Source organism: Tauraco erythrolophus, chromosome 3, assembly GCF_009769465.1.
Source record: "Tauraco erythrolophus isolate bTauEry1 chromosome 3, bTauEry1.pri, whole genome shotgun sequence".
NCBI classification, from domain to species: domain Eukaryota; kingdom Metazoa; phylum Chordata; class Aves; order Musophagiformes; family Musophagidae; genus Tauraco; species Tauraco erythrolophus.
Genome location: NC_141467.1, coordinates 98,907,289 through 99,051,467, shown reverse-complemented (window position 1 = coordinate 99,051,467; position 144,179 = coordinate 98,907,289).

Here is a 144,179-nt window from a genome sequence, read left to right as displayed (position 1 = left end):
ATATGTACAGATATGTACAAGGATAAATATGTACAAACGAGTGATGCACAGTGTAATTGCTCACCACCCCTTGACCAAGGCCTGTCTCGTCCCGAATTAACGATCCCAAAACAGATAAATCCCAATACTGCAATCCCAGACGAATAGGAGGCCCGAAAATAGAGAGCGAGACAGGGAGAGCACTCCGAGAGACCGAAAGTGAGATCCCCGGAAGAGTACGGGCCCTTCTTTCCGGCTGTCCCTCACTTTTATACTGGGCATGACGCTGCATGATATGGAATACTAATTGGCCAATTTAGCCCTTAATCCTAAATCTAAGCACAAATCATAAGGAGAGTCGTGGACCCCTTGTCCCTGCCATGCTCCCCCCTATCCTGTTGTGCTCCTGCTCACTGGCAAGAACACGGCAGCTGAAAAGTCCTTGAGACCTCAGTGCCAACTATTAACATCAGCTTGCTATCAGCATTCTTCTCAGAACGAGCCTCTGAGTAAAACCAAAACACAGAGCTCTTCCAGCTGCTAAAAAGAAGAGCTAACTCTGTCCCAGCTGAAACCAGGACATATAATTTGGGTCTTTTGTCTGCCAATACCCACAGAAGACCACTGAATGCTTAAAGACCTTTGAGGAACTTGAGGTCAAATCCACATCTGACTCATGAAACTATTTTTTTTCAGGGGGAATCCAATTCATTACATTTCTAAAATGGCTCCAGTGTCCTATATAAACCTATACTTTTTAATGGATTTTCTTGGTAAAGTAAATCATCTTGCTTCGCTCCACAGCGTGGACAATTTACACATTTCTGGGCTAGGAGGCTCCACTTAGTCAAGCGTTCTTATTCTGCCTATCTCTGTGACCATGACGAGCTCCAGCTGTGTTATGTGTGAACCATTACTGACTCTTACTATTTCTCCTTGTTCTATATTTCCTCCTTCTCACTAATTCCTGTCTTCCCGAGTTGCTTCTGCCTTGGAATAGACTCTGGAGGTGTTGTGAGAATAATTCCAATATAAAGCCTTTTCCACATTCTCATCTACACCTTTCTGGGTGCTGTAAGTAGAATCTTACCAAAACAAATATTCCTAATTTTCATAATTACTCATAACTTGAATTCTTCTTCACAAGTTTATCCAAGTTTATCTGTTGAAGAAAACAGACATGAACAGAATAGATGCCTGACACTGAGAATCGGTAACTTCTAAATATATGTCAAGACAACATGCAGATATTCAGTACTTCTCATGGCTAGTTTCCATGGCTTTACATGTGCAAAAGAACAAGCTTTCTTTATTCTTAGGGAAACCAGAAGGTGCTCTGCTTTCTGTAGAAGTGATCAACTAATTCCACCCAACTTTAAGTAAGTCCTTCATTAAGGTACTTAATTTAGGATATCATTTCTCTATCACTCCTTCTATAATCAGTGCTGAGCACAGGTATTTCAGCATGTCTGTAATCTGCAGCAGACTTTAATTTGCTTAATCCTCTTCACTACATATAAGGAGCCCAAAGACTTTAAAGGTCCATTGGTCAAATGTCTAAATCTATGTGACATAAATCTCTTCCACCATCCCCAATCCTTTAAGACCTCAAGTCATCAAACCATTGAGTGAGCAGTCAAGTGTTGTGTACAGTATAACTCAGCTATCCATTTAAAGTTAAGCACTTTACTGAAGAGGGCTGAGGCAAAAAATGGTAAAATGCTTTGTTGAATTGTGACCTTACTCTCTCACCAATTTGCCCAAGGTTATTTTCTTTTGAAACGAGATCTTTGTTGCCTTTTGGAACAACTAAGACAAGAAACATTCATTACTTTTATGGGAGATTATGGATGCTTTTCATAGACTTAGGATATACGCTTTGTTGTATAATAAAACACACAGAGAAAAAAAGCAGTTTTGCTGGTTAATCCAGAGTCCCATGACTCCAATAGCTTTCAAGATCTCTATTATAAGTACATTTCATGTAACCTTCCTAGGTAGGCTTTATTATGTAATTACATTTTGTGTTGAGGGAGAGAACAGCTACCTTTTTGTTTTATTATGTTATAACTAACTCGACTACATTATGATAACATTAAACAGTATTACCTAATTAACAAATCAGTAATACCTAGAACCTTGAATTAGATTAAAGCTAGACTAGGCCAACTAATAGTCTCGTACATAATAAGGTACATGTTCCTGACTAAGTTGGTTTTTACCAAAAAAAATATAGGAAGTTAAAGAGATGAGAAGAACAAGATTGTTGCATAAAGGTTTGTGTGACCTTGTTATCTGAGCATATGGGGACAAAACTTTGACTATAGCATAATATGAAGTTCCACTTGAAAGAGAGAAAGCGAGTTGTGAACACCAAATGGAAGGTACTGATTCTGAAGAAGGGCTGAGGGTCACAGCGGACATGAAATCTCCCTTGCCAGTGCAATTATGAACTACTAATGCAGTCCTGGATGTTTAAATAAGGAACTATAATACAGAAGAGAGCACATAATCAAATTCCTGAATAGAATGTGGTCGAGAATAGAGAAAGTGTGCCCTTCTTTTGTTCACATTAACAAAAAAGTAGCCTTCTAAATCTAGAGAAGGTGAAAAAAAACCAAAGTATCTGAGGATGGGAGAAAACTTTAACGGTAAAAAAAATGAAGTGTTCAATTTGTTTAGGTTATCAAAGAGAATAGTGAAAGGTGACTTGAACACTTTAAAAGTAATTTCAACTAAAACTGTGAAAATTAGGAGGAGTTCTTAACAAGGCTAATGGAAGTAAAGGATTCTATGTTTATATCTTTAAATCATGCAATTTCATGTCTTTCTGGAATTCTTTGTTAATATACCAAGATCAAGGTCTCAGTAAGTCGTTCGGTTGTAAACTGTAGACTTAAACGATATATCAGAACCCATCTAAAGAAACTGCTGTTCCCCCAAAACATGGTCCCACTCCTTCCCATCTTGCTGATCTTTTTTTTTCTTTCTACTCTATCTCCCAAATGTGTGGTTTTGCTGTGTTTCTCAAATCAGACAGATTCTGCTTTCTAACATTGGAATAATTCCTCTCACACACCCCTAATGAGATTCTTCAGAATTAAGACACCATTTTTGCTTTATGGCATGGCTGGTCGATGGTCAGAACTAGCGTGAAGGAGGGGGTAGAAGTATGATGTCAGGAGCACACAAGAGGAGTGGGTAATCACAGGGCAGAGGAATAATTCTGTAGGTGGGAGTGAGCCATTAGAGTAGATGAGAAATAATGCATACTACCTTTGCACTCTACAAGCCCAGTTTCCACTGAATATTTACAGAACTGAACCTTCTAAATGTTTTCATAACTTATTGTTCCATGCTACTTCCAAGGTGACAAAAAGTTTATTACAGCACCACATTTGCCCTTAGTGAAGCCATCTTGGCTCTCACCAATCAACTCCTTTTTTTCCATGTGCCTTAGCATAGTTGCCAGGAGGAAAAATGTTAAATTCTTAAATACGATATATATGAAAATGAACTGTGTATGAAAAAAGTCAATACGAAATCAGTAATAATCTCAGCCTTTTAACAATTTAGAGGTGCCCTACTCATCAAAATGTACATAGCTACTGCTTCATGTTATGATCATTCATTTGTTGTTTATCTCTCTCTATATTTATTTGTTTGTATAGACAGTTTTCCCCCACCTCTTGTGTTTTTAGGAGCGTTTAGCTCAGTTCAGTTCTTACATTTGAGTTGGATTCCCACATCATCATCATCATCATCATCATCATCATCATCATCATTATTATATATTACATATTACACATTATACATTAGATGTCATGTATTACGTTATACATATAATTATATAATTACTTCATCAACCAGAATATATGATATCTATAATATTATAGAAGCAGGATCATTGACTTAATTATGGCATTGTTCTTTAATGTTTATTAGTGGAATCTTACGATTTCTTTTTACAAATAAAAAGTCTAATAATATTTAAGTATTTGCTGAAAAAAAAACCCCACATATTTTCGTGATTCTTTTAATGTGTTATTTATTCATTACTTAGCCTTACTCACTGAAATGCTAAAAAGACCTAGGCAAACAACCATATAAGAGAAAAGGAAACATAATAAATTGTAAATAGTGAAACATATCGCTGAAGATAAACACTTTGTGAACATTCCCTAGGCTGATATTGTTCATATACACTATTTGGCAATTACACAAATAAATGTCAATATTGCCTTTCAAATAGCTACTGAGAAAGAATAAAGGTCTACATGGCAGTGTCATTAGTGCATACTTGTTGCTGGTTTAAGACAATTCAATTTACTCTCAAGCAATATAGGGATTTTAAACAACAACAACTATAAAAAAAAAAATTCCAGGATGTTTAATTTGCCAGTTCTCTTTCAAAATCAAAATATTGTACTTTTTCTTCTAAAATATAGGCCAGATTTCAGTAGGGGAAGGATTCAGGAACTATGGTTAATGAGTAGCAGCGAATTTCACAGGAATTATGAGACCAGGCGGATAATCTCTGTTCTCCTTTGTTATATATGTCTTTTTTTTAATCCTGTATTTACAATCTTATTGAGATTTATACATGTTCTTGATTTTTTGGGGACTTTTTTCCTAGTGAATAAAGTTGAGAAGATTATTAATTCTTTCGATAATGAAGGTCCTAAGTTATAAAGAGCTTGACCACTGATTCAGATTCTTTCACAGGTGTAAACACGTTAAAACGAACTTAAAGAAAATCCATCCACACTAGTTGACAGGACACACTTGTTCATATTATTTAAAAATCAACATTTCTGTGTAGTCTAAAAAAGAATATACACTATGAAAAGGTAGCAAGTTTTCTGAGTCATAAACCAAAGAGTAATAATGCTATGTGACTACATTAATTTTCTCATTGTTGTAGTTTAATTTTCACTTCGCCTATAGAGCTGATGAAATTGTAATTCAATCATTAATTTATTTTCTATTCTATACTCCTACTGTATCATAAATACTCCTGCAATTGAAAATAATTTAAAATGTTTAAAAAGAAACACTGAGGTTAACCTTTCAATTTGAATTCCAGGAAAAATAATTATTCAGCCATTAAATGTAGCAGAATGTTAATATAACTGCCAGGAATTGTTAAAAGAAAAATGATTGTGCCACACTAGAAGCAAATAAATAAATAAATGCAGCCAATTCAGAGCAAATGAAAACATATTGACCTAATTTCTTACAGACCCTAAAAGCTGCATGAAGAAGATCTGCTGGTATAAATTATGTATTTCCTATGTCAGTAGAGGAGACAGGAATGAGCGGCTGGTGACCAAATTTCCCCTGATGATTATCTTTTTATTTTCTTCTGGCTCCTCAGTGAACTGGAAAAAGTTAACAGTATTGCATTATCAGCATCAGATTTAGTGTGCTGGATTTCTAATGGGCCTGATGTCTCCAGAAAATTGGGCACAGAATGAAGAACAGCAATGTGGGACCAGGACAGAAAGGAAGAAGCTCAGTTCCTGCCTTCAGGTTTCAGTAGCACAGTGATGAAAATTAGAGAAAACTCTATCTTGAATAGAGATGTGCCTTTAATACCAACTGGAAAGTACAATTGATCCATTCTTCATAATATACAACCTGAAGAGCTTCATCTGAAAGTAAATGACTTGAAGTACACAAGCAGCATCCTAATTTACATGAAGCCATTCAGGAGTCTGAAAAGCTCCATCATTAAGCCATATTAGTAACATTTTAAAAAATCAGGAATTGAAGCCGCACCCTAGGGTGACAACAAAGACATTTGTTGTTTTTCTAACAATACTCTTCTAATTGTCTTTTCAGCCTTGAGATTAAGCTGACTTCTTATTTTCACTTCCTTTCTCCATGATCTCAAGGTCTGGAAAAATTTATAGCACACGAGTAGATGAGACCTAGAAGAAAATGAAAGAAAACAACAAACATCACATCATGGAATAGGGAGACAGTTATTAATGTTCTTATGCAGCTAAAATCTCTGTAAGAGCTGCAGCAACACTAAGCCAGTAGATCCTGCCTGTGCAGGAGTTTCATATTCCTCCCCTCAGCCCTCCTCAAGTGCTCTGCTGCTCCCAGGACAAGTATCCTCTGTTAAACCTTCAAGCCTCATGCACACTGAAACCCTAAATTGGCTTGGTTTTGTTGTCATTGACATTTTTCACCACAGTTTTTGACTTCAGAGGAGAGTTCACTGATCTGAAACAGCTCAGGGGTGGTGCTGTGGGGTAACAACTTGTCAGCACACTCGGCATTAAAGGATGCCCGTTCTTGCTCACTGGAAGTGATGTCATTTTAAAAGGCTTTATGTGATTTACTCTGTATTGCTAATTGCACCACCTGCATTCACTAATACCTGGCTTCAAAACCAAGAAGAGCAGAGTATTTTTGTTCACGTTTTTCAGTGCTACACCTGTCTGGTCACACTTGCACCACATGGCACTTGGCCTTGAGTCTCCTCTGTCTCTGTACTCCATGCAGTGTCCCAGAAATCCTAACACGTGCTTATGTGTGCTTTAGTGGGGTGTATGTGTTTATGTCATTTTGCATTGCTTTGGCTCAAAGTGCAACAATAGTGAGAGGACTATGTTGCAGCTTTGTAAAGCTTTGGTTTTTTGTACCAGAAATCTGAAGATGTGAGTTGCACGCTGTCAATATAGGAAGAAAATATGGGAACATGGCTGTGGATATAAAAGCTGTTGCAACGACGTAGAGGACTGCTGAGGACAAAGGGAACCAAAACGATCTTTCATCTACTGTTTATTGGGACAAGCACCCAAAGCAAACTATTTGCAGGAACCAAGTTTTGTTTTAGATGGAATTGAATGATTCACTCCAAAATATTGCCTGAGAATACACTAGCATTTATGCAATCTGGAGGATGAGAACTGTGAGCTAAGCTGTCTGGCAGAGTAAACATAACTTTCATATCAGCAATACAGTCAACCTTGGAGTTGGGTTTATATAAAGGATAGCTTATTTTCATTTAACTTATGTGAAACAAAAACAACAGGGAAAAGACAAGGAAGGGCTAACCTTTTTTTTCTACCACTTACAAACTATTGCTGACAGAGCCTTTGCTGTGGTAAACTGCCTGCCTATCTGGCTTAGCACGTGATCTACTCCTCAGTACCCTAGAGCTTAATCTAATAATCTTCACACTAAATTAATTTAGAATGTGAAATTAAAAGAGAGGGAAAGCATGCAGCTATAGTGACAGAAAACAGAACTAAATGATTACATACATCTGGACTAAATGTAGTCAGTGTAAACCTTAAAATAAAATCTGATATTGCCTAGATAAGTTAATAATTTTAAAGGAAAATCAGTAATATTTGAATTGAGATTTAATCTTCATTCTTATTTTCCTGAAAACATCTATTTTTCTGGACATGGCAGCGCAGAAGACCAGTCTTACATTGAGCATGCCTATTTTATATTGATGGTAGAAGATGGGTGAGATTTCATTTCAGGAATATGTCATAACCAGTGGTTCATACTTATGTCGTATTATGTTTTAAAATAATAGGCCTATCCAGTGTTGAAGGAATACGGAAAGAACAATTCCTATTTCTGTCAATTGCCTAAATAACCTAATTCCAGTGAAACACAGAATTGCATCATAGTGTTGGGGCTGATTGCATATTTCCAAGAGGAACAAAAATGCAGAAGATTACACCATCCTTGTACACCTAATTGCACATTTTCTTGTGTCATTGTCAAGCTGTTTCAGCTGTATATCATCTCCTGCATATCCTCTGTTCTTCTACTCCACTCTCTGCCCCTCCACTCCACTCCCTACTTCTCTACTCTGCTCTGGTGAGACCGCACCAGCTCCAGCTCTGAAGTTCTCAGTATAAGAAAGACATGGACCTGTTGTAGCAGGTCCAGAAGAGAGACAAAGAAATTATCAAAGTGATGGAACACCTTTCTTATGAAGAAAGGCTGAGAGTTGGTGTTATTCAGCCTAGAGAAGGCCCCTGGGAGACCTTATCAGGGCTTTTCAGTACTTAAAGGGGGCTTGTAAGAAAGATGGGGACAGACTTTTTAGTAGAGTCTGTAGTGATAGAACAAAGGGTAATGGTTTTAAACTAAAAGAGGGTAGATTTAGTCACATTTTTTACAATGAGGACGGTGAAACAGTAGAACAGGTTGCCCAGAGATGTGATAGATGTCCCATCCCTGGAAACATTCAAGGTCATGTTGGACAGGGCTCTAAGTAACCTGGTCTAGTTGAAGATGTCCCTGCTCATTGTAGGGAGGATGGACTAGACGATCTTTAAAGGTCCCTTCCACACCAAATCCATCTATCCTTTTGTTCACATTATGGATCCACCGATACAGATCCTTGTCCATTTTCACTGTATAGGAAAACAGGAGAACAGGTTGTATCACACAAAGCTATATCAACTTCTTTTGAAGGTCTGGGAGTTGAGAATCCCTCAGAGAAGTGTCCTAGAGCCACATAAGCTCTCTGAGCTCATCAGAAGAAAGTGGTCAACATCGTGGCCTCTCACTGTCATAGCACAAATCAAAAAGCTGAGAGATCAAAACAGACCTAGTACTAGCAGAGACAATATTTTTGATTCGGATAGTACCTGATGTGCAGTTTAGAGTCAGAAAGCTTAAAATCTGTTTGCAGAGTCTCACCTAAATTATTCATAATATGAACAAAACTCATCTTAAGGTTGCTGAGACTAAAGTCACACTAAGAGCCCTAAAAGAATTTACAGCTACTTTGTCTTATTGGAGATTCGGCTTCAGCTTGAAATCTAAGTCATTTGCATGTGATACAAGTGATCCAAACTGAATCTCTAATACTAAAATGTAAACCACTTCATCAAGTTCAACTGGGTTTAAATTTTATTAGTTTCCCAAGACTTATAATAAACACCTTCATTCACAAGCCGCTCAAAGTAACTACACCATGGCAGTTATTAAGCTACTTAATCCAGAAATGAGAGATCAGTTTATATTCTTTAAATATTTCAAAGCAGTTTCAAGGGATGAAAATGAAATACCTTTGTGTTTGTTAACTACTCACAACATTTCTGCTCTCTGTCACACCAGATGCAGTTCTCTTTAAACTCTGACTTTAAAACAGACCATTTATGAGCCATTTTAAATGTGATTAGAAGAACGTTTCTGGTTTTCATAGAATGGTTTTCAGTTATTACTTGCTGGAATCAAAATAACAAATAGTACATATTCCTTTGCCCAGATTTCTTGCTAAAATCCTGTTTGAGTGCAGCTAACAAGCATCATTGTCCTCTCTTTATACCAAATAATGGTGAATGCAGTCAAAATCAGGTGTCCACCTCAGCTCAGAAATTACTTGCTCAGTTACAGCTATAAGTTTTGCATTGACTTATCGTTTCTGTTAATAATGGAATAAAAGCACTGTTTAAAACACAAAGATCAAGCTTTATCTTTACAAAATATAGAAAACCTGGCGATGGCGATATATAGGCTGTTTTGTCGAGGAAAGGTTGGGTGTATCGTGGGTCTGATGTCCTCAGACTTTGTTAAACATTTTAATTTACTGTGATTCATGCATTTACAAGATGTTCCATAAAATCGAAAGCTCACTTTTTAAGAAAACTTATCGGATAAAACAAGTGTTAGCTCTAGTTAGAGCGGATGACAAAAAAAAAGTGGTTTGCATTCTAAAATCTCATATCCTAAATAGCATTTATTCTTTACATTAGTACGTGACTGTATAAACCAAAAAAACCAATTGAATAAATGAAAACACATATCTCAAAAAAGCATTAAGACAGGAAGCTGTAAGACATAGATCTAGTGAGAGATAAATACTGAAAAATTAAAAGTCAGCTGAAACTTCCATTGCTGGCATGCGCCTGAGCAGCTGACCTAGAGATATATTTACAGACTTCACTCATTTACCAAGCCTGTGTGATGAGGGAGTCACCAAATCACATTAATATGAAGAGGGAGCCACATAAAATCACTGCCTGATGTTATAAAGACCAGTGGTAGGAACCTTATGAACTACCAATGTCTAGTCAAACAGTAAAATAAGACTTTTTTTGGAATAAGAATTGCATGGAAGGTATTCAGTGGTAGGCTTTGGCAACAAGGCATGAACACCACTGAAGCAGAGGAAAAACCTTAGTGAATTGTCCCACTAGTCACCTACCAGGAGTAGACCAGCTGGAGTCTTATTGACTCCAACAGAGAGTTTTGCACATCTTGTCCAAAGGTACAAGTTTTAGACAAAAAAAAAACATCTTCTGAGACAGAAAGGACGTGAATGAAGAGGGGAGAGGTTGTTCCCTGAACTCCTTTGAAAAGTGTCTTCTGCTGAAGAGTCCAAATACGAACCTAGTACTTAGTCATGTCCTCATAAAATGAAACTCTAAATATCACTGGGTAATTGATTTATATCTGGTTTAAGCATCAATATCTCCTTAGTGTTGTGTTTTACCTTCAGAAGAAGAATCTCCTTTGGCTACTTAAGGAATTGCTTCAAAGAGTAATTACTTCCTTAATCCAACAACTTGTCAGAAAACCATTGCATTTTAATGTGCCTTGAATTTCTTCCTTACGCACCCGATCACTTGTACGTATTTCCCTACTTCTCAAGGGTTTGATGATAAGATATCATAAACGAGAACTGAAGTGGATTAGCAAAGCCATTCTAATATGAAAAGTTTGCACACACCAGTCAAGAATTATCCTTTGTTACGAGTTAAGCCACTGGGTCACAACTGTAGCAAACTCACGCTTCCTTTTTTAATGAGAGATGAATCTGAGACCTTTTACTGATGGAAAAGAGGAAGAAGAAGGAAGAAAGCACAATGAAAGATGTAATACTATCTTTTGAAACGTTTCTCTGCTAACCAGTTCATTACACGCATTAGCTGAATTATACACCCTAAAAAAATGAAGAAAGGCAAAAGAAGGATAGAATATCTCAATGACTTCACTCTGTATTCACAAAGGTGAAAAGTTATGTGGATTTGTAAAAGATGATGAAACACAAGTGGGTGAAGGTAAAAAGGAAGGGCTGAAGTGTTTCAATCCCAAATCCAGAAAAAAATAGTGCAATAGCAAATGCTTAAAGTAAATCCTTGATAGGAAGAGTTGTGTCATGTATCTAAACAACAGTAAAGGCAGTGCCAAAAAAAGGAAAGTGAAGAGAAAAGGAAGCAAACAGTTCTATCTCAGTGGTAGAACTAAAAAACCTTTTATATAAATAGTATGCTCATCAAAAAGTAAAATTCTGGTCTTGCGGGACTCAGTTAGGGATTCTGGAGAGGAAAAATAATATCTATATATCTATCACTAATGTGAGGGAAGAAATCTCACATGTCTATCTGCTGCCTTAGGCACAGCACTCATGCTGCACATGGGAGCAATGCCTGAAAAAATTTCACCCACTTCATTTTACCTTCACTAAGCAACGAATTGCATGCTGCTAGCTTGCTCAGTTTCTCCTGCTGACACTGTTCTAGATATATGTTTATAAGTAATTAAAACTGTTCCAGGGCCAGGGCAGGAACTTGTCTGTGTGTGAAGACAGAGAAAATGATGTTTCTGTACGGTTCTAAGTTTGGCTGCATCCTGTGACTACCCTTACCCAAAGAAATACCAGTGTTCTCTGGAATTCAAATGTGATTTAGATATTGTTAGTGTGTTTGTATGTTCCATGTTCCCAGAGACACAAATTGAAACAGAGAATGACACTTAAACATAGGAAAAACTTTTTTTTACTGTGAAGGTGTACAAGCACTGGAACAGATTGTGCAAAGAGGTTTCATAGTCTCTATCACTGGAAACATTCAAAACATGATTGGACATTGTCCCAGGCAACCTGCTTTAGCTGACTCTGCTTTGGTCAAGGAGATGGGACTACATGACCTGTGGAGATACCTTCCCCCTATACTCAGCACTGGTGAGGCCACACCTGGAGTACTGTGTCCAGTTTTGGGCCCCTCACTTCAAGAAGGACGTTGAGGTGCTGGAGCGGGTTCAGAGAAGGGCAACAAAACTAGTGAAGGGTTTAGAGAACTTGTCCTATGAGAAGTGGCTAAGCGAGCTGGGACTGTTTAGTCTGGAGAAGAGGAGGCTCAGGGGGGACCTTATCGCTCTCTATAATTACCTGAAAGGAAGTTGTAGGGAGATGGGGGTTGGTCTCTTCTCCCACGTTATGAATGACAGGATGAGAGGAAATGGCCTCAAGTTGCACCAGGGGAAACTTAGGTTAGATATCAGGAAGAATTTGTTTCCAGAGAGGGTTGCGAAGTATTGGAACAGGCTGCCCAGGGAGGTGGTGGAGTCGCCATCCCTGGAGGTGTTTAAAAACCGTGTGGATTTGGTGTTGAGCAACATGGCTTAGGAACCCTGACAGTGCAGGTTGAATGGCTGGACTGGATGATCTTGAAGGTCTCTTCCAACCAGATGATTCTATGATTCGATGATTCTATGATTCTAACCTCAGCTATTTCGAGAGTGTGTATCCTGTGCCTACCTGCATGTGCTAGTTGAAGGTTTCCCTGATTGTAGTATGCTTTGCAAATAAGCAGCTCTCCCAGTCCAGCTCTTTCCTTATGCAAATTCGTCACCTACTACGGATGAAGAATAATTCTGTGTTACCTCTTTAGCATACTCAAGTGAAGGTGATTGCTGACTTTCAGTCCTTTATAAATAAGACTTAAATAAGCAAGAGACAATTTAAAGCCAGCCTCAAACACTATTCCTCTAGGGCCTTAAAACATTTATCAGCATTTAAATTGGAGCAGCAACAACAATAAAAAAAGAATATTTGCTATCGTGGCAGCTGTGAGGTTCAATCATTAGATGACTATTCTGATGAAGTGACCGGAGAATGGGTAAACCAAATAAACACCTATTGTGCAGACAAGTACTAGATGAACCAATGCTGCTGTTAGTACTTGGAGATACATGGAATTATTAGCAATATTTTAGTGGGACAACGGAGTACCTCAACAAGTTAAATCAATAGCAGCACCAAAATCACTGCTGAGTCTCATTTGTAGTGGAGGACTGGCATACATGACCTTGACCCTCTCTAACAAGCATGCTGTCATTGTTAGAATACCTAATGAAGGATAAAAGCAGTATTTCAGGCAGCTTTAGAAACTGGCTTACAAATTAATGTCTGATCATGTAAATTCACAGATTGGATACAAAAAAATTATCAAACGTCTCATTGGCTCTTTTATACCACCAGCCCTGTACTAATGATGAGTGCATGCCCTGCTCCAAAACCAGAGAATATAAGTAAGACTGGGAACCATGCTGTTCCTTTTGGCCCAGAAATGAAGTGCTATATTGTATCCCCACTATTTCTGGAGGGATTGAGCTGCTGTGTACATTAGAAAGGTGAAGTCAAGTTTTGCTCAATCCCCGTCACTACTCAGTCAGATTCAAAAGCAATATAACACCTTTACCCCACTCAAACAGAAATACAGCAGAAAATGTACAAAAATAAGCCTGTTTCTCTGTTTTTAGCTTTTTGTTGGTTTTGTTTTTTTTTTTTTATTTTTCACTTCGAATTCTCTTAAAGGCATTACCTTAGTGATGAATTTGAACCATAGTTTGCTAATACCAGAGAAAAAGACATGGACTGTATGATAAGCACCTGGACAGCTTCCAGCAAAATCTACAGCTTCCGCATCATACATCTCTTGTAGAAAAAAATAGAAGAAGAGTAATTTACTTTATTAAAGAATTCTGCACAATAATTACAGAACTTTATAAATTAAATTCCATTTCTTATGATTTTAGCAACAGCTATAACACTATAATCATCTTTACCTATTTTAGAATATTATGTATCATTGCATCTGTGGTCATCTCTGTGAAAAATTAAAGGCACTTGCAAAGCTCATATAAATGATTAAAATTTGTTATGGCATACTAATTTTTTAATTACTATACTATACAAGATGGAAGCTTGTGGAAGTAGAAGGTATGACTTTTCATCAGATTAAGATGTGGGTTTATATTTTAATTTCTCTTTTCCTTCCCTTCCCTGTTTCAGAAAAGTTACACTTTCTTTCCTAAGTGGGAGTCAAATATTCAGTTTATATAGAAATATGTATATGTGCAGCCTTTGGAAGACAGTAACTGAAGAGGATAAGGAGAAAGAATAAAATAAGAGAAAGAGAGAAATCTTTTAAAAGTGTTTGATTTTTTTTTTGTAGCAAAACTGCAACATGAGTCAGAATCAGGTTACTGATGCAATAATGTAAATCTCTGACTTCTTGATGAGCAACTTAGGTTGACTCGACAGTTTGGCAACCTATGTGGTGTTTCTTTTAGTTTGGGGAGAAATGGAAATGTCAATGGAACAAATTTTATATGAAACCTCATGTGAAATAGCAACTACTTTGGGGGCAAACACAAGTAAAATTGTTATCTTGTTTGGCATCAACTTTACCAGAAGCAAAAGGATCTCCTGTCATTTTGAGGTTATTTAACCTTTTTGTTTAAACTGTTTCTTTTAAATTAGATCATTTCTAAAACAGATAATGCTGTTTTGAAGAAAACAGTTCCAAAGCTTCATTTTACTACAACTGAAGGCAGCCCTTTGACCATTTTGGAAAAATTTTCCCTGTTTTGTTGTTTTTCATGTTGTTGTTTTGTGCATTTTTTTGTTTTCAGATGAATCCATTCTAGAAAGCCTTTTAAACTTTTTTTCTTATTTTTTTTTTCTTTTTTGTTTTTAATCTGGTTCTGAACTTTTAGCCATTTTTTAAAGAAAAGAACCATCTGACTATCTTGGTTTTGTTATATTGTTCTTTATCACTAAACAGTTGCAAAGACTTTGTGTCTCAAAATTGAGATGAAAAGCCAATATGTAACAAATCTGGTGCTGACTGGCCTTGGTTTTTAAGTTATATGCAAAATAGTCGAATAGATGAGCCAGGGAAGTTGGTCATATCCTCTGCAGATATAAAAATCAAAGAAGGATGGCTGTTTGGGAAGTCAATCTCAGCTCCCTCAGCCTTTCTTCATCAGACAGATGAGCCAGACCCTTAATCGTCGTTATGGTCCTTTGCTGGATCCTCTCCACTATGTCCATGTCTCTCTTGTGCTGGGAATCCCAGAACTGGACGCAGTACTCCAGGTGTGGCATCACCAGTGCTGAGAAGAGGGGAAGGATCATTTGCCCCAAAATGCGAGCAACACTCCTCCTAATACAGCTCAAGATGTCATTATCCTTCTCTGCAGCAAGGGCTCATGTTCAACTTTATATCCCTCAGGACCCCCAGGTAGTTTTCTGCCAAGCTGCTTTCCAGCTAAGTGACCCACAGCATATATTGGTGCATGGGGTTGTTCTTCCACAGGTATAGGACTTTCTGCTTCTCCATGTTGAACTGTCCCAGCCACCTTCCAAATTAGTAGCTTTGATTCTTCTCTAACTGCTTCTACCTTACTATATTGCTTCCTGGCCCAAATGGATAAAGTTAGGACCTACCCAGCAATAAGCAGGCAACAGTCATTTTTTTCATACTCTCATTTCTGAGGAATCACACTTTACCCAGGGAGAGGGACCTTTGTGTTCAACAAATCTCTGGAGGCAGTGAAGTAACTTGATGGAAAATGGAAGCAGGATATCAAAATTCAGGTGAGATGAGTTAACAATGGGAAGGAAGGATTCCCCTTGCACAGAGCACAGCTTTTCCTTTTGCTTACCAGCTGTTCTCTGTGACAGCTCACCCTCTAGAGACTTGGACAAAATACTGGAGAAATTATTATTCCCCAAGGCAACACACCAGCAGATTATCTAGTGTCCCAAGGGTTAAACCTTTTAAAATAGAAGCACACTGACAATTATGCTTTTTTTCTTGGAGGTGTTTACTGAAGCAGGACAGGATTTGTCAGATGGTTCAGTGATACGGAGAGGATTTAGGTACATTAGATTTATCCCCTGTTGAGCACCTGCAGGCAGCACACAACTAGAGTACATGGTTTCAGCTTTTATCTCAAGCTTGGTGCCTCAGAATGGGCACTACCATCCTCTGCTTTCACTGTAAAGTTGCTTTTGAGCACTTATTGGCTTGCACGTCTTGATATCCCTTTGAGTGGCTTAAACATTTAAGACTTTATTAGAAGTGGATGTAAGAAAAATAAAACAAATTTTATTAGGACATTACATCATGCTGCAAGACCAGCAGAGCAAGTGGCTTGGAGAGCTGATGAAGTTCAAGGGACAAACGAATGAATGATCTCTGATTGGGGAGCACTAAAATAAAAAACACAAGGCAGTGAATCACTTTTTCTTGGTGAAAAGAAGGAAAAAATAGAGAAAGGGAAGTTAAGACATTCCAGCTACAACCTAATTTTGTGTTTTGGTCAGTTACATATAAGTATGCTATGACCTTGGTTGAACTTTCATAGATAAAGGATGGATTTATTGAAAAAATGGAAATATCTTCATTTCTGTTTCAATGGGAACTAAATCTCTTGTTTATATCTTCCTTTCTTTTATTTGGTCATCCTTTCCAGCTGTCCAGCAACTTGTATACATGTAGAACCTGGTAAAACATACACTTATTTTAATGCAGTCTTTTTTTTTTTGACATGCTGCGGCTAAACAGGAAACACATTGCTTTTTAGTCTTTGATAGTGGAAATAAATTTAGTGCATAATTTTATTTTTATCCTCATTTCTGAACTGTCTGACAGCTGTTGGTGAAATGGTTATGAAATCCAGATCGTATATGTGTCTAAAGAAAAGGTGGGTTTCTGACTTTATTTTATTTTTAATGGGCACTTTTTTATTTTTAATGGTGAGCTGCAGCAAGGAACTCTGAAGGCTCAAAAGCAATCTTGCTTTTTTTCTGCAAATGTAGGTACCAAACTTTAAGCCTCAGTCTGAACATATTTTACTTTATGGTTCAGCACAGCTGAAAAAAAATACAACATTTAGAAGTCTTTTTTTACTGAGGTAAATGTCAGGATTTATAATTCTTTTTAGTTTTGCATTCTTTTGTTTTTCATTTACTGATTATTAAAGAAGTTTTAAGCAGCTGCATAGATTAATAAAAACACCTAATAAGTTGGGATTAAACTCCAGCCATGTTTAAAAATTGTGACATCACTGTAAACAGCAACACGGATTTCTCAGAGAGCTGGGATAAGGGAAAGGCAATGATCCTTCCCAGCATAATCTCCAACTTCACCTCCACTTTGCAATGGGGGTACAACAGGTGTGCCACCATGATGTTGGCAGCATTAACATCAGGTATCCCATTGTGATCCCCCGCCCCACTGAATGGATGATTCAGGTGTCCTAGGTGTCTCCAAGCTGTCTTTCACCTGGGAATGACAACTATTTTTCCTTGAAAAAGGTATGAAATCACTCTGTCTTGCAGCTCAACAACACAGATGAGGAGCTGTTACAATTCTGAAAAGTCTGATGGTGCAGTTAAAAGTAGGTTAGGGAACAGAGAGTTTGGTAGTAGCTGAAGAAAGAGGGTGCTTTTCTTTGTCTCAGTTATTGTAAGATCTGTGGAACAGTTCAGTAGCAGAGAACCTTGAACTCCCTTCCCTTTGCCCTTGCCCTTGCCCTTGCCCTTGCCCTTGCCCTTTCCCTTGCCCTTGCCCTTGCTCTTCCCCTTCCCCTTCCCCTTCCCCTTCCCTCTCACTTTTTTTTTTTCTTTTTCCAAATTGAACACCCAAACTGAGATTATTGTATTTCTATACATATGATAAATACCTGGAGCGCTGAAGGGGTGGTAACGCAGGATATGGTAGGTCTAAATACATTCAGATATGATTCATGTGCAGTGGCTTAGACCAGCAACACCTCTAATGCTTTTTTGCTGTTAGAGATCTCTAAAGAAAATTTTGTATGCACGCCTCTGCAAAATGCAACAGAGGTTTAAGAAAGCAACATCACTCAAAAGATATTGTACCAAAAAAGAACTAGCACTGAAGCACACAGTTGTATGGTAAATACTCATCAACTGCTTCCTGAACGAAATCGCAGGACTCTCAGGGTTTCCGGACCTTGTAATTTTCTCCTATATTTCCCTTTTCACTCGTAGCCCAAGCTGACAGAGGCCTGTCTGACACGGGTGAGTAGGTGAGTTTAGAGGTAACCAGGAAAATCACCACTGACAGCTTTTGTGCACTTTCAAATATTTGCTGTGTACTGTGGTGCCCAGATTGCTGAAAAAAACAACTACGAGAAGTTATATAGGAGTCGTCCCCTCCACAGGCTAACCCAGACACCACCTGGGCACAGACACGCCACCATATATACTTGAGAACTCTGCAGCACAATAAATCCCTAGTGAAAAAAAAATAAAATAAAATGCAGCTTTGGAAACTTTTTGCATGTGATTTCTAAGACAGAGCGCCAAACAAGCATATTAGCAAGGCCCAATAGATGATAAAGATCAGAATGGTTGTTGCTTCTGTTAATGACTCAGGACCAGAAGAGCCTGGATGCATGCTGCTTATGTGCATTCATGGAACATTTCAGGCTTCTTCAGCAGTCAGCGGAGAGAGCAAGAAACATCTGCAGAAATGGGTGTAGAGTTTAAGTGAGATCTTTCAGCCTGTGGAGGTGGCTTTCTGTCTTTCCTGTTCAGAGGCTAAAGCACAAAGTGCCTCAGTGTTGTGGCCAAGAACCTCAATTTAGTAGGCAAAGTTTAGTGAAACTCATTCAGACCTTACAGTGTAAGATGTAGAAATAGCTGGATACAGCTGAAAATGATAGTCTAGCAACACTTACTGGTGTAGTAAGCAGTTAAGCTCCTCTCTGGATAGCTACACAAGTGACCAGACACAGGCTTCTACTCTGTATTGTTTTCCAGATATCATTGACTATATAGATTAGACCTCACTCAGTTGCCTAAACACATTTTTTCTTGTCTTTTGGATGACCTAGAATATCCTATGTGACCCCTATGTGACTTGCATCTGGGGTGCAAGTCAGCCATAGGTCTTGTGTTTTAGTTGTTTCTGAACGTGGATGTCTTAGGAAACTAAAACTGTCCAAAAGAATATGGAATTAAACTCAAACATCATAAAAATTCCACAGCATTTCATTTGTCTTTCCGCTATCAAGTATTCGGTGAGATTCATAGTAGAAGTGAATTTTTAGGTGAAATTTGAAGGCAAAAGGTATCTAACAACCCAAGACTCAGGCACTATTGTAAGAAAGATCTCATACATATGTTTGAAACAAGATCACGGTAGTTTTTCAGGACCAGTAGATAAGTGTTCATGACAATTCATCTTAAGGGTGCTTTGATGAGATGTTTCCCAAGGTTTGCCTTTCAAAATTCAGTGAATTATTCATGAACACTACAGGTTGATTTCATGTCTACGAAAAATTCATGACCTCTTTATTCACTTCTATGCTACTGTCAGGGTCCTCAGGGCTCAACAACTGTTTTAAAAAAATGTCATTCCAGCTACTGTGCATCACAGAATATGAACTTTTCTGGAGTTAAGAAATGAACCAACCACATTCTGATTTTTCCACTATTATTGAATGTTATATAAATTCAAGTAGATCCATCAGTATATCAGTATTAAATGTTATATATAATTTTGCCACAACCTCTGAACCAATTGCTAAAGGAAAACCAAACACAAACACCTAAATGTTAACATACAAATAAGACTTAATTTCTCTTTGTTTCAAAAGGAGACACATTGCATAAATTATAGGGACAAAAGATTTATAAATGTCTATTGCAAGATGCTGCCTAATACTTTTGTTCCATATACCATAGTCAGACAGAACTGTGCCTTATTTCATGAAAATTATCTCCCTTTAATGGTTGGTTTATGAAAGGGATAAATGGCAAGGTGGACAGAAAATACATGTTTTTAAATGTATGACTATGATTTCTTATTTGAACAGGACTTATTTTCCCTGAAGGCCTAAGAGAATCATCACACTGTGGAGCAAAGAACGAGAGAGGAGAGGATATTTAGGAAAGGTCTTATTTCAGTAATATTCAGAATGTGTGCACGCGAGTTAGAAACCCCAATTGTCCCATTTCCTCTCTATCCTTCCTGCATGTGCATCATTCTCACAAACTGTTGTCATTCTCAGTAAATAAAACTGATGATTAAACTGCAATACTCTAAGTAACTGCTGAAACTTAAGCCTCCTCATTTGCATGAGAATGAAACACAGAAAATAGAAGTAATCATATTCTCTATTCTACTCAGTAGTGCAGGGTTGGGGTTTTTTGTTTTGGTTTCATATATTTTTTTAAAAAATTACGTAAACCAAATCAGATACAGAAAATAAAAAGGATGGGAGTCTTAATTCTCTTCTATAATGGCTTAGCAAATTTAGATTCTCATTGGGAAGTGATAAGATTTTCCTGTATGGGTACCCTGCTGTAAGCAGAACAAACGATTGTCAGACACAGAGACCTGTGAGACAACAAATCCACATGGTGCTCTGGAGAGGGCGTATGGAGACAAAGATACATTTTTATTTACTGTGAAAAAGTGTTATTTCAAAAGGTTTTATTTCCAGGCAGAATCACTTCTGCAGAGCGTCAAGTTTAGAAAAATGCCTCAGGCACCACCACAGATGTAGGCTCAGAGCTTATGCTTTTAATTTGCGGTTATACAGTAGTCACACATCTTTGCCTCTGACTGTAGTTTGTTATTGTTCAAATGCTATGATTAAAATAGTTCTCATTTCTCCATCACACCGCCAGTCCGAGGCCTCTGGCCTGTCAGTGTTTAAATAGCCAGTATCTAAAAAAGTCATGTCATCTGAGTTACTTACCGTATGAAACTTTCTTGGCTCACAGGAGTATTTGAACTCCAAATCTAAAATCATGAACTGCCCACGCCTTTGGGTGAACTGTGGCCATTTGAAGATCATGATCTGGCGGACCTGTAGTTTATGGGAAGCAAGTTGTGTTTCAGGTGCCTGTCCTCATACAATCATTGAGACACTGTGTGATATCGTGTCCTTGAGTTTGAATTTTTGGAAACCCTAACTACTCATTCACTTTTCTTCAGCTAAATCAATAATAATCTTTCTAGTAATTTGTAATCAATTAGAATCATAGAATCATACAATTCTATGATAAAATCATAGATCATTATCATAGATCATTATCCATGGATGTTAAACCTTGGATAAAAAAAAGAAAAATACTTTAAATGTGCTTTTAAATTATCTGCATAAATAATGTGGTCATAGCACATATCAGGCTTGAAGAGATAATAACATACTACACGGACAGAGAGCAACCAAAAGGCCTGATCCACAAAAGGATCTGGATCACTAAAATCCACTTCCTAGCTGTGTCATTCAGCTGCACCTTCAGCCCCACCTGAGGACATGTTTTTTTGCCAGTGCTTTCACACTGGCTGCTTTCCACACTTTACACAAAACTAAGCATTGATGGGCTAGCCCTGCCTAAAGAACCCATTCCAGTGCATCTTTCTGTTGAATCAGATATCGTAACACCTTCGTGGCTTGCTACAGACTTCTTCTGTAGTGAAACATTACCTTTTGCTCTGATACTTTCCCCATGTTTATGTGCACGTGTATTTTACTGGGCTTTAACTTACTTCTCGTAAGGCAGCTAGCGCCATTCACTGGACCATGTGGAAAAAATTTCTCATGGATCTAATCATTTTGGGTACACAAGGAAGCATCCAAAATCAGTTGGGAACTGCATAAAATTTCCTTGTTTGGCTGTTTTTTATTGACATCTGATAAGCCAGCATAGTCTGTTGTTCCCTTTAACTTGGAGTGATTATTTTGCCATGAGTAGCAAGATTACAGCATACCTTTGTCTCAGCATCAAGACAGTTTTTGTATTAATATTGTTAGAAAAGATTCTCTCATGGGTTTCATACTGCCTGCTGGCTTTGAGAGCTCTGAGACATCCCTTGACAGAAGCAGAACGGTCAGGTTGAACAGTGGAAGTCAATTCTGAGTCATTTGAGGCTGCTTACCTCTTTCTTTTAAAACCTGTTTGCTGTAACTAGTTGGTGTGAACAAGTAGTTTCACTCAGTTCAGTGGGACTGCATTGATTTACATCATCTGTGGATGTTTAGCTTCTGTGTTACACTCAACAGACCTTAAAAAATAAACAAAAAGACAAACCTGTGGGTTTTTTGTTGGTTGGATTTGTTTGTTTCTGTTACCCCTACAATTGTTAAAATGATTGTAGGAGTTCAATGTTAAGTATTCATATAGTAGAGGAATCACCATCCACAGTCAATGACACGAGGCCTCCTAGAGTTTCAGCATGACAGATTACTGCATAAAGTATAACAGAGATCAAAGAGTGGGCAGTATATACAAAATCATGCCAGCTACTGAAATTCAGCGGCATTTTCTCTTGCCTTTCAACTTGAGCATGATAAAAGGTCTCCAGGAAAGACACTTGATGATTGACAATAAGACTTCATATGTTGTATATGTGAAGCAGCTGTAATCAGACAACATAATGGCCTGTCTGAAGATAGGGAAGGAATCCAATCAGGAACAAGAAAACCACAGAACAAAATACTACTGCTGGACTGAACTATTGGGTAAGGGGCAGGTGAATAGTCTGTTGAAGTACAATTGCTCAGAGATTTCTTTGTTTGGGTTGGTCCCCTCTCCGGAGACACCCAGCTCAAGCTGAGCCTCTTTTGTACCACTCTATTAAATTACTTATTTTTATAAAATCCAGTGCCTGAGAATCTACTTCAGGAAACTTAGGGTTTGAACTTCAGAGTGAACTAACACTGAACGTCCAAACAGAAGGTAAGTGAATTGGAAATAAGCATGATGAAACTTCAACATCTTATCTAAGTGACACAGAGAATTGGGTGTGCACATATAATTGCTTAGCTATAGACACATATGATCTCTTAGCCATAAACTGTTGACCAAGTACGGGACTAGGAGTGGGCCCAGCCGCACCTAGACTCGTCTCTGAGAAGGAGTTTAGAAGGCAAGGGGGTCCATTCTGAATCTCCTGACTCAATGGAAGGGTGTCACTCCTGTTTTTTTGCATCTCCAGTCTCAGTGTAAATCATTCCAAATGTATTCTAACCCAATTTTCCCTCTGTGTGTTTCCTCCATGTATTAAGTAATAGAGTGAACCTTACCATCGAACTCAACGTGCTAAGTCGCACTTTTAGCTAAACACTTATCCGCAGCAGCAGGTTATGTTTCTTGGCAGACACCTTTCCTTATTTTAGGCTAAAAAATAAGACAATTTTGTAAAATTTAGTCATACTGTATTGTTAAGTAGGTTATCATTCTGATTAGAGGGCATGAAGACTTCTCCACAGTACTTAGGATAAGCGTCGTTCAACCCGTGACACTTTACTGGTTGGTAGCGGCTGGGAAACCAGCCTGTAATATTCCATTGCATTTCCCTTGGTTTAAGCAAAGCCTGATTACTCCCTTATGAAATACTTGGAAACATATTCAGGGACACAGGAACAAAGAAAAATCAGTGTGTTCATTCTACATCTCCTGTTCTGATTAAATTCAATTTTGCTTTGATTCGGGTTTTGTTTGGTGTTTGTTTTTTTTTGGTGTGGTGGTGGTATTTTGATTTTTTAAAAAAGATACAAAGCCATCAGGTTGAGATTACATAGGTTAAGGCTAATGTTGTGTTTGTCTAGTGTTGGACCCATGATGACAAAAGAATCTGTCAGAGAACACAGAGGAGAGTTCAAAATACATAAAAATAAAAATAATTACCATGACTCTCATTACAAAGTACTGAAAAATGAACTTAAATCTCCTTGTGCCTACAACTTAGAATTAGGGATAAATACATATTTTTTCTGCAGTTCATAGGTGTATTTATTAATGAACTAGTATTACACTAGCCCTGGTTTGGTTGGTTAATTACTAACTGAAAAGTCTGGCTGCAGAAAATGTTCAGTTAATTTAAGCAGTTTCCAAAAATCTGATGGGAAGCAGTTCTAGGTATCTAGTGTGGTAATTCAAACATCTGTGATGGCATGGAAATGCTGGTTTGAGAAGCCTTTTCAGTTCATCCTGTTGACAGGAAGAATGTACTCTTTTTGACTCCTAGCCATACACAAAGTCTTGGCTTATTTCTAAAGCAATACACCAGTCATGACCTTCTGACAAGGGTCCACATAATTTTTTTTTTTTTTCTCTGAATCTCCACTTGTCATCAAGAGTCTGAAGGATGCAGAAGAAAGTGTATCTGAGGAACTTACTAACCTGAGGTTAGAAAAGGTTTCTGTACCCTCTCTGTGAAACTTCTGTTGGCAGAAGCTTGGCTTAAAGCATTTGATCAGCAGCGTTAATGAAGCACAGACGTCAGTCAGAGGAAAACACAGTTATGTTTTCACAAGAGTCTAAAAAATACAAGGTACCAAACACTTGCATATTCAATTACAAATTAATCTGGTTTTCCACATGCAGTGACGAAGTAAAAGCTATTCTGTGAGACCAGGCATGGGGCAATATGATAAGGCAGCTACTATTATTGTAAAGAGAAGGGATGGATTAGTAACTACTTTGATTGAAAAACATGAGAAAATATGGAAACTATGAAAAATTGATCACTTTGCTCTGCAGGGTGCTGTTGCTAAGTGATCAGTTGATACTTCAGGACAAGGGGACTGTTACTCAGTGTAGTGTTTACCACTCATTTTCTTTTCAGTTTCTCTGTATCAGTTTGGATTTTTTTAAGAGAGGAAGTGTATTTTGATAATTCCAGGAGGTTTTCTACATGACTGAAGCCTTTCAGAGGTACCTTCAAGTAACTGATAAAAACAAGCTATATAATTTATGAAAATATTTACATGTTCTTATCTCAGCAATGGTGTATTAGAAGACAGACATCATGAACAATTATGTATGGTTAACAATCTCCTAGTCAGGCTAGACTGTTACATGATCCTTCATGTGAGGTCTGTTCTTGTATGAATATGTGGTGCATGTGATGTTCACTGATGCTGCTGAAGGCAGGTAATACATAATGGATTCTCACCAAAAAGATCATAAGTACTTAGCATGAAAATCTTAAAATCTGGACATCTGAAAAGGAGCCCTTTCGTTTAAGGATCCCCAGTCCCCCATCATACTCTAGGGGATGAATCTCAAAATTCCTACTGGCTAATATTGCACAAGCATTTGACATTCTGTCAAATGTTTTGCCAAGCTCCTTTGAAGGCAGATATCCAGCCAAAACGAATCACAAGTCACAAGTATAAATTAGTCTGTCTAAATACCATTCTATGAGCTTGCACCTATCATTTTCTGCGCAGCCCACTGATTCACCTCAACGTGCTGTACGTATAACTCAGAATTTCAACTTGAAAAATATTCGCAGAAAAAAAAAAAAGCTAGGGAGAAGTTACAGTGATGAGTTATTTGGGCAAGGAGGGTTGAAGCACAAGAACCAAACTACTGTTCCATAAGAAAGGCTATTCTGGGATGCTATCAGCTCTAAGGAGTGCTTGGGATGAGGAATCTCACAAAAGCAAAAATGACAATGTTTCTGCCTCTCTGGGGCATTGTACTAGAACTAAAATATTTCTTTTGATAAGCTCTGCCATTTCCACCCTGATTCTGTATTTAAATTTATAAGAATTGAAGAGCACCATGACATGTCTGGAGTCAGCCTGACTCAATACAGAGCGGCAGATCTTGGTGCACAGGGGCTTTTCCTGAAGAAAGGAAATACCAGGGGAGAGAAGAGACCCTCTAGGAGCCGGCAGCTCTGGCGGGAGATGCTGTCATGGCCCGGGTGTTGCCAGAGCAACGGCTTCACCCCTACAAAAGTCAGCCCGGGGAGTGCTGGTGACCGGGAGCGCAGGGAACAGAGCCTGGAGCATCAGTCAGGGCATGGTGCAGCAGTTTGAGCGGCAGTTAATGGGAAGGGTGTAGCCATCCTTCCAGCTCGAGAGCTCAGTTCAGTTGGTGGCCATCACCCGCCCCGAGGGGCTCCGCGGCGGCAGCGCCCGGCGGGAGGCTGAGCCCGCTGCGCCCGCAGAAGCGAGGTGGCAGCGCAGGCGGAGCTCCCGCAGAAACACGGCCCTGCCCGGGCCTCGGGGGCGGGGGGTGCCGGAGCCTGTCCCTGGGGAGGGCCGGCGGTGGGAGAGCGGCTGTGGGGGGGTGAGCAGTGGGGGATCTGCTCAGCGGGGTGGCAGAGCTGGGAGAGGGGTGAGAAAGGTGAGGGGCGTCAGGGGGTCTGAGAGAGAGAGAGAGAGAGTGGTGGTGTCATGGTCTGCCCCACCTGAGACAGCAACAGGGAGAGCCGCAGGAGAAACCCAAGATGAAGGGGATTCTGTGTCATCTCCCCACCAGGCTGAAGGCAGCAGCTTAAAGGAAAGGAGTGAACGGAGGCAAGTCTGTGCTTCGGGCAGCAAGCAAACCTTCATCTTTACCCACCTCGCCTTCCCTGGTGCCTCTGCACAATAGATATGGAGCTCTGGAGGTGGAAGGCCCTTTGATGAATGATGTAGCTGATGGTCCATCTACACCAGAGGTGTTGCCAGAGTCAGAAAGGTCTACCCCCTGAATCACAACCACCTCCACGAGGAAGAAAAGACGGGTAATACCTATAGGTGACTTCCATCTGAGGGGAACAGTGGGTCCGATATGCCAGGCAGACCCTCCTCTCAGGGAAGTCTGCTGCCTCCCTAATGCCCCCATTAAGGACATCACTAGGAAACTTCCCAGCCTGGTACAGTCCTTGGACTATTACCCATTACTGCTCTTCCATGTGGGTGGTAATAAAGCTGCAACATGAAATCCAAGGGTGATCAAAAGAGACTTCAGCGCCCTGGGGTGGTTGTTGGGGGAATCTGGGGCACAGGATATCTTTTCTTCTCTCCTTCCAGTTGCGAACAGTGGCATTGGAATAAACAGATGTGTCCAGTCTATTAATACGTGGCTCTGTTGCTGGTCTCATCGCCACAATTTTGAGGTTTTTGACAATGGGATGGCCTACATGGCACCAGGCTTTCTGGCATCAGATGAGATTCACCTTTCTGAAAGTTCTTAGCACAGTATCTTATGAGGCTTATTGACAGGGCTTTAAACTAGATTTGAAGGAGGAAGGGGGATAATATCCAGCTTAATCAAGACAAGCTGAGAGCACTGGAAGAGCAGCAAAAAGAAATTCCAGATACTCCAGGCAGGAAGTCAGATTCATCAGAGGCCCAACTTAAATGCTTCTATGCAAATGATCGTCGCATGGGGAATAAACAAGAGGAGTTAAGAGATGAGTGCACGCAGGGTTATGATCTTACTGGCATCACGGAGATGTGGTGGGATGAATCCTATGACTGGAGTGTTGGAATGGAAGAATACATGGAGCTTCGCCTGGGGATGGAAATACATGAGGGTGGTGAGGCACTGGAACAGGTTTGCCCAGAGAAGTTGTGGATGCCCCACTCCTGCAGGTATTCAAGGCCAGGTTGGATGAGGCTTTGAGAAACCTGATCTAGTGGAAGAGGTCCCTGCCTGTGGCAGAGGGATTGGAACTAGTTGATCTTTATGGTCCTTTCCAACCTAAATCATTCTATGATTCTGTGATTCTATAAGACTTTTCAGCAATTTACATTCATGCAGGCAGTCAGTGTTACAGTATAGAATGGGAGGTATAGGTTCAAAGCCAATATAGGTTTGGTTTTTTTTCCTCTAAAAAAAACCCCAAACTGAGGCATGCTTTGTGCACTCCAGTTCTTAGGCATGTACCCTAAGGATCATAAACCACCAAAAAAAAATCCTCTTTTAAATTTTGAATAGAAAGATGATTAAAAAAAACCCCAAGATTAATACAAATTAAATAGAAATTCTGTTATTTTGATTATTTATTTTTGCTATAGTTTTGATGCTTATGCATATTTTAATGGGAAAAATGCTAAATGAAAAAGAAAAATAAAAATATGTCTTGAAAGGAAATTTTGGTAAAACTGTGTGTCTGTATTTAAGAATTCTTTATTCCTAATGCTAAGACTTCAGTGCTGAGGTGTAATGATTGATTTACAACAAACTAAATCTTGTGTAGAAAAGTCAGGAAAATGAGTGATAAAGGTATTTCTTCATGAAGCCTCAGGATTGACCTGTATATCAGACCATCAAGACCCCTTCTTTTCTTCACTCTAAACAAATTGCAATATGATCAGGGAAGCTGGGTTAAAAAATATGAAAGAAACAGAGATAACAGTACAAATCTCAGTCTTCTATAATATGTCAGAGAAGCAGGTCATGAGGGAAAAGAGGCACGTGCAGTACTTGTGTATGGGAGAAAAGTGAAGAATTAAAAACAAAAATAAGAAAAATAATTTTTAAATAAAGGTAAGGAAGATAGACAAAATAAGGGCAAATCGAGAGCAAGTTGCCTCATTTCAAAGATGAACATGATAATATGATCCTGGTGTAAGCTATCGGGAACCAGGAGTGCTTGAAAATTAAGCAAATGCGTATGTGGTGGATCATGGTCTTAGCAAAGAAAAAGAGCTTGATGGAAAAGGAGAAGAAAGAATCAACAAAAGAGAAGGGAGCTCTGTGGAAAGGAAAAGACAGGAATAATGCGGGCTCACACCAGCTGCCTAGCTACTGAGCACCCCGAGGACTGCACAATGTTGCTTCTGCTGCCTCTTTACATTGTTTTCTGAAGCCATTCCTTGCTTTTTTGTGTTAACAGCTGCAGAAGTGAAGCCCTGAAGGTGTCAGTGGAGATATAAGGGAAGAAACAACATGCAGGCGGCGGCTGCGCCGTTATTACGATGCACTGAGGAAGCAGCTGAGCAGGGCAGCTGACACACTCGGTCATGATTTTCCAAGGTTTATCATTCTCTGACAAGAATTGGAACAAAATCCATCATATCTGGGGGCAAAATGGCTTCTTTGTGACAAGCTGTTTTGCTGTATTTTAACGAAGCCCAGGTCTGGGAGAGAAAAAAATGAGAGGTCTGTCCTTGAGCTTACTGTTGCCAAAAAGACATCAACAGCAATGACCTAGAAATTAATCACACCTTGCAATGGTGGGATATGTTTATTGTTTGGGTTATTTTTGGAGGGGTTGGTTAGGTTTTTTGTGATATTTGTTTTTTGGTTTTGGGTGGTTATTTTTTAATCTGCTACTTAATCCTAACCTGTTAAATCAAGGATTTGGATTTACATAATTTGTTCAAGAAATATTGACAAATATTTTTACAGGTATTTTATTATCAAACTAATCTAATTAACACCTCTATTAATGCTGTTTAATTTATGCTGCTATTTAAATTGCTCTTCACTCCAAACCTTGACAAATGAGACTACTTATTATTCTCCTGTTCATGGGAAGATGCACACACATCTGACTTCCCTTGTTTGGATTTTGATAGATAATAAAAACAGAACATGCAAGGGAATAATAAAAAAAAAGGAAAGAAAAAGTCTAGAAATAGATGAAAAAAGGATAATCCTGGATGTAGAAGGACTTCCAAATGGCTGACTCAGAAGGCAGAATTTTTTGAGAGTTTTTGATGTTAATTCATGATACTATTCTTCAGATGCTAGATCAAGAAATCAGAAATAGGAAGACTTGGTTTTATGTGCTTGCGGTTCTACAAATCCTTTATGTCATGATTCATGCTCTTGTCCTGTGCCTGCATCTTCAGTCTTAAAAGGCAGACAATATTTCCCCTTCTGTCAGGATAAATTGATGAATACTTAAGTATCCACTGTTATGGAATACTGATGGCCAAAAACAAGACATTACCACTTGTTAATTAGACCTCTGTGTGTTGTGCTCTGACATCAAGATGAATTACATCAGGCAAAATTATCTTATTTTAAAAGACAATTTTTATAAATATAAAAGCATTTAGAACTACACCCTCTATAAACAAAAACTATATTCTTCACTTTGTGAAATTAGCTAAGAATGAATTCTCTCTCCGACCTCAGCTGACACAGAGCTATGCAAATCCATCTGTCAAGAGTGTAACGCCCTAAAAGACTACCATGCAAACTCCTGCATTTAAAGAGGGAAATCACTTGATGTGGAAGATTCCCATTATGCATGTAATGATTCCTGATGGCAAGTGTTCTTCATCCAAATTAGGAATGTGTACAGGAGGGCTTGTCTATACTTACTTAATAATAAATATCATTTAACCTGGACATGCATTCATTGTGACCTCCTGTTAAGTGATTTACTAAACAAAACATGGGAGACTTGTTTTGTTCTGAAGACTGAAAGAATTATTCGGCCCAAGGGAGCAGTCTGGTGAACAGATTAATATTCTGTCAGGTCACAGGCTGTTTACATCATGACTGAGGCTAAACCCAGCCGAAGAAGGAATGGCCCAAAATCAATCTTTTGTAAAGGCTGTAAAAGCCAGGAGCTTAATAATTGTATAAACAATTATTCAAGAAGTACACAAAAGTATTTTTCTGCATAAATCTAACATAAATCAGCACCAGATTATATGCCACTGTCATTTCTTGGAAAAGAGTGATGACCATATTTTATGAAATGACAGTGCCTTTGCTTAAATTGCAGAAGAACAAGTCCTTTTCAAAAAATGGGAACAGAGTCATACACAAGATGCATATGTAAAAGGAGGACAGGACTATCAGCCACTGCATGCCAATGTTTCTCCAATGCTGTCTATCATGGGTATCACATTTCAAGGACAAGGAAAAAAATGAAGAAAGGACACTTTCTTCTAGTCACCAACGCAAATTAAACCCAAGATGGAAATAATGATAATTTAATGATCAACTGTAATTATGATATTAGATATCATTATGGTTGTTTGAATCTTTTTTTAAAAAAAAAGAATTTGCAAGTCTCCACACTATTCCCAGGGAATAAAAGTGAATCCAGACTCTGAAAAAGAAAAAGTAGGGGGAAAAAAAAAGCCCCTGCCTCATAGTTTTAAAAAATTGGCAGTCTTGTAAAAGTAAATCATTGTTTGTGGAAAATAAGATACCAATTCGGTTCTAAGAGCTTCCTCACTGATTAAAACTTGAGCATATACAAAGGAAACTGAGTAGGAACTGACCTATAGGTCAAGACAGGTTCTTGAATAAATCCAGAACTTTTAAACATGCATGTGCCACAAAAAAAATCAAGATGCCTAAGGAGACAGTGTATGACTTTGAGGAAAAAATGTTGTCCAAAACCAAAACAAAAAGCTCTTCTGTTAAAGAACGTCAAAGGGACAAACTGAAGACCAGAAAAGGTAAGAAATGCGTCTGTTAACATTGTTTGTGTAATCTCATTCAAGCTCCTGGGAGTATGAGGCAATTTTTCATTTCAGAATCACGTTTTCTTTTTCAGTGTCAGACACAGAATCAAATCCTCAGGAGCTACTCAGCAGAAACATGTCTTCCTATCAGAACCGTGCAATAGTTATGATCGATCACCAATTATATTGTATGCAATATTATACATGTCAAAGCTATCAAATGTCAGTCTTCTGTGTCTCAAAACTATGATTTGGACTTTCTGAATATCTGCTACTCTACGTGATGTGTCAGTATCAAAACTCCTATTGAAATTTCGTATAATGGAGCATGCTCACCACCTCAACAGATCAGACCTTTAATGCTTCAAGCTGAGATAGAGACCATGAGGAGACAAGTATCAGGCAGTAATCCAAAAGAAGAGTGGATTCAACTTCATCTACATCTTATGGGATTCCCTAAACCACTGTCCTGCTGAATTCCTATATCAAGAAGGCCCGTGGTCCTACATGACCACTGCAGTTTTTGCACAATCCCTTGTTATTGAATATCTTGAACTTTTGGGAAAGCGTAGCGCCGTGGGTTAGGTTGATCCGGCAACTAAACCCCACGCAGCTCTCCCACTCCAGTAAAATGGAGAGGAGAAAAATGTAATAAAAGAGCTGACGGTCGAGACAGGAACAGAGGAGCACCCACCAACCACGGTCCCGGGCAAAAGAGGCTGGTTTCTTAAAGCAAAACTATTTATTAACAGCTACCTACAAAGAGAAAAGCAAACAAAAATGGTTACTTGAGAGGATAACAAGAAAACAAGGCCAGATCTTTAAAACAACACCACTCCCCTCCATTTGCCTTCTCTTCCCGGCTCTACCTCCTCCCCCGAGCAGCGCAGGGGGGCCGGGAATGGGGGAGTGCAGGTCAGTTCATTCCATGTTGTTACTGCCCCTTCTCTTAAAGGAAAAGGAGTCCTTACACCATTGCCCCTTGCTCCAGTGGATCCCCTACTCACGGCGAAAGCGTGAATCCTGCCCGCTAGGAGGCAAATCCTTACCCCATCGGATTTGCACCAAGTGCGGGCTTTACCAGTCCTGGGCTTTTAAGGAGCTGTAGCCACTCGCTCTGGCGTGGGCCATCATACAGACTTTAAATGTGCTCCGGCGTGGGTCGGCATATCGACCTTCAATGCGTCTCCCTACAGACTGAGATGCGTAAATGCGCCTCGACCTGTGCCCATGCTTCACAATAGTCTCAGGCTCAGGCATCTCCTTTAACAAAGCACCTCCCCATCGGCGGGGGTCATCCCACGGACTCTAGATGCGTACCGTGCTCAGGCTCTGGCATCTCTTCTCGACATGGATCCTCCACGGGCTGCGAGTGGGTCTCTGCTTGCTTCACTGAGGACTGGCTGCAAGGGGCTGCTGGCAAGGGGGACTCAGCCGCGGCACACGTTGTTCCGTTCCATCTTCACTGACCTCTTATCTGTGTGGCCATTTCTCTTAGATTTCAGTCCTTTCTGGGTGAACTCGGCCCGGCGGGCACCCCGGGAATGGGGTTCTCCCTGAGTTCCCCAAGCGGCTCCGCCGCCGCCGCCATCCTCGGCAAGGCGGGCATCGGCCCAGCCCGAGCCGGGCCGGGGGCCAGGAGCAGGGGCCGTGCCCCCCTCCCTTCGCCTTGCTCCTGGGCACCGGCACACCTTTCCGGTTCCTTTGTCGGACGTAAATAGGGCAATTCGCAGAGGCGCTGATTGGCGTAAGCCCCGAGGGCGATGGGAGTCTGGTCTGACGGGCAGCTTCTGCCACCCGGACCTCCCCCCCCACTTCAAACCATGACACATAGCAAAACTACTTTAACTATTTTTGTAGTTAAACTCCTACCAACAATTATCCCACACAGCTGCTTGCTCACTCCCCGGTGGTGGGAAGGGAGAGAGAATTAAAAGGGTAAAAGTAAGAAAACTCATGGGTTGAGATAAAGACAGTGTAATAGGTAAAGCAAAAGCTGCACATGCAAGAAAGGCAAAATAAGGAATTCATTCACTGCTTTCAATCAGCAGGCAGATGTTTAGCCACTTCAAGGAAAACAGAGCTTCATTGCATCTAATGATTGCGAAGACAAATGCTGCAACTCTGAATGTTCCCCCTTTTTTTGATAACCATGACATCATATGGTATAGGATAACTCTTTGGTTAGTTGGAGTCGATGTCCCGCCTGTGTCCTCTCTCAACTTCTTGTTCCTCCTTTATAGCATCTGTTCCTTCTTCTACCTTTGCTGTTGTCCTTCCCTTGCTTTTCAAACTCTGCCCCTCTGTTCCTTAAGTCATGGTTCCTGTATTTTATTCTATCTTTCCTTTCACCTTTTTATCTCATCTACTCATTTACCTCTTCTCAGTCCTGTTCATTTACCGAAGTATAGAGGTTGCCAACAAAGACAAGAATGCGTTAACACACATAGGACAAAGTAGTTTCTTAAACTTGTTGTCTTTTTGCTTTTTGTATTGTTAAAAACTTTAGCTATTATATTACTTAGAAAATTGGATAGTATAAATAAGAAAGACTTTTTAAAGTCTGGAAAAAATATAATTCTCAAAACTTGGCACTGAACTATTTTAACTCTCCAAGCTCTGACTACTTTCTTTGTAGCGTCCTGCAGCAACCCCATGTCCTCACTGCCTCATAAAGATGAGGCCATTGATGCTTATCGTCCCTGATAGAGTTGAAGTCCTCTATCTTCTAGAATTTGGTGATCTTATGTGGTTTCTTCAGTACCTCTTTTTCTTGGTCTCTTCCACTTGTTTTCTGATATAGCTGTTTTGTTACTGTAACATATCCACAGTTCTTGTCTCTGCCTCTGCTTATATTTAAGACTAGACAGCCTTTGATGACAAGATTGAATGCTACTAAACTTGTAATTCAAAAGAGAAGTATTTCCTTTTTGACATTATATCCCATGTGTTTTTCACTGACAAAGACTGAACCTTTTGTGAGGGCACCTGGCTATCTAATTCGAGATTTCAGTATCTAAAATCTACCCAGTATCCCAGTCACAATCCTATCCACTTGTTTGCTAGACTGCTTGGCTCCATTCATCTGTGTGGATGTCAGATTTCTAAGACTGATTGGTTCCAGGGCCAGGACCTAGCCTGCCATTCCTCTCCCCCTCCCTTTAAATATTAGACATGTAATCTGTTTGGGTTTGTTTTTCCGTTTTGTTGGGGTTTTTTTTGGTTTTGTGTTTTTTTTAATTTATTTATTTTATTATTATTGTTCGTTTGAGGTATGATGTCAGATGTATAAATGTTTTAGAGTGCATCAAAGAAAATCTTTCACTTCTCCAATCTTTGGTCTTAGTGTCTACCACTTACTGAAGTAATATCTACACCAAGCTTACATTAAAGATCATGATTTTACTATAAGGGGCTCAACCTAGAAATATGAAAGATATTTAAGCCTTGTTACTGAGAAATCTTTTGGTCATAGCTTGAATCCTAGATTCAGGCACAACTAGTGCTTTTACCATAAAGGTAGTAAAATCTTCAAAAAATCCACCAAAAATTGTCTCAGCAATTAATTGCTTTTTTGTTTGATGGCTGTGTGGGGAATGAAAAAAAAAAAATCCTTCCCTGAAAAAAACATTAAAAATTACTTATCTAGAATGGAATGACTGAGATATATTTTGCAATTGTGTGAGTAAATGTAGTGCAAAATACCTCTTTGGCCTCAGGAACACATAGGGTAGGTTCAAAGTGCAAAAAGAAAGGTCTGGAATCTTGGATTTTTATTTAAGCTAGCTGGATTTCAGGGCCTTTCTTGTATTCTTCTGGGAGAAGGTGAAAGAACTAGAGGAGGATAAATAGTTTTATCATTTATTTAATCTGAAGCTTGTCCCCATGAGGTGTTAATCTTATTCACTTGTCATCATCAATCAATTTATGACGCAAGAAGGCAAGGTGTGGGTGTGGGCTTTTAAATCACTGAGTATTATGTGTGAGTGTGTCTGGGAGCAGCTTTGGTTCTACAGGAAAGTACTGTAGCTTCTTCAGTTGACAGCACTAGCTGTAGAAAGAAATGAGAAATCCTCTTTCAAGCCTGTCACCTTTAATTATAATCTTCTGAGGGCTTAGCAGATAATAGTTCCCATTTCTTTCATAGTAAATCACTGAGTACAAGAAAGCTGTGTTGGCTTCCCATTGCCCAAGACAAATAAAGCTTTTGGTTTCCCTTCAGGAGCTTTGTCTCTTACCAGAAACATTTTCAAAGTGTGTTGCTATTACATACATTGTTTTTTAGACTGTCATTGTTGACTTGAAGAGGTGGGGGAATATAGCCCCTACACATCCCAAGAGATTGATTGTTCAGAAATCAATAACAGTAATGCTGCGTTTTTGTGTCATTATTTTTGCTTTGAGTTGCTTTATCACTTTTCCATAACAACTCCAAGACTTTCTGGTCAACAGCTTAAGAGCATCTTACTGAATTTCTTGTCATAAACAATCCCTTAAAAACATAAAAATGTTAAAGTGCTGTTTCAGACCAAGAAACCTTTTAGACCAAGCTCCCGTTTCTAACGGCATAAGTAGACTCCAAGAAGAGGAAGAGCAGGGCAGGCCTGGAGTATTCTCTTAGCTTTTGTCTATTTTCTGTTCAGGGAATTTCCTGAGCCTGATGGAGAATACCAATGCTCAAAAAATATCTTTTCCTCAGCCTTTCCCCTCATGGTTCTGACCAACCTTAGGAGATGTGGCTGCATTGCTTCTGGTGCGCTTAAACTCATGCTTAATGATGAGAATGTGATTAAGAAAGTGGTCTCCATGGAGGTACTTCTTGAGTTCTGCTGTCCCTGTGAAGAATGTCACAGGGTTTTGCCAGCCATGACTGCCATGGCGGTTGGAGTTCTCCTGAACTGGGAGCAAGAGTGGATTTTCCATTTCCAAAGGTGATAAGCCAAATGTAACCTTTGATCTCTGCTCGACAGAGTGCAGTGTAGATTTCTGCAAGTACAGACATTGTTACGCTTGGAATACAAGATTCAAAGAACAGATGTTTTTGGTTTGGGTTTCTTTTTTCATTTCCCTTCTCTGAAGTTGTAAGCACTAAGCACAAGGGAGCCATAGCACACAAACAAGACATCTACCACCAGTGACTGGAAAAAATAATAACCTCCCTTCATTTTCTATAAAATCGTATTTCTATTTGGTACAGAGTGACTGAAATTTTTTCAGTTAAGTTTGATCATTAAAAAGATACTAAAAATGTAAATTTTAAAAAATCTTGCACATTAGGATAAAATCATGACCTTCTAAAGCTTTTAACAGCTACAATAATGCATACAGGTATGTCAGAATATACTGAAGATTCAAGTCTGTGAACTTTTAATTCTTTATTAAAATATTAAGAATTCTAACAGAAGAGACCAACTGGGTTTATGCAAATAAAAGAGTGCCGACTTAAATTCAAGAGCAAAGTTATTCACATGCTTTGTTTTGGATTGTCTCAACTAGATCTCTCCATGGAAAAAAAAGGCAGAGGACATTGTGGAAGGCCTGTGCTGTAGGAAAATGATAAAGGTTTGTAGTTAATCTTCATGTTAAAAGAGCAATATGATGTAAAGCTAGAGGACTGCGATAAGTTTCAGGGGATGTCAGTTTTGTTCATGGCTCTGCTACCATATGGTCTTCATCAAATCAGGTCCTCTGTACACCCTCAATTTCCACCCTTACTGTCACTTCATATTTATAATATAAGTTTTTTAGGGGAAAGGCCATTTCTTGGCTTATGTTTGTATAGCTTTTAGTATTCCAGTTCCATGTCAGATTTCAGGCTTCTGGGCACTGTTGTATATATACAAATGATATGTATATTTATCATGATAACACGAATAGATGTATTTGATATGTAAATAACCTCTAGTTTAAGTCCATAGATATGATAACAACCACCCAGCTATATTGCTCTAACAGGTTGTTTTATAATTGGAATTAGCTGACAAGCGTCGCCCTGTAGTCAATACTTGAAGGGAAAACCTTCCACGTAAATGTTACCAGTCACTTACAACACACACCTGGTTTTAGACCAAATAAATTACCTTCAAGAACTTTCTGTTTCTCTGTAAAACTGTTGGAAGGATTTTAAGCAGGTGGTGTAGCCTAAAACCCTGATTTTTGAGTCTTTGCAATGAAGGAAGAAAAATCTCAACCTGTCCCTGGCATTAATTTAGTAAGTTTATAGCAATATCACCATTACGTTAGCCTTTGGTAAAATAGGCTGATTTGTGATTCTTGCTGCGTTATGTTGATGTGCACTAAACATTTCTCTCTAGCCATCCAGACTGTTCCCTATGTTGGCATAGAATATTTTTTCTTGTTGGCAACTGTATGGATAAGACTTTCCAAAAGATAGCATTTCCATAAATTTCTTGGATATGTTTTACCTTGGCTTTTTCTTTCTGTCAGACATTTCCTACTCCCTGTTTCATTTTAATAGTGGCAATAGTGGCAAGCTATCACACTTCCAGTCTACAGTGGTTTTGCTTTTTTTTTTTTTTTTTTTATGTGAGTGGCTATGTCATTTATAAAGGCTGGGTGTTTGGGGGGCGTGGAAAGTGATCAAGTATTCTTGCATTCTTCTGTACATTCAAGCTGTATTATAAAGCTACTACTTCAAAATACATTGATGGAGCATACCCTGTAAATATGCTTTTAGATTATTATTTCACATAATCCAAAAATATGCAGGTAGACAGACTTTTCTTCTTTCATTATAGCTGCAGAATTCACTGTTCTCTCTGCAATGTTGAAGGTTTAAAACATTAATTGCTTACTGGAGTGTAAGCACAGAGTCATTGTTTCCTGCAGCAGTTTGCATTTTGCATGCCAGAATTATGAACGATCCCCTAATGCTTTAGTGGTCCAATGCTGCAGTGGGTTCAGTAGGGATGCAGAAAGCCTTACAGCTTTCAGCTCTCTAATACTAATGCAGCAGAAACGTCAGCATAGTCATGGTAGCTTGAGAATGGCTCTTAAAGTGATGTTTGCGACATTTAAAATCTTGAACAGAACTACAGAGCCAAAGCAAGGGTGAGGCAAGAGGGCACCCCCAGTTTATGGTACTGCTACCCATTGCCCAGGAAGGAAGGTGCAGGACCATAGCAGTCACAATGTCTGGCCAGGAAATCCATAGGTGATGGGTGGATGTAGCTGTATACATCTTAGAAACCAACAGGTCTCACTAGGAAGTCGTACCTGAATTATCTAGAAATTAGCCAGTTCAGGTACTAATAGCAGTGATGCACAGAGACTCAGAGCTTACACATGCTGAACAGCCTTACTGGGACCTCAGGGACGCACCTGAGCAGCTAGCCTGCACCATATTGTCAGAACAACATTGCGAACATTAATGAGCTTAAAGGCAGGCTGGGAATGTCCTCCTGCTCTGCTGTTGCACCTTTGTGAGCTGCATTCACACGTCCGCCAGACCCCATGGTGTCATCAAGTCTCTCTGCATTGACAGAGCACAGGTTCCACTTCATCTCATTTCCTTCTTCTCTCCCTCAGCAACATGCAGAAAAGCAGCTGGTGGGAGAGTTGGTTGTGCTGCTTGACACCAGCCAAGAGCTCCCTTATGCCACAGAGAATTATAGACTTCTCATTAGGTCTCTGAGCAGTGTAAAGTGGCAGGAAGAGAAAGAGGGATTCTGGCACATGGCTGCACACACTGCCTTCATGTTGAAAAGCTTGAGCTGGAACAGCCGCTGAACCCAAGACTGAGCAGGATAACCTCTCTGTGATGTTAGGGATCATATGGTTATATGAGCTTGGGACAAAAGTCTGGAGAAGAGCCAGGCAGAGACCCTCATAGGTAGGAAAATAAGTAGTTAAAGAAAGACGACGCTCCATTAAAACCAACCTTTTGTAATGAAGAAGAGCATTGGAACAGGTTGCCCAGAGAAGTTGTAGATGCCTCATCCCTGGAAGTGTTCAAGGCCAGGTTGAATGGGGCTTTGTGCAACCTGATGTAGTGGAGGGTGTCCCTGCCCATAGCAGGGGGGTTGGAACTAGGTTATCTTTGAGGTCCCTTCCAACCCAAAGCATTCTATGATTCTGTGACTTTGGGATTTTGGTAAAAATGTTCTGCATTTCTGACATGACTTTCTCCAACCTGATCTGTGTGGCTCTCTACTCCTCTGTTTCCAACCTGCTGAGTTGGTTTTATCCTCTCGACCTCACTCTGTACCTCTCTCTCCCCCCTGAGTTCCTCCCTCTTTCCCTACATTTTTCCCTTCCCCCTGAGTTCCTCCCTCTTTTCCTACATTTTTCCCTTCCCTCCTTCTCTCAGAAAGCATAATTTTGCAGAGATCAGGAACAGGGAGCTTATCAGGGCTACAAATCAATCAATCAATCAATAAATAGATAAATAAATAAATAAAAGAAGGTTAGAATAGATGAAAATGGTGAGGGGAAAGGTAGAAGGCAAATAAGACTCCTAGGGAAAATTTTTCTCTTAATGCCTGTACAGATGGTAAGTTGAGTGGTATTTATTTTCTTTATTCTAGGTATATTTTAAAAATCTTTTTACAGACAGTTCACAGAAGACATACTATTGCTTTACATGACATGCACTGGGGATATTTTACCAAAATAATAATTTTTGCTCCATCTTGTCTGTCCCTAACTCCTACAGTGATTGAGACTCTCTTATCGCTTATCTAGTAGCTTAATTTACTGTAATTTAGTTCCACATTGATTTTGATGGCTTAATTACTTTCTAATTATTTTTGACTGTGGGAGGAAGCCAGGTGAAGGCAGAAGAATGAGCTGTTATAAATTAACTGGAATCTAGTAAAGTTACAGTTTCACTCCAAAATCAAGGTCGTCTTCTTCTTCTTGGCATTACATGGAGAATGATAATACAACCAGACAACGGAGGAGGCAAATTTCTATTATTATTATCCCTGTTTGGATCAGAAAGATGACTAAAATGAATCAATTTACTGCCTGTCAAAAAGTAAGTCCCTTTCAGAAATAATATTCCAGTTTATCCTCCCAGCCCCCAACAGAGTCATACTCTCTGTACTTTTATTTTCTTATAAATAATGTGTCCTGTACTGCCGTTGAACCTATTTCATTCATGAGTAACATGAACAACAAACAGATTGAAGAATCTCTCCACTGCAACGTCAAAAATTATCAGCCACGAACAGAAGTATGATATTCTGAATTGGCAGCTCTTTTCTAAACCCTGGTTTTGGTAGGTTTCTCATATATACTTTTTCTTCCCTCTTTTTTTCCCCAACATATTAAATGTGGACCTGAGTTACCTAACCTCAAGCATCTAATGATGTTTGAAATTTCCTAGAGAATCACACACAGTCTGTTTCAGTGCAACGATTTTCATTCCAGGTTACTTTGATTCACACCAGGTATTCCCAAGACTTCCACAGCAGTTTGCAGTTTGCTTTCATTGGATTCTTCCCCACCTATACTCCTCCTGTTCTCTCCATTCCCCAAAATTCCCCAGCAAAAAAATCCTCCAGACTTTCATAAAACAAGCTCTAAATCTGTTACACTTATGAAATATTTTAGCTTTGATGAAGCAAATTCCAATAGTTGTATTTCATCTAATAAAATGTAACAATTAGTTTCAATGTTGTGTAGCATGTCAAGAACATATATTCTGGCTTTATCAGTATATGAACATGTGCATTTATATCTAGAAAGATATATGACATACTTATATACATATACATATAGAAGGCTTGAAAATACAGATTAATCTGTGATTTTTTTTTAGTCTGAAACAGTGAAAAAGAAAATTCAACATAGTTTGTGCGTTAGATATTAGAGTCTGCATGCACACACATACTCCCAAACACTTTCCAACAAATAATGTAGTATTGTGGTGCTTGGCTGATTCGCATCCAAGAAGACAAAAAAGTGCATTTAAAAAAAAAAAAAAAGTTAAAGCTTCAGGCATCAGGCTCCAGGCCAATCATACAGATTGCAAAAAAAAAAAAAAAAAAAAGAGCTGCAGGCCAAGCATTGCAATGTTTGCCAGCTTTGACATATTGGGTGACAGCATAATACATTTAGCCCTAATCTAACACATAATCCCATTGTAATTAAAATCTAGCACATTTTGCACAAGGTCACATTTAGTCTTATTGACCACTGTGATGCTGGAAAAAGATTTATGAAGATGGCTTGAAATGTCTCAAGTGCTAAAGTAAATAGATGTAAAATGTTTCCCGCTTGAAAACCAGCTAGGTAATTGTCCTTTTCTTCTGTTATTTCTGTAGAAATCTCTCTTTGTCTGATGGCTGCAGTATACCAGTCAGAAAATTTTCTGTGCCATTATCACTAAGCTCAAGGTTTTTGAAATGTCACCTGTTAAGTACGGCCATAAGAGTGTGTTAGATTTTTTTTCCCTTTTTATCTTTCTTCTTTTTTTTTTTTTTTTAATTTTTTCATATGTAGCTGAATTTTGTGGATATTCTAACAACTTCAGTACAGGAACACAAACCAATTTTTCCCCTGCCTTCTGATTTGATTCCTTTGAGACCTTTACTAAACTGAGCATGGATATGAACTGGTTTCCTTTTTCTATTCTTAATGTAGATGGAGTGGGTATGCTGTGAGTTGGTTAGTATTGAGATGGAAATTGAGTGCTACCAATGCTGGCTTTGTGCAAGACTAGTATTTGGAAGCTGCAATCATATTTGAAGAAATTTGAATTCTCATTTAAGGACAACACTTACATCCTTCTTTCTAGGTGTTCTTAAAGAAGAAAAGCAGCGATGCTGAACATCTATCTCATGAAACTTTAGTATTACATTTGGCTCTGAAATAGGTTTGAGTACCTTGCACCATCTGAGTCTATCTCAGCCAATGGAAATAACCAAATTATAATGATAGTTTGGTCACTACCTCTTTTCCTGTAGTTACATCCTCAGTAACAGAACAGTAACAGCTAATTTTCTAGCAACTATCCAACATGTTGAATAAGTTAGTATTCTGATGATAAGAATTGTCAGTATAGAATTTTGGGGGAGGGGGAAGAGTTAGCTTTCAATATAGATACACGAAAATGCAAAATACTCTTCAACTAACTTTCTGTGATTTAAGGCAGTAAGAATGGATGGCAGTTTAAGATGACATCACATAATTTAGGTATCTATTAGTATCTGCAGGTATTATGGATATTTTCCAAGTGTGTCTGATGAGTGTTTTAAGATTTCATTGCAGTCAGTAGAGCTCTAGACAATTTGGTCAGTGGATCTTGGACAACTAGTCAGTTTATCTCAAAATAGATATATACTTTTGATCAGCTAAATATCTATGTAGACTCCATTGGTTACAGAGACTAGTGTAGACTGACTATGCCATTTCTGTTGCCTATGTCTAGATGTCTAGCATCATTTTACTGAAGGGTCATATTCTACTTGGCTTCCAGATCTGGGAGACCGTGTGGTCATCTGAACCAAAAGTTCCTGCAATTCATACCAAAGGATCAAGTGACCTTGCTAATCATGGTTATCTCACAATTAGGGAGCAAAAAAAGGTCAAGGGAAGGAATGGAATATAGCATAGCAAAAAAAACTTCCATTGCTAAACTCTGTCTCTCTCTAAGACTAAGAGTTTTCACTTAGGTAGTTACAATGGCTCAACTGCCATTAAGTAATTTTTTTAAAAAATAAATTGTTACATGTGTGAGTTTACAGTGAACTTTTGTTTTTAAAAAGGTGAAAATAATGCACAGACTAAAACAGAATGTTCATACATGACAATTGTTGTTTTAGAAGAGAAATATGCAGATTTTGTATATCTCAGTTTCAACAGTTGATGTTGACACTCTCAGCTTCCAACATGTACCACCAGTGAGGCAAAGAACTCACCAAAAAAAAATTATCTTCACAAATATGTTTACTCAGGGAATTAATTTTAATGGAATAAAATCTCTAATTGATCCAGTATATGAACCGCAGTGCCTTGACTGGTGGACAGATCTATAAAATGGCTCCAAAGTAAAGCCCATACGAATGGTCTAACGATAACCATCAAAGATGAAGGAAACTGGATGGTTGCAGGAGATGTATTGTTGTAATTCTGAAACTTGCTGTCAGAAAGGCATCTGTAACCAAAAGTAATGAAGCATTTAGTACTGTTTAAAGGCAGAGAAAACTGGGAAATTTCTGCTAAGAGAATTATGGGCATTGTCAAAACATCAACAGTCCAGCCATGTTGTAGATAAAGTGACAACGCAGCAATCGCACGCAAGACAAAAGACATCACAGAAAGCTAGAATAACAGCAGAGGGCTTGGAGAAAAGCTGCTAGCTAAACTTTGTTCTAGGCTTCATTCAAATCTCCAGGGAAGACTGCTTAGTTTAAGTAACTAAATTTCTTGGGCTAAACATTAAGAAATTACACTGCTCTACAGAAATAACAGGCTTCTCTGGAGGGCTGTACAAAATGCCTAAATTATGTCTTCCCAAGAAGTGTTCCCAGAAGTATCTCCATTGACTATTTTAACTGTGTAATCCTGTAATGTGGTATTGCCAGTAACAGGTTGTAACCTTTCTAGTGAGTTTGAAAGGCCTCAGGACCAAAGCTTGTCCACCTTGCTCTGTCTGAACCTTTCTTTATCTGGTTGCAGCTTTGTTTTACTTGGTTTATCTGTAACAGCAATTTCTCTAATTAACCAAGTGTCTATAGTTGATCAGATTTACTGTTGTTTATCATGAGTCAGAATGAACAGAGTTTTGTATAAGTGACAATAAGAAGCAGTTATTCTACGCAGAACACATTAGTTATGACTAACACAATGATGTTGTGTAGAGAAACACAGGCCTTGTAGAACAGCAGAGGCCTTGAGAAGTGCAAACAAGATGCAACAGAGAGGAGGACAGGTGTGGGGTGATAAGGGATGGGGCAAAGAGTTGGCATCAGGGACCTCATAGCTGTAAACAACTCACCAATATTCAGTGAAAGAAATGCGACATGAAGCTGGACAAAACTGATTTTAGGAGTAACAAAGAGAATACAGAAGTAATGTCTAACATACATAAAAGGCATCATATATACTAAATCCAGGTGTAACAGAGCTGCAGATCAGGGGAGAGAGCAAAGCTATAAAACTGTGCTGCAGAAAATACAAAATGACCCCAGGTGGATCCTGGAGTAAAAAGAAACAATCATCATCATATTACTCCCAGTGTAAGACTCTGGGCGCTGACGAACAGTGTGCCCAGGTGGCCAAGGAGGCCAATGGCATCCTGGCTTATATCAGAAACACTGTGGCCAGCAGGACTAGGGAAGTGATCGACCCCCTGTACTCAGCACAGGTGAGACTGCACCTTGAATACTGTGTTCAGTTTTGGGCCCCGTGCTACAAGGAAGACATTGAGGTGCTGAACTGTGTCCAAAGAAGGGCAGTGAAGCTGGTGAAGGGTCTAGAGCACAAGTTTTATGAGGAGCAGATGAGGGAGCTGGGGTTGTTTAGCCTGGAGAAAAGAAGGCTGAGGAAGACGTTATTGCTCTCTACAATTATCTGAAAGGAGGTTGTAGTGAGGTGAATGTCAGTCTCTTCTCACAAATAAAAAGTGATAGGACAAGAGGAAATGGTCTCAAGCTGTGACAGGGGTGGTTTAGACTGGATATGAGGAACAATTTCTTCAGCAAAAGGGATGTCAAGCATTGGAACAGGCTGCCCAGGGAAGTGATTTAGTCACCTTCCGTGGAGGTATAGATGTGGCACTTAGAGACATGGTTTAGTGGTGGACTTGGCAGTGTTAGCTTAATAGTTGGACTTGATGATCTTCAAGGTCTCCTCCAACCTAAATGATTTGATCATTCTATGACCAGCTTCAGCACCCCCATCAACATCGCCGGAATGAAGCTACTGACCCTAGGATCCAGAAGAGCAGTGGGAGGGTGACCATAACCCCAGGAATAGTAATAGAAACTAAATAGTGTGTGTATAACAATTTTACCTGTATCATTCTTCCTTCGTTTTCTGTAAATTAGATCTGGGCTACTAACAATAAAACTCTTAAGAGTTCAGTTACACTGACAATAACTTATAGGCTTTATATATGTCCAAGGTGTTTCCTCTTTGTCCATAAACAAGATTTTTAACATAACAATGTGCAAGCCTGATAAAGTAGATAACCAAATCTAACATAAATTTCATACTTTCATTATGATCATATCAAAACTGTCTCGGTGTTGAAAAGATCATGATTTTTGACTGGATATATATGAGGTTCAGTGTCAGATGAATAACAAGATCTTCGTTTTGTGTGAAATCTTGTAGGTTCAGATTTTGTTTTCTATTCCATAGTTAAATGAAATCAAGATCTTGAGAAAAAAGCTTCAAGAAATTATTGAAAAAATCATTGTTTTGCAGTCACACCTTATTCAGATCTGGGAAAAACTCATGTCACTGATTTTTACATTTCAGTACATTATTCATAAAGGTGCATTTCTTTGCCTTTTTTTTTTTGGTTTTGTTTTGTTTTGTTTTGATGACAGATTTCATCTTTGAAATCAGGAATGTTCTCTTGAAGGCCTCAACTATGTTTAGTGCAAAAAAAAATATAAAATGTTTATTACTGGTCATTCCAGTGAATTATTGACCTGTAGCTTTTGCGAGTGTCATCTACAATATGTTTAAGAGAAGCTTTAGAAGCAAGAGAGAGTTGGATGCACATTGAGACAGATCTGTTACACATAGGAACTGTGAATTCAAACATGATTGCAACTATTTTAGAGAGATCTTAACTCAGTAATATCTTTTCATCAACCATCAGGAACTGAATAGAACATTTCAGACTTCTTTTTTCAAAAACATTGAATTTACTTTTGCTATGGAGCCCTGTGTAAGTACTAAAGAATGGTTAGCAGGCAGTGGGCTAAAATTGCACCAGTGTGAAAAGTGTACTTTGCCTAGCTTGGGAGAGGATTTAAAAAACTTTGAGGGATTTACATTAAGAGAATTTTGAACATTTCATTAGCCATCGGGCAGTGTGAAGATCTTGACAGCCTTGCGTATACGAGTAAGTGAAAATTAAGATTCTAATTAATTCTACATTTAGACATTAACTGAAGTGTTAAAATTATGAGTATGGCTGTTTCAAATTGTCTCACGTGTCATCAGAGAGAGAAGTCTGCCTCCAGAAAGATCTAAGATCTTAATTATTTTCAAAGCATATTTCTCTTTGCATTTACTGTAAGCAAGGTCTAAGATCACCAACAATGACAGCTCCTTAAAATGCTAGTGTTGGATGAAATTAATCCAGGTGTAAGGCTGGCTATCAAGTTAAGTTCTGGTAAATCAAGGCTATGAGGATATCAGCAGTGTTCAATATGGTGGATTACATACTAAAGTCATTATAGAGGTTGAAGCTTTGGCATTATGTGCAAAATAAGTGAAAGCGTGACTTTTAAGGACATAACTTCTAGTATGATTGAACTCCATGTGTATTACAAGCTGATACAATGAAGTTGTTTTTAATTTGAAAAGAATGTGCCTATCTCAGTGTGGTGTTAACCTACCTAGTAGGCTCTGGTCATTCTGCATCCTGAGGTTAAATCTTGTTGTTAACTGTGCTGGTTCACATCCTACCTGTTCAAAGCACAGATAAAGGTTGCAGATGATGCAGTACAAGACACAAATTTGTAAGTGTCTTAGGAAGGCTGGAAAATGGGTTTTAATGAATGTTAAATGATATCCAAGTCTTTTGTTTGTATCTCTTAACATTCTCCCTTTACAAGTTGCAATCATCATATTTTGGGAAATGTACTATTAGTTCATTTTCACCCCATTGAGGAACTAAACGAATAGATGAAAAAAAAACAAAAACAAAATAAGAACATGGGAATGGAACTCCCATTTGTCTGAAAAACTTTCATTAATCATTTCCCTCTATTTTTAAAAGATGTCGTATATGTATTGAAAAAGAGATTTATTGTGACTTGGATCATATAATGAGATTTTTTCATGACCCTACCACAGACAGTCTTACAAGGGCTCTGGATATGTGAACAATGATCTATGGATGTATTCAGTAGTGCAGCTGAGATTTCCCAGACCAATGATTAATGTTGGGTTCAGGTTGTCCATTGTACATCCTCTACTGTGGTATGAACACTATATTCTGAAGTCCAGAACAATGTTGCAAAGGTACAATCATAACAGCACTTGGTATGATAGCACTGAAGGGAGTTGCTAGCTGTAATTAATAGCCATTTATTTTAATGGAGTTATGGTGCAGTTAAAACAATAGGAACTGATTAGTCTGGGATCTCAAACTAAAACACTCTATCAAAATGTTAGCTCAAGCAAACAACCACCAATTATGAACAAAATTAAAATGTTAGATTGAAATGCTTCTGAATTCTGAGAATTAATATTTGGACCTGAATCCAATACAAATATCAGATGTTTGAGTTTCCTGAATTCTGTCTCCGTTGCAGACAAAAAAACATAACTCAGTCCTGCTTCTTAAGTAGATTTTCAGAAATATTTCTCCAAGACGCAGTAGATGCATGATCTCACTCTTACTTCCACTTCTTATTCTCTTGAGCCTGCCAACGGTGGCAGTACTCATGTTTCCTGAAAGTGTCCCACTGCTGTGCTCATCCTTTTGTCTTCTCTGCCATACTCTAAAGAATATCATCAATAAAGTGTTTTACAGGCTGTGAGGTGATAGAGCTTGTCCAGAGTGACTCTCTGGAGATGCAAGTTAATTGTCCTGACTTTCAATATTCTTCTGAACTTCAATACTGCTCTTCATTAAAACAAGATCCTTTCCATTTTCATAGAATCATAAAATAGTTTGGAAGGGACCTTTAAAAGTCATCTAGTCCAATACCCCTGCATGTCTAAATATCCAGGTTCCCATTTTCTGTACATAACATCCTACTTGAATTCATGTGTTACACTTCCAATACTGAGATTATGGTTGCATGTTTACAGTCTTTTTTGTTGTGTCACTCAACAGCCTTTTCCTGTGTCAGCCTCCTTTTTACCTCGCTTCCTGTCCTGCATCTAAACCCTTTCATCACTCATTTGCTCTCTGACTGAGGTGCAGCTCTTTCTCCAGAAGCCAAGACATCATCTTTTTCTCCTCAAATATGGAGTAGTTCTGTCTGAGGAAAGGGCAAGCCTCAGAAACAACTTTTCTGCTGGATGCGGGACATTGAAGGGGCTCTGTCATAAGAAGCTGATTGTGTTTCTAGTTTGGAAGATTATGGCTTTTCTGTTGCTAAAGCAAGGTGGTAAGTTTGTATTTAAGAATTATACTCCTCTACCACTGAACTTTATATCCCTAAAATCACTGAATCATAAACATGGTGCCTGCATCTTGGAGCTATTTGATCTGACCGGCCCTGCTTGGAGGAATTTGGAATTTGGACAGCATCCACATCCACAATCCCATCTAAAATGACGATGCACTCTGGAAAGCAGCTATTGCTCAGAATCTATTCTCCACAAGGCTTAGCCTGGTTCCAATTTATTATTGGAGTTTTGCAGTCACAAAAGCATTTGGTCATTTGGACTAATGTATGTCTCAGGCCATGATCCATCTCTTAAACCAATACATTATGCTTATTGTAATAAAACCCTGATAATTCATAAAGGCTGGATACCCTTGATTTGGAAAAATCAAGGTATGGGAATTCTGCAGCATGTCTCGGTTAATCAGCTAGCTAATAGTCTGTGCTTTCAAAAAGCTGTGCCTAGCTTCTACTTTGAATATGTTGTAAACTTATCCTGGGATCTTCACAGAATCACAGAATGGTTGAAGTTGGAAGGGACCTCTGGAGGTCACCTGGTCCAACATCCCCTGCTCAAAGACGGACACCTAAAGCCAGATGCTCAGGGCTATGTCTAGATGGCTTTTGAATAACTTCAACAAGGGAGCCTCCATAATCTCTCTGAGCAACCTGTGCCAGTGCTTGATCACCCTCACAGTTAAAACGTGTTTCCTGATGTTCAGGGGAACCTCCTGTGTTTCAGTTTGTGCCCATTGTTCCTGGTTCTGTCACTGGGCACCACTGGAAATTCAGAGCCTCACTCCGTCTTATTTGCACCCTCTCTTCAGATACTTATATGCATTGATAAGATCCCACCGTAGCCTACTCTTCTGATCAAAAATTAGCTGGATGGCCAGGCCCAGAGAGTGGTGGTGAATGGAGTTAAATCTAGCTGGCGGCCGGTCACCAGTGGTGTTCCGCAGGGCTCAGTGTTGGGGTCTGTTCTCTTTGACATCTTTATCAACGATCTGGATGAGGGGATCGAGTGCACCCTCAGCAAGTTTGCAGATGACACTAAATTGGGAGGTAGTGTTGATCTGCCTGAGGGTTGGGAGGCTCTACAGAGGGACCTGGACAAACTGGATCGATGGGTCGAGGCCAACTGTATGAAATTCAACAAGACCAAGTGCCGGGTCCTGCACTTGGGCCACAACAACCCCCTGCAGCATTACAGGCTTGGAGAAGCGTGGCTGGAAAGTTGCACAGCAGAGAAGGACCTGGGGGTGCTGGTCGACAGCCGTTTGAACATGAGCCAGCAGTGTGCCCAAGCAGCCGAGAAAGCCAACGGAATCCTGGCATGTATCAAAACCAGTGTGGCCAGCAGGAGCAGGGAAGTGATTGTCCCCCTGTACTCAGCACTGGTGAGGCCACACCTGGAGCATTGTGTCCAGTTTTGGGCCCCTCACTTCAAGAAGGACGTTGAGGTGCTGGAGCGGGTTCAGAGAAGGGCAACAAAACTAGTGAAGGGTTTAGGGAACTTGTCCTATGAGGAGCAGCTGAGGGAGCTGGGACTGGTCAGTCTGGAGAAGAGGAGACTCAGGGGGGACCTTATCGCTCTCTACAATTACCTGAAAGGAAGCTGTAGGGAGATGGGGTTCGGTCTCTTCTCCCATGTTATGAATGACAGGACGAGAGGGAGTGGCCTCAAGTTACACTAGGGGAAATTTAGGTTGGATATCAGGAAGAATTTCTTTCCAGAGAGGGTTGTGAAGTATTGGAACAGGCTGCCCAGGGAGGTGGTGGAGTCCCCATCCCTAGAGGTGTTTAAAAACCATGTGGATTTGGTGTTGAGCAACATGGTTTAGGGACCCTGACAGTGCAGGGTGAATGGTTGGACTCGATGATCTTGAAGCTCTCTTCCAATCAGACAGTTCTATGATTCGATGATTCTTTAGGCTGAACAGCCCCAGTTCTCTCAGCCTTTCCTCATAGGAGAGATGCTCCAAACCCTTCATCATCTCTGTTGCCCTTCACTGGACTCTTCCCTGTATATCCATGTCCCTCTTGTACCAGGGAGCACAGAACTGGACACAGTACTCCAGGATTGGCCTCATCAGTGCTGAATAAAGGGGAAGGATCACCTCCCTAGACCTGCTGGCAATACTATATTTAATGCAGTCAGGAATTTCATTCATATTCTTTGCAGCAACGGCATATTACTGCCTCATGTTCAATCTGGTATCCATCAGGACCCCCAAGTCATTTCCTGCCAAGCTCTTTTCCAGCTGAGTGGCCCCCAGCATACATTGGTGCATGGAGTTGTTTCTCCCCAGGTGCAAGACTCTGCACTTCATGAGGTGAAAAGGAACCTCATAAGATTCCTGTTGGTCCATTTCTCCAGCTTGTTGAGGTCCCTCTGGATGGCAGCACTTCTCTCTGTTGTATCCGCTACTCCTCCCAGCTTGGTGTCATATGCAAACTTGCTGAGGGTACTCTGCCCCATAATCCAGATCATTAATGAAGACATTGAGCAGGACTAGAATCAGTATTGATCGCTGAGGTACACTGCTAGTCATTGGCCTCAAACTAGACTTTGCGCCCTGTTCACCACCCTTTGGTCCCAGCCATTCAGCTAGTTTTAAATCAACTTCCCTGTCTGCTCATCCAGCCCATACAGCAATAGCTTCTCTATGACAATCATGAGAAAAAGTGTCAAATGCCTTTCTGAAGTCCAGTGCTCCCCCTCATCATCTGAATCCGCTGCTCTCCCCTCATTTACCAGGCCAATCACTTCATTGTAGAAGTTTATCAGTTGATCAAGGATGACTTCTCTTTGGTGAAGCCATGCTGATGACTCATGATTTTCTTGTCCTTAATGTGCCTGGAAATGGTTTCCAGGATTAGCTACTCCATCACCTTCCCAGGGTCAAGGTAAGCCTGACTGTCCCGTAATTCCCTGGCCCTTCTTGAAGATGAGGGTGACATTTGCTTTCCTCCAGTCTTCAGACATTTCTGCCTGTTACCATCATCAATCAAAGACTATCAAGAGGGCTGTAAGATCACCCCGGAGCCTTCTCCAGCCTGAACAACCCCAACTCTCTCAGCCTGTCTTCATAGCAGAGGTGCTTCAGCCCTTGGATCATCTTCGTGACCCTCCTCTGGACCTGCTCCAACAGCTCCATGTCCTTTTTTTCTTGGGAGCCCCAAATCTGAATACAATACTACGGGTGGGGTCTCATGACAGCAGAGTACAGGGGCAGAAACACCTCCCTCGACCTGCTGGCCACGCTTCTTTTGATGCAGCCCAGGATACGGTTGGCTTTCTGGGCTGCCAGTGCACATTGCCGGCACAAGTTGAGGTTCTCATCAACCAACATCCCCAAATCTTTTTCCACGGGGCTGCTCTCGATCCATTCTCCGCCCAGCCTGTACTTGTTCCTGGGATTGCACTGGCCCCACCACTGATCCCTGAGGAACGCCACTCGTCACTGCCCTCCACTTGGACATTGGATAGTTGACCACAACTCTTTGAGTGTGACCATCCAGCCAATTCCTTATCCACCGAGAGGTCCATCTGTCAATTCCGTGTCTCTCCAATTTGGAGACAAGGATGTCGTGCGGGAGAGTGTCAAATGCTTTGGACAAGACCAGGTAGATGACATCTGTTCTCTTCCCTTATCCACTGACACTGTAACCTCATAATAGAAGGCCACCAAATTTGTCAGGCACGATTTGCCCTTAGTAAAACCATGTTGGCTGTCACCAATCATGTCCTTTTTTTCCATGTGCCTTAGCATAGTTGCCAGGAGGATCTGCTCCATGATCTTGCTGGGCACAGAGGTGAGACTGACTGGCCTGTGGTTTACTAGATCTTCCTTTTTTCCCTTTTTAAAAATGGTGGTTATGTTTCCCCTTTTCCAGTTTTGACTGGAACTTGACTGGACTGTCACAACTTCTCAAATATGATGGATAATGGTTGAACAACTTCATTCACCAGTTCCCTCAGGACCCGCAAATGCATCTCATCAGGTCCCATGGACTTGTGCAGCTTCAGGTTCCTCAGATGGTCTCGAACCTGATCTTCTCCTACAGTGGGTGGTTCTTCATTCTCCCACTCCCTGTCTTTGCCTTAAGTGTGGCCTTAAGTGGGAAGTGTGGCTAAAGCACTTGCCGGTGAAGACGGAGGCAAAATTCATTGAGTACCTCAGCCTTCTCCATATTCTGGGTAACCAGATCTCTCGTTTCCTTCTGGAGAGGGCTTTATCACTCACATACCTATAGAAGCTTTTCTTGTTGCCACAGATATCCCTGGCCAGATTTAATTCTATCAGGGCTTTAGCTTTCCTAACCTGATCCCTGACTACTTGGACAATTTCTCTGTATTCTTCCCAGTCTACCTCTCCTTGCTTCCTCCCTCTGTAGGTTCCCTTTTTGTGTTTGAGTTTGTCCACGTGTTCCTTGTTCATCCGGGCAGGCCTCCTGGTGTTTTAATCTGACTTCTCCTTTGTTGGGATGCATTCCTCCTGAGCTTGGAGGAGGTGATCCTTGAATAACCCAGTTTTCTTGAGTCCCTCTTCTTTCCAGGACTTTATTCCATGGTACTCTACCAAGCAGATGCCTGAAGAGGCCAAAGTCGTCTCTTCCTATATCCAGGGTAGTGAGCTTGATGAGCGCCCTCCTTGCTGCCCTAAAGATCTTGAACTCCACCATTTCATGGTCACTGCAGCCAAGTCTGCCCTTGAGCTTCACATTCTTCACCAGCCCCTCCTTGTTGGAGAGAACAAGGTCCAGCATAGCACTTCTCCTCGTTGGTTCTTTTTTCACTTGGAAGAGGAAGTTATCATCAATGCCTTCCAGGATCCTCTTGGATCGCCTATGCCCTGCTGTGTTGTTCCTCCAAGACATATTGTGGTAGTTGAAGTCCCTCATGAGACCCAGGGCTTGTGAATGTGAGGCTCCTCTTATCTGTTTATTGAGGACCTCATCCACTTGATCTTCCTGGTCAGGTGGCCTTTAGCAGACCCTCAGTACAATAGTTTATCCTTTCTCTGGAACCATTCGAACATGTTCATGTCTTTCCTGCACTGGAATCCCCTGAATTCTTATTCTTTGGGATGGAGGTCTCTTGAACTTTGAGGATGTGACAAATACACACTGGCACAAACACAAACTGGGCACAGAGTGGGTTAAGAGTAGCCCTGAAGAGAAGGATTTGGTGGTGTTTATAGATGAGAAGCTCAACATGAGCCAGCAGTGCGCTCATGTGGCCCAGAAGGCCAACCGCATCCTGGGATGTATCAAGAGAAGCGTGGTCAGCAGGTCAAGAGAGGTGATTCTCCCCCTCTACTCTGCTCTTGTGAGATCCCACCTCGAATACTGTGTCCAGTTCTGGTGTCCCCACCGTAAGAGAGATATAGATTTGTTGGAGTGTGTTCAGAGGAGGGCCACAAAGGTGATCCAGGGGCTGGAGCACTTCTGCTATGAGGACAGGTTGTGGGAGTTGAGATTGTTCAGCCTTGAAAAGAGAAGACTTTGGGGGGACCTAATAGCTGCCTTCCAACACCTGAAGGGAACCTACAGGAAGGCTGGGGAGGGACTTTTTACAAGAGTGTCCACTGATAGGACAAGGGAAATGGGTTTAAGTTGAAGGAGAACAGATTTAGATTAGATCTTAGGAAGAAATTCTTCAGTACGAGGGTGGTAAGACTTTGGAATAAATTGCCCAGAGAGGTTGTGGATGCCCCCTCCCCGGAGGTGTTCAAGGCCAGGTTGGACGGTGCCTTGAGTAACCTGATCTAGTCGAGAGGCATCCCTGCCCATGACAGGGAGGTTGGATTAGATGATCTCTAAGGTCCCTTCCAGCCTATGCCATTCTATGATCCTATGATTCTATGATCCTTGAATATTAACCTGCTTTCCTGGGCCCCTCTTCCTGCTAGGGCTTTATCCCATGGTACAATTCTAAGCAGATCTTTGAAGAGGCCGAAGTCTGCTCTCCTGAAGTCCATGGTTGTGAGCTTACATTTCCTCCTCCTCCCTGCCCTCGAAATCCTGAACTCCACCATCTCATGATCACTGCGGCCTAAGCTGTCTTTGATCTTCACACCTCCAATGAGACCCTCCTTGTTGGTGAGTATAATGTTGCCGTGATCTTTAATGTTAACTCACAAACATGTCTAAACATATAAAATCAACAGCAATTTTACATTTTCTTCTGGATTTCAGATCAAAATGCTTAACAGTATCAGTCCTAGTATTGATCCCTGTGAAAGTTCCCTCCTAGTGATAAACATTTTTTGCACTGCGGATTATGCGTTTCTTAATCAAACTAACATCTGCATTTAACATTTCAGGTTTTTTTTCTGTTGTTCTTAGATTTTCTTCTTATCTGCCTTTCTCAAACTCATAAATCATTTTCTTCTGCTCCCAGACTTCACTGTTACAACAGTGAAAAGACCAAGAGCTCTGATCTGCAGCTTGCCTACTCTATTCTCTTCTATCACATTGATGGAATACGGATAATTAGAATACAAAAGAGCACCATGCAGACAACCAAAAGTCCCCCCAAAAAGCCAATGAATATTTCCTGAATGTCATTATGTTATACTAGAGGAACGGCTTACAGAGCGTGTCATTTACTATACAAAAAGGAAAGAATGAAATAGTGTTTTGCCTTATTTCACACAGAGGATTAAGGCATAGAACAAAAGAAGTAATGCATGAGTTTGAGAACCATTGATTTTTAAACTGTGAAAATAAAAGCACTACAAACTATTTCTGTTAATCTAGATCTTGTTCAGGGTCACAAGGTCTTGCTCAGAATATTGTAGTACAGTTAAATGTAGCTGAGAGACTATTTAATCCTTATAGAGAGATATCATAAAAATAATAATAAAAAACACATGAAAATGTCTGCTTAAGTAGGAAATTATGTTTTTGGAAATTTATAGAAAGGATGAAAAAAATTTCAAGTACTCCGTATTTTTGCACGAGCACTAAGGCACAGCAATTTTAGTGTAAAACCTTAATAAGAAATATACAGGGATAAGTATTAACTTTGAATCAATGTATGACTTGGAGCAATTTCAATTTACACCATATCATTGATGGCTCTGATTGAATTGGATCCATTTATTTGTGGTGGTAAATTGTGATTACTAATTCATTTTACAAAAGAAAGAAGAGAGCAAAAGTTAGCTGCATCCTTCTGTTCAACTTTACGTCATCTACCATAGCAAGATCATGCTTTTGGAATAATTTTATGGCAACATTTTTTTTGGTAGCTACATGTCTCAATAATACTTTGGCTGACAAACACACTTATCCCTCTATCCTACATTGACAAAGAATAGACTGTAGACAGAAACAGAAAAAAAAGTTTGAAATGGAACTTCGTCATCATCATAGTTTTCACATAAATGTGTCAGAATTCCCAGTAGCAACCTTAACTTTACTAAACTGGTCTCTTTGTTCTTTTATATATATTTGGAGGAATGAGTAGTGAGGTGAAAATACGAGTAGAGTAGTAAGCAAACACTGACATCACTCTAGCGACAGTGCCTTAGCACAGCTCAGCTCAACTGAAGGGTGTGTATAATTCCTCATATAGGCTGCCAGATAGGTTGCTTGGAGGATAAGAAAATCCTCCATTTTTCTTCATATATGAAGGCTGGATGGTGTCTTCACACTACACAGGTGTATAGGTTACAGGAGAGCTCTTTCCATCCAGCTGTCTTCTCATTCACAGTGTGAGGGACATACAACTCATGAGTCCTGCATGCAGTTTGCTGTTGCTTCCTCCCTGATGCCATTCAGTGTAAATGAAGACTCAGCACGAGAAAAATCACGGCAGTTGACTGAGCCATGAGAAACCAATTTCAATAATAAGGGGAATATTCTGAAAACCTTTCTACTTCACCTAGTTTTAAATGGATCTGTTTTCCATAATTCATCACATTTCCTGCTGTCTCCAAGCTGACAATTTCATAGGTGGGGTTTTTTGACAGGATAGATTTCTGGTTTGGTTTGGTTTGGTTTTGGTCAACATAGATTTTTTCAAAAACCGTATTCTTTAGAGAATTCTAACAATATTTTTGGAAACCATAAAATACTTGATACAGTTTCCATCTTTCATCTAATTAGGTATTTAGGTATTTGTTAAAATATCATTAAAACTGCAGCAGAAAACATGGTGAAAAATGGACCATCACTGCCACTATTCACAAAATATACTGATTTTTAAAAAAGAGCTTATTTTCTAACAAAATCTTTCTTGCATAAAAATTGATGTCTGTTTTTGTCATTATTGTGGTAGTTATTTATTGCTCACTTCATGTATTATAAATGATGAATTACATTAAGCATAAAATAAATTTTAAAAAATATAAACAATTACCTAAATATCTTTTGCTTTAGAAGACATTACTATCTGCACTGAAATGCATTTTTTTATATTTATCTAGGTTTAGTACTTTCTTTAAATTTTTCTAAAGATTTATTAAAGACCAGAAACATAATTATGCTGTAAGTTTTCCTGCCTGTTGAGTAATCAAAGGTTTATTATTGTAACATTTTTCTCATATTTTTAGTTTTTTACTTAATGAGTTACGTTAGAATCATAAAATCATAGAATGGTTAGGGCTGGAAGGGACCTTCAAAGGTCATCTAGTCCAACCCCCCTGCAAGGAACAGGGATATCTCCAACTAGATCAGGTTGCTCAGGGCCTCGTCCAACCTGGCCTTGAACGTCTCCAGGGATGGAGCATCCACCACCTCTCTGGGCAACCTGTTCCAGTGTTCTACAACTCTCACGGTAAAAAATTTTTTCCTAATATCCAATCTGAATCTACCACCCTCTATTTTAAAACCATTACCCCTTGTCCTATCACAACAGGCCCTCCTGAACAGCCTCTCCCCATCTTTCTTGTAGGCCCCCTTGAGGTACTGGAAGACCGCTATAAGGTCACCCCAGAGCCTCCTCTTCTCCAGGCTGAACAGCCCCAACTCTTTCAGCCTGTCCTCATAGGAAAGGTGCTCCAGCCCTCTTATCATCTTCGTGGCCCTCCGCTGGACCCTCTCCAACTGGTCCATGTCCTTCTTATGTTGGGGGCTCCAGAACTGGACGCAGTACTCCAGGTGAGATCTCACAAGGGCAGAGTAGAGGGGAAGAATCACCTCTCTCGACCTGCTGGCCACGCTCCTCTTGATGCAGCCCAGGATGCGGTTGGCCTTCTGGGCTGCAAGAGCACATTGCCGGCTCATATTGAGCTCCTCATCCACCAGTACTCCCAAGTCCTTCTCCTCAGGGATGCTCTCGATCCATTCTCCGCCCAGTCTGTATTAGTGCCTGGGATTGCCATGACCCAGATGTAGGACCTTGCATTTGGCCTGGTTGAATTTCATGAGGTTGACACGGGCCCACCTCTCCAACCTGTTGAGGTCCCTCTGGATGGCATCCCTCCCTTCCAGCGTGTCGACAGCACCACACAGCTTGGTGTCATTGGCGAACTTGCTGAGGGTGCACTCCGTGGCACTGTCCATGTCACCGACAAAGATGTTGAAGAGCGCTGGGCCCAACACGGACCCCTGAGGGACGCCACTCGTGACCGGTCTCCACTTGGACATCGAGCCGTTGACCACTACTCTCTGAGTGCGGCCATTGAGCCAATTCCTTATCCACCGAGTGGTCCATCCATCAAACCCATGCCTCTCTAGTTTAGAGAGAAGAATGTCGTGTGGGACAGTGTCAAAAGCTTTGCACAAGTCCAGGTAGATGATATCCGTTGGTCAACCCTTGTCCACCGATGCTGTCACCCCATCATAAAAGGCCACCAAGTTGGTCAGGCACGATCTGCCTTTGGTGAAGCCATGTTGGCTGTCACCCACCACCTCCTTGCTCTCCATGTGCCTTAGCATGGTTGCCAGGAGAATCTGCTCCATGACCTTGCCAGGCACAGAGGTGAGGCCGACCGGCCTGTAGTTGCCCGGGTCCTCCTTGTTCCCCTTTTTAAATATGGGGGTTATGTTCCCTCTCTTCCAGTCATCGGGGACCTCGCCAGACCGCCACGACTTCTCAAATACAATGGCCAGTGGCTTGGCAACTTCATCCGCCAGTTCCTTCAGGACCCGCAGATGGATCTCATCAGGTCCCATGGACTTGTGCACCTTCAAGTTCCTCAGATGTTCTCGAACCTGCTCTTCAAGTACAGTACATTATTGCAGTCTGCTCTATGCAAACACATCACTGTCTTTTCTTCATCTGTGACTAGCAGGTTTTATGTCTGATATTTTGGATTGTTGTTTTTCTCCAGTCCTTGAATCAGACAGAGTAACTTTTTTTTTTCTTTTTTTCTGTTGACACTCTCTTACACTTGATTCCCTTTCCAATCCAAATGATTCATATTCCCAGTCTGCTCCCTTCGCACTCTCTAGGTCTGCCAGTTGTGATTATTTCAAATAGAATTCATTCTTTTCCAGTGCTTTAAAGTGGACAGATTCTGTTCTCAGTTTTACCTTGCTTAAAGAAAAGAAAACGCCATTAACACCAAACATGTTAACATATATAGATATGATCAAACTTTTTTGTCTAAGTTCTGTTTGAAGTTGGGATATGATGTGCTCCTTTTGGAGTGTACTATGATTTTATTAGAACTGAAAGAATCGATTGTAACAAAAACTGTATTTTTTTTTCATAAAGTGATTTCAGTAACAAAAATGGACTATGAATTTATCCTTCTCCTTGCTGCCTTTCCCCCTTTCTGTTTGCCTGATACCTCCCCGAGATCTGCTACTACAACCGCTGCTGGGCTGCCATGTGAAGTGTATCTGAGAGCTAACCTGGGTTAAACATGACATTCATGGGAGAAAAGGAGTGCTAATAACACAGATTGCAAACAAGCCCCGTGACAGTAGTATGAAGGGAGGGAAGAAGAGGATTCAGTGGGAATGAAAAGTGAACCTGGGACATTTGGTGGACAGAGGACAAGGAACTCCTAAAGGCTATTAAAAACTGGTGCACTGAGAGACTATGCTCTCCAGGCTACAATGTGATTTGACCTTGACAAAAAGGTGGTATATAATCTGCAAAAATACTGCAGATTTTTACATTTTTTTTCCTATTGTTCAATGAACAATGAGAGAGGATGAGTTCTTCAGGGTCTTAGGTGCCATTTTTGTTAAAGGCTGAGCAGCAGGTCATTAATATTTCAAATTGACACATTGAGATAGGTCCTGACTGAGATTTCTTCACAAGTTTCGAAAAGTCCCTCAAAATATTTGCCTATGTTTTCTTTTCTCTTTTTGCTGCTGTTGTGGTTTATCTGAATATCTCTAAAAATCTGGATTTATGCGTATGCCTCTTGTGGCTGAAAGCAGAGTATATCCTGCATGCAAATGACACAAAATGTTTTCCTAATGCTGCAAAGAGTCAGAAACCATAATTCAGAAGTGTGAACTATGCTAGCAGTTTTCACAGGCAATAGCCAGGTGTTAAGATAATGATATTTCCCATTATCTTGCTCATCAAAGTAAAGAAGGAAGGAAAAGGTAGGCTTTACTGTGCATTGTCATGTGTGCTTCCCAAGATGGAAGTCAGTTCTATTCTAAAGATGAGTGAAATTTAGAAGACCAATTCAACAGATGTGAGTTTGTATATTGATTAGGACAGAGACAATAACCAACCAAATATACATGGCATATGCTACCAATCCTAAGAAAAGCTGTAGTGAGGCAGAAGTTCAAATGAAGCAAGCTCAGCATAATATTTGAGGCAGTGATATTTATACCAACTTGTTTACGACTTACAGCGCTACAGAATTACCTAATCTCCATCTGCTTATCTCAGGAACAGAAGAACAGAAATAGCAGAGTACCAGACATGCAAATCACTTTTACTGACATCTGTATATCATTCTCGAAAAAGGAAGCATCAGAAGTGCAGAACACACACGTATCCTAGTGTTGCTAAAGAGAAAACAAACACCAAAAAAGGTCTGCTTGTCACATCTTAAAATTAGGCTAAAAAAATGTTGAAGAGTTTAACTGGGCCCTTAATATAATTGTCCAAGCATTGCATTTCAGTACTAATTATGGACGTAATTGTAAAAGACTCATTCTTACAGGCAGAGGAGATGAAGACATATGTAAAACTATAGGATATATCAGTAGATGAAGAAAGCCTGTTCAGGGAGCTACACCTTGTCAAAGGAAATAGGTGAAGTATTTAAAACAAGCCAATATTGAGAAAGAAGTGTATCTGATCTTATTTTCCTAATTGACACTCCATTTTTAAAAATTTTGGAATGTTTTGCTATCTAATTGCAGGTAATTAAGAGAGATGTACATTTCACTTATGTAAGGTCTCTTTGCATTGTGCTGTCAGAGTGATAGGACATTATCTGGATATAAATGTAACCTATCATGTCTGTAAAATGGATCCCAGACTACTGGCATTGTTTTCATATATGTGCAGTATCCTGATCTTAGCACTTTTCTCTTGTTTCAGTAAAGGTAAAAGTTTAATTACCAAAGCATTAATTCCATTGTTTAAAATGAACTCAAGTCAAGAAAACAAAATTAATCAGCAATTACAACTGACCTCTGCTTCCTGTATGGTATTCTAGATCAGAGAGTTATTTAGAGACTAAATAATCCTTTGTTTGGAAAGAAAGTAGATTCCCAGGTTCAGCATATCAATATGGAAAGTAATCTGTTTTGAATGAGGCTATGTCTCTCTTTCATCATCAGATGAGATGAAATGTACAATGGTAAAATAATCTGTAAGCATGTTAATAATAATAATGACAACAACAATAATAGCTATTACAAAGCCTTTCATCCACTAAAAATTATATATAGTCATAATTCTACTCACAAGTTGTATTAATTAAAATGGTTTTAAACTGGAAAAAGTGGGGAAAGACAATTAAATAGCAAGTATAAAAAAGTAAATGAGGAAAGTTTTATCATCTACCAGACTTGCTTCTGGGGTCTAGAAGAGAATTTATGGAAGTATCATATATGCCTGCCCAGTTATTACACTTAATTATCTACATACTACAGTTTTTGCAGGAGACTGGATACTGGACTAAATGAACCTTTGTTCTGACTCTAGTACTGGCCATTTTTTTTAGGAAGATCAGATTATTGGTGAAGGAGCAGGCAGCCCTCTATTTGCTTTATAAGCAGGGCATTTTGAATCAACTCCAGAAAAAAAACACCAGACTTAAAACTCCAAAATTTCCAAAAAAGGTGAAATTTAGACGATTAAGCTTCAAACTTCATCTACTAGCAGCTCCACATTCATTTCATACTAAAACCTGAAGGCACGTGAAGTTCATTGCTGCACCAGGCTGCTGGGATCTCCATGATCCGTAAGATAGAGATCCTCCAGAGAAGGATCTCAGCTTTAATAGGATGGAGCATCTGCGTGCGTGATATACACCTCAGTCTGAGCAGGTTGCAGAAATGAGGAGTAGGACTTATCAGTCTCACTTGACTTCCATCGCAGGCACCTACAATTGACCTGGTTATCAGTGCTCCCATTATCATCAGTAGAGATCTGATCAATTCAGTTAATGGAGTTTAGGATGTAATTCCTCTGAAGAAATGTAGACATCTGTTTGGGATGAGATGAATCACACCCTGAATTCCATTGTCTATGTTACTAGATCTTCCCTGACAGTAAAGAGAACCGTAAGTGACATGCTGAAATGCACATTAGCACCCACATTTAGTCAGATGAATCCTGTCGTAAGGTATGCGTCCTGAAGAATTTAGTGTTATAAATGTTCCAAAAATGTGCCTAACCCAGCCTGATAGGACCGAGCAGATCACCAAATGGCTGCTCTCTTTTTACCTCATAAAGACAGAGAAAGAGGACTTTCCTCTAATTTATTTTCTTTTCATTATGGTGGAAGAAGAGCTGACAGTTGAGACATAAACTTGGAGAAATTACACTATGTAGCTATCTATAAACAAACAGACTGGCTATATGAAAATCTGAGGTCAGGCCACTCTCAAAGAAGTAACACATTTTGTTCTGACTTCTCCAGAGGGAACTTTCCACCTTTGAAATAGGGCTAAATAATTTTTAAGGGTTTTACCACACATATGCAGTCACCTTTAGAAAATCAGGCCAGCATCACTTCCTACAGGCTAACTTGCATTATAGTCTATGCCCATGGCATATACAAGCTAAAAATATTGCTAAGTAATTATATAATGTAGGGAGCTCTGAGATGGACTGATCCAAGGATCTGAAGTAGCACATCATGTCTGGCAAGCAGAAGGTCAAGCCCTTAGCTCAAATAGTTCAGCACCTTGTGCCACACAGTGTGGCAGATTTAAGCTATATTTGTGCTCCCATGACACTTGTACTGATCCATACCCAATATCACTTGAGGCTTGTGTAAATTGCACTAACTAATAACCTGGTAACAGCTCAGAGTTTAGCTGAGCATATTGAAAAACCATGGTCATATTCCCTTTAGGCCATGAAGTCTTTCTGGATACGTATACCAGAAGAATAATTTCATCTCTGCTTTCATCTCTCCGTTCTTCCTCCTCTGCCCCTTTTTCTCCTTAATTCATGAGGCAGTAAAAGAAATTGGAGGATGCTATTTTTTCAGCTGCCATGTTCACCCTCCTTTAATATGTCTATATTTTGAAAACTAGAAAAACTCAGGAAGTGAATACCAATGATTGCTATATTCATTAAGGCTGAAATAAAATAAAAATAAATAAATAAATAAATAAATAAATAAATAAGGCTAAGCTGTGGTTGGACGTACAAGGACATAAATATCGTTCAGTGTTTAACCAGAGCTCATGTTGTCTGGTGTAAAAATCCAATAAACCTCCCTCTTTAAAGGCAAGTTATTTACAGTGTTTTTCCTCCCTTAGGGGATACATTTACAAGCTCAATGCCAGTAATTCTAGGCAGGAAACATTGTGATTACATCTGAAAATAGTGTTCAGCAACAGATGAATTAGCTGTCCCCTTTGCTGGCAGATAACTCTATTTGTGTTCCCATAGCAATTGTTTTAGTTAAAAAGTAATTTTTAACAGTTTATCAGGGATTAGATGAACACAATGTCATAGAGACATAGAATGACTTTGGCTAGAAGGGATTTCTGGATGTCCTATAGTTCAACCTACAACTCAAAGCCCAATCTACTTTCAAAGTTAGATCCACAGACATCCAAATATCAGAGCTTCAGGGTTTCCGAGCATCTGTCAAATACCTGTAGCTGTCATCATGTCAAATTCCAGTTTTAAAACTCATTTGTATAAATTCTTTTTGTTTGTTACCCAATCAGCCTTCACTAAAGGACGTAGAGAACTAATTGCAGGGGACACTGCTACTGCAAGGTCTGGAACAACTTGTATCTCTGGCTTAGTCTTCTAATGATTCTGAGATTCCAGATTCATTTCTGGAATGTATTTCTGATTTGCACATAGCAAATAGAAAGTCTTATATCACAAGTCCTAAACAACAGCCTGTGAGTAAGAGCATAAAATCTAGAGTGAATATCGGTCGGAGTCCCGAGGGAACCTTTCTCTGTTCAATTTGGGTTCAGTATCGTTCTTAGTGTGCAAGCTTGAGGATGAGGTAATGATGCCTAAGGTACCTCCAAACCAAAATGGTCTGTTATTCACAATCTTAATGAGAAATGCATATCTAGGCATCTTGAGAATCATCAGAAACCAACTACACAACTTCAGCTGCTTTCATTATCCTTATATCTAGTTTCCAACGGTGCCACAGGTGCGCTTGGCAATAAACCTAGTATGAAGGCATACTGTGTGTTTTGAGTTAATAAAAGAACAAAATGTCACCTCTCTTTCTGTAGGCCTTGATGCAGAGTAGTAATTCCCAAAATGCAGATTAGGTTCTGATAGAAGCTAATATCAGAGTAATGGGATATGAGGATATATTGGGTTTATATCGAAAGGTTTTGGTAGTGAGAGGGGCTTCTGTGAGAAGAGGTCAGGGGCTGCTCCCATGTTGACATGAATGGTTCCAGCCGGCTCCAAAATGGACCCATCAGTGACCAAAACCCAATTCTTGAGCAAAGCTGGTGATGCCTCTGTCATAAGATTTTTAGAAGATAGTAAAAAACACTGTGTAGCAACTGTGAGAGACAAGAGTGAGAAAAAATGTGAGAGAAACAACTCTGCATTTTCATTGTGTTTTCTCCTGCTGTTCTGTTGAGGAGGAGTAATGAGAGAATGATTACGTGGACATCTGGCCCCCAGCCAAGGTCAAACCCACCACAGAGACTCTGAAATAAACATCAAGAACAGATAGCAGACCACTGGCATAGAAGCTTCACTGGCACAAAGCTGTTCCTGCTAACTGTCCTCAGAATCAGTCCCTCACTGACCTCAAAAATAATATGGCCAAAAGGTCACGAAACCACAGTCTCTTTGAAGAGTCCATCACCAGTCCTGTCACCTCAGCTGGTGCCAGGTAGAGTGATTTTAAAAACTATCATCCTTAGCTGTTGAATACTAGCTCTATAGTTTATGTACAGGAAATGGCGACATGCAGGATTTAACCTCATTTTGATGCATAGTAAAAGAAGTTAATATAAAAAAGCACCACTGAAATTCAGGCTTTTTCAGTTTGGGACAAATTGAAAACATTTTTTCCTCAGTCTTTCCACTTTCCTGGAAGTCAGGAATACTGAAGAAGTGCCCTTTTTTTTTTTTTTTTTAACCACCCATTTACAAAAACAAGTCCTGTTCAAGTATCATGTGAAATTCTTGCTTAGTTCCCTTTTTTAGTCTTAATTCCTCATGTGTACGGTGAGGAAAATATCTGCCAGAAAGAATAAAAATAAATTTTTTAGAAATGTGAGGGAATTACCTACAAACATATAAAGGAGGTACCTGTTTTGTGTGATTACATTGTAAAAATGCAATACCTCAAACCTTTTACTCACCTAAGAATACCTTACTCACAGGACTCGTCTTCCTGGTTTAGACAGTGTCACAACATGAACAAGAAAGACACAGGAGAGGAGCTTTTGCAGGATTGGGCCCTCAAGTGACCCTAGTGATTACTTTCTCCTTTGGCAGTAAACTTTTGTGAAAATAAGTTGCCCAATCTACAATTTGTCCCTACAGTGTTCCACTGTTTATGGATCATTTACAACACTCTTGTGAGCACCTTGCTAAAAGTACTTTGAAATATCAAAATGGACATTATTTGTGTAATGAGGTTTGGGGTTTAATAGCTTCATTCACACATGAGGAATTGCAGGTTTTCGTGATAGGCATCTATTAAACAAAATGTTTTGCAACCTCTGCTTGAGGGGAGAAAAACCTTTGTTTTACTGCTCCGGCCTGAGAATAAATAGGGCTTATATCTGAGCAGGAGCTTTTTGTAGTAAGAAAAAGCGGCATATTTTACTACAACACTTTTGTTAGGGTGACGACTGAAGTGGGAAATAATCCATGCTGCTGTCAAAAAGAAGAAAAAGACTGGAAGAAATATTTCAAGAACGCGGGAGCCTAACTTCTGAAAGAATGAATTTAGGCTCAATTTCCATCTTTGTTAACATTCTTAAAATTGCAGGTGGGTGTCCAGGAGAATTTTCTGAAATCCCACCTTTTCTGTCTTCTGAGCAGTCAAAGAAATTCCAGTCTTAGGCCAATTGTGCCACCAATTGAGCTTATTAAGATGAGATAAGCAAAACTATCTCCTTCAGGTACAGCAAGCCATTTACTTGTCTTTATTATAAATCCCTTCACTATGACTATTTTAGTTAATAGCTTGAAGGAACGTTCATAAATTCTGAAGACTCATTCCACCCACAGTGAAATTGCGATTAACTTTGGCGTGATTTTAATCTGGGCTAGCCTGCACATTTTAGGCCTTAGTACAAGCTTCAGATAATTCCTAATAGGCAGTTTGGATGTGACTGTTCTGATTTGGAGGCTAAAAGAGTTTAATATGACAAACAGAGGCCATTCTGTTTCACTTAAATTTAGTGCCAGAGGAAAATTCTGATCAAATTTATTTTAAATCATTGTCTGATGGGTTGTCCCATTTTAACACAAACTCTTAATACTGGAACTTGTCACCCTACCTTAAGAGACTATTTGACCTGACTCTGTTGTCCACCCCAGGGTACCTACTGTAATTTGAGATGCTTTAGAGTACCATGCATGTCTTCCACTTTCCAGAAGGTCATAGGTTCTATATTATATTTGCCAATCCCATGTGAAGGTTTCTGACAGATTTAGACATCTCAGGTGGTGTTAGACTCCTTTGCATAGAAAATTGAATTTCAGCTCTGGTGAAAATTCATTAACTTAATTAATGGAAATTTACAGCTTGACTTACACCTTAAACATAGGAAGCTGTTGTGATCTGAATTGTTCTGGTTTATTTTCCCTCAACTGAGATGCCACTGCAGAATGGCACAGGTCCTATGACATATCTCCCTAACTCCATTAACTCCCAAATATATATGACATTTCACTTGGCTCTACATACCAAGGTTCAGGCAACTGACTGTGCTTATACACTTGTGTAATAGGTATTTTGATCTGAAGCTAAATTCTACCCTCTGTGACTGTTAATCAGAGAGCCCGTCTTGAAGGAGAGACTAAAAAATCATTGCTGTGAACAGATATGACTATGTCCATACCAATAAATTAAAAATGGCCAGGTCAATGTCTTGGGTCTACTAGCACTCTATCAAGTAATGCCTGAGGGCAGTCAGGAGTTAGTTAAGATCAGGGATTACTGTAACTAGGCACTTATGACAGTCTCACTCTTTTGAGTAGAAGGACTGTTTTATAGTGTGCACCTGAACCCTGCTGTGCTAAATGATCTCAGTGCCAGTGAATGTACTTTATTCTGCTTTATTTACCATTTCGGATGTTTTGTGTGTGAACAGTTAAGTTGCGATTTTGTGTCACAGTTAAACTGATCTCACAGCTTGCCTCTGCCACGGGATGGTTTCATTGTCTTTCTCTTCAGGCCTCTGAATAACTTGCATTTTCATCTCCTCCTTCACACCAGTACTGGGGCTTGTTTCATCTCTCAAAGAAGCAGTTCAGAGAAAGATGTACGTTTTTGTACTGTACTTACATTATGGGTCACCTGAGGGTTTCATGCCCACAGGGATCACACTGATGCAAGTGCTTTCACAAAGGAAACAACCCATGGGTGCATCAGGACACAGAAGGGAAAGGGAAAAGCAGTATGGATAGGAGACACTAACTCACTATATCCTTTACTCGCACTGTCACAGTGCAGCCTGAGGGTGCAGAAACCCTGGAAGCATGTGCTAATTTAAAAGTGGTGGTGAAGTGGTGAAGTGGTTGAAATGGTGTCCCCTCCTTCTGCCTCAGTGGTAGGAGCTTTCAGTGGTGTGTTTTAGCATCGTCAAACAGTGAGCCAGATCAAGGGTCTGCTGGTAACTAACCCTGTCTGGTGGGCTAGCCATGGCCCCTTCCCCTGTCACTCTCTCCCTCAACAGGAGAAAACAAGATGGAAAAACTCATGAGTTGAGATAAAAACAGGGAGATCACTCACCAATTACCATCATAGGTAAAACAGAATTGACTTGGAGAAATGTTTTGTGGGTTTTTTTGTTTTTTTTTAAATCAAAAAGAGATTTGGATAGTGAGAAACAAAGAAAAACAACCCTAAAACACCTTCATGCACCACTCCGCTTTCCCCCAGGCCTAAATTCACTCTCTCAATCCAGACTCCTCCCCACTCCTCAGCTGGACAGGGGATAGGGGTTGTGGTCAGTCCATCACAGCCCCTCTCGGCTGCTCCTCCCTCCTCATGCATCTTTTGGTCTTATTTTGTTTAAATTATTAAATTGTTCTTATATCAGCCCATGAGCCTCCTTCCCTTCTCCCTTTTAATTCTCTTCCCCATTCCCTGGGAGTGGAGGATGGCGAGCAAGCAGCTGTGTGGCATTTAGTGCCAGCCGAGTTAAACCACAACATTTCTCATATACTACAGGCACTTTGGTATTTGCTAGCAAAAAAAAAAAAATGGCAGCTACCTTTTTATGATATGTAATTTTTCTTCCCAAAAGTCACCTTAGCTTCTGGCTCACCCTTTCATATTTCAGCAATTTATTATGGTGAATTTTCCACTTTCCTGGCCAGGATTACAAAAAAATGTTATAATTCACTTCTTCTTATGCAATCTTTTAATCTATAAATTTTAATCTGATCCAATCTTCGTATTCTATCTGTCCTTTTTACTGAATTCTGGTGAGTTTCATGGTGTGCCTTCCCACTGTCTCATCTTCCATTCTTCACCTTACATTATCCCTTATTGTCCCTTTTTAACTGAGACAAACTTGAAAAAAAGTTTGAGAGGAAAGAAAAGAGATAACAGACAGAAAAGTATTTTTTTTTCCTGTGATGGATAATAACATTTATTTCACTTTTAAATAATGTTCTAAATACTCTTTCTGTGAGTTGTCATAATACTCTTTCACTGAATGTCCTGCTACAAATTTATCAAGAGCTACCTTGTTGGCTAATCATAATTTATTGTTTATAATAGAGATTTTAGTTGACATGAGATAAAAATCTTGATCCAGGTTCTATATTCAGCATTTATGATTGGGAGAGGCAGCTGAATCTCTCCTGAGATTGGCAGCATAATGATCAGTGTCAGACGAAGTTCAGTTCCACAAATCCCTCTTATGAGAAAGTCATGTTGTTCAAAAGAAGACAGAGCTATGCAAGAATCAGACAGACATTTTCAATGAACTCGTACTGACTAAAAGAACCTTGCTTCCTGCAAATGATTACGTCACAGACCATGTTTCACAGAATGTCAGATATTGAAATTGAACTTCAAAAAACACTTGATGTTTGTATCATCAGTCTTACCTTCTGTTAGGAGCAGCTGGAGAAAAACAAAATTGTGACTGGAAGAAAAGAAACTATTGAACTGCTTTATCATCAATTAAGATCTTTTGAAAAATTGTTTCAGAACCATTAGAATAATCATGAAAATCTGCTGATAAAAATATAAAAATGTAAGCCCTCAAAATCACACTAAATTGCTAAAGAGTAGCCTCTTCAAGCTTTTTAAATGGTTAGGATCTCTGTCTTCCACAGTAGCCCTTGTATAACATCCAGTTTAAAATACTGTTGTTCACATCAAAGTAAAATGTAATGTTAAATAAGTAAAATAAATAAATAATTAAATTGTGTTCTGTATGGTCCTGCATTTCCCTAGTACATGTCTCATATCCTTACAGTCTATAAGAAACTTCAAGAACAGAGATATCTGCCAGACCAATAAGAAAATTCCATTTTGCAGAATTATTGCATCTTAATAGAATCTTATAAATCAAGTAAACAGGTAAAGGGAAATATTCTCCCAAGGCAGACACACAAATGTGACAGAATTAATGTAAAACTTCTTATTTCCATCATATCTTTAGTCTCAGATCTGTCTTCTGTGAGACATGAATTCCTTGTTCACTGAGGAAACAATTAGTACTTGATTACTTACTATAGAACACAAAATGCTAATAATGGAAAAAAAAAACAACAAACCACTTAATGAAAAATCATATATCAATTCAAATATCACGTAGGCAGTTCGAACTGCTGGACAGTCTAACTTTATTGGTACATGATGTACATCTCCTGAAGCCAACAGTATTCAACTGGATGTCATGCAAAGGCTGCTATGGAAGACAGCAATCCTAACCATTAACATTACTGTCTCCAGTAAAGATGAATATATACTTGTTTGAGTAAAACACAAAAAACTTGTTTGAGAGCTTGAGTTCATCATAAAAACCATTTTTGCCTCTTATGAAAAGATAAAAATTCTCGCTGATAATCTCCAGCCAAGTAAACACTGACATTTTAATGTAAACACCAGAATGCAAAAAAAAAAAAAAAGAAAACAGAAAAGAGTCATCTTATTTAAAGCAATTGTTTTAATAGTCATAAATGAAACATAAAAACATCACTGTTTACCAAGGTGAAGAATTCAGTATTTTATGCTAATCAATAAAAGCACTTTATTGCCCCTTTCTATTTGACTTCTACTCAGACTAACAATTTACTTTTTAGCTGCTTCAAAGAGGAAATTTGTACCCCCAGAGCTTCCTAACTCCCCAGAAGCATATCCAAAGTGTTTTATTAGATGTGATGGTATAGACATGCCTCAGCTATGGTATCCACCTGGCAGAAGGCTAAGTCCTCTGCACTCAGCAGAAGGGATGTGGCAGCGCAGAGCTCCCATAAAAACACACAGTTGTCCAGGTCTCAGGCTGCAGGGAGTGCCTGAGCCTTTCCCTGGTGAGGGACAGCAGTGGTGAGAACAACTGTCTGAGGTGTGAGCAGGTGGGTGATCTGCTCAGCATGGAGGCAGAGTTGTGGGAGGAAGTAGAAAGGTTAAGTAGCATCAGGGAGTCTGAGAAAGAGAGACTGGTGGTGTCATGCTCTGTCCAATCTGAGACAGCAACAGAAATTGGCACAGAAGAAACCCCCAAGACAAAATGGGGGGGGGGGCGGGGGGTGTTCCATGTGTCCATGGAACCTGTTGAGGTGCATCTGTGGGTTCTGAAGCAACTGGTGGATGAAGTTGCTAAGCCATTATCCATCATATTTGAGAAGTTGTGTAAGGCACATGGAAAAAAAGGAGGTGATTCGTGACAGCCCACATGGCTTCACTAAGGGAAAATCATGCCTGACAAATTTGGTGGTCTCCTATGATGAGGTTACAGCATTGGTGGATAAAGGAAGAGCAACTAACATCATCTACCTGGAGTTGTCCAAAGCATTTGACACTGTCCCACACGACATCCTTGTCTCTAAACTGGAGAGACATGGATTTGATGGATGGACCACTTGGTGGATAAGGAATATGCTAGATGGTCGCACTCAAAGAGTTGCAGTCAGCAGCTCAATGTCCAAGTGGAGGCCAGTGACAAGCGGGGTCAGTATGGGGGCCAGTGCTTTTTAACATCTTTGTTGGTGACATGGACAGTGGGATTGAGTGCACCCTCAGCAAGTTTGGTGTGGTCGAGGCTGGAGGGAAGGGATGCCATCCAGAAGGACCTTGACAGGCTGTTCTAGAATCATTGTTCTATGATTCTATGACTCTCCTGTCATACTGCTAACCACGAGCACATAAGAAATAGAAAGACTGAGCAATAAAATTAGCTCATGTGTAGACAAACTTTAACAGAGTTTAAGGTACAGTGGTTACTGGTCAGGCTTAAACAGCATTTTCCTTCTTTCCTTGAATGCTGCTGTCCTTCCTATGTTCCTTCTCCTTCCTCTAACTGTTTCAAGCATGTGAAGATATCATTGCAAGTTTCTGTCTTCTAGCTTCTTTGTCAGACAGCCAGAGGTTTTTTTTGCTTTCCATAAGGTCATTGATCTGTAGATAAGGAAAAACATTTAGCACAACCCTCTTCTCCCGTCCACCTGTGTAAAATTTATCTCAAAATATAGCTTGCAATTCACAGACAAATTGGCCAATTCTTCCAATTAATACAGTCTTTTTTGAGAATCCTTCTGAGTCTTTCCCTTATTATCCTCATGCACACAGTCTTCTGAAGATAGCATCTAGGCTTGCTTTTTTGCTCTTTCAGACAGTGTTGTGTTTGACTTTTAGCACCATGTACAGCTCACTGACCATCTCAGTAGCACCGCAGTTATCCGGGCGGCCTGGGATCAGATGTGTGTCCTGTTGATGTGACTGACAGGATGGATTTTCCCTTTGCACATAACAGGGGCTAAACAAGGAGACCCTGGTGTTCTCCTGAAGCCCTCAGGTATGTTCCACCATGTTCATGGCCCTCTACGCTTCTGGTATTCCCTCGTCCATGTAAACCTCTCCGCACCTCAAACAGTCGTGTAAAGTCAAGGGGCCCGAACCTGCCTTATGTTTTTTTTTTTTAAATTACTTTCTGTTGACTATTAAGCTTCAATTATTGACTTTATTAGGTCTTAACATTTTAAAATCTGTATACCTATATACGTAAAACACTTATTTTTATACATTTTCATAAATCTATGTATATATGAAGTGTAACTATATATAAATCATAGAATCATAGAATCATAGAATGGTTAGGGTTGGAAGGGACCTTAAAGATCATCTAGTTCAAACCCCCCTGCCATGGGCAGGGAAACCCTCCACTACACCAGGTTGCCCAAAGCCTTATCCAACCTGGCCTTGAACACTTCCAGGGATGGGGCAGCCACAACTTCTCCGGGCAACCTGTTTCAGTGCCTCACCTCTGAGTGAAAAATTTCTTCCTTATATCTAATCTAAATGTGCCCTCTGTCAGTTTAAATCCATTGCCCCTTGTCCTATCACTACATGCCCTTGTAAAAAGTCCCTCTACAGCTTTCCTGTAGGCGCCCTTTAAGTACTGGGAAGCTGCAATAAGAAAGCTGCATCCCGGAGCCTTCTCTTCTCCAGGCTGAACAGCCCCAACTCTCTCAGCCTGTCTTCACAGCAAAGGTGTTCCAGCCCTCAGATCATCTTCGTGGCCCTCCTCTGGACCCACTCCAGAAGCTCCATGTCCTTCTTGTGTTGCAGACTCCAGAGCTGAATGCAGCATTCCAGGTGGGGTCTCACGAGAGCTGAATAGAGAGGCAGAATGAAATCACCTCCCTTGACCTACTGGCCACGTTTCTTTGGATGTAGACCAGGATACGGTTGGCTTTCTGGGCTGCAATTTCAAATAATTCTGAAGATTCTCCTTGGCATTCTCCTGCTTTGGCTAGATCAATCCATAGACACAAGATGTATACTTCAGTGTCCTGATTAACATCCTGAGTGGAGAAACTGGCCATCCTAGAAACTCCTTTAGGCAGTTCCAGATCCAAAATTGACAAAACTGTACGTAACTAACACATCTGCAAACAGCCAGTATAAATTCTCCCTGCAGATGCAGAATTGGTCATAGTAAAGATACGGGAGACGTTTTGTGCATTGTATCAGGGTGATGGACCTTGTATGCTGTCGTGGGTTAGGCCGCTCCAGCAACCGAACCCACACAGCCGTTCACTCACCCTCCCCCACCTCCAGGAATGAGGGAGAGAATTAAAGGAGAAACAGGAAACCCGTGGGCTGAGATAAGAACAATTTAATACAGATAAGTAATACACAGTGTAGATGCTCACCACCCCCTCTTATCCACAGCCCGTCTCGTCCCGAAGCTGCAATCCCGGACGAACGCGAGGCCCCGAAATAGAGAGGGGGAGAGAGAGAGAGTACTCCTAGAGTGGGAGTGCTGGGAGAGAAAAAAAAAGGCAATAGAGCAAAAGCGCAGCAAGTGCAAAAGAGCAAAAGCGGCAAAAGAGCCAAAGCGCAAAAGCCCTTCTGTCCGGCTGCCCCTCACTTTTATACTGGGCATGATGCTGCATGATATGGAATACTAATTGGCCAGTTTGGCCCTCAATCTTCAGTTCCACCACAAATCACAAGGGGAATCGTGTCCCCCTTGTCCCAGCTATGCTCCCACCTTATCCCGCCGTGCTTCTGCACTCCGGCACACTGAAAAGTCCTTGGAGTCTCACGTCCAACCACAAACATCAACTTGCTATCAACATTCTTCTCAGAGCGAACCTCTGAGTAAAACCAAAACATAGAGCTCTTCTATCTGCTAAAAAGAAGAGCTAACACTGTCCCAGCTAAAACCAGAACATATGCACTGGAAAGTTTATGAAGGAGCACAAGAGAACGAGAGAATGAGAATTCATGAGAATTCGTCTTAACAATCTTCATTATTATTAACAAAATGCTGAACATGATACTGCTTTAAGAGTTTGTTTAATGAATACTTCAAAAATTCTTTATCCTGGTCTAGTCTGCAATGTCTTAGATGTGTGTCCTCTGCTAGAAATTGTTTTAAAAACCTTGGCTATATCAAAGTCTCTTTTGAATTTTAGACCAACGACACAGGCATTCTTGGGTAGTATGTCCATGAAAATTAAGATGTACTTAACACCAGTGCTGGTTGGCAAGCCAGGTTGCCACTTGACTTCTGTTCAGATTGGCAGTTCACCTGTCAGCAGCTACAGAAGGAAATTTTTACCCCCCTAAATCTTCCTGCTTCCATGGGAGAATAATAAGTGTTGGTAGCCGGTCAGAGTTTTTTCAGCTTTTTTTCTTCTTTCCTCAAATGCAGCTGTCCCTTCTATGCCTGGTATACTGTCTCTGAATCCTGCAGGCCCAGAGAAGTAATAACACATATTTGTCTTCTAAGGAGTTATCTTGGTTTAAATCCCTTATGAAACTACACCCTAATTTGATACATTTGCTTTGATTTTTATCTGCCTGGGAAGTGAAGGAGGGAAATTCAGTTAAGGTTGATTCCATTCCATTCACAGTAACCACACAGTAATTTCATATGCTTTAGCAATCCATTTTCAAATAACACCTTCAATTCAGACTAATTTTATTGAAAGTCTCTGCGTAGGTAAGCTTAAAAACTCTGTTGAGTAACTATTAAGAAAATTAGGGAAATCTGGAATAGTAGACACACAGGCAAAATTACATGCTTGAATCAAAGTCCATTTCATCACAGTAAAATAGAAGACAAGAAGAAAATTGCGTATGTACATATATGTATATAAATAGAACTGCTCTGTACTCTGATGCAATGAAGTAGTAGATCTCAACCACAACATACCAGAATTCTCTTTATTTAAAACCAGTGTGAAAGAAGAAAAGCATCAGGAGTAATTAGAATGCTTTTACTTGATCGAGAAGGTATGCTGACAAAATGAAGATTGCAGTTTAAAAAAAAAAACAAAACACAAAAAAAATCCTTGGAAATTGCTTCAACATTGCTGTAATTGAGCTAGTCAAGATCTGAATCAGACATGCCAAGAAAATGAATCATGAACATGTCAATGGAATGTCCTGTGTACTTTGTAATGGTCCTTAGCTAAGGCCAAGAACTGTTTTGGGGGCCTCTCGTGTGTTTTCATTTGCAAATAGGTGCTTATTTGACATTTTTAAAAATGGACAGGACACTTCATTAGAAACTAAAGCTACTGAAATTGAGCAAGAAGGCATGCATATAGTAGAGTAGCAGGGCTGCTTCATTAGGATGTTGGAAACTCAGATTCATTTCATTACCCTGCCTAGTACTGAGCAGTGATTTGAATGTTAGTTCTGCCACCTGAACGTTTTTCAAAATATTTCATCTGAAATGAATGACTTTCTTGATATAGCCTGTCAGATTTCTGTTTTGTCTGGCCTTGTGTTAAGCAAGAGGGAGACTACAGCTTTAATTCCTCATTATTTGCGTTTAAATCTAACAGTTGCCTTTTTTTTTTGTTTTTTTTTTGTTTTTTTTTTGTTTTTTGTTTTTTGTTTTTTTATATGGACTTTACACCTGTCTTCACAACTTTTTCCTATGACAGACTTTGAAAGACGTGACTTATCACCTGACTTGGAAGCAAAAGCTTTAGACACTATATATTTTGAAGGCATTTCCTGCCCATTTGTAACCTATAAGTACCTAGAGCTATCCCTACAATAATGTATGACATAGAAAACATGAAAAGTTTTATTATTCCCAGATGACTAAGCTTTCTGTCTTTATTATCCCTTTTCTAGAGGATGAGCTGTTATGCTTGCATTTATTTAAACAACCATTTCAGAGACTTTAAAACCCTGAGATGAGGAATGTTCATGTGAAGACTCTTTGCATCAAGATGTAATCCTTTGTGGAAGTATTATATCTTTAAACAGTAAGAGTAAATCCAAGCTGTCCCAAATATGTGAGTGAAGCAGTTACAGGGAGTTAGCTACAAAGTGGTTCTGTCCAAGAATCCGTAGCTGAAACAATGGCTTAGCAAGCAGATGTCTATGGTAGCTTTGGTGGAGCAGGAAAGGAATGTGAGACTACAGATATTAAAGACCTTTTCTATTATTGTGTTTGTATTTGAAATATTTAATTCGTTAATTAAAGATCAAATTGAATTTATGTTTATGTTTGTTGGCCCAGACTATCTTTTCCCTATAGAAATACTCCATGTGCAGACTTCGTGTTATCTGTTATAACTAAATTAGTCTTGCAAAGATCCTAAATACTCTGAAAGTTGAATTTTCAGTGTGTCATGCTGTTCACTCAGAAGTACTCAGTAGTTTAAGCTTTAATCTCTCAAGCCTCCACTTTGCAGTACATTGCATGGTGCAGAGGAAAAACCACTAATTCACACACGCACATGTATAACCTTTAAACCAAAGTGTTAATTGAATAAAATGACTGTGGGGAGCTAGTATGCACCAAATTGATCCCTCATTGAATTATTTCTACTTCTTAAATAAAATTTAATCTTAAAGGGGGATAAAAATGACAAGGGCAGTAAACCCAGATAATACCTTCAATTTAAACGCTCCTAATACCTAGCTGTTGTGTAAAAGTCAATTAGTCATCGTCAGACATACTTTCTCAAAATATCTCCCTTGGAAAATGTGTTTAAAGGATAACTGTGATTGGCATGTGGTATCAACAGAGATGTTATTTTTCAAAAACAGTACCTGCAAGTGCTATGGGAAAAAGCTTAAGGAATACCATACGTCAACATTTTATACTGAATTTCATACAAAAGTGGAGTTGAGAGAAAAGAACTTTACTCAAACTATTTCAGAAAAAGACAAGAGTTGTCTATTTTTTTTTCATTTTTCTCCCATCCATTTCTATTTTTTAATGTTATTTTACAGTTTAGAATAAACGTGTTGAAGAATCTATGTGCACATGCTCTGTAAAATATAATAAATGGGAAAAAAAAAAAAAAAAACCACAACACTTTGTCCCAGATACGCTATAAAGTAGAAATTTAATATTATTTTTATTTGAATAAAGAACATTTTCAATTTAATCTCTTATCTCTACAGCTCAGAATTAAACTCAATGTCATTCATATATTCATAGTTTGTAATGTTTTCATGCACAAACAGTAGACAGCAGCTGCACAAGGTCCAGTTCTCTCCCTTCTACAGTTTGAGACAAGATCCTGATCAGCTGCTTAGATGTCTTCATCTTAGATGTTCCTTATCTTAAAAATTAAGTTCCTGTTGGCAGAAGGAGTTGGCATTCAACGTAATTACACTAGAACATATATTCTGTATTAAATATCAGGCATCTTACCAGTGGCCTTGTAACTCAATTTTCCTATGCAATTCAATGGTTTCCTTCATTCTCCAGACCCTCATGGCCAGACAGTGGGCATGGATCGCAGTTATAATCTGCTGACAAGATGCCTCAGGTATTTCCAAAGTTAGGAGAAGCAGTAGAATGACTCAACAACCGAGCAATGCATGCTGGGCGTATTGAAAGGTGACTTTCTAGTAGCAGAATGTCATCAAAGGCCTTCTCCCTTGTATGTGATGTGTTCATCACATGTCTGTCTGTGCCTGTTGGCTCTGTCCTTGTGACCAGACATACAGAATGCCCTATGTAGGGTGATAATGTCAGAGTCCACTTAAATATTTGACAAAAGAGGCTCGTAGTCTCTGCAGACTGACCTAAAATACTTCACACTGAACAGGAAACACCTGCTTGTATTCAAAGCGGTGAACTGACAGTTCTCAGCCATCTAATCTTATTTGTCTTAGTCAAGGTTATTATATAGCATCGTTTTTGTAAAACCTTGGTGAATACATGTGAACAGGCTCCAAACTTTTACACCAACCCCAAAAAGGAGCTTCTCCCAGCTATTTCTTATAGTCAGCTTATGATTGAGGACTTAATTCAGAATGTATGAGACTTAAGTTTGATTTCTTTCTCTGACTGCCTCAAACACATACATATTTTCTTGACAGTGAACTAAGCATCAGGTTAGGTTCTGGTCCTCTCTAGAGGGCAGAAGGAAGATGCCTTTTAATCACTTTACCAAAGGAAGGACGTTATAGGAAATGTGAGATCAGAACGACATAGTTTATGAAGGGGCATCAAAGAACCACAATGATCAGAGCACTTTTCCTCTCTCTCTCATTCAAAAGAAGGGAAACATGATTTTGACTTTGCTTACCAGATCTTTTCCAGTTGTAATGTGAACCTAAACAGTTAGATCAGATGTAGACAGTGGCACTTTATTTCATACTAATGATTCCTACTTTTTCAGATTTGCTGTCAATTAGTTTCTCTTGGAGACAATATGATTTCCCTCTTTCTGTCTGATGAATTCTGCAAATTGTTTTCTGATTAGGGTATTCTTTAGAGGAACAAGAATTACAGGTCTGATCATCTTTAATTAAAAGAAGGTACTGAACGTGAGATCTCATCTTTTGGGTTGTATGAATCACCCTTAAGATACAGAGGGGCTGAGTGATACCAAAAGTGTCAGCAGCAACAGATCTTAATTTTGAAGGACTTTTGATGGAACAAATAAAATAGACAATGCCCAGGTATCCCTTTTGAATTAACACTCTCAATTTGAAAGTCTCAACCCCTTATCTTTGGCTTAATTTCTGATCTGGCTGTTCATGCTCCTCAGTTTAGCTGCTTGAAGAACTATGTAACCTAAATTTGCACAGTTCTTTTTCCTTATTATTAGTTGCAGGTCATACAGATGATTTTTTGTGAAATTTCAACCAGTCTTTTGACTTAAATGAGCAATGATTTCAGCTTTACCTCTGTTTTTTAAAGTTCCTGGAATAAGGGTAATATTTATGAGTTGGGACAAATTCTGACCTCACTTATCTGAACATAAAACCAGACCAAATCCATTAAACTACTTTTGACCAATATAAACAGAGCTGAAGGCTAGCTGGTATGGACAAAAAATAAATATCATGCTTTATAAAACAAAATACAAAGCTTCATATGGTGATAAGCACACTCAATGCATAACTTATAAATCTCCTATAAATCTGATTTGACAGAAAAAAAGGCCCAGAAATGGTGTGCACAGACACATAGAAACTCAAAGGAATTAAGAGAATGAAGACAGGGTGGTTTTAAGTGAATAACTCTCAGTAAAATGTTTATTTATATAATTTTCCTTCGCTAACGAGCTCTTTCCAGGAAGACTCTAAAATAATCTGATGTTTTTGGTGTTAAATAAAACAAAATCTAAAAAAATCAAGAAACATCTCCCTTATTTAAAAAAAAACTGATTAAATATTTGGTGCAAATATTCACACACTGTAATTTCTTTTTAGCTGGTGAGATGCAAAGCTGACAGCTATAGAACTGGATGCAGACAGAGGAAGAAGAAGGTAAAGACAACGGCAGAACATGACAAGCAATCAGTGGGTAGAAACAGTGAGAAGTGGAAATAAAGACTCCTCAACCTTTCTGTGAATCTTCCCTTGTTTTTAATATCTTGTATTAAATCTTACTGGATTTCTGGCAAAACTGAACAACAAAACGAAGTCTGAATCTGATGCAATTTATTGGACAGTTTTAAATTCTTCTTTGAATCAGAGTGATATATTATGTGGACTTAAATACCAAAGAAAACCATTATGAACATCTGATCTTCCTCAAATATTCTAGAAAATATCCAATATTGTATGAAATACCATTTTTTGTTATTATTGCCATTTTTTCTGTACAGTTAAATGTGAGTATTGTCACAAAGTAAATTTGACAGAATTATAAATAGAGATGAACAGCAAAAGTATTTTTGATTTGCCAAGGAATATTGTTATATGATTTTCTTTTCTTTTACTGGAATACAGAAACAGGAAATGCCCATTAAAAGGACTGAAAAAAAAAGAAGTAGCCATTACGATTATTTTTTTTCCCTGAAGAAAATTTTATTAATAACAATTTCATTATTCTGACCTGGGGATTTCTAATAAAACAAAAAAAAATAAATGAGGAAAAGGAAGTATTTCACATTCTCAAACAACTGATCAAGCTTTTCACTTTTTTTTTTATTTCTAAGTGAACTTTTTCAAAAAGGCTTACTTTCAAAGAATCACAGGTTTCTCATTTTATTGTGAAGTCTCTGCACAGTTCTAGTCACAAACTTGTTTGACTAAGTTCATTTCTTGACTTGAGTAGATGCTTCTAATATCTTTTTCCTCTTATCAGGTTGAAAAAGGGGACACAGATTAAATAAGGCATCATGATCCAATTATAATCATTCTCCTAAAGGAGGCAAAAGAATGCATGTAGTATATGCAAGTACAGTCTGAACACCTGGAAAGATGCCTACACTTGTTTAACAGGCCAGGGGAGAGACAGAGGTTGTCTCCATACTGTCTGCAAGGAGAAGGAGAAAATGTGTTTGCAGCCCATGCACATGTACAGAAGTTTGGGCAAATGCTTGGTTATCCTAATATGATAGTTTATCCTAGAATATAAATCAGAAATCAAGTTTCAACTTTTTTTTTTTTCTCAGTCCTCACTTAAACTCATTAATTTCATTTCCAAGCACATTCTTTTCATTTTAGAAATTTGTTTTAAAGGTAACAAAAACTGTAGCATAAAACATCAGGACCCAAATTTCTCACCTTGCGTCTCCTCTGTAAGCTATGAGATCGCATACAGTTAGGAAACAGAATTGAAATACCTCCATTAACACAATGTCAATGTTTTAAAATCTGTTTTTATCATCAGCAGTTTTTATTTATTGTATTGGACTACAGCCCAGATACTCAAAGGTCTTTAAGTATGCAACGCCCATTGATTTCACAGCAAATAGATGCTTTCAATAACACTGAAATCCCTTTTGAAAAATATGACCCTCAGTCCTGCCACAGCCAGGTCTCTGTAGGACTGCAATAATCCCAAAGCTCAACAAGCTTTGCATCAGTTCTGTAGGGTTTTATTCTTTCAGAGCAATAACCTTTAGCTTTATCATAGCTCCTTTAGGAAGCACTTGCCAGACATACACTCTCCTGGGTACTAATTGGCTTGCACTCTTCATTATCCTGCTGCTATAGAGGATAAATGCAATTCATCCATTCTTAAAGAGTCTTACTTTGGCACAAGCTCATAGAGGTTCGCTTGGCTGAATCCACTTCCTTTTTCTTTTCTTCATATGGAGTGTGGTAAAATTGAGTGTCTGTTTGGTCTGTGACTGTTCATCCAGATAAAAGGGATTTTTATTTATTTATCTATTTATTTATTTATTTAACAGGATTGGAAAATTTCCTTATGTCAAACAACTGGTACTGAGGTGACCCTCAGACATTGACTGATGAAGAAGGAAGCATGTTCTCTTAGCAGTGTACACGCAGACTGGCTTTCTGACAGTGTGAATGACTACTATAGTTTATCTCCTATAGGCACTGAACTCTCTTCCTCAAACAACTTACTAAAAATGTTGACCAATGTCTCTAAACTAGTGCATTCAGCCCAACTTTTCATGGATGGTCTCACTTCTCACTCATAGCTGTGAATGGATCACCAGGGCTTTGGTATCAGTGGTATTACAGAATCACAGAATCACAGAATGTTAGGGATTGGAAGGGACCTCAGAGGATCATTTAGTCCAATCTCCCTGCCTGAGCAGGACCACCTAGATTAGATCACACAAGAATGCGTCTAGACAGGTTTTGAACATCTCCAGAGAAAGAGACTCCACAATCTCTCTGGGCAGCCTGTTCCAGTGTTCTGCTACCCTTACTTGGAAGAAGTTCTTCCTCATGTTTAAGTGGGACCTCCTATGTTCCAGTTTATATCCATTTCCCTTGTCTTCCCCATGGCAGGGAGGTTGGAACTAGATGATCGTTGAGGTCCCTTCCAACCCTAACCATTCTATGATTCTATGATTCTATCGTTGGATGTCACTGAGAAGAGCCTGGCTCCATCCTCATGACAGTCACCCTTTACGTATTTATAAACATTAATGAGGTCCCCCTCATTATGTAATAATGAATTACTCAAACCTTTACTATACATTGGTGGCACATCAAGTGTGTTGACTCAGTCACTGTTGATATTGTTTAGTGTAAAGGTGTCATATAGTATGTTACTCAATGTCTGTAATTTTGCATGTTGTGTCACTCCTGTTCATAGTAGCCAGGAACTATTATATCCATGGGAAATCACAGCAGCAAAAACCTGACATCTCCCATGTTCTTGCTCTCCTCTGCAGAGCATTATAATTTTCTGATACCATGGAGAATGACACACCATGACATTTTCCAAAAGCCACAGAGAAACAAGTTCTCATTGATCAATGATATTCCACTTTTTTTTTTTGTTTCTGAGTCTATATATTTCCTCGCACACTTACAAAGACTCTGAATTATAAGCCAGAAATTTCGCAAAGCAGTGAATATGAACCATTATAATCCTGCACTCTTAGACATGGTTACAAAATTAGGTACTTCAGCTCAGATTGGATTCCATGAATTACCTTTGGGCTTTTAATGATTAGAGAATGTTAAGAAGGGTGGGCTTTTCCTCAGACACTTTACAGTCCAAAATCCTGACTGAGAAAATTTTCAACTTGCTTATCTTTGTGGGTTTTTTTGTGTGTTTTTTTTTTTTTTATTTTGGTATTTTTTTGTTTGTTTTCTCTTTTTTAGACCAATTTGCATCCTTTTTTTTTCATCAACTCTGGATTTTTACAGTTCCCTTCAATCTTCAATATTTCAGTCTCTGCCCTTTAATGCCCTCTTGATCTCTTGTGCATACAGAGTAGCCTCATTTCTGTGTGCTTGTCAGTTCGTAGAGGAGTCCAGATACTGAACTCCTGTCTGCATCTCTGAACCACAGCTGTCCTGTTACTCTCTTCTCCAGTGTGTCCTAGCATTCAGTCTTCTCCATCTCATTAGCCCTCTGGATCTGGATATCAGTTGTGTACTGTATCTTCATTCCTCCTGAAAGCTCCTTGAAGATCTCTATGTTAAACCCAAAACAAGCTACTGCCAAGTGGCACAGCCAACCTTAGTATTGATGGCCGGACCTCAGCCAGTGTAACTCCAGTGATGTCAATGATGTTAAACTAATTGGCACCGTGTGCCAACCTGGCCTGTTATACCTTAGACAGAAAGGCAAGCTGCTTATCACATTTTGATGTCTTTCTCTCCTTCAAGACATGAGTGACTTAACAACATGTGAAACACCTACAGACTTATCAGCATCCTCTACTCTTTCTGCATTATATATTGGCAGCTCTGACCTTAAGAGAAGATATTTCAGTGACTGCTATACTTGTGCTTCATCAAGGGATGATGAGACTCAGACTTAATGGAAAGTTGGAGTTAATCCCTCTGTTATCATAGTTTCTATCATTCAAAAGATTTTGGAACTTTATGATGATTAACTTTCAGAGAATGATGCTGAGCCTTGGCAGAAATTTCCCATTGAATGTTTTCATTCCCTGTCAAAGTGTTAAAATTATGATTTTTTTCAGAAAGATTGAAAGAAAACAGGAGTAGAGACTCTATGGGAGGTTATTGATCCCATCACTAGATTAATCTACAGAATAATCAAAGCTATTTCTGGAGATCAGCAATCCTGAAGAAGATTTATTAAAAACAAAATAAGGTTAAGATTTTCAAGGCTCACCAAGGAATTAACATTAACAATGTAAATCAGACATCAAAAATACCTCTGTGTAAATGTCAATTCCTCTTAAATATATTTTATCACCATTCATCTTTCTTCAGAAGAGCATTCTGTATATCGGTGACTGTTACTGGTTCTAATAAATAATGCAGAAAACTTTACTTACACTGAAGCTTAAAAGGAAGAATGTGTCATAGGACAGGAAAGGATCTCTTTGATCAATGAGATTATTTATCTGCCTTCAGAGGTATATGCATCTATATCATGCACTCTCACTACCAGCATAAACTCAATTCTTATTTAAACTTAGAAATGTCCTGCTATTTAACTATAAGTTTCAGAAGCACAGTCTAAGCCAGAACTTGCTGAAATACCCTCAAAACACTCATTTTCCTCATTGACTGGATAATTTAAATAAAGATTGAAATGACTAGAGGTACTTAGAAGATTAGCATAGATTAATCACTTAATTTTTAGGTGGTCAAATTTACTGGTCATGTACATTATGTCATAAGTTTTTTTTATCTAAACTAATAATAGAAAGCTCATTCAGAAGTTTATTGCTTAGATGGACTGAAATCCTTCTTACACATTATAGCCTGTTTTTTGTGGTTGGTTTGTCTTTTTTACTTTTAGTTTTTAAAAAATATTTATCAACACTCCAGGCAATCAATATGCTCCCAGATTTTCATCCTGAATCCCTTCATAAAAATAGCTTTAAGATCTTTCACATCCTCCACCTGACATCCTGACATCCAGCCTTTATTGCAGTTGAGGTATTATGGCTTCATCAAAACCATTTTCTTATGTTATAGTTTTGCATTTTATCAGCAATGAAGCTGTCCATTAAAAAAAATGTCCCATATTTAAGAATATATTTCCATATTTTAGGATTAATTAAAGGAAGGACAAGCAAGACAGTGGTGATGAGATGGAGAAGATAGCTTACTGATGCCACAAAGACCTGCACGCAGTATCTTCATATCAGTAGATAAAATCATAGCTCACATGGTCCACTTAGCAGCATATTCCATCCCAGTTTGAGAAAGCAAAAGGCAAATTCAGAACCACCACCTCCTCCTTTGTTTGCAAGATGAATATTCTCCTGTTTGTTCTGCATGCAACCACAGTCACCAGCCTAAACAGAGATTCAGAAACAAATTAAAATATTCACACTCAGTCTTAGCTCCGCACTGTCTGCATAATTATATCTGCTGTATTCTGAACCAGAAATTCTGAATTTTCCCAAAAGTAGCATTACTCAATGATTAAGATGTCTGAGGAGATCATTTTTCAGGTGAATTTATCACTCTCTTATTACAGTATAGATAGCAGATTCTGGATTGCAATGAGAGGAGTGTTATGATGTGAAGATGTCTTTTTCTTTAAGGAACTTGCACTAAAACCTATGTGTTAAAATCAGTTCATGAGAAGGCAGCATATGAGATATGGCCAGACACCATTCTCCCTCATGGACTTTTTCTTTTGATGTTTATTAACTTGCCTGTTATATTAAAGACTCCTTGTGGTTCTCGGCTCTAAATCAAAGTTCTCCTTAATCATCGCCTAAGAACACCTCAGAGAATTTCCTTGATGTGTGATGACAAGCAGCAGTTTATCCAAAGCTGCATATCACCCTCATGTAGATTGTGGCACCTGAGAGGTTTGCAAGTAAGGAGCATACAAAGTGAAACTTCAAAGCTATCAATAAGGACTGGTGGTGAATCAAAATCACTTTGAAATCAGCAAAGTTTTGTGGTAAGTTCAGCCAGCCTTTGATCAGGTTCCTAAAAAAAGCAAGTTGATGAGTTAATATTTGAAAATTGTTTTGACATTTCTTGGCTGATCATAAGGAATAGATTCATTGTAATGTTATCGAAGGTAAATGCTTTCAGTGAACATCGGTATGGTCTATATGTTGTGGTTTTGGGTTTTTTTTACATGGAATTAGAATGATAGAATCATAGAATCATAGAATGGTTAGAGTTGGAAGGGACCTCAAAGATCATCTAGTTTCAACCCCCCTTCCATGGACAGGGAAACCCTCCACTACACCAGATTGCCCAAAGCCTCATCCAGCCTGGCCTTGAACACCTCCAGGGATGGGGCATCCACAACTTCTCTAGGCAACCTCTTCCAGTGCCTCACCACCCTCAGAGTGAAGAATTTCTTCCTTATATCTAATTGAAATCTATCCTCTTTTAGTTTAAAGCCATTGTCCCTTGTCCTATCACCACATGCCCTTGTAAAAAGTCCCTCTCCAGTTTTCCTGTAGGCCCCTTTAAGTACTGGAAGGCTGCTATAAGATCACCCCGAAGCCTTCTCTTCTCCAGGCTGAACAGCCCCAACTCTCTTAGCCTGTCTTCATAGGAGAGGTGCTTCAGCCCTCAGATCATCTTCGCAGCCCTTCTCTGGACTCGTTCCAGCAGCTTCATGTTCTACTTGTGTTGGGGACTCCAGAGCTGAACACAGTATTCCAGGTGGGGTCTCACGAGAGCAGAGTAGAGGGGCAGAATCACCTCCCTCGACCTGCTGGCCACGCTTCTTGTGATGCAGCCCAGAATTATTACTGACTAGTTGTCCTTGGATAAAACAAGACCTGGATTCCCTTCTCGTCTCTGTCCTTGGCTTCCTGGAGAAATCCTTTAATTGTTTTATGCCTCAACACCCCAATTTATGAATTGGCATAGTCAATGGTGACTCCTTTGATATATATTTATTAAAAACACTATGAAAAGCTAGTCCATACTGTTACATTGATGGGGAAATCTGCTCAAAAAATCACAATAGATGTCGTTAAACATCCTACATACATCATTTATTTCATTCTGTAGCAAGAAGACAAATTAAGAAGGCAGTTACTAGTGAGGATGAAATTACTCAACTGAATCACATGAAAATTGTCCTTGTGACAACTGGTCGATGAGACTTCCAATTTTCTAACAAATATAAACACTACTTCTTTGGTTTCTATCTGCCTTCTGAAAAACAGGAAATGGAATAGCCCAGAGTATTTGGTGACATGGGTTAATGAGTGCCAAATATCATGATAGCGTGTGTGTAGGTATACAAATTCAACACTCTGGAAACATGTATCAGAATATTGGCTGATAAGAAATGTCAAACAAATAAGCATTCTCTACATTTGATGAAAAATCATCTTTCCAGTCCAAAATCTCCAGGTCATGGTCAAATTTCCCAAGGGAAATTTACAAGCTACAAGATGATCGCCTGTGCTAAGGAAACCATAACTACTCCAACCACAATATCCTATCTTAGAGTAATTGGCTACCTTGCTTACTTAACAAACAAGCAGCATGTGGAAATGTTTCATCACCATGACTTATAATGGCATTTTTTTACAGAAATTCTGTAATGAAAGATGAGCTACACGGTGTTTATCTTATGTTTAGTCATTTAAATAGAGAACCATATATCTGGATAACTATTAACAAACTTTTAGTTGGTTCTTTCTCACTGACTTTTTTGTTGTTTTGATGAAGAGAAACCATACACTTTGTCCTTTATAGAAAGGATGAAGAATTCTCTGATCATGACATTGATTCAAGAAAATTGACTTTCATTCTCAGTTCAGCAGCACACTTGTATGAGCCATATAAATTACTCTTTGCCTAAAATTTCTGTCATAGAAAATATGAATGACAGTTCACAGACAACCAACGGTCAGTGTAAATTCACATTGCTTGAGGTTCATTAGAAAACTCATCATCAGTGGATATAGGACACTAAAGTCCTCTATATCAGATTGTTCTCTGTTTCAGTATTATACAGCTGAAAGACAATAATACCTGTAAAAATAGTGTAGAACCAGCCTCTGAACACAAGATAAATTTTGCCTGGTTTCAGAGGTGAATCCTATGAAGCATCTGAAATCCACATAGTTCCAAAGAAAACAAAGCCTGTGTTTATTTGGAACTTGGTCCAGGTTTACCACAGAGATTTTAAATATTGGATAAACATCGTGTTTGTAGCAAAAGGAAAGGTCGATGTCTTTCACACTCCACATAGCACCTATCTATATTCTGTCCTAGTTATTTTATACGCCTATTTTTGTAGTATTTAAGTAGGGAAAAAATATCCATGCTCAAAGCTTTCAAAGTCTGTGGAAAAATGCCACCAGTGATTCAATCCCCTTGGCTTAAGCTTATCTAGTGTTCCAGTGTGTAAATCTCCTGTCTTCATTGTATTGTGCAGTGCTTTATCTGTAAATCTCTCCATCATACCTCTCACAGCTAAGTAGTTGCTGCATCCAAAGCTAATATAAACATGAACAAATGCAGTGTGCTTAGGTTTGTCATGTGTCCCTAAATATGCCTTGCAAGATCTAAATAGTTCTAGCAAAGCTCTGTGGACACCTTGATTATGAAATGGTACCTCATTCCATTCTTTTAGGGAAATACGCTTGATCTATCCAGCTGCAAGGGCATTACTAAGGAAGCATAAGTCATGCTTTTGAGAGGGATGAGCTGATTTCCTGAGATGTGCATGGATTTGTATAGACAACTATAGATAAGAGTCTAACAGAGCACTTGTGGAATCAAAGTGCTCTTATTTTCCAAATCTCTTAGTTTCTGGAAAGCTCAGGGCCAACAGAATGAAAAGTCATGTTGACAGTTATACATCTCCCTCATCTCCCAGATGGCTAGCTGAAACTTCTTGTGTCCCATCTGGGTCCTTCAGTCACTGGCTTTGTACGTTCCATTGCACATGGTCATAGCATCACCTTAAACAGTTGTCCATCTGTTATGTGCTGAATGTCCGTTAGTATGGCAAAAAAATTCTGCCTCCTGGGCTTATGGTTATATCTAGACCAACAGATTATTTTATTGTTATTATTTTTCCTTCCTTTTAGTTTGTAAATATTTTAAAGAATAAATTACCTCCTTTTTTTTGTTGTTTGAAGAATGTTTCCCCTATGTCCATATCAGTGGCAAAATGGATAAAATGTTTTATGCCACATATGGGTTCAGCTCTAATTCTAAAGTCAGTCTAAAAATGCTCCTGTTCTGCTCGGTTAGCTGATAGTCTGGTGGAACTAGAAGCATTATGTTGTACTAGGCATATTGTCTCCTAGTGTGCTATCAGCTAATGACGCCAGTCTTAATTACAGCAGCCTGATAAGGTGCTGTACGCTCAGGACAAACATTAGATCATCACAGCACTGCAAAAGTGTTTATTTCCAGTAAATTAAGAATAAATGTTCCCCATCTAAGATGGATTGCTCTTTCTAGGTAATATATCTATGGAATATTATCCACACTTTTACTGTTTTGCACAGGTTATACCTAAGTGAATAAATTAAACCGATTCAAACCATACACTGGCACTGAAATATGTGAGCACAGAACATTCTATTTCTATTTTTAGACTTCAAAACAGTGTCCACACACAAACTGCCTACTGGGAACAGTACCTGGCCTGTACTACTTCCCAGAACTCTATCCTGAGAATGCAATTTGGCCTGGGTCAAACTGCACTGAGCATCTCAATAGCCACATACAGGAAGGTACTCTGACACTTTTTCATTTACTATAGGTATAGGTAGCAGAGTTTGTACATGAGAACACAATTACCCACTCTAGGCAGTAAAATTCTTGCTGTATTTTAAAGCTTGTAAAGTGGATAGATGTAACGTTGACAAACACTAACTTCTCTATGTCACTGAAAATTAAAGAAGTTTCAGTGAAAGCTTGCTATGCAGAGCCATTAGAAAAGAGTATTAAACAATAATTGTCACAATCACTATAGTAAATGTGTTAATGATAACAATGGTATATTTTTACTCTTGTCAATGGGGCTTGCAGATTCTGCAGCTCTTTTTCACATTACCTTAGTATTTTTCCCTGATAAAGGCAAGTAAATTTGTTGTCCATTCTAATTGTCTGAAAAAAAGTCTGAGTTCTCAAGAAAAAACATAAATAAATAAACAAATAAAGAAGCACCAGAAAGAAATAGAACCGAGTTTGATGGCTACACTTGTGGTAGCACTTTAATGCAATTAATTCACTATGGAAATAGTGTTTTATATACACTAGTTCTGGACACTGATAACAGTGCTGGCAAAATTAGTGCATCAAATAGTGCCAAGGAGTGTTTCTAGATAAGGAAATATAATTGTTCATATTGTTAAAATGTGTCCTGTGACAGTGTTGAACTGTGCCAGCTAGCAGTCTCACCAAAAACATTGGGCATGGTTTGGGAGTTAAGACAGGCCAGGAATCACTCCCTGAATACAATTTGCATGTGGCCATGTGGTTTTGGAGACTAAGATAATTTATAGCATTAATGGAAGGCATTGTATGCCAGCTGGCCTCGGAACCAGAGAACAGCCCTGGCAGAGCTAGCACAGAGTCCAGTCCCAGCCAGCGTGGAAAAGGAGAACCGTATATTCACTTCCAGTTGTGTAACCCAACACCAGCATCACTCTGTGCTGCAGTTAGTGAGGTGGGTGTGAGGGGAAGAACTATTGCTTTTCACTTTGCCCTGTTTGCTGGTTTGAATTTGATAGGGCACTGCTGGTACTTCACTTGCATACCGGGCTGTATCTTCAGGCCATATCTCCTACTACAATATTTCCTGCTCTTTATTCTGACCAAGTTGTTTGAAATTCTCTTCCTTTTCATTCTCCTTTATTTTCTTAGAGGTACGAGTCAGTACAGGGCCAGTAAATAAGGGTAAAAAGCCAGGATACGGAGAGGAAACATTCTGAAAAATGAAGTTTAAATAAGGTAAATCAAGAGAAGTGCCATATATTTATATCAGTGCAGCAATGATAACCACTGGCTGCATATCTGCCCAGGAAAGATATTTCTTCTTATGCTGTATCTAGTGGGCATTTTCTGTATCTCTGTCATATCTTGAAATATCATTTTCGTTTCTAAGTGTAAACCGCTTTTTATGGTCCTTCTGGAGCTACCAAGCAGTACTTCAATGTAACCAGAAGAGAAGGAACCTTGCCAGCACTAATTAATCACCTCAGTAGTTGTTTTCAGAATATGACACTGACTTTGTTAATAGCATTTAGGAAAAGCTGTCTGGAATTATGTCACCATGTTAATTTTTGACAAACTACCCCAGGATCTTGGTCAGCCTACTCTGGCAGCTGGATGTTATTAAGAAGGTAATGACTAGCTCAAGTCTGGCTTTAACATCAGGTCCACTCACCGACATGAGGTGGGGGAGATGTGTTAGCAACAGTAAAGGGAACACAGCTGAGAGATGAAGCGTTGTCAGTACTATCAACAGCATTGATGCAGAAGGCAAGATGGACACTTAACAGTTGCATTATGATTCTGACTTACACACCTGGACTAGTCCAGTTGAAATGCTTATTTCATCAATTTTGTGGCATTGCTTTGTATTCAGCATAGCCTCATGAGCATGAATATTACACAGGTGAATGTTGTCTTCATTACAATAAATATTCCAATTTCATATCAGAGCTTTTCTATTAGTATTTTTATTCAATATCCAGTCTACTATGTGGCTTCAAAATGCAAAATGTATGTTATGTTAGTGTATGATCTTGGGTCAGATGAGATGTACTACATTTTTCCTATTAACTCTCAAAACAGAGGATCAGATTCAATGCAGTTATTTGGTTAGTTCATAGAAGGAGACTATTGTATAAATAATATCTGTTTGATGAACAGATAGGTGGAAATAAAAACCCAGCAAACACTCAAAAATATGTAGTGTTTCAGTGCAAGCACAAAATAGACCACATGGAGTGGGGAAATATACTGTTTAAAGTTAAAGGGTAGGAAGAAATTCTCAAGCTTTTGTTGAAAACTTCTAACCCTGATCAGTTATCTCTCAGGTAAAATAGTCTAGGAAATTACATCACAGAATCTCTGAAACTCATGAATTTTCAGCTGAAAATTGGTTTGCTTTCTTGCCACTGTTGATCCTAATAGGCAGATATTCCAGGACCTTACAGTTTAATAAATTAGATCCTGATTCAATGAAGCCTTTAAAAGTGTAAGCTACTGCATTACCTGAAATTAGATAAATAAATCTAATTTTTATTAGATTTATTTACCTAATAAGTCTTTTTATTTTCCTTCAGTGTGGCTTAGTGTGAATATGTTAGATTGAATTACAGAAGCTGAGCAACCCGTCATTTAAACAGAGGTAGACATACCTTCAACCTCTGCCAGACACCCATAGCCTATTCAACAAATTGCTTCCAATTTTCTTCTTCATGTTTCCTTCTTTTTACTGCTAGTCTAAATGTATTCTTATATACAATCACTATAAACAGAGCAATTACCAATTATGCAGTCAATTAGTATCTACAATGTTTTGAAAAGGCCAGGCAGAACCATCATCTTGCATAATCAGTTGTATTAAAGTATACCTCTTGATCAATTTTCCTCAAGATGCATGGAATACATCTCATGAAGGGGAAGAGAGGAGCACAGGTGTCGTTGGTGCAAGCAACCGTTACAGAAAGCCAAGAAAAGGAGACTGAAGGGAAAAGGTTGCTATCATGCTATCCATTGCTAAGTGTTTCATAGCCATGATAGTATTACTGAATCTTGAAATGGAATTCTGGAGGGAAGATAATCTTCTGGTACTCAGATTTTTATACGGGGGAGGGTGTTTTGCTGTGGGTTTTGAGGTTTGTTTTTTTTTTTTTTTTTTAAAATATGACTATTTTTTAAAAATCAAATTCTGTACTAAATTGTCTTCATTAATGTGATGCACAGTTCCACTCTAACTGCCATGCTGTTCCCAATGGTGTCAGATAAACCTCCAAAAAGCAACGTTATTTCAAACATTCGTCAAAGAGTATAACACTGATGGTGTATAGTTATCCTACAAACACAGAACTGAAGTACTGCTGAACTGGAGGCAACTGAGTGAATGTGTGACATGGGACATGTCCTTGGGATCCATTTCAGCCTTCTAATGGCTCAAGAGTTCCTTTCTTTTTCTCTATTTTGTATTAAATAATTAGGAAGAAGTTCCCTGAATCTCCCTTGGCTATGCTGATGCATGGCTCATTTAGGCAGAGTCGAGCCTACTATTGTGTATATTTGCATGCACAAAGACTGTGCAAATGTCTGTGTGTATAAATGCAAATATGAATGTATAAATACACATAACTGTACATATATCAAGTATATCCTGGAATTTAGGACCAAGATGTTTTGCTTAGAGGAGTCTGCACATGCAAAAAGACTGTGTGCCCATACAGACTCTGCAATAAAATGCGATTAAAATTTTATGAATATTTTCATCTTAGGTATACTGAAGTGATAAAGCACAGAATTTGATCTGAGTCATAAACCCAGGAAAATAGCCTTTCCACTGCTGTGGAAAACTCTCTTTTGAAATCAGAAGCACCAAGGTGCCCATTAAGAAAAGAATGAATGTCATTGCACAAAAGTATATTGCTCTCCATGCTTCAGCATCCTTCTGTAATGGAGGAGCAGGTTATACCCTTTCTGTCAACCACCTTATTAAGAAAGGAATTGTCTTTGTTTGTGAAACAAGTGCCTCCCTTAATCCGTCTTTGTTCCTGATCATGAAAGAGTCATTAGTACTTGAATCCAAGCAGGCAGAATCATCCCATCTCTTTCTCCTTACTAGACCTTCTTGGAACCACCAAAGAATCAAAAAATATGTTAAAATAAAATTAAAAAATTAAATAAGTAAATGTAAATAACACTTGCACACTGAGTATCACCAGTGCTTTAGCTCTCCTCGTTGTTCTTTCCTTCTGTTTTTCAGAGAATAATTTTCTTACTTTTGCTAACTCTTGTGAGCAATGAACTAAGCACAAAAGATGGAGTTGCTCAAAAGATATATGCTGTTTGTCAGAGTTATTGACAAGCTAGGGAGGTTAAAACTTAGATCTCACTGAATGTCTGAGTGAGATGAGTCGTGCACTGGGCACAGAGCACATAGAAGAATTAATTCCTCCTTGCTGGATTTCCCCTCCAGCTGCAGTCACCTCTGCCTTCTACTGACACGCTTGTTCTAGCTGAGTGAGATCCAGGCTGCTGTCAAGGGCAAAGTCAGCCATTTTCAAAAAGGTCCTCTATGCTCTGAAGACAGGATGGAGGACCCCCCCAACTCCTGGAGCCATTCCTAGAGACCAGGGAAGTGGTCCTGAATAGCCAGTCTGTGTTGGATTTGCATCAGTGTCCCAATCTGCATGAATGGTATTGACAGTACCCAAAGCCTAGTTGTCTTGTTCATCATGAATCCTATCGGATTAATAGCTCCATTCAGAAAGTTTAAGATTATTTATCTTCTCTGCTGTCATCCTCATCTCATCCCTTCTAATGCAGATCTGCATACTGTCACAAGAATTTGGAACACACATTAAGAAAATGTCAACCATCAAGGCGTAGGTAAGAAGGCAAACCAGCTTGCTTTCAATCGCAATGAATAAGGCCTATTTGCGTAGTTTGTTGCTGTGTCTCATTTGAGAATTGATAGCATCTTGCAGAGGAATGGCAATTTCTCCAAATGAGTCAAATGGATGGCTACTCACTGCTGGAAAATACCTGAAAATAACATAGAGGATTTTATTAACAACCTGTTGATGTCCCCCTTGATCAGGAAGCAGAGTTCAGAGAAGAGTGTCCAGATGGTAAAAAGGATAAAACAGGCAATTCAACCTGCTTGAAAAGCATGGAAGGCATTACTTCCAAACAAAAGGCATTAGCTCACTTGATCGAGATGACATTGGGAGAGTTTATTTCTTGTGTTCTTTTTCAGGTGCTACATGTGAAGTGGAAAGCATCCGATAATGAACCAACTTGAGCAATTGCTTTCCTTTCCAGCACATGTGCTGGTGTCAGCCCCAGACAATGAAACAAGCAGATTCTGATGAAGAAAGCAAAAGTATTGATCGTAATTAGAACAGACAAAGGCATTTTTCATCCTGGATCCCTTGTTTAAAGGTTGACTTTTGGCATGTGATAGCTCCGTGCACTAACGGCACTGGTTACCAGGGCGTCCATCATACAGTCTCCAGGCCTGGAACTGAAACATCTGCCAGAAGCAGACAGGTCATTCTCTTCAAATGATGACAGAATAATTGCCTCCCAGTGGAGGGTTAAAATCTGCTGGCAGACCTTTGGGGGGTTCTGCAGCTATTGTCTATTGCCTGATTATTGCTGAACCTTAACAGGTTACCCGGGAGTCTTCAGCATGACACTAAATCCAGAAAGTTAACAATTTTGGAACTTGGATCAAACACTAAAACTTAACACCAGGAGGCCCAAAATATTAATGACAAAATTTAAATGTTCAACAAAGATTTTTCTAGGCATTTTCTAAGATTTTTCAAGAATGAAGCATAGGATCTTCTGAAGAAATAATCTAAGTTGTACACGTGAAACAACCTTTTTTTATTTTATTTGCTCTTGGAGTGTCTAACATTAGCAACCACTGGCCTTATGTCATTGGTTTTAAAGTGATATAAGGGACAAATGCAAAAGAAATTAAAAATGAAAGAACATTTATCAAAAATTTAGTTGAATGACTGCCCTGTGGCATTGGGATGACTCCAAATGTAAATGTCCTTTCTCACACTTTGTTTGCTTAAGGTCAGGGATATTTTGGTAGTTAGTTTAGATAAAATGTTTTTTGTTATTTTGGCTACACTGGAGCTCACAACTGTGACAGATTTTCTATCTGAAGTGGTTTCACAAGGGAAACCGTTGAGGCAGTCCTGTTGTGCAGATGAGTGCTATAAAAAGCTGTTCTTGCAAGTGTAAGTGTACTGGATCTTGTCTTCACAGTTTGGCATCAAATGGAAGACAATGCATTCTGATATCCAGGGTTAATATCTTCACATTTTTTAGGACAATTTCTAACGTGGAAAAGAAGGCCAGATGCAGAATCAAAAGATAAATCATAGAATCGTAGAATCCTTTGGGTTGGAAAGAAGCTTTAAAGGTCATCTAGTCGAACACTCAAATAAATGAAAAGATAATTTTCTTCTCTTTTCCATATCAGAGGCTTTTACTGTAATCAGAGCATGGTTTTGATCTGACCAGGGAAAAGAGTTTTAGTGTTGCCTGGTTGTTGTTCATGGGGCTGATCCCTCTCTACCGCTCTGGTGTATCATATGCATCTGCTCGCAATCATAGCCACATATTTGTGATTTCCCTTTATGTAGATTTCAGGGAATTGTCCTTTTCCTTCTGTTCCTTGAATGTAACAATATAAAAAGGGAATACAGGTACAACCCTCTGAGAACAGTTTGAAATTCAGCCCTTAGAAAAGTTATGTTCTGACTCTGATAGAGTAAGAAATTACTTTGCACTCCCAGAGAATGGAGGAGGATGGCTTCGAACATTTGCTGCAGCATTCCTCAGTGTGGGTCTGCAGTTTCTGTGAGAAAACTATCTGAAATCTAAGTAAGATCAGATATTTCATTTGTATAGAAAGCAGACCAGACCTATATGTAATTATAGAAAAAAGCTGTTAGATCTTATAATGTTCTGATCTTCATTTACATTCTTAATGAGACTATGAAGAAGAACATCTCCATGGAAGGGGGATTGGAACTCGATCTATGATGTCCCTTCCAACCCAAACCATTCTATGATTCTATGATTTTTGGGAAGTCATAGATACTTAAGGTTAAAATAACATGATTATGTAACTGATCTTTTGGAGACAATGCTTAAACTCAATGGCAATGACTTCAAGGAGGAGAAAGAGCTTAAAGAGATGAATTTATCCACTGCAGAAACAAATAGATTAGGGCAATACATTCAATTAAGTCACACAGAAGTTACAAATTAAAGTTTCTCTCTCTTTCTCATTCTCTGTACATACATAAGTATAATGCAATGTGAGTAAATGCAATCTCAGGGTGCTACATTACCTGATGTAAACTATCTCAGCTTCATTGATTTCTGAAATACTATATATGTATTTTATCAAGGGGCCCATTAGATCAAGGTTTATTTTCATGAAAATCCTGTCATCAGTCCATCAGACACTCTTACAGTAGGTTTCCTGAACTAAATTGCTGGGTAATATACATTTCAATATATCAGTTGAGAAATGTTTTGAAAAGTTCAGTCAGCACCTAGTAAAAAACTAGAACCGAATGTGAGAAGTAATGTCAAATATTTTACCAACCAGAACTTTACACAGTGAGGGAAATGACAATGTGTATATAATATTTTGAAATATTCGATTGCACACAGCTTCATTTCCAACTTTGTTCTGAACTATCCAGTGTAGAAAGAAGTGAATAGGTTTTATGACTTCCGTATAGAGTGCTGCGAGTATTCTTCTCTTCTTTTATTGCTGCTGCATAACAATATTGGCTTCTTTTTTAAGTAATATTTCAAAGTGTTTCTGTTTGAGTGGCAAGCTCGTAGGCTGTTGTGTTTATTCTCCAAGGTGTTCTTATATATGATTAATCAAGTAAAGACAGAATCTTTATTAACCCCATTTGCTGGAAAAATAAAATTAAATTGCAAAACAGTACTCATAGGACAAAATTAAGTGTACTTCGTCTTGGATTATAACACAGAATTCTTGATACAAAGTGTCTCAAATAAGCAGTTCAAGCTTTTAAGTCCCAGCTGCATGGTGTGTGACTCCAGCTCAAACATACTTCACAGGAGCCATACGGTACCTTTGAAACGTTAACATACTGTTACCAAGATCTTTGTGGGACACTTTGAGTGTAAGAGCATTTTTGAACAGAATTCCTTCATTGCTTATTTTGTTTGGATACACAAAGAGAGAGGGATATGAGGCAATACTCAGCTTCCTTTATACCCCTTTCTGAGTTCCTGCACTCCTCTCCATTTCTGATAATTGTTTTCCAGGCTGACACTGCAGCAGTGCTGAAGCCTGAGTACTTCATTCCAAATCTGATTGGGAAAATTAATTCTGTCCTCATAAAATATCAGCATTTGGAATAAGAAATTAAAATTATTTGAGTTATTTTTCTTTCTTCCATCCCTCCCCCCCAATCAAAAAACCTTTAAGAAATTCTTCTTGGGCAAGGAAAATTGAGGGTTTTGTAGCTTGTCAACTTCCTGCCAACTGAATACTCCTGTCAATTTTGCCTCCTGACCTCTTGTCAATTTCATTTTCTGCCAGAAGGCACAAAGTGACTCCGATGAGAATCTTCCAGGCAGGGAGCCAGGGCCAGATGCTGGTCACCTGCTTTCTCGGCCTCTCCAGTTCTCAGCATCCCCACCTGTACCAAGCCTACTTCCAGTTCCCTAATTCCTCACACGAAGAGTCTCTGGAAATCTCTTTTATTTTTTTCTCTCTCTTTCTCCCCCCACCCTGGGTATATAATAGAAATAAAAACCACAATCACAATTTTTCAACAGAAAATTCTAAGGATTTTCTTTTTTTTCTGATGGAGAATTTGGATTATGTTTTGTTTTGTTTTTTTTTTTTCTGAACAGATTGCTCTCTGTTCGAAAATCATTCTGCCATAAAATTGACTATCAGCTCTGTTTCTTTCTTCCTCCTCTAATTCCTGAATACGGGCTTAGCTGACTCCTGAATATGCAGGAACAATTCTTCCTAATATACTCAGCATGGCTGCATGTGTTGGAAATGAGATGAAAGCACTTGAATCATTTTCCTTTTCAAATTGCATTCTAATTAACATATAGATCAGCTGGCTAACACTTCCACGAAACATGTACGGCACTTGTTATTAAAATACAAGCACTCTTTGAACTTCAGCAGTCACTTGAAAATGTTTAATCTTCTGATTCTGCCTTTGTTTGTAATAGTTTAGATAAGAAATTGGACAGCCAGGGTGCTAAACCTAAGCAATCATTTGGACACTCTTAATGTCGTCGTTGTGCTTCTATTTGTTTAATAGCATATATTATGCATAAGGAATCCCAGTTCAAGGATTTATCTAAATTGAATGTGTTATAGAAGATGACAGCAAGAGGATTTCTTTCAAAATTAGGTTGCGTCTTTTTAGGCAGAGTGAATTATCCCCAGGTCCCATGAAATCATCTACGGTAGCTTTCACTGGATTTTGGCAGCAATGGTTCTTTCTGTTGAGAAGAGCCAATCAACTGGAATATGCTTTTGTTGCTGGACCTGAAAACTGCATGAGATTGGAGCATGATGCAGGAAAAAATCTGAGGGTAGTGTTACTGCTTACAGAGCTGCACATCCTGGATATAAAAGTCAAGGTGAGTTTAGTGCTTGATTCACGGTGAAAAAGAGGGAATCTACATGAGCAAACAATTGTTTAAACTTATAAGTGCTACACAATAGGTAAGAGAAAACTGAGCCTTTATTTGAATGCATTAAATAGCCTTTTTGTTTAGTAAAAAAAAGCCCTGGTATAAAATTACCTTCTTTGCTCAATATTTATGATGACTGTTCAGTTTACTTCAACATAAACATGGACAAAGATAAGATGATTGTAAAATTGAAAGATTGGTTTGTTTAAGTTCATTTTATGTATTGCAATATAGCCTGTGGATTTAAAAAAAAAAGGATTGTTTTTTAGTTTGGTTGATTTGGGGTTAGGTGTTTTGGTTTTTTTTGTTTTGTTTTGTTTTGGGTTTCTTTTGTGACTGGTTTCAGCAATTCCAATGAGAAAATCAGAATGTGTTAATGGAAAAAAAAAATTTTTTTGGCTCTGCTTTCTTTTTTCTTTTATGGATATGAAAAAGTTGACTAAAGCTAACTGTGAACAGTTCCAGTGGACATATGCAGAGCTCACCATATAGGCAAGGATTTAATGATGTGCATAATTTGAAGTCACTGGGATATAGAACTCTGGTAACATTGCTAAGTCATGCCCTTTAGAAGTTTTTTTTTTAGAAAAAAGAAACAAACTTGGCCTTAATTTTCAAGTTGAATATTTACCTCTGGAACCAGTTTTGCTCATAGTTTTCCACGAATTGTAGATGCAAAACTAGAGGGACAGTTCATTTCACATGTCAGACTGGAGCCTTAGTTTGAAACTACAACTCTTCAGATGATGAAAAAACTTCCAAAACACCTTAAGATTTAAAATTCAGTCCAGGTTTTTAAGATTTTGCTTTTCCAGATAAACACAAAAAGACTACTAAAAATATCCTTGCTGAATTTAATCACTTTTAAATGTCAAAACTTATTTAGGTTTTGACACTGAAAAGAGACTGAATACAACAATAATTTTTCTCACTTCTGCTAGACTTCTAGGAGGTGTTTCAAAAGAATAGTCAATATACAACATATAGACACTACATATATCCTCACTGTCAGGCTGTCTTTTTCCCTTAGACTCACTCACCCTTACTGCTGGCAGCATGAGGACCAGCTGAAAGATTGAGGGCACACTTAACTGCTTTCGTTTTCCCTCTGCAAATGCAAAAATCGCATTTTAATCAAGATGGTTAAGACATTCTCCATCAAGTAAAATCCAAGATGGGGAAAAATCCTAGATGCTTCTTTTGTTCCAGCACAAGCACAGAGAACATCATATATTTTATAGATATATTTCAGTAATCACAAATAATTGATTCCAAAGACTCACCCTTTAGTACAGAAATGATACACCCCTTTTTCCTATATCTTTACTACATTTGAGTCCTGCTCATGGTGTCTTCTGTCTGATCTGCCCATATTAAAGGACAGATTCTTTCTCTTAAAATTGAATTGCATTTTTCAAGCTGATAAGAAAATCTAAACCCAAATCTATAAGAGCCAAAGACCAAAAGACCATGTACCTTCCTTCATTGAAAGATAAAAAAAATCCATGACAAACATTTATCATTTCCAAATACGGACCTTTCTTATGTTCCCTAGGTGCTGTCTTTTGTCAAAGGAGAGTTAGAATCAAACAAAGGACGAATCTGAGAACTAAAGTTGAGTTCTGATTTTAAATCTCCATCTAATGATTGGGAATATCACTGTTAAATATGCCATCTGGAGATCAAAAAGACACCTGACAATTAAGACAAGATGACATAGTACCAGCTTGGTGTAACATAGTACTTGCTGTAATTAAATATTAAATAAGGTCGATCTGTTTTTTAACTGACTGGTAGAGAACTGCATTAGTGCAAATAATGCCAGATGAATTGTGGCATTGGATAACAGTTATCATAAGCTGGCCATAAAATATTTCAGGCTGAAAACTAGACGTGGGTTTCAACAATCTGAAAAGATGAGATTTGGAATAGAATTTCCATAGGAATTATAGGAAAGGGAGAGCCTAATTAATTTTATGTGAAACGTGAAGGATTTATGAGCATGAATAGACAATGTGGTTCCTTAAGTTGGCAGGGAGTCTATGAAATAACCCATGAAATGAATGATAGAATCATAGAATGGTTTGGATTGGAAGGGACCTCAAAGATCATCTAGTTTCAACTCCCCTGCCATGGGCAGGGCCACTTTCCACTAAACCAAAGCCCCATCCAACCTGGCCTTCCACACTTCCAGGGATGGGGCATCCACAACTTATCTGGGAAATCTGTTCCAGTGCTTCACCACCCTTAGAGGGAAGAATTTCTTCTTTAGATCTGATTTAAATCTATCTTCTTTCAGTTTAAAGCCTATCACTATGTGCACTTGTAAAAAGTCCCTCTTCAGCTTTCCTGTAGGCCCCCTTTAAGTACTGGAAGGCTGCTATAAGATCACCCTGGAGCCTTCTCTTCTCCAGTCTGAACAACCCCAACTCTCTCAGCCTGTGTTCATAGGAGAGGTGCTCCAGCCCTCGGATCATCTTCGTGGCCCTGCTCTGGACTTGCTCCAGCAGCACCATGTCCTTCTTGTGTTGGGGACCCCAGAGCTGAATGCAGTACTTCAGGTGGGGTCTCACGAGAGCGGAGTAGAAGGGAAGAATCATGCTTGATGCAGGCTCCTCCCATAACAGCTGAATCATCTATATTCACTAGGTATTTATTTCATCTTTTCTTAAGCATTTATTAACATTGGGATGAAAGATTAGTTTGGAACAACATTTCCTGTGATTGTACTTTGAATTTGTCAAAGATGTGTTAGACTTTGTGTGTGTACATATTGCAAATGAAGTACAAATATAGAACTTTAATTAATTGCTCTACATTATTATTATTAGCACCATTCTGTGAAGCCATTGCAGACCAAAGCACTATCTCAGACTGCACCTTTTTGGTGACAAATTTGTACAGAATTTAAGCTCTGGCCTAAAGAATACCAGTCATGTAGTACAGTAAGAATGATAGCAAACATATTGATTAAACAGTACCTTCTTTCTCAACTGTAGTTTCATTTTCGGTAAAACTTTCTTGCCAGTGGGAAGGTAAAGATTAGCTGAATCAAGTATTTAGTGGTGCTCTGAGGTGCTGCCTTCCTTTCCACCCTCAGACAGTGGTTATGACTAAATCCCTGAGTGTTTAGGTGATAGCTCACAGAATATGCTAGCAAATTGCAGTGCGTTGAGCTGTAGCAGTCTGGCACTTAACTCTTGATACCTTTGTTTAACAAGATTGTTACTGCATGAGATGCTTAGTACTGAGTAGTTTCAAGGGAATTAAACCAGAAGGTGAGAGGCACCATAATTTAACTGAAGCACTCCTTGTATGCTCTGCCTTCAGATCACCACATTTTTGGATTCTCATGTCTGTGCTTCTTGAGACTGACAACTGTCGTGGGTTGGGCCACTCCAGCAACTGAACCCCACACAGCCGGTCACTCCCCCTCCCCCACCCCCAGGAATGAGGGAGAGAATTAAAGGAGAAACGGGAAACCCGTGGGTTGAGATAAGAACAATTTAATACACAGTGTAGATGCTCACCACCCCCTCGTATGCGAAGCCCGTCTTGTCCCGAAGCTGCAATCCCGGACGAACGCGAGGCCCCAAAATAGAGAGGGGCAGAGAGAGAGAGAGAGTACTCCGAGAGTGGGAGTACTGGGAGAGAGAGGGAAAAAAAAAAAAAAAAGCAATAGAGCAAAAGAGCAGAAGCGCAAAAGAGCAAAAGCAGCGAAAGAGCCAAAGCGCAAAAGCCCTTCTGTCCGGCTGACCCTCACTTTTATATTGGGCATGACGCTGCGTGATATGGAATACTGATTGGCCAGTTTGGCCCTCAATCTTAAGTTCCACCACAAATCACAAGGGGAATCATGTCCCCCTTGTCCCAGCTATGCTCCCCCGTTATCCCACCATGCTTCTGCACTCCAGCACACTGAAAAGTCCTTGGCCAACTACAAATACCAGCTTGCTATCAACATTCTTCTCAAAAAAACTTTCACATGTAAAGGTTAACCAATGAACCTCAAATAAAATGTATGGTCCATCTCTGAATTGAAAAATAAAATTAAAAAAAAATAAAAAGAAAAAGAGAGAGAAGGAAAGCTGCCTTAGCAGAAGGCTCCTCTGTGATACCAAGTAATCCGCCTATCCTGAGTGTCATAAATCACTCTGAAAGAAGACAGACTTCAAAAAGTAATTGTGGCAAAAATGCATGACTTAGAAGGTCCTATAAGAGGTTACATAGTACAGTTATAGTTGATGCTACTCATAAGGATTTTTTTTCAGGTGATTTATTTTCTATGTATCTGAATTTTTTCCTTCATGTTCATACTTAATAGATGCTAGGCAGTGAGGAAAATGCTCATGATGCTTTTCCTTTAAATGAAGGAGAGAAACATGATATAAAGACCAATTAGGTTTTCTTTCCTCCAATCTCTTTTCCATAAAAACATTCCTTCTAGATGATCAGACTATATTTCACAATCTGTATCAATGAAAAAAAATTTATGACTTCAATTCCTGTCTAAAGATGACTGGATTTCATCACAATATCCTGAACTGTAAATCACAATAATGGCAGGTTTAGCTGCAACAACTGATCTTAATCCCACTGTTTGTATCATCCTCTGTTGAGGGCTACTATACTAATAATAGCTAATTGGGGTATAAACTACTTCTCAACATTCAGTAAAACTGATTAATCCCGAGTTTGCTATGATTGCATTACAATCCCAGCTGTAAGGTGTGATCTTTTTTAAAAAGAAGTGAAAGAAGATGCTTAAAATAGTCTTCCTTTTTAGCCACCTTCAATATAACCTTCATGTACAGATGTACCAAAACCCGTGGTATCTCCTATGGAAACTCTTATATGCAGTGTAAATACAACATAGAACCAAGCTTTAAATCCACTACTACTCCTCTACCACTAGATGATCAGATCAGTTCGGTTTGTCACTGAATTTAGCCTGGGAGGAATACAGAGAAGCTGTAAGAGTGACCAGGGATCAAGTGAGGAAGGCTAAAGCCCTGAAGGAATTGAATTTGGCAAGGGATATAAAAAGCAACAAGAAATGCTTCTATAGGTATGTAGGGGACAAAAGGAAGTCCAAAGAGAATGTAGGCCCCCTCCGGAAGGATACTGGTGCTCTAGTTACCCGGGACATAGAGAAGGCTGAGGTACTTAATGAATTTTTTGCCTCAGTCTTCAATGGTAAAGCCTCTTGTCTTACCACCCAAGCTGTGGAAAGAACTAGCAGGGACTGTGAGGATGAACCACCGCCCACTGTACTTGAAGACCAGGTTCGAGAACATCTGAGGAACTTGAAGGTGCACAAGTCCATGGGACCTGATGAGATCCATCCGCGGGTCCTGAAGGAACTGGCGGATGAAGTTGCCAAGCCACTGGCTATTGTATTCGAGAAGTCGTGGCGGTCTGGCGAGGTCCCCGATGACTGGAAGAGAGGGAACATAACCCCCATTTTTAAAAAGGGGAACAAGGAGGACCCGGGCAACTACAGACCGGTCAGCCTCACCTCTGTGCCTGGCAAGGTCATGGAGCAGATTCTCCTGGGAACCATGCTAAGGCACATGGAGAGCAAGGAGGTGGTGGGTGACAGCCAACATGGCTTCACCAAAGGCAGATCGTGCCTGACCAACTTGGTGGCCTTTTACGATGGGGTGACAGCATCGGTGGACAAGGGTCGACCAATGGATGTCATCTACCTGGACTTGTGCAAAGCTTTTGACACTGTCCTGCACGACATTCTTCTCTCTAAATTAGAGAGTCATGGGTTTGATGGATGGACCACTCGGTGGATAAGGAATTGGCTCAATGGCCGCACTCAGAGAGTAGTGGTCAACGGCTCAATGTCCAAGTGGAGACCGGTCACGAGTGGCGTCCCTCAGGGGTCCGTGTTGGGCCCGGCCCTCTTCAACATCTTTGTCGGTGACGTGGACAGTGGCATGGAGTGCACCCTCAGCAAGTTCGCCGATGACACCAAGCTGTGTGGTGCCGTTGACACGCTGGAAGGGAGGGATGCCATCCAGAGGGACCTTGACAGGCTGGAGAGGTGGGCCCGTACCAACCTCATAAAGTTTAACCAGGCCAAATGCAAGGTCCTACATCTGGGTCGTGGCAATCCCAGGCATAAATACAGACTGGGTGGTGATTGGATCGAGAGCAGCCCTGAGGAGAAGGACTTGGGAGTACTGGTGGACGAGAAGCTCAATATGAGCCGGCAATGTGCTCTTGCGGCCCAGAAGGCCAACCGCGTCCTGGGCTGCATCAAGAGGAGTGTGGCCAGCAGGTCGAGGGAGGTGATTCTCCCCCTCTACTCTGCCCTTGTGAGACCTCACTTGGAGTACTGCGTCCAGTTCTGGAGCCCCCAACATAAGAAGGACATGGACCAGTTGGAGAGGGTCCAGAGGAGGGCCACGAAGATGATAAGAGGGCTGGAGCACCTTTCCTATGAGGACAGGCTGAAAGAGTTGGGGCTCTTCAACCTGGAGAAGAGGAGGCTCCGGGGTGACCTTATAGCGGTCTTCCAGTACCTCAAGGGGGCCTACAGGAAAGATGGGGAGAGGCTGTTCAGGAGGGCCAGTTATGATAGGACAAGGGGTAATGGTTTTAAAATAGAGGGAGGTAGGTTCAGGTTGGATATTAGGAAAAAATTTTTTACTATGAGAGTGGTAGAACACTGGAACAGGTTGCCCAGAGAGGTGGTGGATGCTCCATCCCTGGAGACGTTCAAGGCCAGGTTGGACAAGGCCCTGAGCAACCTGATCTAGCTGGAGATATCCCTGTTCCTTGCAGGGGGGTTGGACTAGATGACCTTCGAAGGTCCCTTCCAGCCCTAACCATTCTATGATTCTATGATTCTATGAATTTTTTCTACCTGTGGCCGAATCTTCAGTTGGAAGTGTGGGGGGATACTCTTTATCTTTGTCTACTCAAAATCTAAACTAATTGATAGGAGAACACTAGTGATACATGTCTTACTGATAAGATAGCCACCAAGCATTCTGCAGTGCAGTTTCCATTTTTCTTCTCTTAGGTCCATCTTCCTCCTGGATATGAGAATTTATAACTTCAATAGGGAGAATTACTGTCCCAATTACACATATCTATGAATTCCTACGATACACTCTGTTTAGTCTGACTTTCAGACTATATAGTGCTGCCTATTCTCGACAATAATACTCGGATTCTGATCTGTCGAGTACTTAGAAATATCCAGAGCAAGTGGAAGGCAATAAAGATCATGCTGCATTTTGTCACCTTCTATTTTCATTTTGTCTCCAAGATATTTTGAAGTGATTGGCACCTTTAATTCTCCTTCCAAAATCTGTCAGTCCACTGTGCATGTTACACATTGGAATGGGAAGGCATTATGGATGCCTGGGTGCATGAATGCCCTCATTAATCCACAACAGGATTGATACTACAGTTATGCATGCATAAACATTAAATGTTCTGAAGATACATGTACACATAGATACATGTATACAGCAGATATTTTAAATTATCTACCAACAAGAGGTTCTTCTGTCACCTCTGAACTTAAATGTTGGAGTTCCTCAAGTGCAATTCCTATTGAAAGAAATACAACAGGATAAGGTTCTTCATTGCAGCAACAGAAATCAGCTGCAAAAATAGTTTAAAGCCCATCCTACTGGGGAATTGGACAGACTTGAGATAAGCAAGTGCATTGGCTTGTGCACTTTTATTTCTCTGGTCAGCAAGAAGACAGACTAACTTACAATACGTGTGAAATGCTCAGTTGAGACAAATTATGTTCATGTCATTCCTTTATTTCCCTATTTCCCTTATAACCTGTTTTTGTCTTTTATCAACTATTTTTCCCACTCAGTTTGCCCTCTCTGGGGCTGGCAGAAACTGAAAATAATTAAAAGCCACATATGAGGAAGTTTTTGTAAATTGGGAGACAAAAAGAACAAGATACTAAGGAAAAAAAAACCCATAATACTACCTTACAATAAATGCTTTACAATGTGATCATCAAGAACATCAATTTCTCTTGAGATATTAAAATGGAATTTAATTCAATCTTTAGAAATGGATTTTAATTCAATCTTTAGAAATAAGAAACTATACATTTAATGTGAGACTAGACAATTTATTAAAAATTGCTATTAATGGATGCTAATAGTAGAATTTACCATGTGTATATTTCCCTTTAATTTTTTTAAAGGGATGCAATCCTTACAGTTAAAGCTATACACACATATTTGCTCACACACACAGAGTACGAACATATGCTGCATGCACATACGCATATGTACGTCTATAAGTTTGGTTGTTTTCCAGAGGGTATTAATATGTAAAGGTCTTAGAAGTCCCTGTTCAAACACTACTGCTCTGGGCAGACTACAGTCAAAAACATGATAGTGGTTTAAAACAGTATCAGTTCCTTTGCCACAAAGAATTGTTAATAGGAAAAATATATGTGGACTTTAAGCCACAGCTGACAGGCAATAACTGTTAGAGTGATGCTAGAGTAAGCTAATCATTTCATATGTGTTAAAGATGTCTCTGTCTTTCCCAATATAAACAAAAAAAACCACAAAAGCATAAAAAGTAGGAGCTACAAATTCCATGCAAAAGTGAGACTATGATAGAACTGTAATAGAAAGAGGAATATACTACTGCAATTTCCTAACTGATCAGCCTGAGCATCAGGAAATTAGAAATAATCTTATTTTTTAACAAATGCAGTTCCTACTCTAATTGCAGCTCCTTCCCCTAATGAAATGTTAATGTCAATAATCCAGGGAGGACGAGCCCACATAAAGTTCTAATGATACCTTCAATAAACCTTATACTTACATTGATAAATATACCTTGGGTTTTTTGATATCTGAAATGGTCTTAAATTATCAAAGAAGCTCACTGAATACATTATCATGAGACTACAGAGATTATTAATATTAAACATGAAATCCCTGTGAAGATGACATTAAGGATCTGATATGAACTGACAAAAGCAAATGAATCTCAAGTTCAACTTGCTACCTTGTCCTTAATTCATTTTGAGGTGTCTACCAGTGGTGTTGGAATTGATGTAAAGTGGCATGAATGTTTAGGATGCCCATTGGTGTATTGGCAGAGAGCAGTGACTTTGGGCTGTTCTCTTAGTCATGTGGAGGATTACTCTGGTTCCTACAGATTTAACTCAGACCTTTAAATGTTATGTTGTAAAGTTTCAAATATTTTGTTAAAGGTCAGTCCAAGCAATTAAAAATACAGTGCTACAAAAGATTGCTTGGCTTTTTTTTTTTTTTCCTTTTTTTAAAAAAATTTGATTATAATCACCTACCTTTTAGTTTTTCATCCAGTTTTCCAGGTTTGAGTATCTTCAGATTTTTAGCTCCTATCTTTAATTGAAAACAATATTCTCCTTTTCCTCTTTTCCCTAGAAACTTGATTTCCAAGACTGATGTGTTATTTTTAATTACTCACTTAAACATATGAACATTTGTCTTTCAATAACTGTCTTCACATTTCACTATTTGATCTGGAGAACATGAATAAATATCCTGAAACAGACACAGGACTGTCCTTAAAACTCCCCCGTATGTAGAATGCTTAGGGGACAGCTCAACATGTATCAGTGGAGCTGATTTAAGACATCTCCTATTCCTAGCCTCTTCATTCAAATTTGGCTAACACTTCACTGTAGTGATGTGACACAACTGTTTGCCTTATCTGGAGAATTATAGCACTTCACTGAAGTACTTCCCAAATAGTTTTTCCTTTCCCATAATGGAGGTTATTTTGATGATGCAGTGTATGATGTCCTCCTGCAGCAGTTGCTTAAGCACAAGGTTTGCTGAAGCTTTGAGCAACCTGGTGTAATGGAGGGTGTCCCTGCCCATGCAGGGGGATTGGAACTAGATGATCTTTGAGGTCACTTCCAACCCTAATCATTCTATGATTCTATAAGGTGAGAAGAAAGGATCTGGGTTGTGGAGGAGCCAAAACTCTTCCATGTAAACTCACTAAAAGTCACTTTGGTGCAAAAGCAAGTCTTTCACATAATAAAGCTGTGAATTTAAAAAGGTGCAGCCACCTGAGAGTTGGGACACATTGCAACACAACCTCACTGTGTCAACTGCTAGCATGATAATATAATAGCCTCCCTCTATAAAGCAATTGAGCAGATTTAAATTAAATTATAAAAATCACCTCAAGAGGGGAAGGGAAAAGAGGAGGGGGACTACCAAGTGTCAAATTCTAGTCTGATGCAAATTAAAAGACCTAACGTCATAAATCCGTGAGCAAATGGGCTTTTATATGGAACCACTGACAGTCCCTCAGTTTTAATAGTGCTGCCAAGCCCTGCAATATGAAAGCATAAAAGCGATCATCTGCTGTGTTTGGTCTACATTCAGCTCCCTCCTCTCTGCTTCATGGACCACATACAAACCATTTTGGAGAGCAACTGACATTAGTAATTAGACCCTCCCTCGCAAGAACACACTGACAGGTTCCCCAGGCAGTTCCAAGTCATTCTGTTTAGATTTATGTACCCTCTGTCCTGAAAAAGCCTCAGTCCAACCTTCCCTCAACCTACCCAGAGGGCAGAGCATCTCTGGAGTTTTAGTCAAACAATTTGGGAGCTGAAAGAAATTTCTCGAATAAGGTAAAATCCAGCTATAAGCAGAAACATATATGAAAAATAAATCTCAGATTTCATCAGTGGTTCTAGGAGCCTGAAACATCATGGAAGTGAATTAAGGTCACAATTAAAAGCATTAGAAATGCAAATCCCAAAGTTTAAACTAGGCAAAGTATTACAGAAAACATGATTTTTAGGACACCTCTCTGTCTTCACAGTAAGGCTCTCACATTAGTCATTTCTAATAAATCATTGAATCAAATTATCTCTTCACAGCATGCCATGCATCCTATGTCAATAACAAAGGCTCAGAAGTCATAAGTAATGGGAAATATGTGCCTGTTTCAGTTTCTGGGCAGTCAGACAGATCTCCATTTCCACATCTATACACTGAGAACAGTAGTCATTCTTGCTTGATGACTACTAATGCCTATCAGCAGAAGCATACCAAGGAACGGGTGCTAGGTACTATGATTACCTCAGATGAAATGCGTGCTGACTGAATTATTTAACTGCTAGTGAAAAATAATGGGAAAAGCTTACAGATACTCAAAAGCATCTCACATGACTGTTTAGGTGCCTAAATCACTCCTTCCAACATGTTTCAGCTCCCATTGAAAACTGCAAGGCCAACTTATTGATCTTGCACAAAGCTAGACAATCCAGCTAAGGACCGCTTCTGAGCCCAACTCTTTCTGGATTCAGACATCAAATGACCTGTCCACCTTTCCAGGGGAGATAAGGTCCACATGCATACTTGGACCATGAGCACATTGAGAATTCACTGCATAAGCAAGAGTTCAGGACACAATTTCAATCTTTTTGTAGGTCAAATGGAGGGATAGAAACTCTTAAACTGTGATTAGGCACTCTGAAGTCACCTTCATATCTAAACACAGAGAAAAATTCTTTAGGCATATGAAGATAAGGTGAGGTCCAGCTCATGGGAAAGCTTACAAAGTTTCAGTATCCATATACATTTGATCCCTTTCACTGCAGTTCTTCCTCACCTTTTTTTTTTTTTTTTTCAGGGGACAACTTGTATCAGAAAGTGAAGCAGATCTTCTACTACATGAGGTTAAATATTTTATCCCAGCTCTGTCTTCTGCATTTTGCTTTAGGTTGGCTTCCTGCTGAAGAGAATCACCTCTTTAATATGTTACTCCCTTGCGTCCTGCCTGGATGTATAACCTCACTGAGGATTTCATTGCTTTGGAAGTTCATCACTTAGACATGTGAAAACTTTGAGGATTTTCTGACAAGTAATTTTAAATGAAAATCTGCTGCAGCACAGAAGGAGTATGTTAAATGGAAAGATTACTCTTGTGACTTCTGAAATTCCTTCCGCTGGCTCCAGTGGGTTTTAAATCCTACTGTCAGCAGAAATTGTTACTAGTGAGTTTGAATTCTGTGAATGAGGTGAAGCCCGTGCATAGTGTTACAGTCTTTTTCTAGACCATATCAGACAATTGAGAAATATAGAAATAACATATCTTTTTTATTTTATTTTTTTTTCTCCATGTAAGCATGGCTTCACTTCTGTCTTTAGGGCTAATCATGACTCCAGTAATTTCAGGAAATTTATCATGAAGCATAGTGAAAGTAACAGGCTATTACTCATCCAATTGTCTATCAATTCTGAGGAATTTAAAATGTGTAGACTTTAAAGCTATTACCTAAGAAAAAAAAAATTGTCCTGGTTCACAAACTGTCCAGCTCCATGAAGAACAAGTAATTGTCTGAAAATCATTTAATTATGACTCCTTCTTGCTATTGTTGCTGCAGGTGAAAAGTACATCTCTGTCATCTCAAAGGATTGGAGAGACTAGAGGGTTATCTAAACAGAAAAGGTACCCAAGAAGCTGCCCAGCTCTCAAATCTGTAGTGGCTCCCAAGTTCCTTACACTTCAGCTATAAATGAGTTATTATCTGGAGATTAAATTCTTGCATTTTCAATGAAGTGAAAGATGAGGGGATTATCCTGCCCTAGCTGTAGAACTGCAAATAGTTTAGGATCTTTTAGTCCTGTCTGATCTCATGCAAGATTAATTTTCCTTAATTTTTGTTATGTGTGAGTTGAAGACATAATCTGATATGTGTTCCTAGGATCTCATTATAATCAATGAAGAGGAAAAAGAAGCACATCTACAAAATGATTTATTTGTGCTGGGAGAGGATGAGTCATCCCTCAGAAGTAAGTATTTCTCTCCTTTGACTGTAGATGAATGATTAGCTTATATTAGACATCTACTTTTAGATAGCTAAAGTTAGGGCAGGTAAATTCTATTCTAAAGCAAAAAGTTCTAAGATGAATTTCCATTGTCCTCATGTACAGGAGTGTTTTGGATGCCTTTCAAGCTCTCATTAGTAACGTAATTTAGTATTTTTCTTGTGGTAAATATCTAGACGTCACAGCAGTATAAGCAAAAGAAGAAATATATATATATTTATCCAAAAAGGACAGCAATTTGCTGTATATAGGGAAGATGTGTTAAATCTTTCTGTATCAAAAGAGTGAATCAGAACTTCCCCAATGCTTTCCTTTTTGGGAACACACTATGGTCCCTGTTGAACCTGATGGGGTGAAGGGTAAGGACAAATTCTTATTCCCTCTTCTTCCCACTAAGCACTGTATGGATTGTAATAAGGAACATCCTGGTCTTGAGTTAAGAACATCAGTTGTTGGTGTTGGCAAGATGGAGAGAAGAGGCTGTTAAAAATAAATAATTTAACAGCAACATTATTTAAAAAAATAAAATATGAAATATATAAATAGGTTTTATGACATTGTTGAGGGAACAATGACAGAAAAGGAAAAGAAAATAAGATCTGGACCCTCATTTCTGGACTCTTAGAACTGGTTGTAAGTTCATGTCTTTCTATCACCGTTCACCAATTTTTCACTCATGTAGTGTACTCATAACTGACAAGAGTATATGCTTAACATTGGTCAATATAAAAACATATGGGAAAAAGGGAAAAGATAATCCTGATTTGTACCAAATAAGAATGTTATGAATGTAGAAGGTCTCACAATATATAGAATAATAAATCCTGTCCCACCTCCAGGATCAGACAATAGTTAGATTTATTATTTATATTTCTTTTTAGAAATTGTGAATCATTTGTAATTTCATTTAGTCCTCAAACCTCACCTCTTCTCTCGCCTCGCACGTTACCCTTGCCCCTTCCCCTGCTCTTACACTTTCTTCTGAGTGAAGATTAAAAAAATAAATAAATAAAAAAGTTACAAAATTTTAACCACTAAGCCCCTGTCTGTAGCAGCACTTTAGGAGTGAAATATCAATTGTTACTTGTAGTCAGAAAGAATAGATTATTTATTTATTTACAGCTGTACTTTCATCCTTAAAACACTGATGCTTCATGAGTACATTAATAACATTATCTTTTTTCCTTCCAAGACAAAGCTGCACCATGTCTTAATGATTCATAATAGCACTCTTCCAGTGACGTGTGTATGTTGCTCACCAGCCTGGGCTGCAGTACCAAGGACGCTGTTGCATCCTCCACAGCCAGGAGGAAATGGCCTGCCTCTTGTAGGCAGGATAGGTACCTTGAGTTGAGTACTTCATTAGTTCATTATCTTCAACTCAGTCCAGCTGGGTAAGAATGATTGGTGCCATATGTATAAGCATATTGACTTTAAGCATAACAAATAGTCTCATCAAACCTTTCGTCAAAAATAAGAATTGTCTAGTGTTGCAATCAAGTGATCAGGATCTGAGATATGTGTTCAGATCTCTCCTACAGCCTTTGGCAATTTTTTGAGAAACAAGTTTCAGATGGTAGTTAAGGGTAGGATTTATTTCAACCACCTTTGACCATTTAAAATTGGCTATCCAATTTAATATGTTTGCCATGCAAGATATTTCTATAGTGAATGGAAAGATAGACTAGTGTCTAGAAAATTGCTGGGTAATTCATCACAGCAGTTTTAGAATGGAAAAGAAAATCATCTTAAGAGCACTTTTCTCTCTCTACTCTCTTTCTCTGTACTTTCTACTGTAACGTGAAGTTAAGCTACAGATCTCATTGTTGAAGGATAAAGTTAGCAAAAACATATTTCCTGCCAGGTGGCAAGAGATCAGTGTACACATAAAATAACACTTACATAGACACCTGCATAAATCAATGGGGGCTGAAGAGCACAAATAATTTTAGATATCTGCCTCTTTTTTTTCTGTACTTCAGTTTCATATCTATAAGACAAAAATAACAGATTCTTTTCCTCCCAGCAGTAGCGAGCACAAAGCCATTAAAGACGGTAAGACTCTTTAGCATGAGTAGATTGAAGGTGCAAGGCATGTCCAGAGCAGGGCTCTCTGAAGCCAAGGTGACTCCCAAATCCAGAAGAAATAATCATGAGTGCAAGAGCATTTATGCTTTGGTCATAGTCTACATGGCTGAAAAAAGTGGACAAATCCCTGGCCAAATCGTGTCATAGCCCAAAGTTTATGAAGCATTTTGGCAGTGCTAAGCATGCCCGAGGTGAGAATTTAGGATCGTTGTTACAGTTGACACACTGCATCTTTTGACAAATACATAAGATCAGCTATGTAAGTAGGTGTCCTGGTTTCAACTGTGACAGATTTAGTTTTCTTTTTAGTAGCTAGAATAGCTCTGTGTTTTGGATTTAATATGGGATTTGTTATGAGAAGAATGTTGATAACACACTGATGTTTATAGTTGGTGCTGAAACATCAGACTTTTCAGCTTCCTGTGTTTTGCCAGTGTGCAGGTACATGGCAGGCTGGGGCTGGAACAAAGGACCCACAACTCCTAGCTTATGATTTGAGCTTACATTCAGGATTGAGGTCCAAATTGGCTAATGCAGAATTCCGTATTGTGCAATATCATGCCCATTATATAGATGAGGATTGGCCAAGAATTCTTCATTATTTGATTCTTGGCTTCTCTCTCCCTTTCTCTTTGCATCTCTGGTTTTGGGCCTCTCGCTCTTCCAAGATTGTGGTTTCAGGACTTATGTGTTTCAGGATTGTTTGCTGGGACGGGATAGGCGTTGGTGACCAGGCGGTGAGCAATTACTCTGTGAATTCCTTATTTGTATATATTATTAACATTTTATATTCTATCACATATTATTATCATTTTTATCATTATTACTTTTGATTTAATTTTGTTTCAATTATTGAGTTGTTCTTGTCTCAACCTAACAGTCTCCTTCTCTTTTCCTCTTTAATGCTCTTCCCCATTCACTGGGGATGGGAGAGGGTGAGCAAGCGCTGCGTGGTATTTAGTGGCCAGCAGGATTAAACCACAACAGTAGGATATAAGATTAAAGCACTTGACTAGTGACTAGCAGATCTGAGCTTTGACATTGTTTACCTTTGACACTGTTTAGCTTTGACACTGATTCCATGTGTGACCTGTGTCTTACGGCACCAATCATTCTTACCCAGCTGGACTGAGTTGAGATAATGAACTACTACTAATTACTCTAATCAACTCAAGGTACCTATCCTGCCTACAAGAGGCAGGCCATTTCCTCCTGGCTGTGGAGGATGCAACAGTGTCCTTGGTGCTGCAGCCCAGGCTGGTGAGCAACAACTGGTGACCCCGACGTGATACATCTGTGAGACCCTGGGAAGCCCCGACTCCCTCGCCAAGCCGAGAGCCTGAGCCAGAGGAGCCTGAGCCAAAAGAGCCAGAGCCTGAGCTGGGAGCTTGAGCGAGAGTCCTTTGGAGAAGAAGGTAAAGCCGCAAGCCCTGATGTGGTATTTGTGGGAGGGAAGTGTGCTGGAGTTGGATGAATGGGCCGGGTCTCTGCTCACCCATAAAGCCTTTGTGAAAACAAAAATTGCTAAAGCAAAAAGGGGGAATTATGGCACCAATCATTCTTACCCAGCTGGACTGAGTTGAGATAATGAACTACTACTAATTACTCTAATCAACTCAAGGTACCTATCCTGCCTACAAGAGGCAGGCCATTTCCTCCTGGCTGCGGAGGATGCAACAGCATCCTTGGTGCCGCAGCCCAGGCTGGTGAGCAACAAGTGTCATTTTCCATCTCTGCAAAATCAGTCTCTGCCAAAGCATATAGAAAAAATCATGCATGCAAATGGGGCCATGGAAGGGTTCTTAATTTTGTAGATTTAATGTAAAATAAGAAGTTAAAAACAACATAGGTTTTGGTGTCATTTGTGTCATGAGTTACTACAGCTTAGACCTGGTCATATACTTAGGAGATATTAAAAAAGATTGACAGACAGAGGGGATCAGTCTACTAATAAATGACACAAAGCCAGTTATCAGGGAAGAAACACAAATTAAGATCCTTTTCACAAGTGAGAGTTGAGGTTGTTCAGCCTGGAGACAAGAAGGCCCCAGGGACACCTTCTAGCAGCCTTCCAGTACCTAAAGGGGGCCTACAAGAAAGCTTGAGAGGGGCTTTTGACAAGGGGTACTTTGAGGTCTCTGGCAACCCAAACCATTCTATGATTCCGTGAATCAATGATCTAAGGAGTTACTGGCTGATAGAGTAGTTATTTGAGTAAGAACTGTATTCAGTGCTGAGAGCTCACATGTTTCTTGTTAAATAAAATTTATAACATTTCCTTTGTTTTGTCAGAGGGAAGGTGATTAATTCTCTCTTGAAACAGGAAAGGTTATACCCCAATGCCCACCTAGGAGTTTAGTTCTATGCCTCAGTAGCCTGTTCTCTAATCTAATTCTACTACCATAAGTGCATTTTGCTGCTTAGATTGCAAGTCCTTTACAGATCTTAGCAAAATGAAGTCCTGATTGTTTTGTTCCTTTGTGTGGTGTTGTAATACAAATAGCAGCAATATTAAGCAATCATAATACTTTGTTTCCCCTGGTTAATTCTTTCAATCATGTTACATATGTAAAAAGTAAAATAAAACTTTCTTAGAAACAATACAAAATAATTGAAGGATATTCATCTTATGGTTATTCACCATCTCTTCATTCTTCTAATGTGAGCAACTGCTAAATTAAATGACACTGAGTTTAGCAGTTGAAAAGGAATCCAAATGGCTTTGTAATTCAAAAACAGGATAACATTTCTTCTTTAAGCAGTATCATAGTCTAATACTATCTATACAAAACAAGCCCTTTTGTTTATAATACAGCAATGTGGCATAAGTTAAAGGATGAAACATCTCCTTGTTGATGAAAATGTAAATTGCTACATGCTGATTCCTTGCTCACAGAAAGTCTCAATTTGTTTTTACACAGGAATAAATTTTGGCTGCTAAGAGGTGGCATAGTCATAGAAGGAGCCTTGCTCTGCAGTAGGTTTTTTGAAAACAGCACTCACAACCCTCTCTAACTCACCATTACACAGTGGCCACAAGGTGATTCCGTAAGGGCTGATGACTAGAAGGACTTTCCCATGTTTTGAATTTCAGTTCCTTCAAGTAGCAGCACCTTAGGTAGTCTTGAAGGCTGTTGCAGAATTTCACTGTGCAAATATTAAAAACAAACAAACACAATACACCTTCTATTTCTAATCCTCATATTAAAAAAAGTCTTTTGACCATTTAGCTTTGTGCACATTGTCTTTCATCTTAGATAGCACTGTCCTTCCCTGACGATTATTGCCATTCAGCAAACTTGTTTTCATAACACTTAGGATGACAGCTGGTTTGGTACCCTTCTGTTTGCTACGGTCTCCATCTTCCCTCATCTCACAAGCATCCTCTGCATCTGCTCTAGTTTGAGTTCATCATCTCACCGGCACAAATTGGGTACTGAAACAATGAAGGACACAGCATCTTTCAGAGTCAGTCTCTGCTCTGGAAGGACCCCAAGGAATTTCTTTACTTCAGAAGCTCATATGAGTTAGAGAGAACTCTGAGTCTCAAAAATTAGGATAGTAAATTCAGCATGCCTAGAAACAGTCTCAGACATTGAAGCCCATGGAAAATAAAGCCAATTTCTTTACTACTAGACTCTCTTAATATCTAAAACTAAGCAGCCTATTGGGAGTGGTCATTGGCCCTTCCTACGTCCTAAACCTTATCTGTGAGCTGTTTGAGACAGTTGCAGCTTGCAGACACCAAAGTCATGCCACAGAGAGTGTGAACAATGTAGGGGTGTGACCAGCCAAGCACCAATGTCTAAGACCGTTTCTTGGCACTGTTTGTTCTACTGCTATGGATTTAGCCCACACCATATGCCACCTCCTTGCACCATCATTTCCACAAAGATAAAATGGATCTTTTTGATCTGGAGTCACTCGAACGACCACTTTTTATAATCTATATATGAAATAAGGACTGGTTTAGTTCCTTCCTTTGCTGGAATGGAAATAAGGTTTCTTCTACTCTATTTGCAATAAGCTTCTCATTACAGTTCAGAGCAGAATTCTTCTTGCAGGAAAAGAGCAAAGACTTCGAGAGATATGAGCTCACCTACTTCTGAACAGCAGCATATGACCAAACTTGGTGAAAAGCAAGCTTTAATTATAAACATTAAGGTTATAGATAGTTGAAAGTATAGAAAGGTTCTGAGGGACAGGATGGTCTTTAGCTGCCTGATAAATGCTTTGTTTCAGTTGCCTAGGTCTAGTGCAATTGGAGATGCTTTATAATATCTGAGATATCCTTATGGTAGATATGACAAGGCTTCCAGAAGATCTGTGCTGGTCTGGAGCAGCAGGTAGAAGTCACACTGAATATCCTAAATACTAGACAGCTATGTTAGACATATCTGTATCTTCTGCAATGTCCTGTAACTACATAGTGTGAAGAAGATAACAGCAAAACCAAGCCACTGACAATTAAAATCAATCAACTTCAAAATGGAAATAAACACATTTTGGTGGCTAAGACATGTTGTCCTGGTTTTGGCTGAGACAGAGTTAGTTCTTTTTAGTAGCTACAAGAGCTCTGTGTTTTGGTTTTAGTCTGGGATTTGCTCTGAGAAGAAGGTTGACAGCGCACTGATGTTTATAGTTGGCACTGAGCCCTCAAGGACTTTTCAGCTTCCCATGTTATTGCCGGAGTGCAGGAGCACAACAGGCTGGGGGGAGCATAGGCTGAACAAAGGGTCCACAACTCCCCTTATGATTTGAATTTTGATTTAGGATTGAGGGCAAAATTGGACAATAAATTATTTCATATCATGCAATGTCATGCTCAGTATATAGATGAGGGTTGAATGGAAAGAAGGGTTTTTGCTCTTCTGGGGGCTCTCACTCTTGAGCTCTCGTAGTGCTCTCATTCTCCTTTCCAGCCTCTTCCTCGTCCAGGTTTGCCATGTTGTGATTTACCTGCTTCGGGACCATTTACTGGGATGGGACAGGCGTTGGTCACCAGGTGGTGAACAATTACACTGTGCATAACTTGTTTGTATATATTATTGTCATTATATGCATATACACATTCATATTCATAGATTCATAGATTTCTAGGTTGGAAAAGACCTTAGAGATCATCGAGTCCAACCATCCCTAATCCCCATTAAACCATATCCTCAAGTAGATCATCCACCCTATTCTTAAACACATCCAGGGATGGGGACTCAACCACCTCCCTGGGCAGCCTATTCCAGTGGCTGACAACCCTTTCAGAGAAGAAATACTTCCTAACATCCAACCTGAATCTCCCCTGACTAAGCTTATGCCCATTTCCTCTTGTTCTATCACCCATCACTAATGTAAAGAGTCCTTCCCCTACCTCCCCACCATCTTTTCTCAAGTATTTACAGGCCGTAATCAGGTCTCCCCTCAGCCTCCTCTTCTCCAGGCTAAACAGCCCCAACTCCCTCAGCCTCTCTTCATAAGTTTTATTTTCCAGCCCCTTGACCAGTTTAGTCGCTCTTCTTTGGACTCGCTCCAGGAGCTCAATATCTCTCTTAAAGCGAGGGGCCCAAAACTGGACACAATATTCCAGGTGCGGCCTCACCAGTGCTGAGTACAGGGGCAGGATCACTTCCCTGTTCCTGCTGGTCACACTATTCTTGATACACGCCAGTATCCCATTGGCCTTTTTGGCCACCTGGGCACACTGCTGGCTCATATCAAGCCGGTAGTCAACCAACACCCCCAGGTCCTTCTCCGCCAGGCAGCTCTCCAGCCACTCTTCCCCGAGCCTATAGCGATGCTTGGGGTTTTTATACCCCAAGTGAAGGACTCTGCACTTGGCCTTATTAAAGCTCATGCCATTGGCCTCGGCCCAACGATCCAGTCTGTTCAAATCCCTCTGAAGGGCTTCCCTACCCTCGAGCAGATCGACACAGCCTCCCAGCTTGGTGTCGTCCGCAAATTTACTGAGGGTACATTCAATCCCCTCATCCAGGTCATTGATAAAGATGTATCATTGATAAAGATGTATTATTATTTAATAATAATATATTATTATTATTATTATTAAATTATTCTTATCTCAGCCCACAAGCATCCTTCCTTTTTCTCCTTTAATTCTCTTCCTCATTCCCTGGGGATGGGAGAGGGTGAGCGAGCAGCTGTGTAGTGTTTAGCTGCCGGCCAGGCTGAACCACAATGCACATAAATGACCATATTAATTTAGCAAGGCACTGTTTAATTTTTCCACTCACCTCTACTTCTTTCAAGGCAAGATGCTTTTTCTAAAGCAAGGTAATTTTCTGTGCTATTTGACATCATGGAAAAATCACAGCATGGAATTTCAAAATCACTGCTAATTTTAAATCAGATTAACTCATTATTCCTGGCCTCAGATTACATTTGTGCTTAATCTGAAGCAATTCCCATTTCTTCTGTTTATTTATAACAACTGTTTAATTAAACATCTCTAAAACAATAGCTATCACTCTTGTACGTAAGTAGCCATTAGTCTCTTTTTTTCTACCAAGAGCTCTTCATAAACACAGGTTTTGATCTCTAAAAAAAATAATCTTTTCAAGAAAGATCTTAATAATCATGAACATAGAAAAAGTAACAAAACACCAATTCCATGAAGGTTAAAGCTTTGCCAGTACAACTCTTCCTTTTTCATATCCCTTTAACTAAGAAGCTGCTTTGATTTATCCATCAAATCAGCTTTTTATCTCGCAGCCTATAATGAATTAAGATGTTACCTGGCAATTCTTTAATTTCTGCAGCCCATTTAAGCACAAACAAAAAATCCACAGTGGCATAAAATATGTTTTACTCAGATCTCTAACTTACCTAAGCATATTGAATATTACCCTGCTTTGGAGTTATTTGCTACTTATATTTTTTTTTAATGAGGTTCTGAGTTTATTCTAATATAAGTAAAGGTAGTATCTGAAATATCAGCAACATATTTGAGTTAGAAGGACTCTCACCTGCACAACTTTATATATACTTACTTAAAAATGATTTATGGTATAAACCATTATAGACCTCCACAAGGCCATCCAAATGGTCAGATATCATCACAATATCAATTGAGGCTGTGGTTCAGACTAGCAGAGTACTGTCATGTGCTGCATCCTTTCAATGTTCTTTTCACGAGACCTTGTGGAAAGAGGCAGGACAGTTAGACAGGTTTTCTTTCAGGAAATATTGCTTGACTACCTGTATATATTCCTCTGATAGTAGGTATCAGAAGCAACACTTCTCTTTTCAACCAATTCTTGATGCATTTAGTAACACTCTAAATGCAGGGCATATTAAACTAAACTACTTTGGGACTAGGTGTGTACTGTGAAACTTGGGCTGCTACATTCCCAGTGTGCCAGCAGTTGCCCACCTCACTACATCATCAATGATGTCATCTATCAGGCACTTCAATCCCGTATAAGTACTCATAGTATCTGTAAAACTCAAGCTTATCTCTTCAGTCATGTCTTTTGATGCAGTTTTTATCAAATACCTTCCTGTTTGAAATTGAATGCTGATTTTGATGTTGTGTTCCAGTAAATTCTTGTAAAAGTTGGAAGAGAGGCAAGTGACAAAAGTTTGACTACTAGTCCTATTAAACCCTTGTTTTAATCTGTATTTATGTCAATAACTCTGTAAATGTCACTGGAGATATTTAGTAAGATACCAAGATAACTAAGCCTAATGGAGTGTCTGTGCTCTTCGTTATAATCAATTAAGAGAAACAGGAAAAATTAGTGCAGTCAATCTCACGTTAAAGTAGACATCCGTAATAAATCAGATGAATTGTGGCCTTGAGATGCTTCTTTCTCTTCTTTGGCTTTAAAGGAAATCTGAATTACCCAGCTCTTGAGACTGCATTGCTTTATAGACATCTGAAGACAAGTGAGATAAACCCACTCCAGTGATCTAGCTATGACACCATAAAAAAGGAGTTTGATAATTAGTAAAATCTACCTATAACTGCAAGGAGTCAGCAAACTGCTTTATCTTAATATAAACATCATTCATCACATTAAGTAATTTGAAAACCATGTGATCGTATGTTCAGATCTCATCCAGATGAAATCTGTATTTCTCCATGACACCATAGCATTAAGAGTAGATGTTCATGGACACAAAACAGATATTCAAGTGGCATATTAAAAATTGATGTTTTGGAATTGTACCATCAATTATAAAATGGTCTGTGGAGGGAGGACAGGCTCTGTTGCAAGGAATAGCAGTCATAACAACAAAACTTCAAGTGTTTACAATGCAGTTTAGGCATCTACAACTACACTAGTGGTAACTGTGCCAGATTACCTTCACGTGGATAAAGAGTCACTTTAAAGGGCTGAGTCATCTAAACTAGAGATCTACCATGTGAAGTAAGAAGCACTAGCTTTGTGTTATCATTCCTATTAAGTAGCAACTGCCAGGCATGTGGAAGTGCTATATGTTTCTGGATCAGAAAGAAGCAAAGTCCATTTTTTCTACCCTGCATGTTCCAGAAGATGACAACCCATAGCAGTGTTATACATAAAAATTTAAATAGTTTGTGGGTTTTTTTTTTACCTTAAAAGAAACAGAAAATATAAAAGAGAAACAAATCAGAAAGGTTTCTCATTAATTTACCAAAAAAGTAAAATACTTCAATGAATCTCACAGTGTTTTCCAAGTTTTCTTATTTTGATTAAATATAAGGAAAAATTTTTTTACATTGAGTGGGGTGAAGCACTGGAACAGGTTGCCCAGAGAAGGTGTGGATGTCCCATCCCTGGAAGTGTTCAAGGCCAGGTCGGGTGAAGCTTTGGGCAACCTGGTGTAGTGGAGGTTGTCCCTGCCCATGGCAGGGGGGTTGGAACTAGATGATCTTTGAGGTCCCTTCTATGATTCTATGATTTAGGACCTTGCATATATGTGGGTTATTTTGGCTAATCTCTTAAAGATAGCATAAAGTACATGTGAATCTGAATTCCACTTAGACATTAAGATGGTGGTATTAAATATGATTCCTGCCTTAATCACTGCCTCAGCTATTTGTCAGATTTTGCTTATACGAAGTTGCTTGCTAGAAAACAAACAGGTAAGAAAACAAAATAAGGAAAAGATGGCTCTTATTCCCACTTTATTTCTTCAAATGAACAAGAAACCCTCACTAGGGGCAGGGCAGAAGAGCCGCTTTATACAGACATTGCTAATACTGTTAGGTGTATTTAGTTCAATCAGAAATTGTTCTCTGCTAATGTCATAGGTTTCAATTGTCTTGATTAGAGGTGTGACATATTCAAAATGAAATTGTAAAAGCTTGAGGCATGAACACTTATAGCTGCCAATGTAGATTCCGAACTGGATCTCTTTTTTTCTATGCAGTGTGCATAGTGACACTGCATCCTTTCCAGTGAAAAGCAAGGTTTGTGTTTGCTATTTTTTTCTGCCACTCTTGGCACAAAAAATGGACAAGTGCAAGAACCTGTTGATTTGAGGTGGGAAATTTTACAGAAACCCTGAATGTTAAAGAAATAAATTAAATGACACTATGGAAAAAATTTCCACCCTGCAGAAGTTTATGTAAACATCCATAAACTTCTGTTAGATTATTGTACACCATGGGAAATTGTATTGATTTCATAAATAAGAATGAACAGTAGTTAAGAGTCTTTCATTTCTCTAAACGATAAAAAGTAAATAACAAAGAATATGTACTTGGCATTGAGAGATTAATTGTTTTCTTCAGAAAGGTAAGGAAAGATGACCCTCTCAGAGTCATATTATAGCATAAAATAGGAGTGAATGCAAGATTTCACCCTTTGACGGCACTGATAAATTACCATATTTGACATGTCTTTTGCCTGCAAACAGAGATCCTGATGGTGTAACTGCCAGTTCAATAAGATAATAACTTTAACAGAATCTATAAAGGATTTCTGATTCTTATTGTGTAAATCCACCAGTGTTCTTTTTATACACAGGTTTTTGGTTTTGTATTCATTCCTAAAAAGCAAGAAACTTTCAAATAAAAACATGATTTGCATTTGAGGAGAGGGGGATTTTTAAATCTTGACAATTCTAATGAATTTTACCATTAAAAAAAAAAAACAACAAAAAAACAACCCACAACAAATGAACCTCCCCTGAATCTTTCTCCAGGAATTAAACTATTGTGATTTAAATTGTACTAATCACAGAATCATAATGTTGCTCGGTATATGGAGCTCAGGTATTCTCTATGGGAAAGAGTTAATTGAAAGATTCCAAAAGCTTTGTTAGGTATTATCATGCAAAGGAAATTTTTCTGCAAAGTTGTTTTTTTGGCCTTCTACAATTATTCTCCTTCAGCTTTTAGCTGAACATGGAATGTTGTTTCAGAGGTCATTTGAAAACCAAAGGATTGCATAAAAAGGTTTTTATATTTTTGCTTTATAATGATTTTCAAACAAGAATCCGCTGCCAGCTTAAAACATTAATTGAATGAGTCTGTCTAACATATAGGCAAAAGATCTGCTTTATAGATAAGTAAACTGATGTAGACAGACTGAACGGCAGAGACAGAAGCTAAGGTCCTAGCTCCAGACTGTCTTCAGCTAGAGCAGCATTGAAACATGTTTATAATTTGAAGCACGTAATTAAGTGTTATTACTGCTAATTCAGTTGCTTATGTTCTGACTGCACTAGAAATTCATGTAAATGGTACTTAACTGCTGTCCCAATTTGAAGTAAGTGATCAAGGAAGAGTGTGGTAGATTCACACCTCAGCTAACCTGGCACACGATACGCAGCAGTAGCCAAGAGATTTCAATGTCTCTGCTTCTCCAAAAGTATAGCAAAGAATTCACACAAAAAGTGACTTAATGAAGTGATTTGAGGAGCATCTGGAAGCTTGTCAATAGTCTAGAAGATATGTAGAAAACCTTCAAACCTTCACAGTCTGTAGAGAAGGAACTGGGATCTTTATCCTAGGGGTCTGTATGTATATTTTGATCTTTTTATTTTCATGTACTATTTGATTTGACCTGCTTTCTGACCTTTAAGGCCTCTTGAACTCTCTAAAACTTATGGATTTTTTCCTGAACTTAAACCTTTGACTCAAAAACCTTCAGTCTTTCTCAATCTTCTTTTCCCTGCCAGAGCTAGTATGAGGAGTCTCCATGAAGTTTAGTAGAAATTGCAGGTATGGGAACCAATTTTCCTTTCAGGAAGATGAGCTGCTAATGCTCTTCTTACTGGGAATTGAACTTAGCTTGATAAAAATGAAAATTCAGATTTGTGTGTACAGCCATCATTACAAGAATTGGGAATATGATTGATTAACCTGACCTATTTTGCTGTCAAAAAGTATATATCATCTTAGAGAAACACTGAGACATCTCTCAGTAGTCACTAGGGAAAACAGTCACCTCCAAACAGTGAATCATCTCATCTGACACCACAGAGAGTTAACTCCTGTAACTTCTGTAACTTACTCTGTGGTTCTTCAGTCTTTAGCTCCCATCTTGTTTATGCTCAGCCTCTCCTTGTGTTTTGGTTTCCAAATTACACTATTATTAACATTGAAATAGCTATATGAAGAGAAGAGAAGATTTTAGTTGGATGGGACCTACAAAGATCATCTAGAAACATAGAATCATAAAATAGTTTATGTTTGAAAAGACCCTTAAGATCATTGAGTCCAAACGTTAACCTAGCACTGCCAAGTCCACCACTAAACCATGTCTTTAAGGACCATACCTACATGTCTTTTAAATACCTCCAGGGATAGTGACTCAATCATTTCCTTGGGCAGCCTGTTCCAATGCTTGATAACCATTTCAGTGAAGAAGTTTTTCCTAATATCTAATCTAAACCTTTCCTGGTGCAAATTGAGGCAGTTTCCTCTCATCCTATTGCATGTTACTTGGGAGAGGACACCAACACCCACCTCATTACAACCTCCTTGCAGGTAGTTATAGAGAGCAATAAGATCTGCCCTCAGCCTCTTTTTTTCCCGGCTAAACAATCCCAGATCCCTCAGCTGTGCCTCATAAGACTTGTGCTCTAGACCCTTCACCAGATTCATAGCCCTTTTTTGGACACCCTCCATCATCTCAATGTCTTTCTTGCAGTGAGAGGCTTGAAACTGAACATAGTTCAGTTCACCAGTGCCGAGTACAGAGGACAATCACTTCCCTAGTCCTGCTGGCCAGGATGTTATTGGCCTTCTTGGCCATCTGGTCACATTGCCAGCTCATATTCAGCTGACTATTGACCAACACTCCCAGGTCCTTTTCCATCAGACAGCTTTCCAGTCACTTTTCCCCAAGCCTGTAGTGTTGCATGGGGTTGCGGTGACCTAAGTGCAGGACCCGACACTTAGCCTTATTGAACCTCGTACAATTGACCTTGGCCCATGGATCCAGCCTGTCCAGATCCCTCTGTAGAGCCTTCCTACCCGTAAGGAGATCAAGACTCCTGCCCAACTTCGTGTCATCTACAAACTTACTGAGGGTGCATTCATTCCCCTTGTCCAGATCAGTGATAAAGATATTAAACAGAACTGGCCCCAATACTGAGTCCTGGGGAACACGACTTATGACCAGCCGCCAACTGGCTTTAACTCCATTCACCACAACTCTCTTTACTTGACCATCCAGCAAGTTTTTTACCCAGTGAAAAGTATGCTCTAGTCCAATTGCATCTGTATATTTAAATTACCTTATCATGGAAAAAACAGAGTGATATTGGTTTCTGTCATCTTTTGCATTTGCTTTTCTTTTTTTTCTCTCTTTACAAATTCTGCAACTTAGAGGCCTTGTCTTTTGTGGCAAAGTATGCCATTCATGCCTGCAATTTATGCTGTTTCATGCCCGTTCAGTTACAGTATCCCATCCCTGAAAAACAAGGATTTCATTAAATTTGCTTATCTTTGTATTGAGGAGGTAAAGGAAGAAAGGGAGAGGTTGCAGCATGTGATAATTAATAGAAATATCATCTACACAGACACACAAAATATATGTATAATACTTATGCTTATCTTCAGAAGCCGAAAGAAAATGCTGTTTCCTTACACGTCTATTAGAAAATAAAGAGAGTCTTTGGCATGGAGGGCAAATGGTGTGGCATAGTTCCTATTACTGGAGAAAAACTCTTTCTCACTAAAACACATGGTCTTGTCCGTGCATCTTGGTAACACACGTCCAGTTTGCGCAGTTTTGTGTTGTGTTGGCTTGCGTTGCCCCAGGAAGTAGGTCTGGGCATTGCGGGAAAAGGCTTGTTGTCATAGGCCAAAGCTGTGCCAGGGAACATGCTGGATGGTCATATATGTAACCCACCTCTATCAGATCTTTGTTTAGAGACATATCTTTTTCTTTTTGCGTTCCTGTAGCTGAACACTGTACTGAGAGCGGGACTAAATTAATTTAATGCACAGGTAAAAGATAATAAATTAACTCTCAGATGTTAAGCATTGCTATGAAGAAGGGTAAAGAGAAAAAGAGAGCATCTACCTCACTAGCTAGCATGTGTTGAATATAACATATTATTTACATCAGGGAAATCGAGAAGAGGAAAACAAAGTGGCTGTCCAGTTAAGGGTGTCTGGGGATATTCCTGATTCAGTAAATTGAGTTATTGCATCCAGAAACACAGAGACTCAAAGCAATGAGACGAATAACTGGAACTGATAGAAGAGTTTAACCAGCCTGTACATCTTTATCAGATAGCCTTAGATTTTATATGATTTTTGAGAAAGTTAGGCAGGATATGTTTTCCTGACTACATTAAAAATGCAGAGATTCCTTAAAGTTACTTTTCTGAAAGTAATTAGATTTACTGCTTTGCCAATTAAGTCTTCTAGAGGACTGTGACAAGTTTAGTTTCCTATGATTTTTTTAAATAATCTGCCTTGAAACATATGAATCGCTGGACAAATTAAATACCTTTTCCTGTAACAATAGCCATAATCTAAATGCTTTGTCTGGAATTCCATCAATACTGTTCATTTGGGCAGCAAATGATTCACGTTGCATTAAATTACATTTCTATTTTCCTGGGCTGCCTCTTCAAATTTTCTTGACACTTCAATTCATTAAGCAGATGGAGATGAAACATGTGACTGAGATATTTTGTTCAATAATACTTAAGTTCATTCCCTGCAAACCAGTGTAATCCACCGCTCTTAGAGGAAGGTTGTTTCACTTCAGCACCTTTCCTAATAACTGGTTGAAGGCTCCCTTACAGAAATCTATTTCTGGCAATTTATGCATAGTTGATTAAACACTTCTATTTAACCCTGCCTTTCCCTTGATAAACGCGAAGAAGCTGAAACTGGAAAGTTGTTGATTAAGATGATATTGGACAATTAATTATGCATTATAATAACCTTTGACCCAAGCAAACACTTCCTTTTTCTTTTAATCAGCCAAAATGAAAAGTGATCAAATAATTACATGTTCTTGTCTTCCAATCAAGGAGTAGAGAGAGATGTTGAGATGAAATTAAGCAGAACCTTAAAGAAAGTAAAAATAATAATGAAGCAAATGCATAAGAAGAAATAAATCTCTTCAAACTAATAATTATATGATTTTTTCACTTACTTCAGCATCATATAAACAAGTGTAGCCCTCCTGAGATGACTTATGAACTCAGCTTCATGTCAGTGCCACTAGGACATGAGAAGCTCTTCCTGACCTCTGTGTTCATACTTGAGTGAAAAGGACCCATCATTTAGGAATGATTCTGCATCTGATTCTTCAGAGGCTGCTTCTTTTGTTATTATTTCCCAAAGAGGGGTAATATATTTCATGAAGCCTTCTCTGTACAGGTGGAAAAAGGTGGAAAAAATGAGGGGAAAAAAGCAAACTCACAGTGCATTGCATTAAGCACCATACAAGAGGAATATTTATATCTTCTCATATCCCTTAGTCTTTGAAAGGTCATTATCTTTCATGTAAAAACGATACCAGCTCTAGACTTGTTCAGCTGTTTTGGATCCTGGGAAGCAATTTTACCCCTCATAGAGTAAAACTGTATTGAATTTATGTATTGAATTTAATAAAATGCTAAAAGTGAGATGAGAATTTTGTATGGATTTGGGTTTTTTTGATGCAGTTCATAATAATGAGTCAATCCTTCACTGAGTAAACCAACATTTCTCAAGCTGAGGATCTTGATCAGCAGGAACATGTGTCTCTAGCAAGGGTACCTGCATCACGGTTTGGCAGTCTGGGGTACCATATGACTCACCAGCAAAGGTGCCTCTCCACTTGCAGCACTGGGGGAGCTCTGCACATCTCTTCAGCTGGAAGAGATGTGCAGAGGAAAAAGAGGACTTAACTCCTCATACCCTTCGCACTCTGAGCAGCATATTCTGAGATGTCACCACAGGTGCCTGGGCTTCAGCTATCAGAGTTATGTAGGTATCTTAACTACTGATGTTCAAATTGAATACTTAACACTAGCAAGTTATATACCTGCTAGAGTTACCTGCCTTCTTTGGTTTTGAAAAGTCACACCTTCGTGTATTCTGATTCAGCTAGCTATGGCTACCAACGGAAAACATACAGAGCAGAGAATAATAAACATAAATAAGCCTATTTGTTTAATAATTTATTATAACAGAAACAGGACTTAGTCAAAATTATTAAAGCAGTATAGAAAGAATCCCTAGATTTTTACTCCTAAGTTTGTTAAAAATTGCCAAGAGATCTCCTTTGTAATTAGTTGAATGAGTTTGGCTACCTGTTGTTCTGAGTACCTAAAGTGTGAGTCTTTATTTCACTCAGTACATATCTTTATTATACGAGAATATAATGTTATTGAAGTGCATTTTCAAATTAGTGAATGATCATTAATATTCTTAGTATTTAAATGTCTTTCTAAAGCTTGAAGTTTTCTTTGATTTTAACAAAGTTTCAGAAAGATCCTCAAGTATATTTTGTCTTATTTTGAACACTGAAATAATAATAGTTGTATCTAATTGAATGCATAATGAACTATTTATTTGACTTAGTATGAATATGTTTCTTCCTTTTATAAAATCCTCATGCATATATAAAGATTTTCATATTCTTTTTAGAAGTATCGGCAGGAAATACAACATACAGTGCTGAGGTGGGATGGAGTACATTATTCTCTCATGAATATCACTTTTGATCACATCATGAAGTACACAATCCTGCCATAGAGATGAGCAGTGTGTTTGTGACCCAGTGATGTGGATATTAATGAGCATCTTTCCTTGCGTCTGACTTTGATTGAACTTTTCATCACCTTTGCTGTTTGGAGAGCTTTGCATCAATTCCAGTTAAGTCCTTGCAGAACTCATTTAATTTCTTTTACATGACTGACCTTTCTCACACATGACTGGCTGTCACAAGCTGAAGAGACTGGTAGGTCTGAGTTTCTGAATCTTGAGCCATTTAATTGCATCAAGAGGCATTTTGCTGTAGGATAGAAAAGAATGCTCGATTACTTAACTCATTACATGCTTTAGAAATGATCTTGAGAGGCCAGACACAGACTTTTGAAAGCTCTTTGGGTTTTTTCCTTGTGGTTTGGTTTAGGTTTCTTTTTTGAGGGGAGGTGTGTTTACATATAAATATATATATAAATATCTAGAAATAATTACTAATTGAATTAACATTCAGTTTAAGTGTCCAGAACACCTCTTTATCTTTAGGAGGTACAAAGGAATATACCTTCATCAACTATTAATAATCCTTATTTACAGTACCACGTCTTATATTCCTCGTCTTTTCTAGATGAATGTAGACTGTCTCCCTTTAAAACAAGACAGTTTTTCTGGTAATGAATGAGTAAAGTTAGTTTGATATTTGTACTATTCTTTTCAATGCAGTAAAGCTGAATTGACCGTATATTCTATTCCTTCTGAAAGAATATATAATTTTTACTGTGTTAATCTATACATTTTTTTTTAGGAAAAAAAGAGTTTTAGGAATAGTAATGTGTCCAATATGCTCAAACTCTGGTCTTTTTCTTCATTTTAGATTTACATTAAGATTCATCTGACATAAGGTAATGTTTCTAAAATTTAAACACCTAGTCTAAGCTAGTCTTTACATTCTCTCTAATGTTTGTGCAGACCCTCTAGAGGGTAATTTGTCCTAATTATCTTGGATAATATAGGTTTTGATTAGTGGCTTCTGGTAATAATTGATTCTTATCAAGGGAGTCTGGATAAATATCTTAAAATAGATGTTTAATATTTTGATGGTTAAGACTAGGTGATGCAGACTCCATCTCATGGGTTGTAAGATACAGATTCTCTTTCAGTGCAGTACTGTACCAGGCTTTTCAATATTTGAGATACATAAACCATGTAGAGTTTCTCCAGAGGTCTCTCCTCAGTATCCTTCATGCTATTGATCAGCCTGATAACCTTCTAAGCTTCAAAGAAATCACCATACTGTACGTAAGTCCAGCTCTGCATTAATCTCCTGCATGACTTATTATAGAAACCCAAAGATGAGGACTGTTTGTGGCTGGTGTCAAAGAAAGTTCTGCCACAATATCTGCTTAAGGATTAAGCAACAAGCACACGCGAACATCAGATTATTTGTTTTGATTTGGTTTTCTGTTTTCATTAAATATAAATTGAGAAAGATGCAAAGAGCACTGGAATGACAGTGCAGTCTTAGGATGATACTAGAAATATTTTTTTTTTTTTCACATTTACAAAACTACAGGAATTTAAAACAATGAGATTCAGACAGATTACTTTAGTCAACTCAACATGAAAATACTTCTTGGATAATAGCCAGGTAAGTAAATTCCCCATCTATGCCTTAATTTCTGACCAGAAGTCTATGGGGACATGAGTAGCACATTGAAAAGATCAAACACATTCAAACAGTGGCTCAGTTCCTCTCTCCAGCTAATGGATGTTCTGTCACTTTCCATGCCACAGCTAAAATTAAAGCCCTCTTTCTCTATGAAACCGTCATTGAAGAAAATACTGTAGGGTATATTTATGTTTTAAGAAAATAATAAACAATTCTGTGTGGCCTGAAGAAGGCTTCAAAGCTTATACATTTTATCTGTTGGATATAGGTCAAAGAGATATATCTCAATATTTTCTTGGAACTGTTTTATCAATCTTTTCACTAAAAAAGGAGATTTACTCAGTATTTTCTTAAAATAAATCAGCAAATCACGATGTATTTACATTTTTATTTCTTTATTTTTACAACCTGAGAGTTAAGCTGTTGCCAAACCGGTGTGTGCAGAGTTGGGCTGTTAAAACTGAACAATTTGATTGCTACAAAGGGAAACAGAAAATTATTTGTTCACATATTATTCCAAATATTTCTGCAACCTTAATACGGAGCTGCTGGATTCTTTCTAGTATTTGTTGTAGTGGAATTAACTTGCGATATAAAATGACGAAAACGGTAAAAGAAGACAGAACACAGATGAGCTTTAGAGATAATCACATTATTTTTGCAGAAATTGAAACTATGGAAAAGTTCAGTTTGCACGTGTCAGTTAACAGCTATTTTTAGTGTCACAGCAGGCATCAAGGAACTCCTGGGGAACTTATTATTTTCCTCATGAGGGTGTTCCTTTGAAAGTCATGAAGTTCTACACTGTTATGCTAAACTGTTTCTAACATCCAAGTGATTTTCATTCAGATATTGATGTGTGGTGCTGTGATTCATTGACATGGAAAGCTTTCCATGTGAACCACAAACAGCAAATGCTTGAAGAGCTGTCAGTGTGCAGACACAAAGCTGGGGTCAGGTGCTTCTCTGTCACTGATGCACCATGAATTTGGACCCTTAGTCACCAGTTGTTTATCAGCCTGCAAATGGTTTGGCATTTCTTTTTTATCATACTAACCTTGTGAGTAAATGCAACAGGAAAAAGTACCTTGAAGCTGAAGTTTTACAGAAGTCTGATATATTTAAGAGTTAAAACATCTGGAAAGAACTCACTGCCTCTCTCTTGACAGAAAATGAGAGGAGAGCTAGCCCACCACTGGAAAAATTGCTGTCAAAGACCATTATGAGAAGTTCACTCTCGTGTCACTCATTAGTGGTTTTGGGTTTTTTTTGTTTTGCCTTTTTTTTTCTCTCCTGCGTCCCCCCCCCAAAAAAAAAAAAAAAGATCTAGCTGGTTTATTGCCTCTTGGCATGATCTGGTCATTTCAGAAAGTATTGTGATCATTCATTTTTTGAGGTGGCACCTTCCTATAGGAAATCCTTACGAGACTTAATAGCGTGATTAGTCCATATACCACTTCAATCCACGTGATCACTGCCACTAGTTGAACTTGGGAACAGGTTTCCCAGAGTTATTCCAGAATATACCCTGGAGATATTTCAAACACTATTGGATAAGGACCTAGGCAGCCAGATCTAGTGTGGAATTCATCTATTCTGATTGTTGGGTTGAACCTCATGACATCCTGAGGGCCCCTTCCATCCTAAATTATTATGTAAGTGTATTAAATATCTGGGACAGTGCATTACCCACAGAAATTAAGATGAGACTGGTAACATTCAATTCATGAGGACCAGTCTCCAAGGAAGATGACGGGATGAAACCCTTCCAAACTTTTAGGTTCTAGGCTCTGAATAGGTACTTGTGCAGTAGTTTAGCTTCAGCATTAATAATGAAAAATGCTCTCCCTTTCCCACTTTCTCCGATTTTAAACTATTGTATCGCCAGGAAAGCATACAACAACTTAGAGGAACTTTACATTGCAAGTCTCCTGATGTTCAGGAGTGATTTGTATTTCAGGATTTGCTGATGTTCAGGATTTGCTTCCCTTTTCCTGGGCCACTGATTTACCACCCTAATGTAAAAGAGTGTCGTATTTACCTCTGTTGGAAAGTATCACCTGTCAAGGGAAGACATGGAGCTCTCAATTTCCATTGAATAGACATATAGCCTTCCAAAATTAATTGTGTGGTCAAATATTTTCCTGTTTGCCAAATCTTTCCTGTTTCTTGTCACAAAGTAACACTCTCAAGGATATGAATTTTTTCACTTCCCTACATACACTGTTCAAAATTAGCTATTACAGGTTACACTGATAAATAAGGGTTTGGCATTATTGAGTGTATAGTTCTTGACTGTATGTGCCTAGCTTAGCTGCTTTGTACTATATTCCTGAGACTAAGCATTTTTTTTTTTTTTAAGAATAGCAACCTTTAAAATAAGGCAGCTCAAGGAATTGACTGTAGCTCACCATTATCTACTGAAGTGAGTTATTAGCAGAATCATAAGGAAACACAAATATTTAGACTCTCAGACTATTTTTCTAGACATAAATCCCCTTAGGAAAGTTTTAAAAGTTCCTTTCCACCATAACATAATTGGTTCAGATTTAACTGACGTCATGCTGGAAGTTCGCAATGCTATAATGGGAAAGTTAGTCTGCTGTACGTCTACAAACAAAACTCAAGCTTTTATTCCTGATCTGGGTACCTGGGGTTTGTAAAAACAGGGAAACAAAGATATACAATCTTCTACTCTACGACTCTTTAGAAATATCTAACGGTATGGAAATAGCTTCAAGAAAAAGGTATTCTGTGACTTTCCCTCCCAAGGTCTTTCTTTTAGTTTAATTCGTAGTGACACTGGCTCAGTGTTGTAGGGGCAGTGCAGATGGTAAATTCACACCTGTCCCATATTTTGCACTTTGTCAGAACCTGTCATGGTAGGGATTCTCTGGGAGTGACTATTATTAAATATTTCCTGGCAGAAGCTTCAGAAATCAACACTCAGCTCAGATATGCGTTGAAGAGTTGTAATAATATTTTTTAGAGAAGAGAAGAAAAACAGCAGCTTTCTGCTGTGATACAGAACTAAAGAAGGACAAAGGAGCCCAAGAGAATTCCTTTTTCAGAAACTGAGTGGTAATAAAGCCTAGAAGGAAAAAAAAAAACCCACCCAAACACAAAACCAACAAACCTTTTTGAGAAAGGGAGAGTGAAAAAATGTCAATGATTAAGATTTTTAAGATAACATAAGCCTTGAAATTTGTGAAATTTGTTAACACAAACACACAGCTTTAACTTAATTAGCTGAGAATCTGAAATCACCATGTTGAGATCACAAGAACTATTTTAGTTTTATAAATGACCCAGAAAATCAGATTCAGATTAAGTATGTCATCAACATGTTATTACTTCAGAGATGTTTTTGGGGGCTGTACAAGGTCTCAGCAAACTTTTAATGACGAAAAGACCTGCCTTACCAGGTTTGTGCATCAACTAACCTTCATGATGATATCATATATCATACTAGTAGCCCCAGAATCTCAAGATTCAAGACTTTAGAGCAATGTTATCTTCTCTTAGGCATGATGGGGTGAATTTTCCACCTGATCAGATGTGGAGTCCTAAAATGCACATCTTCTCTGATCATTAGGGAAAGTAGAAATTGTTTTAGGGCTTGGCAAGGGTCCATGCTTCAAAAACATCAGCTGCTGTCAACTAAACTTCTACACAGTAAAACGTACTATAATATTCCCCAGATTTCTACTTGCACTGAAGTCTCTAGTACATAATAGTCCTCTGCACGTTAAGTCAATGGGTGTAATTTATCTCATAATAAAGGGGTCTCCTGTTTTCATCCTCTACCTCCCCCCCTCCTTTGCCACTCTCCTCTGCACCAAAAGTACCGAATTAAGTCATCTTGCTTCTTTCAATCACACTGGAGAGTTGATGCTCCACCTCATTTCTGCTCTGAACCCTGCAAACCCACAGCACTGCAAGGGGAACATGTTGTCTGTCCTGTAGAGAGGAGCAGCACTGTGGTATGAGCTGGGCTCAGAGCAGCACGCTGGCATCAAGGTGATGAAGGCAGGAAGTAATGAGATCCTGAGGGATGAAACACGAGGTGCAGGAGTTCAGTCTTTCTTGCAGGACTGCCTCTCCCTCCTTTCACCTTGTCAGCCCTCTTCTTTCTTTGAAGGCTTCAGTTTCTGGGCTGATCTTTCTCTGAATAAATTTATCATCCCTCTAATTTTTCTTCTGCGTAAAACAGATAAAAGTAGAGATTTTGGAGAAGTGCTTGTCCTCAGTCCTGAGAGTCTTAGTGCTCAAATATTACAATATTGGTTATCGTAGCAATGTAAGTAACACTTTCATATCTAAGAAAATTGCTGTGTATTAGACAGATGAGAAACTGGCTGAACTCTCCATTCTGTGAACTTCTCACAAACATTTCCATAAAATTGAATGAGCTTACAAACATGAGTAATCAGAAGATCTGGCTCTAAAAGATCTCGGAGAGTTGGGCAAAAGTAGTTACTTCTTGATGAGGCTTCATATACTCATTTTAATAAAACAGTGAGTTTATTACATTAATATCCTACTGAAAACCAATTATTTTTTCAACAGCATAAACCAGTTATTACAGCTGTTTTTTAATTAAAATCAGCTCAAGTGCATTTGTGCACAAATGGACAACACAGGACTCAGAGCAACTAGAAGTTTATCTATGGTAAATTGAATTTATTTTTTCTCTTGAGATAAAAATTATCTTATACCAAGAAAAATATATAAAAAGTTAATTTGTTTAATTTTATTTTCATGGCCATATGAGCTCTAATTTTCTTCCTCTTTTCTGAACCTCATCAATGCGACTGCAGCGCTACAAGCACTGAGAGTAAGGGTGCAATGTGTCCTGAAACACAAGAGAAGTTTCAGGGCTGGGGTGGACTTTCACATCCGCTTTCTGTTGCAGTATGATCTAAAGAGGTCAAGCCAATGGCAGGAAATCAAAGCTGTGTTTTGTTGATTTGATACAGCTATTTGCAGAGGGCAGATTGAGCAATTTTTTGCTATTAGCTTAAACAAGTAGATTTTACCATATGAAATTAATTCACTTACAAAGTTTTCGAATCTCTGATGTACTTCTACTCTTAACTAGGGCCATTTTAATGAAAACAAAAAAAAAGCCTAAAAATCAGATTACCTCTTTCTGATATATTGAAGATATTCCCATCTTCTTCCCCGGTGCTCCTTCTTTCAATTTCATTAGAGGTTTTGAACCCTATGTTGACGCTTGCCACAGAAACTGGATGATGAAATATTTGCATAACCTGGGGGATAAGGAATCTCTCTAGCTGGATCAGTATTTGACAGAACAAACATCTTCTGTGTCCATTTCTGCTTCAGTATTTGCCTTACTCTGTGCCACAGTCTCTCCTTGCCTCAGTTGAATCACTCATTTGTATAGCTGAGTTTGAGCTGAAGGGTTTGGAGTTGTCCAGTGAAAGATATTCATTACCATTCATTTAACCTTTTTTTGCTTCTTTTTTTGTTTTATTTTTTCCAACAGATCCCCAGCTATGCTTACCTGTAAAAAGTAACAATGCTACTACTAGAATGAAACCTGAAGGAGTAACCTTGGCAGTGTCCAAGCACATTCATTTTCCAAATAACTGTAACATGTGGCAGTCAGAGGTGCTGTCTGTCAAAATGAGCATGTGGTTCACCCATCGGGTTTTGCATCTAATTGCAGTGCTGATGAAAAAGAGAAAAGATATTGCATGGTGTGTCGTGCTGCACTGGAAAACTTAGACTACTTTTACTCATTTTCCCACAGTCATGCTATTACAATTTTGGAGTAGGTATGATGCAACTGACCTTCCCTTAAAAGTGTATTTGTGCCTGTTTCTGCAGAGGTGTCCTTAGTACCCCTACGCTAAGTGACTCACGTTGCAAGGTTTGCCAAATGACCACTAGCTTCATCGGAGCTGAGATTCCATCCCTGAAGGATGCAAATTAGGAAAGCAATGTGCATTGACACAGACGGCACAGCAAATTAAGAAAGCAATATGCATTTTTTTACATGGAGAAAGAAAAACATTTAATTTAAAACAAAGAAAGTAAAAAAAAACTTATAATTGAAGTTTAATTGTCACCTTCCATAAAAGTAAAAATGCATAAGAAGAAGTTTTAAAAGCAAGTAATCACAGTTAAAAGAGTAATATGAGCATCTGGTTCTTCCATATTACAGATGATATGTTAATATATGATCTAAACATCATCTCTAATGTTTTATAAACAAAGATAAATTAACAGGATCAATTTTCCCTAGCAAATATTCTCCGCCTAACAGGATAATCTTTGAACACTAATCAAATAAACCACAAATCATATTTACTCTTGGGCTTACTCTCTTGCTGCAATTTAGCCTAGCTTGAGACAATATGGCAAACTCTATTAGCAAAAGCATAATTTACTTTTTTTCTCCAAAGAATTAATTTTCTTTTAAGGTGGTTTTGCATGCATACAATTACTCTCAGACTAAACGAATTAATGATAATTAATATTTACTCATTAAATTAACTAATTTAATTAAATAATTAACTTAATCTGAGTTTTCCATAATGTATGCATCCAGTACTATGAGCATTCATGCATTAAAGGTTACAACTGTTCTTTGTAGCTAACAAGAAGACATTTTTCATAAAGTGCATAGGTATATTACCAAGTCTGCAAATTATTAGAACTATGAGGATTATATGTACTTGGTAATTCAAAACCAAGATGATTTCTTGAATTCAGATTCCTGTCCAGAATACTCACAAGTGCTGCAATGTAATTAAGGGACAAAGAGGGCCATTCTTCTAAATACATTTGGTTTTGATTCAAAATCCATTCACAAAACACTTAGTATGTATGTTCCAGGGGGTAAGAAATGGAAATTTCATTCCATAGAAAAACGTTGCTTTCTCAGTGAATCAGATAAAGATCATGCAGCAAACTAGCTGGGAAAAAAAAAACAACTCACTATGAAAAACTGTGCATATGTTTACACGATCACAAATGATTGAAGACATGAAGGCCAGGTTGGATGTGGCTTTGGGCAACCTGGTGTAGTGGAGGGTTTCCCTGCCCATGGCAGGGGGGTTGGAACTAGATGATCTTTAAGGTCCCTTCCAACCCTAACCATTCTATGATTCTGTGATTCTATGTTCAAAGGTTTTCTCCTCTCGGATAGAGACTCTCACTCCTCACCTGATAAGTTGTTCCAGCTGACCTTTTTCATTGAGACGTGTACAGTCAATCAGTTACCAGGTCTTACCTGAAAAAGAATGAACATTCTTTTGAAAAGTAATAGTTTGTCTGAATACACTTAACTACACATTTTCACTAGGGAACCTGCCAGAAAACTGGGAAAGTCAGAAAATAAGTGAGCACTGACATGGCTGAACTGCACCAGCCAAACTTCCACAGTGAAAAAAGAAAACAAGCCCCCCCTAAAAGACAACAGAAAAGAAGTGCATTAAATAAGCCAACCCTTTGGTTTTAAATGACAAAACAATGTATATGGATTTTTTTCCATCTAAATTCTTAGTGGTACAGGATAGCAAAGAAACCACGAATAGACATAAATATTGCAAGCCTTACCTAGAATGAGAGAATCATCATTTCCCACTGATGGTGTTTCGTGATTGATCATGTGTCTTAGAAAAGAAAACAAACAAACAAACAAACAAAACCCCACACCAATAACAAAATCCCCTAGAGTTGAGATGATTAAGGGATTGAAACATCTTTCATATGATGAAAGACTGAGAGAGCAGGGACTGTTCAACCTGGAGAAGAGAAGGCTCAGAAGGGTTTTATCCCTCTCTATAAATACCTGATTGAAGGAAATTAAGATGAGGCAGACAGACTTTTCCTGGAGGGACCAAATGATACAACAAGAAGGAATTATTAAAAAAAAAAAAAAAAAAAGAAAAAAAAACCCACATCAAATTCCATGTGAACACAGCAAAACACTTTTTTTTACTGTGAGAGTGACAGCACTGTCACAAGTTGCCTGGAGACACTGAAGAGTCTCCATCCTTGGACGTACTTAAAACCCAGCTGGACACTGTTCTGCACAATCTGCTTTAGCTGACCCTGCTTAAGCAGGGAGTGGGGATTGTTGATCTCAAGAGGTCCCTTCCAACCTCAATGATTCTTTGATTTTGTGAATTAACTGTAACTTACAATGTGGGAAGCTTTGTGTAGCTTTAAAGTTTTAAACTGTAGCTGATTCCATAGAGATATTTTTCATGGAACGTTTTTGTCTTCCTGATACCTACCCAGAAAAGACATTAATGTTTGATGGGTGGACTTTCATTAACATTCCTCAAAATGTGATGTCAAGGGGACGTTGTCCTGGAAAACCTGAAGGTTGAACAAGGGGAACATCTCAAGTGGCTACAGTCTTTGGGGACTGTATTCCATCTTCTCCTTTATGGAGGAATAAGTCAAGAAGGTAATATTACAAAACCTTTCTCCTGACATTTAAATGTAGATATAGACAAGCAGGATTTTCACAATGTTTTCCTCTCTGTTGCCAAGAATAATCTACGTCATTTAGACACAGTAAAGGTATCTGAATTAGAAAGTCAGTCACTCCAACTTGCCTTCCAGTAAATGGTAGAAATGATTGCCCAGAAGATGGCTGAGATCATAGACCCTTTCAGAAGGGGTATTTAATCCACCTTCCTCTATTTCTGACTTAAAGTTAAGATTACTATGGCCCAACATAAATGCCTGATACATAGGGTTAATCTTGCTTGTATATACCAATGGTATTACATGATGTCATCCTGCAATCCACAGCACTTGGTAAATAAAAAATAATGTCAGAAAAATATCTTCAAAAAGTTGTTGCATTGAGCTCCGGTCCTCTATGTATTACCAGAAACTCCAAAAAAATACTCCTTAGTTTTCTTTTTCCCCGTTCATCCAAATTTGCTTCATACTCTTTCTACTTAGGAAATGAAGCAGATAATTCTCTTGAAGCTGGGCCCTCATTAAAAGATCTTGTGCTATCGAGTACCCACAATGGGATTCATCACAATTAACTGTAGATGTGTAGTACATAAACGTCAGCATTGAGCTAGGCAGCTCAGCATGGTCAGGAGACCTGCTCCCACTCTAAGGTGCTTGAAACTTCATTTTCTTCTAATTTCATTATTGTTTGTTTGTTTTCCTGAATATAGTTTAGCTAGTCAAGTGTGTGGGGTTTGATCTCTTTGATTTTGTTTTTCTTTTAATTTTATCTAAGGTAAAGGAAGAGGAAAAAAGAAATCTTCATTTTTCATTTAAATTTTGGGTTTGGAGTCTCAAAAAAATGCTTACAGGAGAGAAAATAGGATGAAAAGCATCATGTAAAAGAAATATTATTAAAAATAACAAAAAAAAAAAAACACCAAACCCAAACTGCCTAAACCCTTCGCAGTAAACAATGTTCCTCAACAACTCTACCTCCCCATGAATAACTCTTTTATCTTATAATCTCCCATAACATGCCCTTTTTTTTTTTTTCTGTAAAGACAAGATCCTGACTGTATTTAGTATCACTACATTAATTTTAAAAGACTAGTGGGAGAAAAGGCTTTGATTCCGTGCTGGGAACTTGCTGGTGAGTCCATCCCTGAATACACAAAGGAAACAAAAAAAAATGGGGAGAATGATGCTAGATGCTAGTATGTACATGACATGCCAGACAAAGTTATCTGTTTAATGTTTTATTTCTCCTCCTCACCTGAATTGTTACACGATATATCAAGTTGAAGTGTTCAAGGTAGTTTCTGTAGCCACTGCCTGTCTGATGCTCCCTGTGATTAATACTAAATACAGAGGTAGATCCCTGTCCATAGAAGAAGGAAGAAAAACTGTTTTGGTGCTTCTGTTTGAATCTGTCATCATCGAGCAGTAGCACATCATGTATCATTGCATATGTGCGGCACCAGGAGTCATATACGGATGAAGAGGATCTGGCAGGCAAGATATCTGATAAATCTGCCCTGAGTAAGATCAGAGCATCCAAACAGGAACAGAGCCGTGGTTACTCATGCTTGAGACTGAGGTTCCTACGTATGATCCCGACTCTCTGTCTTTGCGACCTTGTAACCCAAGATGATTGACAATCCACCAGCAGGCCCATTTTATTCTCTTGGGAAAACAACAACAGCTGTCTGCGAAGCAACCTACGGGAACCAGGTAGTAATATGTCTTCAGTCATCCTTTCACCAAGCAAATTACAGTATTCTGGACAGGATAAGAAAGAGGCCATCTGTTATTCCTCTTGATGAAATGTTTAGTGTGGGAACATTTTTTACCTTGCAAGGTGGCCTCAGAGGCATATAGCAGCTCTACCACACATCTGAATGTCACTGAGGCATTACTTCAGCTGCTAATGCCTCTTCTCCTGCTAACATTAGACTGATTTATACTTCAGTATTGTCTTTTCTCCTTTCTTTTTTCCCTTCTTTTCTTGAACCCTTTTTTCTAATTACAAGGAGTTTTGTTTTTTGTTTTTTTTTTTGTTTTTTTTACATCTGTCACTGTGGAGCCGTTAAATTGTCCTGACAACTCTTTCAGTTGATCTTATATACTAAAGATTCTTCTTCATACTTTGGTTTGCCATTAGAAATTTCCTGTGTTCAACACACATTTGAGTGGAAAGTAAACTGGATTTCTGTCGTATTAATGTGAATTTTTTGTTTATAGCAACAGTTCCTCCCACTTAATTCTTCCATAATTTGAAGGATAAGCAAACTACCTCTGGACATTTTGGAAAAGGTGAAAAACTAATGTCCTGCAGAAATGTGCAGAGATGATTTTGATAGGATTTTACAAAACTGTATGAAAGAAAAACATCTTTCAAACCTCTAGAGAATAAAAGAAATTGCCTAGTGTGTACAAGTTTTTTTGAACGGTCAAGTAAAAATCTGTGCCTTATACAACAATATCTGATGAATTCTCATTTTGTAAAAAATATTCTCTGTTAGTAACAACCAGATTCTTCTATGAGCTAACAATATACTTTGTTAGCATAATCCTAATGTTACATAGCATAACTCAATAAAACACAAAAGTATTATTAAGTACTTAGCCAGATAAACGTATATGTCAAAAGCTGAGATATCTGTCTCGTAGCATTATATAAAATTTTTGTTTGGGTACATCTGTACATGGATTCTCCTTTGGCATCACACTGGTCAGGTAGTTTAAAAAGAAACCTCTATAAATTATTACTTTCATGTGCACAGCTAGAAGGCCAAGGATATGTCTTAGATACAACGTTAGACCTATCACTTGCAAACAGAGTGCTACCTGCTTGAGTAGTCCCTAACAGATTGTAAACATTGGAACCACTGAACAACATGAGCAGATCGTTTTCCTCTTTGCTTGCTATAAAAGCGTAGGTTCAGTTACTTCTCTGGAATTTTGCAGGATAGTGTTTATAATTAGTCGGGCTGTTTCAGGCCTGGCTATATGCAATGCTCACATGAGTGAGACCTCACAGGTCATCTGATCTTCTAATCTGATGTTTTCAAATACAGCATCCTCCAGAAATCCCCTCTTATGTTTTAAAGCATGTAGCTGTTCCTTTAGAACTCTTGGTTTCACTCTTGAAAAATTAAGTATCTGAAGCTTTCCCAAGACACAACCCAGGCAACAGCAAGCAATTTCAAGAGAAGACCAAGCTTGAAAAGAACAAATGAATGATAGCAACTATATTGCAAACTCCTGGCCTTTGCGTATGTCTCTTAACAGCTATAGTTCTTCGAATGCTTTAAATTTCAGCCAGCATGCTTGGCCACTAAAAAGTACTGTGGTTTACAGCTGACAAAACAAGTAATAGATTCGGTTCAACAGGCAATATGAGAGATTCATTAAGTTATTAATTTTCCCTTCATCCTTCTTTTTCTCCTAACAGATGATCTATTTCATTAAACATTACAACATATCAGAGGCACAGTATTTTTATTCTGATGCGACATATGCATTCCACCAATATTATCTTTTTCAATAGTTTGTGTACTTTAGACATTCTACTTTGTGCTATATCTGCCTCTACCTTTGTTTCTGTATTTAGAGGAGTGAAACACCCCTGAATAAATATCCAGGTTAGCTCTATCTGCCATAATGTGCTGATTCTGCTGGAAAAAAGTTGTATTGTCTGTCATAGCCTTTGGCCTAGGATGGAACTATTCATGGAATTAAGATGGTTAGGCCCTAATTCAGAATTTGTTCGTTACTGAGGGAAAGATTCAAGCCACTGAACTCAAAAGGATTAAGTGTGTGCTGAAAAGAGAGGTGTTGGTTAAGTACTTTGCTAAAGGAAGT